Below are 117,143 nucleotides of genomic sequence, written 5' to 3' on the forward strand. Positions count from 1 at the left end.
TCTCTGTCTTCCTGCCTAACTCCATTGCAGAATAAAAAAGTACTTTTTATGAAAGTTATTATTCTCTTGATTAAAGTGAAAGGTCCAGTTGTAAATACACAAGTTGTGTATCTTTATATATACATATATTTAGTTGTAATTGGGCACAATACTTTATTTTTATTTATTTTATTTTTTATGTGGTGCTGGTATTATTTATTCAAATAATACCAAGGTTTTCTCTGATATTTTGTGGCAATTTTTTTTTTTTTTTTTGGCGATACTAGGGATTGAACCCAGGGGGCTGTCTACCACTGAGCTACATACCTAATCTTTTTATTTATTTATTTATTTTGAGACAGGGTCTCACCAAGTTATCCAAGTTGGCCTTAAACTTGTGATCCTCCTCCCTCAGCCTCCTGAGTCACTGGGGCCCCAGGCATGTGTGATTGCATCAGACTTTTGTGTTGTCATACTGGGGATTCTACTCAGGGCCTTGTACATGCTATCCAGTGCTCTACCACTGAGCTACATCTTTAGCTCTTTTGTGGCAATTATTTTGATTAGTTAATTGTGGTACTAGGGATTGAACCCAGGGGTTACCAATGAGCTACATCCTCATCCTTTTTATTTTCTTATTTTGAGACAGGGTTTCATTATGTCACCCAGACTGACCTCAAACTTGCTATCCTCCTGCTTCAGCCTCTTGAGTTATAGGCTTGGCTACAGTACCTGGCTTTTGCAGCAAGTTTAAAATGGTGAGAGTCTATCTATAGTCTTTTGGGTCTATGGCTTTAACCCCTGGTACTTCAAATGATGTCACGAAGTGCAGGTGACTTTGCCACACAATCTGTACAATGAATAAAATTACAGCAATGTTACACATTTTTATTTTCAGAAGCCCTTGGACAAGGATAACAAGAGGCTATTGCATTGGTTAGAGTTATTAAGTGCAAATTAAACAAACTAACTCTGGCCAACTGATACAAAAAAGGACTTTTAAACAAAGATATTGAAGCCAGGCATGGTGGCCCTTCCCTATAATCCCAGCTACTCAGGAGGCTGAGGCAGGACAACAAGTTAGTGGGCAGGCTAGGCAACTTACAGAGACCATCTCAAAAATAAAATTAAAAAGGGGAGGGATATAGCTCAATGGTGGAGTACCCCTCGGTTCAATCTCTAGTACTGATTTTATATAAAGGAAGACATTGAAAAAGGAAAAATAAAGGGTACTGAGTTGTGTGCAGAATTCCAAGGACAATCAGAGAGTCAGGCCTACTGTTAAAGCATGCAAGAACAGGCCTAAAGGCGCTGGGTTTGATGTGTTGGTTGCCAGGTATCCTCAGCACCACATAAAAATAAATAAATAAAATAAAGTTATTAAAAAAAAAAAAAAAAAGAATAGGCCTAAAATCACACTGACGATTTAGTCTGATGAAGAAACTGCTGTCCCCTCTCCTCGGCCCAGATCTTGAAGGTGATATGGCTAATACCACTGACGGTTGACATGTTGGTTGCCAGGTACACATCAACTTCAAAATCTATATGAAGTATCCACCACCCTCACCAGAATGAACTGAGTGATCTTTCCAGAACCCGGGCAGGGATGAGATGAACAGTAAGCAAAACATTGTTCCTTGGGTACAAGATTTAAGAGATGGGGGGTTGGAAAGCTCAGTGTAATCAAGATAAGTAATATTTCAATGCAATATTAAAAAAATAAAAATGAAAAACATTTTATGATGAACAAAATATCAAAATTAAAAATAAAGGCAAGGGCTGGGGTTATGGCTCAGGGTAAAGTACTGGGTTCAATCCTCAGCACCATATAAAAAATAATTAAAGGTTTTATGTCCATCTACAACTAAAAAAAGTATTAAATAAAAATAAAGGCAATATCTCACAATACTAGGATGAGAGAGAGGCAAGGGCAGGTTAGATCATCTTAGTTTCCAACTCATTGTCTGGGGTGGATGTAAGCAATTAGTAGCATCTAGGTTCCGTGTCCTCTCTCTATCTGCCAGGGAGTCTAGAAGACAGGATATATCGAATTTTCAGTTTTGATGATGTGAAGAGGGGTATTCTACCATTGGGCTACATCCCAACTCCTTGATAATAAGAAAGGAGTTCAGTTACTTGGGTGGCAAAAAGAACAAAAATGATTCCCACCAACTCGAGAGGCTGAGGCTGGAGGATTGCAAGTTCAGGTTTAGCCTCTGCAATTTAGCTGAGACTCTGTTTCAAAAAAGGGCTGGGGATGTAGTTCAGTAGCTTAGTAACCCTGGATTCAATTCCCAGTACCGAAAACAACAATGACACCACCTACTATAATTTTTGGAGCCTTGATAAAATTTCATCTCTTGGGTTCATGAAAGGAGATCAGCAAGAATAGTCTTGCTATTTTGGGGAAAACTTTAATGTTTATTAGAGTTGGGGTACAGACAAATTGATATAAGGTAACTGAGAACAGAGAATGAAATTCTCTGAAACTGGGAAGGTTTCAAGGAGAAGGCAAGGTTTGAGCTGGATTTCAGAAGAAGGAAAAACAGGGGAAGAAGAGCATTGGATCTGCAGTCAGGAAATAGGGTTCCCTGCTTGGCTACTATTTGTCTTAGTAGCTATGAGAATTCAAGCAGATCACTTAGCTTCTCTGATTTATGGTTTATCTGTAAAAACTCACCCTATGCAACCTGCTTAAGAATTGTGATGATAACAGACTGAATGAGTACAAGCTATTCCTAAACTGTAAAGTGTTAAGTAAATGTTTGACTATTATTCAGTGGCTAATTAAGGATGGATAAGATTTTGAAAGGTGGCTTTGAGGAAGAGATACCTCTGGGCAGAGAATGAAAGGTAGAGTGATTTTCTCTGAGGCTAGCCAAAAGGAAACTGGGCTTTGACAAAGACAGCAGTCAACTCAAGGCCTGTCTTTTTCACACTATTAAGAGGAACCCTGGGACCCGTACATCCACGAAGGAGAAAACCAAGTCCCAGGGTCTCATTACAGTTGTAGGAGAATGGGGAACCATAACACCACAAAATGTGGGAGAATGACTGAGAGCACATCCTTTGTCACTTCCTAGATTGCAGGGGCGAGGTCTAACTCATCTTTGTTTCCAGAAGTCTGACACTGTGCTCAATTCACAGGGACTGAATCAGTGTTTAAATGCTAGTGAACTTTGGACCTACCTTGGTCCAAGTAGTCGGGTAGCATTGAAAAGCAGTTTTTATTTATTTATTTATTTATTTATGTGTGTGTGTGTGTGTGTGTGCGCACAGTGGGACACTCTCCCAGCAGCCATAGCCTAAACCTATGAAGCTCACCTGATCCTAGGTAGAGCACGTTAACTTTTGCTTTAAGGAAGAGTAGGTGGGGTGAAGAGTTCCAGCCAACTTACTGCTTGCTACAATGATAGGAAATCAAGGAGGGTGGAGAAAACTATACGGTGATTATATTTCATAGAATTACACACACACACACACACACACACACACCCGCACAGAAATACATACCAAACTGGCTAAATCCGAGTAATGTTTGTCATACAGTTAATTGTATTTTGCCAATGTCAATTTCCTGGATTTGATAATGCTGTACCTTATGTAAGATGTTGAGAGAGGCTGGGTGGGTGTTGGGTATACGGAACTTCTCTGTATTAATTTTGTAACTTCTTGTGCGCCTACAATTATTTCAAAACAAAAAGTAAGAATCCAAAACAAAACAAGGGGAACTTCCCCAGTCCAGCCCAACGCAGCCCAGCCCAGCCCACCCGGAGACCGCCCCAAACCGCACACCAGAACCTCGCAAGCGAGAGAAACCTGGCGAGGACTGAGGCGTGAGGGTGGGTGGGGCGGAACCGCACACGCGCAGTTCGGCAACCCCGCCTCACGGCCAGCGACTCGCGCACGCGCAGTTTCGGTCCCGGGCCGCCGCGGCAGCCCCTCTCAGCGGCCGGGGACCGGTTGCCTTGGCCCCTCTGTGCCGCCGTCTTTTCCGGCAGTTGGGGCGCTTCCTGTTGTCCTTCTCCCGCAACCGCTGCACCGCGCCTACCTCAGAGCCGCTCGAGAGTCCCATCCCGTCTTCTGGCCGGCCGTCTGCTGCCACTGAGGCTTCTCCGGTTCGCGCGTCGAGACCGCTGGCCGGGCGGGCTCCTGCGGCTGTCCGCCGCCAGCCCTGCCTCCCCGGGGCTCTGGTGAGTGTCTGGCTGTCGCCGTCTCCGCGCCATCCCGGGCTTTCCCTTCATCTCGCCCTCTTCTCGACTCCTTCTGGGCTCCCCTCCCTCTGGCGCCCTCTTTCTAGCCCTGTCCTTTGAGCCCGTCGGCCCCCTCCTCAGCCTCCTGTCAGTCCCCCGATACTCCTTGTGCTCCTCTCCACATTTCCCAGTCTCAGGCTCCCCACCCTGGCCTTTCTCTTTCTCTGTGTGCAGTCGGGGCGGGGAGCCAGGCTCTCCTTTCCATGTTGCCAGCTTTGTCTGCTCGCTGCCAACTATCAGTTCCCCCTGGGATCTCGGTCATCACCATTTTCCACCTCCTTTTCCTTTTTCTGGGGTTTAAGAACCCGGGAACCGTTGTTCCAGGTAGAGAAGTCGAAAGCCCACTTTGGAGTGGTTTGGTTAGTTTTAGGATACTGGGTTTCTGATAGTTTTTAAATCACCGAAAATGTAGGGAAGGCATTTAAGGAAGAGGTGGAAAAGGAACGGAGCCGAAAGAAAGGAAAAAAGTCCATAAGAAGTTAGAGGAAATTCTGTGTTGGAAAATGTGCATAATGGCTAATAGACCAGATTTCCCTTTGCACTCTGAGATACCTAAAAGACCTGACAGGGAACTTATCTTTCTGTAAAACATACAAAGGAAGGTCGGAGTGAAGTAGACCTAATGCTGCCTCTTCCTTTCAGCTCACTTGGCTGTGAATTAGCTGACTGGTACATATGGTTCCCCAAACACAAAACCACCACCACCACAAGAACAGATTTCCCTCTGCACCCCAAACATAGGTAGCAGCTCCTTCCTATGAGGACAATTCCATCCTCCAACTCTGCATACAAAGTCAGCTCTATCCCAACCCTCCCCCATCATACATACATACTCTTATCTCCTAGGAATGGACATCAAAAATGAATATTTTTTCCTAGTTAATGTTTTTTAAAGGTGCTTATTAAGTGCACAGCACTATGTATGAGATAGGGCAAGAATATTAAAACAAGTATAGGCGGGCTGGGACTGTAACTCAGTGGCAAAGCACTTGCCTAGCGTGTGTGAGGCACTGGGTTTGATCCTTAACACCATATAAAAATAAAAAAAAAAATAAAATAAAGGCATGCTATCCATCTACAACAACAACAAAAACAAAATGTAAGAAAAAAAAAAAAAAAAAACGAGTATAGGACACAGTGTTTGCTTTCCAATGGCTTAAGGTTCAGGATAGATCAGACATAGATGTGACTCTTAAGGAAGTCTTAGCCCCAAGGTTGAATTATCCAAATGAGAGATAATGAATTGTTAGTCACAAAGAAGTAAAGTATTGGTGAAAGAAAGGTTACTTATGGAAGTAACAGTAGCATTATAAAATCAGCCAGCCAAACTACTGTCTAGTTTGAATAAAACTGTGGTTTTTATTTGACTACCTTTTGAGTGCTTCTGACTTTTATGAGGATCACATGCTTTCACAGATTTTTAAAAACTCTGAAGGATTTCTCACCTTCCTATTACTCCCTAATTCTTCAGGGTTGAAGGAAAATGGAATACATAGGACAAGGAGTCCAGTGGCTTGTGGGTTAGGGCAGGAAAATGCGACTTAGGGAAAGCACGAGGTAAAGCCCCTTCGTATAAAAAGTGCTTGGTTGGCCTAGTCAACCTATAAATCGCTATTGGGCAATATTAATTGAATTTTTGATTACAAGTTATTGGAATTAGGCTAAATCTTATATGTGTGGAAGAAGAGAAGGAAGAGGAAAATTTGAAGGCAGATCAAAAGAAACAATTTTCACCTTTACATTAGAGACTGTATGTGAAGATTGAAATGTGATTGTATGTGAGGCTGTATGCTAAAGAATTTGTTGGCCTGATGTATGAGTATCTTTGAGTACACTTAATATCCTGTTGACCCATTTTTTTTTTTTTTTTTAACGTGTGTGGTCCTAGGAAGTGAACCCAGAGATGCTTTACTACTGAGTTATATCCCCAGCTGTTTTTGTTTTTTGAGACAGGGCCTTCCTAAAATTGCTGAGGCTGGCCTCAAATTTGCAATCATCCTGCTTCAGCCTTCAGAGTTGCTGGGATTGCAAGCTTGTGTCACCAAGCCTGACTCCTGTTGATCTTTTTAAGTTTAGGATACTAACAGTGACTTAAATTAGTCGAAACTTTTTGGGGCTGGAGTAGTGGCTCAGGGGTAGAGCACTTGTATGGCATGTGTGAGGTCCTGGTTGGATCCTAAGCACCACATATACATAAATAAATAAATAAAGTAAAAAAATCTATTAAAACAAAAACTTTTTTTCCCCATTTTTTTATGTACTTATTAGTGTAAATATACTTTGTTCTTTTAGCTTTGTTGACAACGAAAAATCATTTACATGCTCATTTCACATTTATTAATTGCATTGTTTGTCTTAGACTTAAATACTCTCAGGTTGTCATATTTTCCTGTTGAAATAATTTCAGTTGTTAAAATGTAACTACATTTATGTAAAGCGTCTCCAGAAATTTTTGAACAAGGAATAGTCCTCAGCTCTCTCTTGCTTTTGACTTCGTTTTTAGATCTGGTTTTAACTTTCTTTCCAAACGCACTGTAGAGTGCATGTGGTTTTCATTGTGGGTGGAGGGTTCACAGACTGACAAATAAGGAACCACACCCAAGCTTCATAAACCAGAGGTTTTATAAAATTCCTCTACTGATACTCAAAAAGCATTTGAATTTGCTCTGGTATTAGTAGAAACTTTCCCATTTTAAAAATACAGTAAAGTAGCTCTGAACATAATATCTTTTAAAAATATTAGTGCATTTTAATTATTCAGAATAATGAGTTTCATTGTGGCATATTCTTACATGCAAATAACTTCCTTTGATCATATCCAGTCTCTATTCTCTTCTTTATTCTTCCTCTCCCTGCAATGCCTTGAATTTGTTATTACTGTTGTTTTTTTTTAAAGTATTGGGAATTGAACCCAGGGCACTCTACACTGTACTCCTAGTCCTTTTTATTTTTTATTTTGAGACAAGGTCTTGCTAAGTTGCTGAGGGTTTCAAAAAGTTGCTGAGACTATCTTCCTGATGCAGCTTCCCAAGTTGCTGGAATTACAGGGCCATGTCACCATGCCTGGCTTACTGATCATTTTTGCACCTCATGAATCAAAATGTTTGACACTGCCAGGTGTGGTGGTGCACACCCATAATCCCAATGACTCCTGAGGTTGTGGCAGGAGGATCACAAGTGCAAGGCCAGCCTCAGCAATTTAGCAAGACCCTATCTCAAGATAAAAATAAAACAGCTGGAGATATAGTTCAGTGGTAAAGCACCCCTGGGTTTAATCCCAGTAAAAAGGAGCTACATTCCCAGCCCACCCCCACTTTTATTTGTTTATTTATTTATTTAAAAAATATTTATTCTTAAGTTTTAAGTGGACACAGTATCTTTACATTTATATGGTGCTGAGGATCGAACCCAGGGCCTTGTGCATGCTAGGTGAGCACTCTACCATGAGCCACAACCCCCAGCCCCTTTTATTTATTTTTTACTTTTTTTGAGAGAGGGTCTTGTTAAGTTACTCAGGCTAACCTTGAACTTGTGATCATCTTGTATCAGTCTTCCAAGCTGCTTGGCAGGCATGTGTCACTGTGACTGGTGGGATTTTTTAAAACATGATTTTCACCTTAGTATCTTGTTTAAATACTGTTAATGTTAAGCCTTTTTTCTTAGTAATAGCAAGTGTTTGCACAATCCTTACATGGTTTAATTTAATCCATGAAACAATTTAAAAATCCGCTAAGTATTAAGAGGCAAAACCTTGAGTCCTCAGTGGCTCATGCTTCTAATCCCAGCTACAGGAGAGACTGAGGCAGGAGGATGGATATTCAAGGCCAACCTTCGAAACTTAGAGGAAACCCTGTCTCAAATAAGATTTAAGGGGAAAAAAAAAAGGCTGGGGATTTAACTTAGAATTTAATCCCTTGTACCACAAAATAGAATATATATACATATATTTATTTATTTATTTATTTATTTATTTATTTTAAACTCTTTTTTTTTTAATATTTATTTTTTAGGTGTAGATGGACACAACACAATGCCTTTATTTTTATGTGTTGCTGAGAATCGAACCTGGGTCCTGCTCATGCTAGGCAAGCACTCTACCGCTGAGCCACAATCTCAGCCCAAGAATATATTTTAATTGTCTTATTATTTCATTTAGGCTTTTCATACTTCCAGTTCTGTTATATATTCACATTATTTCTGGTTTTTCTTTGTCATTGTAATGCTGCATTGAACCCCATTACTTGTGAATCTTTATGGGTCTATTTTAATTTCTTCAAGATTTCCAATTTAAAACAAAATCTGTGCCTAAAATGATTATTTGTACATATATATATGTGCTCTGACATAGCCTTAAGGTATTTGATAAATATTTGTTAATTATTTGAATTTATAAGTTAAAGATCTATAAATGAAGCAATATTACAAAGGGTATTATAAATATATTTTACGTCTTTTTTTTTTTGTGGTCCTGGGGATTAAACTCAGGCCTGTTACCACTTAGCAACACCCCCCAGCCCTTTTTATTTTATTTTGGGACAGAGTCTCACTAGGTTTCCCAAGTTAGCCTTGACCTTTACACCCTCCTGCCTCAGCCTTCTGAGAGAATCACTGGCATTACAGGAGTGTACCACACACCTGGTTTACTGTATGTACTTAATTTTTTTTTTAAAATTAGGTCTTTCAATTTATTTATTTATTTTTTTTGAGAATTTTAATATTTATTTTTTTAGTTTTCGGCGGACACAACATCTTTGTTTGTATGTGGTGCTGAGGACCGAACCCGGGCCACACGCATGCCAGGCAAGTGCGCTACCGCTTGAGCCACATCCCCAGCCCCTGTATGTACTTAATTTATGTATGTCATATTGGTATCTTCTTTTTCTTTCTGAAAATGTAATACTTTGTTGTAAAGATATGTTCATGTGGCTTGTAAGTACAAGTAGAGTTGCTTCTGTGTTGCATGGTATTTCTTAGTATGCATTCACTGCATTTTATTTACTTATTTCCTTACTGAATTGCATCCAACCTCTCTTGAATGATTATGATGGCATAATGAACATCCTTTCTGTAAAGCACATCCTGTGTATGTCCCCTCAAGAGCCTGTGTGGTCGTTTCTCTAGTCCTTATACCCTAAAGATGGAGTTTTTCAGTCACAGAACCTTAATATATATTTATTTTCATCAAATATTCTGTTTGGGGCTGGGATTGTAGCTCAGTGGTAGAGCGGGGCTGGGATTGTAGCTCAGTGGTAGAGTGCGCTTACCTGGAATTTCGTGAGGCCCTGGGTTCGATTCTCCGCATCACATTAAAAAAATAAATAAATAAAAACAAAGATATTGTGTCCATCTACAACTGAAAAAATATTTTTAAAAATTCTGTTTGTTTGACTTGTTACATGTTATCTGCTTGTCCTCTGGAAAACTTATACCAATTTACATTTTTACCAGTGAGGTAGGAGAGTGGATTCTAACTCTAAAAGTAAAACCTCTTCTTTGTTTCTAGAAGCCATGGCAATGACAGGCTCAACACCTTGCTCTTCCATGAGTAATCATACAAAGGAAAGGGTGACAATGACCAAAGTGACATTGGAGAATTTTTATAGCAACCTTATCGCTCAACATGAAGAACGAGAAATGAGGTAAAGAATTCTGTTTGAAAAAATTGTATCATGGTTGTTGCATTCATGTCTAATATCTTAAAACACACTTGATATTGTTGAAAGGAGACCAGATTAGCACAGCCGTTTTATAGCCTCTCTCACTATAATGGAATGACAGTGTAAAGGATTTCCAAATTTGCCATTAACCCACTTATTTCTACATTTCAATTACATAATATTCTATTGCATTATAAAGAAAAAATAATTAGGCCAGATCATTGGAGTTCATTATTATGGTAGTGTGATGTGATGGATAGAACAGCCTCTTGGAGTCAAACCCCAGTTAAGAGTCCTGAATCTATATCATTTAGTAGCTATCTGCTGTTGAAACTAGTTCCTTAGTCTTTCTATACGTCAGTTTCCCCATCAAGAAATGGGAATAATACTGCCTGTCTTGTAGGATTGCTGTGGGGTTGTTTTGAATACCCATCATAGTAATCACCTAGTTAGTGGTAATAGTTTCAGTTATTGTTGACTAATCTGTGTACACTATCCATGTGGTAACTCATAATTAAAAATATTTTCTGGGGACTGGGGTTGTGGCTCAGCAGCAGAGTACTCGCCTAGCATGTGCAAGGCCCTGGGTTCAATCCTCAGCAACATAATAAAGGTATTGTGTCCAAATACAACTAAAAAATAAATATAAAATTTTTTGTTCTGCAGTGTTTTATTATAAAGTATTCAGAAGTACAGAAAGGTTGAAAGAATTGTAAGATGAATACATGTATTTGTATCAATCATCTAGAGTCCATGATTATCATTGATTATATTTGCTTTATCACATATCTGTCTTTCCATCCTTCTCTGTATTCATTATCCATACTTCAAAGTATGTTGCAAACATCAATATTTTTTTAGTTCTGAATATTTCTGCTTGTATGACATTAACTAGAGTTTAATATTTATATGTATATATTTGGGGGTGAATGCAGGGAAAGGCATAAGTCGAAGGGTACCATGTGATAAGTTTTTACAAATGCATGCATCTGTGAAACTTAAAATCCTTACCAAGATACAGAACATTACCATCCTCCTAGAAAGTTATTTCATGCCTTTTGCTCCTTGGGCAGCCACTGTTGTGATTATACAAATGGAATATGTAAATGAACTTATATTACAAAGTACTCATCTAAGTGAGACATTTTTCATTCAGCATAATTTTTGTGTGTGTGTGTGTATGTGTAACTGGGGATGGAACCCAAGGGCCCTCTACTACTGAGCTGCATCCCACCTTTTTTTTTTTTTTTTTTTTAATATTTAATTTATTTATTTATTTTATTTTATTTTATTTTTTAATATTTGTTTTTTTTAGTTCTCGGTGGACACAACATCTTTGTTTGTATGTGGTGGTGAAGATTGAACCCGGGCCGCACGCATGCCAGGCGAGCGCGCTACCGTGTGAGCCACATCCCCAGCCCATAAATATTTTTTTTAAGTTGTTGATGGACCTTTATTTTATTTATTTGTTTATATACAGTGCTGAGAATTGAATCCAGTGCCTCACACATACCAGGCAAGTGCTGTACCACTGAGCCACAACCCCAGCCTTATCTTCATCTCTTTTTTATTTTTCACTTTGAGACCAGATCTCACTAAGTTGCTGAGACTGGCCTTGAATTTGTGATCCTTCTGCCTCAACCTCCATAGTTGCTGGGATTTACAGGCTGAGCCACCACTCTGGCTTTCACTGTGATTTTAATTTGCATTTCTCTGATGATTAATGATGTTAAAACATTTTATGTTTTTTTTGATCATTTGGATATCTTCCTATGTGAAGTGAAGTGTTTGTTGATTTTTATTATTATTATTATTATTTTTTTTTAAGAGAGAGTGGGAGAGAGAGAGAGAGAGAATTTTTTAATATTTATTTTTTAGTTCTTGGTGGACACAACATCTTTGTTTGTATGTGGTGCTGAGGATCGAACTCTGGCCGCAGGGCGTGCGCGCTACCTCTTGAGCCTCATCCCCAGCCCTTTATTATTTTTTTTAACCACTTAAAAAAATTGCCAGGTGTGGCGGCACACACCTGTAATCCTGTCAAAACTCAGGTGGCTGAGGCAGAAGATTGAAGTTCAATGCCAGCCTTAGCAATTTAGTGAGGCTAACCTCCCGCTTCAGCCTTCTGAGTTGCTGGGATTATAGGCATGTACCATCATGCCTGACTGTCATTTAAAACATTTTTTAAAATTAATTAATTTATTTTTTAATTGTAGTTGGACACAATATCTTTAATTAATTAATTTATTTTTATGTGGTGCTGAGGATCGAACCCAGGGCCTCGAACGTGTTAGGCGAATGCTCTTCCGCTGAGCCACAACCCCAGCCCTGTCATTTAAAATTTTGATGAAATAAAATTTGGCATTTTTTTTGTTTTATGGTAATTGTTTCCTGTGATCCCTTAAGAAACCTTTGCCTATGCCCAAGTAATAAAAATGTTCTGTTTTCTTCTGAACATTTTTAGATTTAGCTTTTTCATTTAGTTCTATGATCCACCTTAAATAATTGTGTGTAGAATTGAGATTTAACTTTTTTTCCTAATGGGTATCCCGTTATTTTAGCATGTTTGTTGAAAAAATTTTTTCCTCTTAAACTGCTTTGGCACTTTTCTTGAAAATCAAATGACCATATATAAGGGTAAATCTCTTTCTTGGGCTCTCTATACCAGTATCACACCATTTTGATTACTGTAGCTTTGTAGTAAGTTTTGAAGTAAGGTAGTCCTCCTACTTTTTATGTTTTTCTTTTTTTCTGAGATTTCTTTGGACATTGTAGGCTCTTCACATTTCCGTGTTAATTTTAGAATCAGTTTGTCAGTTTCTATAGAAAAGCCTAATGAAATTGTGATTGGAGTAATATAGAATCTGTAGATCAATTTGGGGAGAATTGACATGTTAACAATATTGAACATGGACATGGTATATATTTCCATTTTTTTAGGTCCATAACAATGTTATATTGTAATTTATTCTAAGAATATACCTCTTTTTTACTTTGAGATATAGGGTCTTGCTAAATTGCTTGAGGCCTCAGTAAGTTGCTGAGGCTGCCTTTGAACTTGTGATCCTCCTGCCTCAGCCTCCCAAGTTGCTGGTGCACAGGTGTGCACCACCATGCCTGGCCTTTCTTTCTTTCTTTTTTTTTTTCCCCCTTAAACATTTTAAATAGGATATTTAAAAATTTTTATTTTTTTACCTTTATTTCATTTATTTGTTTTTATGTGGTACTTAGGGTCGAGCTCGGTACCTCACACATGTCAGGCAAGCATTTACCACTGTGCCACAACCTCAGCCTTTGTTCTTTTTAGTTATATATTATTGGGATTCTTTTGAACATAACTATAAAAGATTTAATTTTTTTTCTTTTACCACAGGGTCTCACTAAATTGTAAGGCTGGCCTCAAATGGCCTCTTGAGTTGCTGGGATTACAGGCATGCACCACTGTACCCAGAACCTTTATTCTATTAATATGGAGAATTACATAGACATTTATTGAAAGATAAATTGTCACAGTATATCTTCATTGTTGGAGATAGTTACTGTCAAATATAACACTCTTGAAACCAGAGTTTCAGGGATCATAATTATTACGCAAATGCTTATGAAATCTGATTTAGTTACTTTTTATTTTATTTTAATCAGCTGGTTTTTAATCCTATTGGCTCTACTTTAACTATGGTTTATCTTGATATACATCTCATTCCCCAGGAACAAGGTGATATTTTGGTTTTTTTACATTATTAATAAATGTTATATTGTAATTTATCCTAAGAATATACCCCCAAATGGGCAGTCGTCAGTGATTTTTTTTTCTTTTTGGGAGTCCTAAGATGAAAAGACTGGTCAAAAGCTTTGGTGGTTTTGCCTTTTTTTTTTTTTTAAAGACAAAATTAATCAAAAGGATGGTGCTGAACTTGGTGTACTCCCAGCTGTTTGGGAGGCTGCAGCATGAGGATTCCAAGTTTGAGGCCAGCTTGGGCAAATTAACAAGACCTTGTCTCAAAATTCAAAATAACAAAAGTTGGGGATGTAGCTCAGTGGTAGAGCACCCCTGAGTTTAATTCCTAGTACTAGGAAATTTAACTCCTAGTTAAAAAAAAAAAAAAAAAAAAAAAAAAAAGAGAGAGAAAGAGGGCGATGATAAGAAAAGAATGTTAGACATTTAAAAGAATTAGAAAATGTGATAATTTGTAATTATTAAATCACATTTTTTCATTTAGAAAAAATGAAAAACCTTTAGGTAAGGTTTTCAACTGAGATATATCCCCAGTCACCAATATTTTGAGTCTTTAAAAAATTTATGCTCCTTGTAGATCTTTTCATTTTGTACCCTCCTTTTTGAATATAAGTTGGATTTGTGTTAATTTATACAGTTTAATAAATTTTGGGTTTATTGATAGAATATTAAAAAATAGAAACAATAGCTATTAGCAAAAGTTATCTCAGTAGTAAGTAAACCAAAGTTATACTGTCAGAAATGAGTTTTCAAACTTTTTGATATTATAGGGAAATACAGAACCTTGTTAGACATAAGTTTAGTGATGTCAAACAGTTGTGATAAAAGAACATTTTATTAAGAATATGCGGCTAATATAATGAGGGTTTGAAATTAGTATTGGTTTAGGCACTTCTAAAAAATATTTAAATAGTTTTGGCAGAATTTTATTTCCAAAAAATGGGATTCAAATTATATGTTCATTTTTAAAAAATTGAATGCAAAATTAACTGGGTTACAGTATTCAATGATAAATTATAATAGAATAAGTTTTATATTATAAGAAGTTGACATACTACAAACAGAAGACACACTTCCTTTTCATTCCTAGTGAAAAGGAAGTCTTGAATATGGTAAGCATTCACTATTTGTTCAGCTGGACATAAAATTTACATGATTCTATGAATATTTAAATAAAGTGGAACTCATAACCTGTATTAAAAAAGGTTTGCAAATACGTTTATATGTACTCAAAGTGCCATCTTTATAATCTGAGAACACTAAGACAAACCCACTTACCCATCTCCTTTTTTAAGAATACATTGAATATTTTAATGTTTTCCATCAAAGAGTAGTATGCATGTCTAAGTCAGACTAGTTCATCTTTGTTTTTTTTTTTTTTTTTTTTGTGGTGCTGGGTATTGAACCCAGAGCCTTGTGCATATGAGGCAAGCACTCATATTAACTGTAGTTCACTTTTTTAATATACATGGCTGTAAGCAAAGACAAAACTTACTGAAGAAAGTCCCTTTAGCAACAATGGGTATTATCCATCATCCAAACTCTTGTTTCATTTTTGGTTGTGCTGGGGAACACAGGGCCTCAGAAGCACCTTAGCACTGAGCTACATCACCAGCCATTATCCACTGTTTTATAAAGAATTCTGCTTAGATTTTTAAATATGTGCACAAAATGTTACATGGGCAAATTAATAATTATACTTTTGATATTTTAAGTTCTCAGATTTAACTTAAAAATAATAATGTCCACAACTTTTTTAAAGAGACCTCTGATACTATTTTAAAACAATTATAATTAATGTCCTAAAAAGGCACTGTTTAAACATTTCATCATGTAGTAATCTGGACACATTTTTGAGAGTTAGAATTTCCTCTGTCAAATAAATTATCCCCCCAAAGAAAGTGTATTTTATTGAAATATTTCAACTTACCTGACCTTTACACATTTAACAATCCTGTTTTCAGAAATTCACACTTTTGAACATAACTTACCCAATTGGGGTGGTATATTTTAAGATGAGGCTGTAATACAAATTTTCTTGTGCCTTATCTGGGTACTTTTTAGAACTCTGTAATATTTGACATATATGTAACTTTTGCACTGTTCCGTATTAGGAGAGCACTAGGTTATATTTTAAATAAAGAACTTTTGCATGGGGGAGATGTACAAAGTCTAAAGATAGAAGAAAGAATAAAATTCATTTGGGAATCATTTACTGTATACAAGTAAAATATGAGAACTTAGAGCAGTTTTACAGAAACACTATGGCAAATTTAACTCCCTGAATGTAGTGTCCTTCATGCAGTGCTGAGGAAGGCTGCTTGATGGCCTGGTAGTGCCACTGGTACACTGTAAGTATTCAGTAGTGCAAGATCAGCTCTGCTTCCTCAGCTTGTGTTCTGCCTTTTACAGCAGGCTCTGTTGTCATCTTCTCGGGGAACAGCAACTCTTCTATTCTTGTTGGTATGTGATCTTGTGTGCCAAATAGATATTGATAATTGCCAAGTTTTTCATGAAAAATAATGACAGATATAATACATAGCAGTCTGTGATTGAAACTGAGGAAACAGGCATTTCTTCTGACAGAATATCCTGGATTGTTTCTTTTCTTCATGAAGACTATTTTGGTGGATTAATTTTAAAATCACAGAAACATAAATCTAACTTAACAGAGAATAATGGTATGCCTCCCCTACCCCTCAATCAAATAAAGACTTTTGTGCAGTTTACTCTCTGAGAACCTGCATAGTCTATAACTTCTCTTAGATATTCTTGCTCAGGGGTTAGGGATGTAGCTCAGTGATAGAGTGCCTGCCTAGCATACACTAGGCTCTGTGTTTAGTCTTTAGCTCTGAAAAAGTAAAGAAAAAAGATATTCTCATTCAAATTTTCTTAACTATGCCTGTGTTTGGGATGATCTGATACTGAATAGAAATGTGATTAATATTAGTGGCCCAATGTCAGTTTTATTAAGCCCCAAAGATGGATAAATCCAGATTATTATTATTATTATTATTATTTGTGATGCTGGGGATTGTAATAGGGCCTCATATATGTTAGGCAAGTACCCTTTCACTGAGCTGCATCCCCGATCTCAAATCCAGACCTTCTAGTGGTTTTCATTAATCAAATATCATTCAGACAAGATATCAGTAGTACCAGAGTATAGAGTTGAAGTTCTGTAATTTGTTGAGATTTTAAAAATCTATATAGATTGGGGACTGGGGTTGTGGCTTAGGTAGATTGCTTGCCTAGCATGGGAGAGGCACTGAGTTCAATCATCAGCACCACATTAAAAAAAGATATTGTGTCCACCTATAACTAAAAAATAAATATTAAAAAAAATGTATGATTGTGCTAGGCTTGTGGCTCAGTGTCAGAGCGCATGCCTAGCATGTGTGAGGCACTGGGTTCGATCCTTAGCACCACATAAAGTTAAACATAAAATAAAGGGAAGCTTTATTTTATCTACAACTAAAAAAATTAATAATCTGTATGATGATTAGTTTTGAGTGTTTATAAATAGAAATTAGAATAAATTAGGTTTAGAAAAGGGAGCTCATTATAAATAGTAGTCAGGAATGTGTCCACACATTTTGACACATTCCGATCTTTATTTAAAGACAAAACCTTGGTTGCAGTGGTGCATTTCTGTAATTCCAGCAACTTGAGAAGATGAGACGGCAGGAAGGATGGCAAATTTGAGGCCAGCCTGGGCAATTTAGTGAGACCCCATCTTAAAATAAAAACAGCTGGAACTGTCAGTGGTAGAGTCCTCCTGTGTTCAACTCCCAGAAAATCAATGACAAAATAAAAATTAGAAATATATGGTTTAAAAAGTAGATGTGTACAAAGTACTATTCATTTGGAAATCAGGGATTCAAATGTGGTCCTGCCCTTCAAATAACCTAACTATCTCATATGGGAAATGAGCACACATGCAAATAAATGGGGCACATAAAAGGCATTGCTAGGGTGAGGTTGGATGTCACTCTCCCTGTGAAAGTGACCTGGGGTCTCTTCCAAGATTCTGATTTGGAATGTTGGAGATGAGTAGCAGAGTGTTTTCCACCAAAGGCCAGAGTGGTAGCTAGCCAGTGCTGCCACTGTGAGCAATCCCGTAGGAGGACCTACGTTAGAGGGTCCTACTTTTATTTTTCTTTATGAACAATTTAAAACAAACACAGAATAATACAGTTAGCCTCTTCACAATATATTCATCCCTCAGGTTTAATAATTATTAATTCGTTGCTATATTTTTGTCCATTATCTCAGTTTTTCTTGCTAATTGTGCTTTTTCACTTGTTTATCTTTTGTTTTGATACCAGGGATTGAACCCAGGGGCACTTAACCACAGAGCCTCATCCCCAGCCCCCCACCCCACCCCCCTTTTTAATATTTATTTTTTAATTGTAGTTGGACACAATATCTTTAATTATTTATTTATTTTTATGTGGTGCTGTGGATCAAACCCAGGACCTTACCTGTGCCAGGCAGGCACTCTACCACTGAGCCACAACCCCAGCTCCTCATCCCCAGCCCTTTTTATTTTTTATTTTGAGATGGGGTCTTTCTAAGTTGCTTAAGGCCTTGTAAATTGCTGAGGCTAGCTTTGAATTTACGATTCTCCTGCCTCAGTCTCCCAAGTCACTGGGAGGCATGTGCCACTGCTTCTGGCTCTTTTTAATTGTTTTTGTTTGTTGGTTTTTTTTTTTTTTTTTTGGGTACTGGGGAGTGAATTCAGCGGCACCTAATCACTGAACCCCATCCCCAGCTCTATTTTATATATTATTTAGAGACAGGGTCTCACTGAATTGCTTATCACCTTGCTTTTGCTGAGGCTGGCTTTGAACTCGAGATCCTCCTGCTTCAGCCTCCAGAGCCACTGAGATTACAGGTGTGTGCCACCATGCCCAGCTTTCTAATTGTGTTTTAAAGTAAATTCTAAATAGCATTCAAATATCATTTCTTTCCAATGTATATCTTCAAAAAATATGGTCATTGTCTTGCATAATCATGAATCTAACCAAGTTAATAATAGTTCCTTAGTATCATCCCACAGAAAATGCTTTTTTTTTTTTTTTTGTGGTGCTAGGGATTACACTGAGGGCCTTATACATGCGAGGCAAGTACTCTACCAACTGAGCTGTATCCCAGCCAGAAGATGCCATTTTTAAGCCTTCTTTTAGATTATGCTTGCTATTTTTTATGTTGTCAGGGTCTTTGTGGCTCAGGAACCAATAAATCATTGCCATGATACTTTTTTTTTTTTTTCCTGGATACTTTCTCTAATGGAATAATCTCATTGTGTTCAGGGAGTGAATTCTGATATTTTATTCCCAGGCAGGCGTTCTATTGAAATCAACTTAATTACACTTGAGGGAGGTAAGATTGTGGAAAACCTCCAAGTTTGTATTTAGATTTTAAATATAGTCAGAAGGAATCTGTTCTGTGACATAGTGGATAATGCACTAGACCTATGGATCAGTCTGGTATGGTTGGTCTTTCAACAAAAATATAGTCATGAGGTATGATGGTGTTTGGTACTCCAGGCACAAAAAGAACTGACCATATTGAGTTACTATTTAAGCTTTGTGTCTTTTTTTTTTTTTAACTTTATTTTATTGTTTTTTATGTGGTGCTGAGGATCGAACTCAGTGCCTCGCATGTGCTAGGCGAGCACTCTACTACTGAGCCCCAAGCCCAGCCTCAAAGCTTTGTGTCTTACTTTTCCTTATTTTAACTATCTAACCACAGAAATGGAATTAATTTATACTCCTGAAATTATTAGAAGTATAGCCTTTTCCCTCAAATACACATGTACACAGAGATTCATATCCCAAAATACTCTGGGAACTATGTGAAGAGAGTGGTGAGACTGAGGGGGGAGCCATGTATTGGGATCTTTTTTTCCCATCAGAATCAGAGTAGATCTTTACACTTCTTGAGAGTTTGGTGAAAAATTCTTACTCATTGTTTGATCTTGTAGATTTGTAAAATGAATTTTAACAAAATATTTATTTTAACTAAATAGAATTATTATAATAAGTTGTCTTTGACCAAAATTAGAATCATTTTCTTTCTATATTCTTCTCTTTGTTTCCTATTTTGATCAGGGGCATCATTATCTCCCAGACAAGAAATTTTTAAGACTTTTTCTGTGATTCCTACTGCAGTTGATCTTTATAATAGATTCCTTCACTTTATTCTAGTTTTCCAGCCCTAGTACCAGAACTTCAGTGTGTATTTGAATTAGTTAGCCTTAGGTCTTTCTCAGTCACTTGCAGTTCCTGCCTGCTGGTCCATCAGATCTTCATTACTGCCAGTTAGTATTCTAAGATAGAAATCTTATCACATTTTACATATAACCTGTTAGCTCTTAGTTGTCTTCAGAGTAAGAGCCAACATTGACGTGGCATTGGAAGTGCTGTGTGCATCAGCCACACTTGGCTACATGCTTTGCTTTACCTACTCTACACTTTTATTTGTCCCCACCTCATATTGCCTTTTTATCTGGAATGCTGATAAGTGGTGAGGAGAGATTCCAGCCCTTGTACTTATTTAAAAAAATTATGTTGAATAAATGAAGATTGGATCTATAGAATTGGTTGTAAGGAAGTTTTGCATGTGTTTCTTACGTTTATCAAATCACTGTGAAACTATAGATCAAAAATATTCTTGAGGGCTCAGAATGTAACTTAGTGGTAAACTGCTTATGTATTGTGCACAAAGCCCTGGGTTCAATCCTTAGTACCACAAAGAAAAACAAAATTCTCCCATGAGGCTAGGGGTGTGAAGGAGGCCCTGAGTTCAATCTCTTGCACTACCTCCCCACCCCCATTATTTAGTACTCCAAAAATTTGGAATCTAAAGTTTTGATAGTGGTGTCAATCACCTTTTTGGATTGGCCCTCCCTCCTCATCTTTAAATTCTGCCTTTAACTTTGTTATTTATTTATTTATTTTTTTGTGGTGCTGAGGATTGAACCCAGGGCCTTATGCATGCGAGGCAAGCCCTCTATCAACTGAGCTGTATCCCCAGCCCTATTATTATTTTTTTAAATATTTTTTTTCTATTTGTTGATGGACCTTTATTTTATTTATTTATATGTAGGGCCAAGAATCAAACCCAGTGCCTCACACATGATAGGCAAGTGCTCTACCACTGAGCTACAACTCCAGCCCTACCTTTGTTATTTATTACTCTTCACTCATGGCAGGAAGGGGGAAGAAGGTGTGAAATAAAGGAAGTAGATTTCAGTCACACAGAGAGAAAGAAGCATTCTGATACAAGAAGTTATCAAATACCAGCTGTTTTGTGGTTTGGTAAGGAGGAAATAACTGAGAAAGAAAAAAAGAACATTAGGTTTCAAAACAAGATTCTCTATTGTATTAATACATTATACAGTTTTTTTTTTTTTTAATCAACCCAGGGGCATTTTACTATTGAACTATATTTCCTTTAATTATTTGTTTATTGGTACTAGGGATTGAACCCAGGAGTGCTTTACTCACAAGCTATATATTTATTCCTTTATTATTATTATTTCTTTGCATTACAATTTTTAATACATCTTTATACCACAATTTATTATGTCTCTGATTGTATATAAGGTATATTGACACCAAATTCACATGTTCATACATGTATTTTGTATAATGATGAGGATCTCCTTCCACCATCCATGCTATTCCCCTTCTCCCTCCCTTTTCCTCCCACCCCTATTCCCTATCTAGAGGTAATCTTCCTCCCTTGCTCTCCCTCCCAACCCCATTTTGATTCACCCCCCTTATATCAGAGAAGACATTCAGAATTTGTTTTTTTGGGATCGGCTAACTTCATTTAGCATAATCTTCTTTAATGCCATCCATTTCCCTGCAAATGCCATGATCTTATTTTTTATTGCTGAGTAATATTCCATTGTGTATAAATGTCACATTTTTTTATCCATTCATTCACTGAAGGACATCTAGGTTGGCTCCACAGTTTAGCTATTGTGAATTGTACTGCTATAAACATTGTTGTGCATACTTAGCCCTTTTTATTTTTATTTTTGAGATGGGGTGTTGTTAAGTTGTTGAGGCTGTCCTTGAATTTTGAATCTTTATGCCTTAGTCTCCCAAGTCACTGGAATTACAGGCATGCACTTCTGAGTGTTACCCTTTTTATTTCTTATTTTGTATAGAATTTCCAGAAAATCATTCAAATATTGTTTCATATGTCTTTTGTTGTTATTATTGTTTGTTTTAGACAAAAGAAGTTAGAAAAAGTGATGGAAGAGGAAGGCCTAAAAGATGAAGAGGTAATTAATACTGGAAAAATCTTCCTTGAAATCCAGCATGGAAAGTTGTTTCATGTCTCTCAAGTTAGTCTTGGTGCCCAGGGAGGAAGGGTTTGGGCTGAGTTACAAAGGAACTTGAGGATTGGCATGCTTCTGGATTTGGGTATTCATGAAGAGGGAGAAGTTAATTATTAGATACCCTGGAAAGGAAGACTTCTTTAGGCACCCTTGTGCCTAGATTAGAATTCCAAGAAAAAGGATGAAGTCAATGAGATCAAATTAAAATTTAGCAAGATACAGCATTCTTATGAGTTTAGTGAAAAGACTCTATGGAAATGAGGCAAATTACCTATCTCAAATTAGCCCTCTGCCCACTGCCTACAAATTCGGTAGGAGAAAATACAGTTATTAAAGGACTATGCAGAGTAACTCAATGGCAGTGGGAATGCCTTCAAAAATAGAAACAAATCACAGAACCCAAGATGGTTGTGAAAAATATGCAATATTTGTAAGAATAATAGAAAATTCAAGCACACAATAAACCATATGTAGCATTTATGCAAACCCAGAGGAGCTGGCACAGTGGCTCATGCTTATAATCTGAGCAACTCAGGAGGCTGAGGCAGGATTGAAAGTTGAAGGCCAGCCTCAGTGTGACTTAGTTGTGAGACCCTGTCTTAAAACTAAAAAGGGCAGGGGAGGTACTTGGGTAAAGTGCTCCCCGGGTTCCATCCTCAGAACTGCAAAACAACAACTATCACAAAACAAAATAAACAATAACAACAAAAATCCAGAGAAAAATAGAAAAACATAACTTTTATTATATATAAAAAAGGTTAAAAGAAAGCATTGTTTATTCTCCTCCATTAGAAATGTTAGAATAGTCATTGCTGAAGTAGATTAGTCAGAGCTTTCAGAGGAGGCAGCCATCTATTCATTGTGGCTTGCTTCTTGTGTCTGAAGGCCAGGGAAAGGACAAATGATCTCTTAAGGATCCTTTTATTGTTCTGTTATGTGAGATTGTCTAGTCTGGTGTGGCCCTGTTCTCAAGCGGAGCAAGACACACATATGACTTAGTTGTAGAGTTTCATAATTTGAACTCCTTATTTTTCCTCTTCTTTCTTAAACACTAGAAAAGACTCAGGAGATCAGCACATGCTCGGAAGGAGACTGAATTTCTTCGTTTGAAGAGAACAAGACTTGGATTGGAAGATTTTGAGTCCTTAAAAGTCATAGGCAGAGGAGCATTTGGTGAGGTAAAAACTATAGCTGCTTATAAAGTACCAAAAACCCCAAAGTAATTCCAAAGTTTCTAACATATCATTATTGAAATGAAATATGTGGGGTTGGTGGGTCAGGCATGCACGCCCATGTCCTACCTGCTCTGTCTAGCCTCTTTCTCTCATTCATCCCTTCTTCACTGACCCCGATCTCTATTCTTTTCTTTTTTGCCAGAGATAATGTTGCTTTTTTTAAAAAATATTTATTTATTTATTTTTAGTTCTCGGCAGACACAACAACTTTGTTTGTGTGTGGTGCTGAGGATCGAACCCGGGCTGCATGCATGCCAGGCGAGTGCGCTACCGCTTGAGCCACATCCCCAGCCCTAATGTTGCTATTTTAAATATTGATCAAGAGGGAGATTTGAAAGATAGAAGGAAAAAACACTCAGTGTTTTTCTCCTATAATTATGACAAAAACCCATTTTATAGATTAAAGTTAATACTCTGAGGAGGTATGTAAAGACTCAATGTCACAGCAGTTGAAAACCAGGACCAGAAATTGGGCCTAAGTCTGATCTTACGGCTTTTGTTTTTCCCAGTACCACACTACTTCTCCAGGAGCAGACTAGTAATATATCTCCACCCTTTTATTCATATATCTCTTAAAAGATATCCTTAAGATAGAGAATTTACAGAAAGGAGTTATATAGGTAGTGGTAGAGAACTAGAAGCATTTGCAACTTTGGACAACCTCCTTTTTTTTTTCTTTTTTTTTTTTTTTAATAATTTTACATAATAGTCCTGGGGATTGAACCCAGGGCTTCATGCTAGGCAGGTACTCAAGCATTGAATTATGTCCCCAGACCCTGGCCCAGATACTCTTTTATTCTTTCTTTCTTTTCTTTGCTTTCTTTTTTTTTTTTTTTTTTTTTTTTTGTGGTGGTGCTGGAGATTAGACTCAGGGCCTCACACATGTTAGGCAAGTGCTTTACTATTGAGCTACATTCCTAGCCCCTTTGCCCAGCTATGCTTATAAATGAATTCTGCTTGATCACCAGATCAAGCTGTAGGAGTTTGACTGAGCCCATGAAAGAACATTCTTATTAATGGGAAACACCCTAAGTGGGTGACTTGCTCATATAATAGTTAAATTAGCTTTGTATAGAAGGAGTAGCATATTATTAAAAACCAGTACTCAGGGGACATGTAATATTTCAAAGGCATGAGTGAAATATAGAATTGATCCCTTAGTATTCAGAATCACTTTTGAGACCCCTTGAGAGAGGGAAAAAAAAATCTTAGAATGGTTTTCTGCTCAGGGAGAAAGGGACATGGGACTCAGGAAAAACTTGAAGCAAGGGACAGAGAACTTTGTTTTGGGAGAGAAGGGGAGGATATGCAGTAACATGCCAAGAAGTTTTTCTTTTGTTTTGTAGACTATTAATTGTCTTTTCATCATAAAATTATCTGTTCTCTTTTAAAACCTTGGAAAATATAAAAGAGAAAAAAAAAAACTGCATGAAATTTTAACATTTTACTTCCAGACATTTTTCCTGTGTGAGTTTTTACTTTTATTTGTAAATGTTGTTATAATCATTTGCTTAGGTTTTCAGATGTGATGAGATAACATGCCAGGGATTTAACTCATCCTTAAGTTTGGAATTGAGAAGGTTTTAAATTAGATTGGTTTGCTCAACTGGGGAGCCAAAGCTGTTCAAATATAGAGATGTTTGAGAATGTTACCAACAGTGACATTACTACTAAGTTTTGAGATGCTGAAAGCATTTTCTTCTGCTTCTTTAACTACTACTTGCTTATTTCAAATTATGATACTGTTTCAATTTAACTTTTTGGGCCCTACTAAAACCCAAAACAAACAAACAAACAAAACATCCTTGTCTTTGTCATAACACATGAAAGCATGAACTTGGTAGCATGGACTTTTGACTTGGCATTTCTTTTGACTTTTTAAGGTGCGGCTTGTTCAGAAGAAAGATACAGGGCATGTATATGCAATGAAAATCCTCCGTAAAGCAGATATGCTTGAAAAAGAGCAGGTAAAGCATAGTTGGAACAGTGCTTTTGGTTATCCTCTGAATTTTTGTCTCTAAACTATTTTCTTAGTTGCAATGTATATTTTATTATAGTTTTCTTTAGCTCTGTTACGTACAACTATACATAGGATAACTACTTTTTTACCCTTACAAAGAAGTAGTTACATATTTAAAATTGCAAATCATGCCTATGGGTAGTCATTTTAATGTTGAAAACCTGTTACAGAAGCAGCTGTTGTATGAGTCTCCCACTTGATTGGGAGATAATCTTGTCATGAGAACCTTTTTGAGGTCATGCTTGGTGCGGTATGCTTATCAAATGCTGAGAAATAGGAAGTGTTTTTACACTTTGGAACTGAGGACTAGAAGAGCTTAGAATTGACATTGTATGGTGTATCTCAATGTGCTTCATTCTGTAAGTTCATTCATTCCCACTTAAACAAAAGTTAGGTCTTTTAGATAGCTCATCATTACCTGAGAGAGACTGGTCTTCCAAAATCTGAATAAATTTGTAAAAATATAATGCAAATGGAAGAGCAGTGCAATTTTTTTCTTTAATGATTAAGAACACTTCTTAAGGACTGGGGATGTAGCTCAGTGGTAGAGTGTTTACTTAAGATGACTGAGGCCCTAGCATGTCAGCCCCCCAAAAACTTCAGTGCTTTCTAAAACCTGAATCCACTTTGCAAATAGGTCTATGAGATACATAAATTCTGTATGCAACATAAGTGAGGTACAAATATTGAAAGGTATATTTTAAAAAAGTGAGACAGACTTTTTGTAAATCTAGTTTAGTTAGCTGCTTTCTTAAGAATGGATTGTTGTGAGTGATTCCTCAACTGTCCTGTAAAAGGTCCAGTGTTATAGGATCCAATGGCAGGGAGAGCTTCTCTATAGAGCCCATGGTTCAGGATGGAGGTGGGCCCTACATCCAGTCCTGTCTACCTCTTGAGAGGTAGTATAATGATGGAGTCTTCTCTGCCTTCATTCAAGTGCCACCTCCAAAATTTGGAAGTTTTATTTTCTCTTTAATTTTCATGTGTTACCCAGAAGCTTTAGACTCCTAGGAATTTTGGAGTTTCAGATTCTCAGGCAATAAATCTTCAGATGCTGTATTTTAAGCTAACATGAATCTTATGCAAAAGGCAGTGTAAGCCAGGCACAGTGGCACATGCCTGTAATCCCAGGTTAAGATGGGAGGATCACAAGTTTCAGACTGACCTTGCCAACTTGGCCAGACTCTATCTCAAAAAAATAAAAAGGGTTAGAGTAGAGCTTAATAGTAGAATAGAGAATGCTCCTGGGATCAACCCCCAATACTGAAAATAAATAAATAAATAAATAAATAAATAATGCAGTATAACCCTGTTTATGTATTATCTAGAAATTAGTGTATGAGTGCATAGGTATTGAAAGTATGCCAGTTAATCTTGAGAAGGAAAATATAACATTTCTATTATTGACTAGTCATTATTATTTGCATTTCATGAGTAAGGTTTATTTTTATAAGACATGCTTTCTATAGTTTTAATGAAGGCTTAAAACTTATCAAATAATTAACAGAAGAAAATTGTAAAGTATAGTAATAATTTTATGACTTTCAGAGTTATTAATTCCACATAGCATGTGCCATGTGCTCAACATGGTATCTAATGATCCAAACCTTTTGTGAAATGTCCTACCTTTTAAAAAATGAATTCCTTAGATTTTTCTCAGTGAAAATAAAAGACATATCTAATTAGAATTGGGATTTTAAACATTGCATTAATTTATGCATTAAATGGAACATTAACTTAATTGTTTAGCTCACCTTAAGTGATGGACCAGTTACCTTGATTTGATCTTGGTATAATCCAGTTAAAGTCTATGACCACAGACTCTATGTGGGTCTAACATCTTGAAGGAGCACAGGTGAAAGTTAGTTGCCCAGTGCAAATCCATTATCATTTTTGAGTAAAACTGACAAAGTTTAGATTCAAAACCTAACTTTTTATATTTGCAGGTGCCTATCCAGAGGAAAATTTATTTATTTTTTTTGGTGACTTTATTGAACTGAGATGAATTAAGAGAGTTCAGCTTGTTATTTTGCTCTATAAGATGGAAATTTATTCTACTTGGAAAAATTTTAAAGAATAAGACATTAGTATTTAGTTGGTGTCAGATGTTTCTAGAGCAAAGAAAAACCTTTGCTGTGATTCCAATGTACTGTTACGAGAGAACAAAGCCTAGTTTCATCTCTGCTTTCTTAGTGCCCCAGGTAGCAGTTTGCACCCCACCCTATTAAATATTTACAGAATGGAGGAAAGAGAACTTTTTGGCGCTTCCCTTCTTCTCCGCTATTCAACTGATTCTACTTCTAGATCTCGAGACTCCTGGCTATCATTTCAGCCTCAGGAGAGAATGGCAAGGTGTGCTTGCAATGACTAGCTCTCCCCTTAACAAACAGGAAATGCCGAAGTCACCATTTTGACTTCCGAGGTGAGTGTAGTAATGGTAGTGCCCCCCTTTTCTCTGCTCCCTGCAGTAGATAGGGGCCTTAAAGGAAACAGGCACATGAAGGCCACTTTGTATAGTTTTTAATGTCTGAATGGGGCCATAGCTGTGGTTGCAGGGCTGCAGGTCAGCAAGCAGCATTAGTTTCCCAAAAGCTTTATTTTTATAGTAAGGTTGAATAAGTGCAGATGCTTTATTTGATTATTCCTTATCACCCTTATTGTACATTTTTTTCACCCCATACCATAAATACAGAAGTAAAAATGTAAAAATTGAAACTGTTGTTCCCCAAAGACCAATTTTAGTAGAGACTGAAAACTCAAATATGTAAATAAAATGCCTCCAGGGCCCTGAGAATTATCTTGGAAAAATAAAGCAGGTTAAATGTAAATTTATGTAAGATAGAACGGAGACTGGGCTGTGTTCAAATGGAAGAGTACCTGGTCTTGTTGAAGACACCTCAGTAAAACAAGTGTGTAAAGCACTGTATTAATCAAAACAAAATCATTGGGCTGATTTGTCAACAAAAGTGTCAGTTTATGAATCTTGGTGCATCTTTTACTTTGGAACATAAAAACTCAGGACTAGTAACAAGCTAGGCGCAGCAGCTCAGGAAGCCGAGGTAGGAGGATGGCAAGTTCAGAACCAGCCTCAGCAACTTAGCAAGACCCTGTCTCAAAAAATAGAAAATAGAAAGGGCTGAGGATGTGGCTCAGTGGTTAAGCATCCCTGAGTTCAATTCCTGTTACCAAAAAAAAAAAAAAAGAGAGAGATAGACTTATAGCATAGATTAAGACACAAATCTCTATTAAAGATCTGGATTGTACACAAATAAAACTTTTAGACTTGATAAAACCCAACTTTGGGTCTTGTGACATTTTTAAGGAGAGGAGACTAAGGCAGAAGAATTTCACGCTTGAAGCCCGCAGCCTCCACAGCATAGCAAGATCTTGCACAACAACAACAACAATAAAAAAAAAAAAAAAAAAAAAGGGAAGGATGGGATTTCATAATAGGTAGCAATGTTTTGCTATTATATATTTAAAGTCAATATGACAAATTTCATATTATAAAACATTATTTTAGCAAAATAATTCTACCAATTCTCTCTAACTTTTTGCAACCTGCTCTCAGCTAGATATTTTAGTAAAAGAAAACTGGAAATGTCATTAATTTTAATTCATAACTTTTCTTAGTTGGTCCCTCTCTCTCTTTTTTCTTTCAGTACTGGAAATTAAATGCAGGGGCACCCTACCATTGAGCTTTTATTTTTTACCCAGCCCTTTTAATTTTTTTATTTTGAGACAGGGTCTCACTAAGTGGCCCAGGCTAACCTCAAACTTGCCTTCTTCCTGTCTTAGCCTCCAGAGAAGCTGGGATTACAGGTGTGTGCCACCATGCCCAGCAGATGTTCTTATGTTTTAATGTAGTTAAGAATTAACTGAGCACATATTCTTTGCACCACAGTAAACTAAATGCTGTGGTATCATAGTATTCTTGAATTGTCACTGTCATTTTAGATATTATTGCAGACCTGAGGGAGGACTTGTTTGGAGAGTCTCACTTTAGGGACTAATTTTTTTCATAAGGGATTTTTAGGACAAAAATATGGGGACTGGGGCTGTAGCTCAGTGGTAAAGCACTTGCCTTACATGTGAGAAGCACTGGGTTGGATCCTCAGCACCACATAAAATTAAATAAAGACATTGTGTGTCCATCTACAACTAAAAAAAAAAAATTAAAAAAGAAAACAAAAATATGTGCAAAAGAGTGGTAATTTTAACTAATCAGAGGTTTAATTTATAGCATGTTAAAGTCGCCATTTGTATTGTAGCCATTCATTTTGCCTTTTTTTAAAAAGACTTTCATCACTCAGGTTTTCATCACCAAATATTTTCAAATCAAATGTCAATTTTGAGTTAGTAGGTTTGCGTAAATAGATCTTTTACATCATCACAATTAAATACTCAAAACAGTATTTAAATTGTTTTAAGCAAATATGCAGTCTAATAAAGCAGAGCAAGGCTTGTCATTAATCAAATGCGTATACCTCCAGGTTGGCCACATTCGTGCGGAGCGTGACATTCTAGTGGAGGCAGACAGTTTGTGGGTTGTGAAAATGTTCTATAGTTTTCAGGATAAGCTAAACCTCTACCTAATCATGGAGTTCCTGCCTGGAGGTAATTACTTAACGATGAAAGGTCATTTTTCCTTTTTGTTCTGTGGTTTCTCTTTCTCACATCAACAATTAACCCTCCTTTCTACTTTTAATTGTGCTCACAAAGTTCTTTCTGTATCTTCTTTTAGGTCTATAAAGGAGGTCAATAGCCTGTCTTGTGCTGGGGTGCCTTTCTATAATCTTAGTAACCTTTTCATTCATTCTCATGATTTCAGATGGACAGTTCTTTCTTTTCCCTTTTCCTTTAAATATGTGTAGGAATAAATTAGGCAGCTCTGCTTTCTTTCCTCCTGTCAATGGGAATCATGTGTAAGGTATTCAAGTGACAAAATTGAAGCTATAATATTCTTTGCTTCAACTTTTTTGATTTCATTTTCTATTACTTATTAATAAGGAGTAACTTTCTCATTGCCTATATTAGTAGCCAGAATTAATTCCTCATTTTGGAGATTTCCAGTTTTACATATCTCTGCATGTGCCCCTCCTAAGACTGCTCAAAGTAAACTCAGAACAGAACATACCATCTGTTTTGGGGAACACAGTCTGTTTCTCAGTGAGCAGATGAATTCTGAGCTAACTCTGGTGGAGGAAAAACAAAAGATAACTGTTTCCTTTTTGGTTCTTGGCAAAGCAAACATAATTGTGGCATGATAATGATCTTGTGACAACCCTTAGTTTAGATACAGGGTTACCAATACTTTTTATTAACAATTGATCAAGATTAGAAAAGAGTTTTTCTGGCAGAATGAGGAGAAACTTTTTAATATTTACATGCTAGTATTTAAATAGAACTACAATACAGCTTGGTCACCAGCTCCTTGATGTGTGTCTCCTCAGACCTTATCTGCACCATCTTCTGTAGCTTCTCATACCTCCTGGTCCCTGCCCTTTGCACTTGGTGGAGCTGGCCTACAAAGCCTTAGATCATCTAGAGTGAGCTCTCTGGTCACCTGGGCAGGCTCACACAGGTGCTGTGTGAAGCTGTTGGCTGCTGTCTTGTGCCACAAGTGGAGGCCGCTTAATGTTGGTCTGCATGCACTTCCCTGGTCTTTGGTGTGCCTCCTGATTGAACGTTACCAGGAGTAATTAGGAATGCATTTTTCAAGTCTTGGACCAAAAAGAAGATGTAATTTTTGCCTGAGTGAAAAATGTCTACTTTTCTCCCAAGAATACAAAGAATAAAATTATGAATGAAATGAAATTTAAAAAGCAGCATGATGCTGTATTAAAACAAAGGCTTCTTTCTCTTTTCCTTGTTTTCTAACATTACATGGTTTTATATGAGGTTTAAACTGAATCTTTCTTATTCTTTTATCTTTAAACTACTTATGCATATTTTCTTTGCTTTTGTCTAACTGTTGAGTTTTAGGATCTGAATCTTTTTTCTGCTATTTTATGTTGCTTGTATTAAGCAGAAATAATTAAATATTGACTTTGCAGAAAACTAAAGAGGTTGCTAAAATTGATATTGTTTTAAAAGTGATGGAAAGGATATTGGTATACATTTGTTGTACCTGTATAACAAGACACTAGGGAAAAAAAAACACTGATCTTGAGAGGTGTTCAGTGTGCACTTCTGTGAGGCAGTTATTATGCATTCCAGTCTACAACATTTTCAGCTTTTGTTGACTGATGCTTGGCTGTAGAAGTCCTGCCTTTTTTATTGGTTTATCTTCCAGTGTTTTGTGACTAGAAGATGGAAAGCTTGTTTTTAGCCTTCCAGATATTTACATTTTTGTTTGACATTTCAGTTTCTCTAACAATAGCAGCGCAACCTATGTGAAGTGCCATTTGCTTTAGAGGCAGAGAAGTTTTCAGGTATTTGTGCAAAATAAAAGCAAAGTAGTTTTCCCGTTAGTCCAAATAATTATCCTAAGCAAATATGCTTTTTTAAAAAAATGTTAAGTTTAGGAGAAATTTTCTTTCTTCTCAAAAGCAAAATGCAAATCACAGCAAAGTGGTCAGTATCCCATAGCTTAATTATGAAAATGTTTTGCTTTCTATGGCTGTGATTTATTTATTTATTTCCCTTGAAATATTATCAGCTATTACTTGTCTTCCCTTCACAGCCATATTGGCAGTGTGGGTCATTCTCTGGTGCACAGCAGGGTTCTGTTTATGTGCCTTATGTTGGCAGATAGAGAATAGATATTTGAAAATCAATACTTACTTATGTGTTGCTTGTGTGTGTGTCTGTGTGTCTCTGTCTGTGTGTGGATGTGTGGTGGTGGCTTTGTATTTTTCCACCTCCAGGGGACATGATGACTTTGTTGATGAAAAAAGACACTCTGACTGAAGAAGAAACTCAGTTTTATATAGCAGAAACAGTATTAGCCATAGACTCTATTCACCAACTTGGATTCATCCATAGAGACATCAAACCAGACAACCTTCTCTTGGACAGCAAGGTATGTGTTGGGGTATCAGCAGGCGGTGTGAGCTGCTCTGAGTGGCCTTTGCCATAACACCTGCACACCTGTGACATAGGGGCCATGTGATTGACCTTGTATGTTTTTCTTCTCTCTTTTGTTTTTTTTGATAGCTGTTTGCTGTTACTTCTACTCTCTGAAAGGCTCATGATTCTGCAGTTTGATTGAACATTCCTCTTAAAAGACATCCTTGAAAATGCTCAAGAATAAAATTAATTTAGAGGGTTAATTTGCAATAAAGTCAAAGATAGTAATTTTCTCTTAGCATATAATTAACTATGCTGATAATACACTACCTATCCAAACCTCTGTGTTGGGCAACTTCATCAGTTAATGAGGAACCAGGCCAAGAACCAGGAAGTAAGGCAGCAACAAAAAACCTGGCAAAAGTGCAGGTTTTTAATTATATCCCCTGCTCAGCTTCTGTTGTACTGGCCTGTTTATATTTATTTTGAGATAAATATAAATATGCAAATAAGCATAGTTGCTTAGTTTCTAAACTCACAGTAAATTAGAAGAGACTCTATACTGCTAACTGAATTTTAGATAAGCTTAGCAAATCTCTCTTTTTTAAAATGTATTCTCTCTCTCTCTCTCTCTCTCTCTATATATATATATATATATATATATATATATATATATAATTTTTTTTTTAGTTGTAGGTGGACACAATACCTTTATTCTATTTTTATGTGGTGCTGAGGATCGAACCCAGTGCTTCACACATAGTAGGCAAGTTCTCTATCCCTGAGCTACAATCCCAGCCCAACCTTAGCAAATCTCTTATTATCTGACCTCACTGTTTTCATCTAGATAGTGAACATACTGATCTAGAGAAGCTCTAAAGTCTCTTTAGCTCTAAAATTTTAGAATGTTGTTTTATATTATGCAGAATTTTTATCTTAATTGAATTTTTCTTCTAAGTATAAAAGTAAATTTTATGCCTAGTGTATTTTTCTTCCTTGCTGTCTTTTTATATTTTTTTTTTGCCTTTGAAAGTCCTGAAGATTTCTATCTTTCTTTGAAACCCTTTGTTTTTCTGTTTTAAGAGATCAAGAGACTTGTCAAATAATTTCTTCTGGTTAGGAGTTTTTTTCTTCATTATGAAAATAATCATATAAATGAAAGGTTACCACTGTTTTAATAGCTTTGATATCTTTCTCTTTGTGTCAGTAACTTATATAAAGTTAGCATTCATGTAAATAGCTTAGAATTCTGCTTTTAAAATATTAATGCTATGGAGATATTTTCCTATGCCATTAAGCCATTAAGTTGAGATATCCACACACACACGCAGATGCGCACACACACACACACACACACACACACACACATATATATTTTTTTAGTTGTCAATGGACCTTTATTTTATTTATTTATATGTGGTGCTGAGAATCGAACCCACATGCTAGGCAAGTGTACTACCACTGAACTACAACCCCAACCCCAGATACATACATGCATAAATGTATATGTGAATAAATGAATAAAATAAAAGTCTGTTAACATCTACATATATGTTGATGGACCTTTATTTTATTCATTTATATTTATATGTGTGGTACTGGGAATTGAACCCAGTGCCTCACAGATGGTAGGCAAGCGCTCTACACTGAGCCATAGCCCAGCCCCCCAAGATATATATATATATATATATATATTTTTTTTTTTTTTTCTTCCTAAGATATATTTTTAATAAAGCACTGGCATACCTCGTGTGGTTTTGAGTTCACATGTCCTGGTCCTGTACTGCAGGCACATTAGTGCTTAGTCCACAGTCATGTCCAGCAAACATGTTGAAGGCCAAGAACTTGGGGACTTCATTTAGCTGAAGAGAAGTGGGGGATTCTGGAAGGTGTTGATTTGTCCCCTATTATGCTAGCTCAGACTTGTCATAAAATGTTCTCATAAGCAAGTTCATTTATGTGTTCAGCTACATTGATTATAGGAGTGAAAATGAAGAAGTCCTGAGTTTCTGCTGTGTGCCCACAATAGCTATAGCATTTTCTAAAAGTCTGAGCTTGAATAGCATTTGCTCCATGTACTGATCTTTTTGTTAGACATCTTTTTTCTTAGAGGTGTCCAGGCAAAACATGTAATTTAGAGAACTGCAAATTAAACTGTGTTCTTGGCTTGTAGAACAAGTTATTTGCAGATCTGTTAAAAGAAATACCAAGTTAGCAAGCTCAAAGCTGTCCTTGTTTGGCAGTTCATCTTGTTATACACACACACACACACACACACACACACACACACGTGCTCACATACACATACACACGGAGTTCCCTTTAAAATAAAACAATTAAACCTAATCAATCTGAGCAGGACTCCTGTGGCTTTGTCCTCTGAGAAATTTTTATGTTAAAGCCTGAGAATGTCCTCAAAGAAGGTGGTATCATGGAAATACCACAGACATTAAAGTCATTGGGGCTCAAACCTTGGCCATACCATTTCTGATTTTGTGACCTTGAGTAGGGACCTGAGCATTTTTTTTTTTTTACTGTGTTTGGTTTCACCTCCCCATTTATTTATTTAAAATTTTAAAAGGTTGCCTGATGGTGCATATCTGTAATCCCAGCTACAAAGGAGGCTAAGGCAAGAAGATTGCAAGTTCAAGGCCAGCCTGGGTAATTTAGTGAGACCCTGTTTGAAAATAAAAAATAAAAAGGACTGGGGATATAGATCAGTGGTAGAGTGCTTGAGTAGAGTGCTCTGAGTTCACTCCCCAGTAAAGGGAGAAGAGAAATTCACCACCTCAGGAATACCTGCTTTTTCCTTAGGGCTAATGGTGTGCCAGGTGTTGTGTTTTGAGCCTTATGTACATCACTTCTCATTTCTGCCAGAAAGATATCATTATCCCATTTTTCAGATGAGATAAGGGGTGTTGGGAGAGGTAGAGTAATCCTGGTCTGGCAGGAAAGAGCACCAGCTAATTTTTGGTTTTGGTTTTGCTGTTGTACAAGCAAGCTATGTAATGACTGAGTCAGTGAGAGTTATGAATGAGACAACACAATTAAAGCACTGATCATGGTGTTTGACTCATAGGAGTATGAGTTTCCTTGATAAGCATTATCAGAAGTCAGAGGCTTCTGATTAGAATATGGTATGGCTGGGTTGGGGTTGTGGCTCAGTGGTAGAGTGCTTGCCCAGCATGTGTGAGGCACTGGGTTCAAACCTCAGCACCACATAAAAATAAATAAATAAAATAAAGGTATTGTGTCCATCTACAATTAAAAAAATTATTTAAAAAAAAGAATATGGACTGGGGATGTGGCTCAAGCAGTAGCACGCTCGCCTGGCATGCGCGGGGTGCTGGGTTTGATCCTCAGCACCACATAAAAATAAAGATGTTGTGTCCACTGAAAACTAAAAAAAAAAAAAAAATTAAATAAATACTAAAAAATTCTCTCTCTCTCTTTAAAAAAATATGGTATGGCAACATTTATTAAGAACTGTTCAATAATATTTATTCCCTTTATCTTTTAAGTAATTTACTTCTTAGAATTTGTCCCAGTGAAATAATTCAAGAGGAGAAAAATCTGTATGAACAAATATTTGTTTATTTACTCATTTAACCAACTGTTTTGTTAAGGTTGTGCTCTGTGTTATGTATGGTTAGGGCTGGGGATACAGAACCCTCTATCATAGGGTACTTAAAATCCATATTACCTGAGAGCTAAGAATTGGGATGGTTAAGTATTAGGATGGCTAGGTAATAATTAGGCACTGTGCCAATTGACATTAGACATTAGTAATAGCCACTGTGTTCATTAAAGAAGTAGTAAAAATGTTTCCAGATGCTATGGAGGGTTCAACTGTTTAAAAACCTATATTTATTTGGACAAAACCAAAGATAAATGAAAAAATAAAGACTTTTTTTCTTTATATAGTAGAATTCAAGGTGCTCTTTTTAGTGTTATTACAGAATTTTCTTTGTAATAGAAAAGGGTGGAAAAAAGCAGCATACTTTAGCCATAGAGATGTAATAAATACTGGAAGGTGCAGAAAATAGTGTTCTGTTCTATAATTAAGAATTGTTCATCCCCATCACTTTTTTTCTTCTCTCCATAGGGCCATGTGAAACTTTCGGACTTTGGCCTTTGCACAGGACTGAAAAAAGCACATAGGACAGAATTTTATAGGAATCTGAACCATAGCCTCCCCAGTGATTTCAGTAAGTGTTAAAAATGATATTGGTTTCTTTGTTCCTTATGGAATTGCTGTTTTCCCTGGCAACCAGATTCATCAGGAAAGATAGGAGAGCATTGTCTGGTGAGGCAAGATGATGCTAACAGGTACGTTAAGACAGATGTTGAAAAGAGTTTTCTTTGAGCTCTACTGGGCAAGTTCTGGGGATGAATTTGGAACAGGCAAGCAAAGGTAGTAAAGGAAAAGGTCCTGGGAATAGCTCCAGACTGGATTTATTCTAGGGTCTTCTTTCTGTCATGGCAGGGGAAAAAAACGTTAACCTTAATGAGAATTACTTCTACTTGAACATTTGATTGCTATCAAGTCATTGAAAATTACATAGTTAAATTATAATTCATCCTAGAAAAGCTTATGTCAAATAATGTAACCTAAACATAGAAATTCTTGCACATATAACAATTGCTCCTCTTGGAAATTTGATGATAATTTTGAGAAACAGTGAATGTTTTAAGTCTACTTCAGGACCTTTGTTTCTGAGGCTAAGTTCCCTGTAATTCGGAGTAAGACCTAGTGTGTTCTCTCTGACTAGATGATCCACCTATAAGTGATGTTTACAGCTTTTGTTATGTGATTCTTTGAGTTAGTAATGCTTGAGAACCTCTGATTTGGGCTTACAGACCTACTGGGAAATGTGTCATCTGAAGTTGTTATATAAAGGTAGAAAAAAACAAAACTTAGGGTCTCATATGACTTGAACCAGAGTATCCCCTCCAATAGTAACCATTTTTATATAAACTTTGATTAGAACTATTTTTCTATTTGTAGCTTTCCAGAACATGAATTCCAAAAGGAAAGCAGAAACCTGGAAAAGAAACAGACGTCAGCTAGTAAGTAATAGCTATGGCTTTTGAAATACTATAGACCAAGTGTGAATAAGTTTAAAAAATATACACATGGATTTTCACATGATAAATATTTGTAGAATATCCCTTGCTTTTATGATTACCTTAATAGAGTGCTATGATTATGTTGGTAGCACCAAAAGGAATCTTGAAGGAGAACAGATAATATTGGGTTGCTTTTATTGTGACATTTTTTTTTTTTTTTAAAGAGAGAGTGAGAGAGGGAGAGAGAGAGAATTTTAATATTTATTTTTTAGTTATCGGCGGACACAACATCTTTGTTTTGTATGTGGTGTTGAGGATCGAACCCGGGCCGCACGCATGCCAGGCGAGCACGCTACCGCTTGAGCCACATCCCCAGCCCGATTGTAACATTTTCAATGGGTCACCTCATTCTGACTTTTTAGGTTGTTGACAATACTTTTCCTTCCTATCCCACTTTTCCCTGGGAAGGGGGTTATATTTAAGCTGGAGATTTCGCAATGAAAGTTAAGTGCATATATCTACCTTGAATTTTTAGGCATTGGTTCTCAACTTGTTAAAATTTTAATTCACTTAGGCAAATTAAGACTCCTCAATTTATAGGCCTCATATTTTCTTACTTTGTGTTGGAAAAAAAGTACTTGGTAATCAAAATTGGAGAGAACTAGAAGAGAAATTTTTATTATTTTATGTTTGAATATATACACATGTAAAATTATGCCCCACAAGCTTAAAAATAAGTAACCTTATTGCATTTACCTTGATAGTATAACCTTATTCCATTTACATTAATAGTTGGAAATTATTTACATAGTTTAATTTCACCAGTGAAATGTTATCTAGGCAAAATTTATTATTATTATTTTATTTCATTTATTTTTAGTTGTAGATGGACACAGTACCTTTATTTTGTTTATTTAGTTTTGTTTTTATGTGGTCCTGGGATTGAACCCAGTGCCTTACCCATGCTAGGCAAGTGCTCTACCACTGAGCCACAACCCCAGCCCAAAATTTATTATTAACAATAGCTAATTAATTGGTTCATGTTTGAAGTACAACATATGTGTTGTTCTTTGGGATAATGATCATATGTGTATTTTATGTAATAAATGGTAGAACTTCTGCTTGTCTGCATATATAATAGTAATTTAGCAGGTTTGCCAAATACTTTGTGTTTCAGCCAGACTTAGTAAAATGCTGACTTAGATTTCTCTGTAATACCTTTATTAACTCACTTAGTAGGTCACCTAATAAGTAGATGTCAGTCACTTGTGAAAATGGAAGCCTGGGGGATTAAGAAAGAATCAGAGGAAGGGCTTGCATTTATTTTGATTTTTTGAAGCTTATCAGTGGGCTTTAGACTGTGATGATTTTGTTACTCTTTTGAAGATGGAGTAACTTAAATTAATCCTTTCTTTCTTCTTCTTTTTTTTTTTTTTTTTGCTGGGAATCAAATCTTGAGGCACTTTACCACTAAGGTACATCCCTAGCCCTTTTTTATGATTTTGTTTGAGATAGGGTCTTGCTGAGGCTGGCCTGGAATTTGCAATCCTTCTGCTTTAGTCTCATTGAGTAGCTGAAATTATAGGCATTTGCCACCATCCCCTGCTAGCCCTTTAAATTTTAAATTTTGAGACAGGGTTTCTCACTAAGTTACAGAGGATCTTGAACAAAGATCCTCCTGCCTCAGCTTCCTGAGGAGCTGGAATTACAGGCATGTTTTACCACCCAACTTGAAATGAATCTTTGATGTCTTTATCTAATATTAACCTGGGGATACTTTAGTACAATTAGTTGCAACACTGTCTCCTTTCCTTAGAAACTGTGATACTCTAAACTTCTAAATTCTATCTGTGGTAGAAACCTGTTTCCATAGTTTGTTCAGGTTTAGGGAGTATCAGGAATAGATTGGTCAAATGCTTCCATTATGTCTGTATAAAGCAGTGACCATCTCCCACCCACACCACTGGTACTGGGAATTGAACCAAGGGCTCTTTACTACTGAGCTATATCCCCAGCATTTTTTTGTTGGGGGAAGCAGGGGGGTGCTGTGTTGGAGATTGAACCCAGGGCCTGTGTATGCGACACAAGCACTCTACCTACTGAACTATATCCCCAGCTCCCCCAGCTCTTTTTAATTTTTGAGACAGGGTCTCTGAGTTGCTGAGGGTCTTGCTAAGATACTGAGGCTGGCTGGCCTTGGACTTTTGATCCTTCTGTCTCAACCTCCTAAATTGCTAGGATTATATGTAGTGTGCGCCACTCAGACCTTCAAAACAGTGATTCTTAACATTGGCTATACTTAGGAGTCACTTGGGAAGCTTCAAAACCTATTGATGTCTTTGTTGTCCTACCCACAGAAATGCTGACTCATTTGGTCTGTGATATATAACCCTGGGTGATTCTGCTGTGTAGTTAATGTTGCGATCCTCCACTGAAAAGATGATCTGAAATGATAGCTTTGCCTTTTTGGGGGACTGATATTTATATTTTAGAAACTAACAAAAAATAAGGAATCCTTTGTGATTTTTTTTTTCTTTCTAGTTACTGCTGAATATCTAACGTGGGGCTTCAAGCCTGTTAGGCAACTGCTTTACCACTGAGCTTTACCCCCAGTCCTTTCAGGTTAGGATTTAACCTTTGTTTACTCTGCTTACATTTATATTGGGAGTGATTAAGTTGAAGTGCCTTAAACTGTACTTATATTCCAGACAAGCTTTATGCTCCTTGACAGATACCAAATGGTCATATCAGATTCACTAGTGACCACTTAAAATTCTATAAGAAAGAGATTTCATAGTTTCCATATTTGGAGTTAAATTTCACTTTTAAAAGAGTTTTGAGGGGCTGGGACTGCAGCTCAGTGGGAGAGCACTTGCCTAGCCTGTGTGAGGCACTGGATTCGAGTCTCAGCACCACATAAAAGTAAACAAATAAAATAAAGGCATTCTGTTCATCTACAACTACAAAAAAAAATTAAAAAAAAAAAGATTTTTGAAAGCCTGAATAAACTTTAAATTTATACTCTATTCACAATAGAAATGAGAAAGTATAAGTTAAGGTAATCCTTATATTACCTCATAATTTAAAATAAAGCCTTCTCCCAGTCTCCCAGATGTTAATTAATGATATTTCTAAATGATCCTATTCAGCTATTACCAAGCTGAAGGTTGATATTAACTAATGCTTAATATAAATTTGCCTGGTATGGTGGTGCACGCCTGTAATCCTTGCAGTTTGGGAGGGTAAGACAGGAGGATCACAAGTTCAAAGCCAGCCAGCCTCAGCTACTTAGCAAGATCTTATCTCAAAAAATAATGGATTAGGTAAACATTAGGTAACATTAAAAAGGCTGAAAGGCTGAGGATATAGCTCAATTGTTAAGGGCCCCAGGGTTCAATCCCTGCTCCCTAAATAAACAAACTGCCTCCAGGTTGAGCCTAATGTGTGTAAGTGTAATTGTTTCTCCAAGACTATTGCTTTTTAGTCCATTGGGAATCACAAAGTAGAGGCTTGTGCTGGGCATAGTGGGCACATGCTTGTAATCCCAGCAACTCGGGAGCCTGAGGCAGGAGGATCACAAATTGGAGGCCAGCCTTAGCAATTTAGAGAGGCCCTGAGCAAATTGGTGAGCTCCTGTCTCAAAATAAAAAGTTAAAAGGACTTGGGGATGTATCTTAGTGTTAAACCATTCCTGGATTCAACCCCCAATACCAAATAGATAGATAGATAGATAGATAGATAGATAGATAGATAGATAGATAGATAGTAAGTAGAGGTTTCAGCTTCCTTCCTTGGCTGCTTACTGTAATGTTTTAAATTGTGACATGGTCCTGAGTAACCTTAGGCCTCAGTAACTGATTAGGTAACAGGTATGAATCAGTTTGAAGTTATTAAACCACCAAGGTAAGAGATGATGCATATGTAAATATTTAATCCTGGTCAGTTTATTTTTAGTGTGAAATTTATAGAAGTGATTAAGTAGGAAATGAAGTTGTCTTGTTACTTCTAAAACTCTGAAATGAAAGTCATAAGGTTTAGGACACATGGTGTGATTGAAATGACTGTTAAGCAGCAATAGTGCTGTTCTAGATGACCACTCTCATTGACATTATAAATACTCAGACAACAAATGAAAAAGGGTACAGATTGAAGAAGTTGGAGTTGGAGGGTACCCCCACATGGAAAACAGACAAAGATTTGGGATGAGTGTAGTCTTCAGATTGGAAAGGCTCCATCTGATGCATACAGCACAGGAAGTAAGTGTAGGAAAATGAGAGTCCCCATGGCAGGGCTCTGCTCCCAGAGGGACAGAATCACTCTTCCTGTCACAGGTTTGAGCTATCAGTCGGCTATATTTTATAATTCCAAGAGTTGTTTTTCAACACCTTCGTATCTTAAAGGAATTCTTTTCTTGTGGCAATAGACCTCTGGTTTTATGATCTTTGATCAAATATGATTTACTTACATTTATCTTTGCTAGAATAAATCTAGTATTTAAAGAGTATCTATAGTTTCTTACTTTTATAATTAGAATGAAAATACTTTGATTTTGGGGGAGGACACAATCCATGTTGCAGACTTTAAAGCTAAAACCAGACAATCAAAACAACAAAAACCAAAAAAAATATTCTTATTTAGTGTTTGTATCTTTAAAACATAATGTATGATTATCTAAACAGATCCCTACTTGACAATATGCAAAAAACAACTCTATAAGGAAAATAAAACTTTAGCAGAAAATACAAGACAAAATCTTTGTTCCCAGAGCAAGGCAAGAGTTTTTAAATGATATAAGCAGTAAAAATCACATAGGAAAAATTTGATTTGTTTTATTATTTTTAAAGGAAAACAAATCTCTGTATATCAAAAGATACAAATGAAAAGATAAGCCAGATGTACAGAAGTCCTGCACTTCTACCACTGTCACATGCCCTGGAGATAATGCATGTGTACACCAGGAGACATACAGAAGAATGTTTATTGCCTTTTCTCTAACAGCAAAACACTAAAAATAATCCAGGGAAATGGTTACATCTGGAATAGAATATTTTATAGCAGTGAAAATAACTGAACTACTGTTACCTGTGATAGCATGGATCAATTTTAAAAACAACATTGAGTCAGGCAGGTGGTGCATACCTGTAATCTCAGCTGCTTAGGAGGCTGAGATAGGAGGATGGCAAGTTCAAGACCAGCTTGGGCAATTTTTCAAGACCCTGTCTCAAAATAAAATGTAAAAATGGCTGAGGTTGTAGCTCAGTGGTAGTGTGCCCCTGAGTTCAATCCCTAGCATCAAAACAGAGAGAGAAAGAAAGAAACAAACAACATCAGGAGGAGAAATCAAATAGCAGAAGCCTTCATATACAATGATACCATTTTTATAAAGCTCAAAACCAAAACTAAAGCAGATCTCATTTATAGACGTAACAAAATTCAGTTTCTTTTGAAAAGCAGAGGAAGGATAAACATTAATAGAGATAGGTAGGAGGTAATACAGGATGGTATGGGGTGGTGTGTAGGTTTGGCTTTAATGATACTGGCATTGGTTTATTAGTTGAACTCATGGGTGTTCATTACATTGTTATGCCTCATAATTCAATAATTACACATGTATGTACCATATGTATGGATGTGACATAATGTTTATTTTTTGTATGTAGCAAATATTGCTTCATTTATAAAACCATTATAAAAGCAATAAGCTTCGTAGTAGGAGATTATATTAAGGATTAGTGTCCTGAATTCATAAAAATTCCTGTGAATCAATAAGAAAAAGAACTACTAAAAAAACTAATGGGCAAATTATATGAAAAGAAATTCACAAAATGTCTATAAGATAGTTAATTATCATATAAATATAAATCTGTGCTCAGCCGTACTAGAAATAAGGGAAATACAAATTAAAACGTCTTATTTCATATTTATTAAATTGGTAACATTTTAACAATTTGACCAAGCCAAGTGTTGGTAAGGTGCATAGCACCAACTTATCCCTTTGCCTAAGTTTCAATAGGAATAACCACTTTGGAGGACAGTTGGCAGTTAGCTCTTTAAGTTGAAATGTTTGTAACCCAAGACCCAGCAAAACTACTATAATATACAACCTCTAGTATATATCGAGAGAAATTCTTGCACAGTGCTCAAGGAGATATTGAGAGAATGTTTACTCAGGTGTTGTCAAAGTGAAACATTAGAAACAATGTAAGTGTCCATGTATAGAAAAACAGATAAAAACAATTTTGATTTATTTCTGTAACAGAAAATAATACCCAGAGAAAAGAATGAACTAGAGCTACATGAATAGGTCTCAAAACCATAATGTTGAGTAAAAAAGGCAAGTTGTAATACTGAAGAATAACTCAGTATAGTATGAAACCACTTATTGAATGTTTATTTATTTATTTTTATTTTTTGTTTTTTGAATTTTTAATATATATTTTTTTTAGTTATTGGTAGACACAACATCTTTGTATGTGGTGCTGAGGATCGAACCCGGGCCGCACGCATGCCAGGCGAGCACGATACCGCTTGAGCCACATCCCCAGCCCCTTATTGAATGTTTATACAAGAAGTCATGTGTAATTTATGAGCACATTCACACAAGAACAGCACAGCAACTTCTGGGTAGTTTCTGCCTCATTGAGGAGAGAGGGATGGGTTTTTAAGGCAGAGCTTTAATTGTTTCTGTAGTTCCATTTATTTAAAAAAGACAAATGACTGCAACAAATAGAGTAGATTATTAACCTCTACTATGGGATGTGTGTTGCATTGTCTGATTTTTTTCTGTATGTTTGTAATATTTCATAATAAAATTTTTAAAAATATTTAGTTTTTGTAGTTGTAGTTGGACACAATAACTTTATTTTATTTATTTATAAGTGGTGCTGAGAATTGAACCCAGGGCCTTGCACGTGCTAGGTGAGCACTCTACTGCTGAGCCATAACCCCAGCCCCATCATAATAAATATTTTAAAAAGACAACACAGCTGTTATTTTTTTTATTTTAAAGCTTATATAGTATTTAAAGCACCTGGACTAGAGCCTTACTCACAGTAGACTCTCACATGTAAAGCACTTCAGAAGACTTTGACTGTACTTCCTCCTAGTATTTTGCATTCCTGGTATATTAGACCAGAATACTGGACTCTAGAAAATATTCCTCTAGCCAGGTGTGGTGGTGCATGCCTATGATCCCAGAGACTCAGGAGGCTGAGGCAGGAGAATCACAAATTTGAGGCCAGCCACAACAATTTAGTGAGACCATCAACAACTTGGTGAGACCCTGTCTTAAGATAAAAAGGGAATATAATTTGGTGGTAAAGTGCTCCTAGGTTTAATCCCAAGTACTCCCCCATCAAAAAAAAAAAAAAAAAAAAAAAAAAGTAAAGAAAATATTTCTCTAATAATTATTTCTAGAAATGATTAAGTTTGGTAAGGAGACATTTGTAAACTTTTGATCTGTAGTGTATAATGTTAGCTTTTAATAATAAAGCTTTCCTTTATGGTTTTCTCAAATCAAACAATATATATGATAGAAAGAGGGATAATTGGAATTGGAGCAAGATATGTAATTTCTGAACAGCACTCTACCATATAACTAATTTTAAGTTTGAGGCCTTAGGCAAATCTATCTTGAATTTCAATGTTCATATCTGCAACACTGCATTAATAAGGTCCTTCTTTGTAGAGGTTTTGTCAGGATTTAAATAGATGAATACACATATTAAAGTACAGAGCTTTGTATTTAATCATAGTAAATTATGGTACTAATTGTTATGAAAGAGGTATGTGTGACCTAGTGAATTACAGGCTTTGGATATATTTAGGAAGGGTCTTTTGCCTCATTAACAAAGCTTTATTATTCATCATGGGAAGCACCCTAGCAACTCAAGCTTGCTTTAAGCGCCTAGACTCTCCTGCTTATTTAGTTTCAGGGCAGCTCCTATTGGTGCTTTTGTAGCCTTTGGTCTCTAGAGCAGAACTCTGCATACCCCCTTCCCTGGCTTGGCCTCCCTGATGTGTGGTACGTATTTCAGGCCTTCTCCACAGTAGGCACTCCTGACTACATTGCTCCTGAAGTGTTCATGCAGACCGGGTACAACAAGCTGTGTGATTGGTGGTCGCTTGGGGTGATCATGTATGAGATGCTCATTGGTAAGTTGCATGCTTCCAGAGAACATTTTCTGTGCATCCAGAAAACACTTCTAGTTTGATATTAGATTCTGTTTTATTTGGGGGTGATCTAGGTGCCCCCCTACCCGTTTTTCTTTCAAAGTGAAGTTTCCTAGATAGAGAACTCTCAGTCAAATGTGTTCCACTATGTTCTTAGACTTCCTATCATCCTGTGGTTGCTTTGCTGATCATTTATTTTTTTCTTCTGTGCTTTCATCCTCTCCGTCTAGCATCTCTAGCACTGTGTTTATTAAACACTTAATGTGTGCAGAGTTCTAACTGGGCACTGCCTCACTCTTCACTTGGAATTTGCTATGTCCCCTTCCTCTCTCAAAGCCTTCGAAGCAGGGAGGCCTCTGACCTCTCTACTTCTTTGGATATTTTTCTGTATAGAGGGGACACATCTGTGGGGATGGCCATGTGCCATTGAACATAGGAGAGTGAGTGTATGGATAGCTGGGTGTGGAGTCATTGGGCTGCATTGTCTGTGGGGCATGGAGGGATCCCTGTGCAGGGGAAGGCACCCTGTACATCAAGGAGGGCCAGTGGGGCACAGGGTATGTGAGTGCTTATCTTCTTGCCCGCACTTCTCAAAAAAAGAGGCGTGGTGGTCACTTTTGAAGCCCATGTTTTTTTCTTATTCAGCTGTTTTGGCACTGTACCCATATAAGTGTATTCCTAGAATGGGTAATTTTTTAATGGTGATATTTCATCCTGTCAGCAGGGTGATTCCCACTTTTTTCTTTTCCCAGCAACTATTTACTGGCTTCCTAGTGGTACCAAAAGTATAACTTCACTTCAGACTTAGTGAAGCTTTTGTGGGGGGAGGGGAGGATGAAAAATTGGTCTAGATGTTCTCTGGGATAAGTGGAAACCCTGACTATTATAGAGGAATGGACGTACAGAGGTGTCAGGTTGTCCTCAATGATATGTGGAACTGTGTCAAGGAGGATAATTTCAGTCAGATTCAAAGTTCTGGGAAGTAAAAGCTCCAAAGTTCCTTTTTTATTACAGGCTACCCACCTTTCTGTTCTGAGACCCCTCAGGAGACATACAAGAAGGTGATGAACTGGAAAGAAACTCTGACTTTTCCTCCAGAAGTTCCCATCTCTGAGAAAGCCAAGGATCTAATTTTGAGGTATCAGAGAACATTCCCCCACCTCCTCCTGCTCAGGCCTTTTTTTCATTATCTTTGGGTCTGATCCCTGCTTTTCCCCATTCTTCTCTTGAAAACAAACAAAAAAAGAGTTTATTTTCTTCTTTGCCTGAAGAAACTCCTTGAGGTGTGCTGAAAGTCCTCTATCTTTTCCAGGTTCTGCTGTGAATGGGAACATAGAATTGGAGCACCCGGAGTTGAGGAAATCAAAAGTAATTCTTTTTTTGAAGGTGTTGACTGGGAACATATCAGGTATACTCATATTCAGGATTATTTTTGAAAGTTCATAATTTGCTTAGTATTGATTAGGAAGAATCATCTTTGGCAAGCTATGTAAAGGAAGAGAGCTGCTTAGAAACATAGTCCTTTCTGGATTTTTATTCATGGTGAAGATGGGGAGTTGGGCCTCATCAGCCATGTGCTATGGAATATATTGAATCCAGAATTATTTATAAAGGCCAGTGAACTTTGGGTCCCTTGGTGAAGGGAGCCATTTTGAAATATGTTGTCTTTGCTCTTATGTAACATCTCTGGTGTTAAGGGTCACCAGCAAGACTGTCCCTGCCCACAGGCTAGTGGCTAATCCTGGGAGATGGAGAAAGGAAATAGAGGCAAAAGCAGAGCGGGGGTGTGTGCCAGTGGGAAGGAGAGGGAGGCTGTGGAGGGCAGGGTGCTGCCAGTGGCCGTGAGAACACGGGCCTGCAGTAGCCACAGACCTTCTCACTCAGCACTTGCAGCTTGCTAAACAGAAGGTGAGGAACTTGTCATTTTATTTAATACATATGTTCTGGTTGCATTCTTGTGATTTTCATTTTGCCTTTCTTTTGCCATATCTTTTAACCACTCACTGGTTGGCACCATTATTAAAGTTACCTTGTTGCTGGCTGTAGTGGCACATGCTTGTCATCCCAGCCGCTCTGGAGATGAGGCTGGGATGACAGGCATGGGGATCATAAGTACAAAGCCAGTCTCTGCAATTTAGTGAGCCCCTAAGCAACTTAAGAGAAAACCTGTCTCTAAATAAGATATTTAAAAAGTGCTGCAGATGTGGCTCAGTGGTTAAGCGCCCCTGGGTTCAATCCCCAGAACCCAAAAAATAAAAATAATGATTTTGTTTGAATGCAGTCATTTGGTCAGCATTCATGAGCTTTTCAGAGAAAATAAATGCTTTCTGACAGTGATTAGTCTTCCCTGTCAGATCATGAGTCTTTGGGGGGAAAGATTTGATCAATATCCATATGAACGCTAACCATAGTAACTTTTGGCTTGTCTGTTCCTGGCAGGGAGAGACCGGCTGCGATATCTATTGAAATCAAAAGCATTGATGATACCTCAAACTTTGATGAGTTTCCAGAATCTGATATTCTTAAGCCAACAGGTAATTCCACCAGCATTACCTCTGCTGCCTTAAAATCACATTATCCTCCCCATCCCCAATTTTGGGACAATGTTTATAAATCAGGGTAGAAAACGTGGACAGGAACTTCAGTGCTTAAGATCCTTTGTAAGTATTGTTCCAATACTAATGCTGGGTAGTGGTGAGACCTTGTTAAAAGGAAATGAATACAAAATTCCCATGTCTAGACTGCTCAAGTCGGCGGGCAAGTCATAAAGCATTCTTTTGTTATTTATTAAAGATTAGGTAGATTAATATGACAGAAATGGGAAAATAAATCTTCAAAAATATTTCTGCAGAAACATGGGGTTCAAAGAACATATAAGCAAATGTAGAACATTTGCAGAGTGAAAAACAACATTTTCCAAGTAGAAATTGCAGTGTGTTCAGGATGACACACCTTCAGTACTGAATAGTCCATTGGGGTAAGACTGATGCAACTCTTACCTCTGTTTCTTTCCCAGTGGCCACGAGTAATCACCCTGAGACTGACTACAAGAACAAAGACTGGGTCTTCATCAATTACACCTACAAGCGCTTCGAAGGCCTGACTGCAAGGGGGGCGATACCTTCCTATATGAAAGCAGCAAAATAGGACCCTAGACATGGAATCCTGAGTGGAGCAGGGTTCTTTGTACAACATCAGAGTTTTCTTCTTACACTTTTTTGAAAGAGCTTCCAAAGAGTTTATGGAAGCCTACAATATGTCATAGTCAAATTTCCTGAAATGTGATAGTAAGTGGATTTTCTTCCATAATGCATCTGAAATCTGAAAGAACAGTGACAGCCATTTCTACTACATTGGCCATAAATAGTTGTCTTGCTTCTTGAGAAGCATCATGAGCCAATTTGATAGGTGTTTTAAAAAGAATTTTGTATTTTCCTGAATTCATCAGAATGAAGGGGAAAAACAGCCATCATCCAACATTATTGAGATTCTTATGGACACTCCCTAAATATCAGCCAATTGCTGTGATATGGTGACACACCATTTGCCAAGCCCACCAAGTATTTCTTTTTCTTTACAGTAAAAAGTTCTGTAGTACTAAGAAAATAAAGCAATAATGACAGTCTCAGCAGCCAACATTTTGGCTGAGGGAAATGACCCACCATCCCACTGGACAGCGATGGTAGTTTCTCCCCATACTTCAGCCTCGGACAAGTGGCTTTTCATAGCCTCCATTCATGGTGCACTTTATGGTACTAGGATAAAGACCCTCAGACCACTGATTTATCTCCCTTTTCCCACTCATCTAAAAGATTCATGCTGCTCTTCTGAGTGTTGATGGGAGAACAACAGCTTGATCCGTTGTTGCTCATAGAAGGCCCCAAAAGCCATTGGGCATTGCCAAGGAGTTCTGGATCAAGTGGAAACCCTCACATTGTCTTCAGGCTGTATCAGAAAATCCCTAAGACGGATGTTGCTATGAACCAGCAATACCTTTAAATGCTGCCAGAGGGACTCAGTGTATTCTGGGATCACAGCAAGGAGGGCGCTTAGCTCTTGGCTAAGGTTCTGCTCCTGTGAAGTCTGCAGAACCTCCTGGAAGTGCTGAAGATACCAGCTCAACACAAGTGCACAGCTGGCTGACAAGTCCTTGTAAGGTTCACTCCTCGATCCCTGGTGCAATCGTTTTGTCTTCTCTCTTGGTCTTTTCCTCTCCTAACTTTAAGTAGCCATTTTGCCTTGGAATCATGATTACAAAATTTTCCTTTGCAGATGCCTTTCTGGGGGATGCTCCCCCCACACCCTAAAGGGTCGCCTGCAGCTCAGGCTGACTGGGCCTCTGCTGTGGCATTCTCTCACAAGAGACCCTCTGAATTTTAGCACCAAGTGCCTTCTCTGTCACAGCGCTGCCACCTTCAGAGGACTTTTGCTGCGTCAGAAAAATGTGGAGGTTCCATATTAATGCATTACTCATTTCTGGTTTTAAGTTTTGATAACTATTAAAGCATCATTTGCACCTGTGTGGTAACTTTGCCTGTTGTGGAGCATCATGGCTAAGCTGCAGCTGGAAACTGCTTTCTTCAGTCTCCGAGGTTGAGAAGGTCAGCTTTGAAAGGGAAGTGCCCAGCTTAGATATTCAGAAGAGAAGAGTAGAGGATCAGAGTTACAGTTGTAAGTGAAACCGCCTGGGTTTTAAAATCTTAGATGAAGAAAAAAAGAATGCTAGAAGTCTTCACTCCGGATGGAGGTAGTGTGTTCACCCTTAATCTTTCATTCATAGCCTGTTTGTGAAAGGAAGAAAATGAGATTCTTTTGTGTAACATTGTAGTTCTTTGTATTACCAAATAGTTGGGGTCCTGACCCACAGTGTGTTTTGCAAGAGTGTTTGGGAAGCAGGGTAAGGAGAAGTAGCAGGAGTACCAGTAGCATATGTGTGCTGGGGAGTGGCAGGGGGTGATTTGTTTTAGGGGGAAATACCCACGTTTTAATATTTAAACTTCTGAATAAACTGTGTGAAAACAGTAGTGGAAATCTGTGATGTGTTTTAAAGCAAAAGTGTCTTATAATTCAGAACAGTACTGGTGGCTTCTTTTAAGCCATTAGTTGTTGAACATCACAACAGTACGCTGTGGTCCTCTATGCAAAGTGCGGTCCTGTCTCAGGGAAGCTAGGGCCAGATTTGGTTTCCAGGGAGCCAGCCTTCTGAATTGGTGTCCCTCTAAAGACTTCTGTCAGCCCCTGCACATATTCTTTCCACCTCATTCAAGGTTACGGGGAGTGGACCTTCCCCTTGCAACAAGGTCACATACACCTGCTGGCAAAAGTGCTGCACCTGTGCAAAAGTGGGGCCTTGGGGCTGGGGGTACAGCTCAGCTGGTCGAGTGCTCTCCTCCCATGCACAAGGGCCTGGGTTCAACCCCCAGCGCCACAAAAACAAAACAAGTGAGCCCTTTGCACAGCTGTTTACAACCCAACCCTTTGTTTTCCCCTCACAAGATTACAGGATGGGACTTAGCCTTCCATTTCCATTAGAGCAGGGTCAGCTTCTGAGAGGCTGTGTGCTGTAGCAGTGCTGTTCTGTTTCACTCCTTAGTCCCTTTCTGGGGAAAGGAACCTCAGAAATAGGTAAGAAGGGGCAAAGACTTAGTAGCCAGAATTAGTAGTTTTTCCAAGGCTCTTGGGTCCCAAGAAACACCTTAGGAAGTGCTGTTTCAGTTGATCTTGTTCACAGTTAATTCTCTTTCTTACTTTCATTGGGGAAGTTGGAAAATAAAATTGTTACACTAGTAAAGCTTTAGTGCATACTAAAATGAAACAATATTGATGATCCTGAGTCTGTCTTTGATTCAGGAATGCATCAGAAGTTTTAATACCTGTTTCTTTTTAGAATTACTTTCAAAAATAAAATTCAGATGAATTCACTTAGGATTAATCAGCACATTGCTGATTTCAAAACTCATAACAGGAGACCCCTGCCATTGATCGTTGATGCTTTTTCTTAAGACTCATTTGCTTGGAAGGCACATTTCCTGGATCACTTCATTCTTTTTCTCTCTGGGACCTAGGTGTGTAACCTAAATAGTATTTTATCTTTCTATCTATTTGTTGGTTGATTGTAGTTGGACACACCTTTATTTATTTTTTTGTGGTGCTGAGGCTTGAACACAGTGCCTGACATATGCTAGGTGAGCGCTCTACCGCTGAGCCACAACCCCAGCCCCTCAAATGGTACTTTTAATTGAACTCAAAGGATTCAGAGTGGTACTTTTCATATCCTACTTAGCATACATTTCCCTAGAATGATCTATCAAAACCAGTGACTTGAAAAACAGGCTTCTTAGTGGGCAAGGTGGGGCACACCTTTAATCCCAAGTGACTTAAGAAGCTGAAGTAGGAGGATTGTGTTTGACAACAACCTAACAAGACCCCTGACAACTTAGCAAGACTCTGTCTCCAAAAAAAAATAACAACAAAAAAACCACAACCCAGACTCCTTGATACTTTTTAAAATTTCTATTTCTGAGAGAAACATCTTGCTCAAACAATGTTTAAGGTCCATGATGTACCGGGCGCTCTGGGGACACAATAGGGAGCTCATCATGTTTTTGAACTGCAGATCTGTGAGAGGCGAGGATTCCCACACTAAGGGGCTTTGCCAGCTGTAGCATCAACAGTGAAGTTATTAAATTGGTGTTGAGGTGACAGTGCTGATAAGCCAATTCAGTTGAGTGGCATAGGGAAGCTTCCCAGAGAGTTTTATTCTAAGTAGTCGTGATTTGATGGGAAAGAAGTGCACAGTCCAGGATTCTGGGGCCTGGCAGTGTGGCCCCGTGTGGTTGAGGCACTTTTGTTCACTTCATTTCCCTCTCCCACTCAGCTCACTTCAGTCGGATTTCTTTTCTCCTGAGACAGGGTCTTGCTAAATTGCCTAGGATGGTCTCAAACTTGCTATCTACCTGCCTCAGTTTCCCAGGTTGCTGGGATTATAGGCATGTGTTACCATGCCAGCTCACAGTCTGGTTTCTGTCCCATGTGTGAAATGTTAGTCATCCCTAGCATTAAGGTTTAGAATTCCCCTGGTCCTTGGTGTTCACTTACAATGCGCCTCCACCCCCCCCCCCGCCCCCCGTGTTCTCCTGTCCTGCTGCACTTGCACTGTTGAATTTTTTTTTAAGTTTTCCTCCGCACCCTTCCTTCTCTAGTCCCTTTCCCCACCACTTAAATATTGTGTGCTCTCTCCTTGCTGTGGCTTTAGCTACCACTTTTTAATTGAGGTCTTATCTTCTAACCCAACTTATCTAGGTCCCTTCTCGGAACTCTGCCAGAAACAGCCCCTGCAAGGCGTCATGTAGGCTCAGACACAAGAGCTCTTCTTGCTCCCATATACACTTCTAGTTTCGTCTACCCAGATGTCCAAGCCAGAAAGTTTGGAGCCTCTAAATAAGTCTGTCTTCAGTAAGCGCCTGAGTTCAGGGCATGGCCATCCATTCAGCTAGTGCCTCTTCTTGTTCCTTACGTGGTTCATCACAGGCCTCCTTGTGTCTGGCCCTCCCCTCTCTAATGTGTTCTCCTTGCTGCCAAAGAAATTCTAGATTCCAAGTCTGGTTCATCATTCTGCCTAAAAACCCTTTAGAGCTCCTATTAATGGAGTCCAACTTCGAGCTAGAGTCTCTCCTTACTCTACCCACATCTCTGTACCATCCCATCCTTTTCCCTGATGACAAGTTATTATTTTACCTCCGAGCATGTATCTGAGCTAGCCTAGAATACTTCCTCCCCTCATGCAGTTCTCCACAATTTGGTTCACAAGTGACTTCTGTAAGTCTTTTTTGTATTCCTCTAAGTAAAAACTGACACCTCCATTCTTTTAGACTTCCTAAGTGACCTGAACTATTTGCAGGTCTGCTCCACATGACAATAAAAGCCCCTTGAAGGGAGAAACTGTCCAGTTGGTGTATGGCTGCGGTCAGGCACAAAACACACTCAATTGGCTGTCTTCAAGGTGCATTCTTTTGTTATGTGACTATGGGGGTTGAACCCAGGGACACTCTACCACTGAGCTACACCCCCAACGCTTTTTAAAAAATTTTTATTTTGGGATATGATCTCTAAATTGCTCAGGCTGACCTTGTCCTTGCAACCCTCCTGCCTCAGCCTCCTGAGGAGCTGGCATTACAAGTGTGAACCACTGAGCCCAGGAGGGCATGTTCTTAAACTCCTGGGCCATCTGGTAAAATAGTAGCCTGCTGCGGGGTGCACAGCTTGCTTTTCAACCTTTAGATTATTAGTGCCAATAAGCTCCAGGCCAAGTAGGGCTGAGTGAGCATTTTTGACTAGAGTGGGGCCAAATCACAGAAAGAAAAAGAGGGTCAGGATTTAAGTGCCCAGAGGTCTTGAGTGCAAATTAACCAGCAAAGAGAGGCAGATCGAGAGGACTCACGGAGGTCCAGGGGAGGCCCGGGTCGAAGGAAAGCAGGCTCTGCTCGCTCATCCCAGTGCCATCCTTTCCTATCTTGCTGGTGTCTTGCTTTGTGATTTTATTTTTCCCCCCAAAAAAACAGGCACACAAATGATAATATTTTATTATAGAAAAAGCATCCCAAATATAGGACTTCGTAAACACTGGTAGGTGAACAAGTGCAACTTGAGAAGTAAATACAAAGTAAAGAGGCAAAACCTACAAGCATTTTGCCATTAGGAGAAAATGTGATTCTCCCCAGAGGTGATCCCTTCCAGAACACAAATGTGGCTCCATCTCCCATGAAAGCATCAGATTTGCTTCGAGCTCACTCTGCCCATTTTAAGTTTCAAAGTGATGGCAAGAAGTGGCATTGAATGCGTTACTTACAAATACTTGATTTTCAAGGACTCCACATCACACTTTATGACAGTTTTGAGTTAAAGCCAGTGCTCTGAATATTTGTTTCGATGACAGACACTTTGTTACACTATTTGAAAATAGATCTCTCTCCCCCTGGGCCTACTCCACAGTATTTTCATAGACCTGAATTCATTAGATAGCATGCTATCCTCTTGAGATTTAACTTTAAATAATTCTAGCCACTGGATACTGCGCAATAAATCCAGCTACTTGTCTTCCTTACCCTTTTTGCTGTCACTCCTTCAACACTTTTCTTCTACTTTGGAGAAACCACAAACTCCTCTAACACATTTTAACATCAGCTCTTGGCTCCCTCTCCAGCTCCTCAGAAGCTCTGCTTTCTCACCAGCTACACAAGGTATGATGCAGACACGAACCCAGGAGTCTCTAAACTCAGACCCAGGTTCACCTTGGCTTGCTGAGATGCTCTGAAACTGTGGGTCAAACCATTTTGCTTATGAAAATCTTTCTGTATAAACAGCCTGGCTTACTTATTTAGGCACTTAGAAAAGACACCAAACCCAACTTCCACCTTTTCTATTAGGGAGAAACACCTCTTGCCTGACTGGCCAGTAACTGACTCAAGGGGATGATGGCAACCCAGCCTTTGTTCCCAAGAGGACTGAGAAGTCCTGCCATCGCGGAATGTCTCAACCCTGGGACAGGCACAGCTAAGGGGAGCCACCAAATGACAATGATGCTGAGGTCTAAGTTGGGGTTGGGAGGGATGCAGGAAAAAACCTCCCCCTTCACCAGCAGGGATCTGTGGTTCCAGTTTTTCCCTTAGTAACCACCACCTGGTGACACTAACAGATTAATCCTCACAGATTTCCACTTCCTCAAACCCCACTGGTTGGGGCCAAATGCATGTTAACATGCAATTCTGGGAGTGGAGCCATCTGCCTCTCAAAAGCTTGAGGGAATGAACAACACAGAACAAAGTACCAAGTACATGTTGTACTCTGATCACCTTTTTCAACCTAAGCATGAACTAATTACACTCAGAAAACAATACATGAGCTGTAACAGAAGTTACATCACAAATACACAAATGTCAGAAAATTCATATCTGCTTTGTATTGGCATATAAGTCTGCTGGGAAGCACCCTTCAACACTTCCCTGAGCTGCTCAGCTGCTAGTGGATGTGAATGTGGTGCCAGTAAGGTGACTTCAAATATGAGCCAATTAGTTTCACAGAAACACTAATTTCTGGCTACAAAGAACCCTAACCCTTCCCTTATCCCTGACCATTCGTCTTACAAAAATAGACACCAATGGTTATCAGAGCTCCAGGTGAGGGACAGTTCAGTTTAACCCCTCACTACTGCTTTTTCCAAGGGAGAAACAGCACTCATTCCCCCATGAAGCTGGTTGCCTCAGAACATTCTTGTTCTTCAATCCTGGAGACAGGGGAGCTCTACACCCGAATTGGTGTGTGGAGGACTGTGACTTGGGTAGTCAAATGGAGCCTGCTCTATAGAGCCGAATGGGAATGGAATTTAAGAAAATGAGTCATGTTCTTACCTTAAACAACTTGAAGGAACCTGCCTGTGCAAAATAAGTGATGGGTAAATGCCCAGGGCGGGAAATGGAAAGTCAACTTCTAACAGAAAATGGAAGATAATCCCCAAACACTTCCAGCTGGACTCTTGAATTCAGCTCTGCTGTTACTAACCACAGAGGTGCCAGAGGCAGGTGGGGGCTGGGGAGAGCAATCTGCATCGTCAACCACCATGCACTGTTAATAGAGCTGAGAAATCCAACAAAGCAGCCAGGCCTGACTTGCCTTTCACTGGGAACATCAGTATTGTTTTCTTACCCAGTGTGTGAGCAACTAATGGGCTATTTCAGAAACTGAACTTCACTGATACACCAAAATTTCATGGTACAAGAACAAATTTGGAAAATCCTGCACGTGAGTTTTCCCACCCTGCTTTATCACAAATGCCTTCTCTCTGGAGTTCTTATAAATCTTTCTATTATGATACTGAGCACTGCCGGGAGAAGAGACACACGCCTATAATCCCAGTGACCTGGGAGGCTGAGGCAGGAGGACTCCAAATTCATGGCCAGCTTCGGCAATTCAGCGAGACCTTGTCTCAAAGTAAAACTTAAGAAAAAAGGACTAGAGATACAACTTAGTGGTGGAAGGCCTCTGGGTTCAGTCCCCAGTATCACACACACACACACACACACACACACCCACACCCACACAAGATACTGAGCATTTAAGAGAAATTTCTGGCCTCATCTTGAAGGCCTTTAAGCCATAGCTCAGGTTCCCCTGGCACACCCACAGCAAAGGGCTGCCCTAGGGCACCAAGACCTGTGACTTCACATAGAATCCGCTCCAGGATAATCTGACTGGCCTGATTTGGAGAGGAGCTTCTACTTGATTTTTGAGTTTCATTCCAAATGAATTATCCATTTATCTAGGTTCATAAATGCTGAAGCTAAAAAGGTTTCTTATACCCTTGTCATTATTATTCTTTCTGTCAAAGAACCTGTCTTGTGTGGCTTTGGATTGTTCATTGCATTAGTAAGACACAAAAATTAACTTTAGCTCTTAAGAATTTCTTTTAGACATTCTGAGTGAGCCTAGCTTTCCTAGTTGCAATCTGGGTGTAGAAGGCCCCAGGAATGGCATTTCATTAACCTCTAGTGAGCATCTCACTAGTGCCCATGTTTACAAGATAAGAGATTGTCTCATTTTAGGTTTGGTCCCTTTGCTGCTAAGCAATTTACCTAATATAAAACAAAACAAAAACCACAGAGCACAAAGGACGAGGACTTCTTTGCTTAATATGAGGCAACAGGTCTTGTCTTCCTTTCCTGCTTTTGCAGTTGTGCAGAAACTCAGTGAACAGCACCAGACCAAAATTTTTCAAGTTACCAGGGCTGCTACAAAACTGGTAGCCTAATTACCAAAGTGTGCTTCTTCATTCCTTGCCAGAAGCACAGACTTACTGCAGAGGACACGTTAATTATGGGGGAAAGGAAATAATGGGGGAGAAGCATGTCTCCTATTCAGGATGAGACAGATGACGGGGAGGACAGGGAGGCCTAGCTGAGGGCATTCCAGACAGAGAAGAGCTCTGGTGAGGGGTGGGCTCACAGCAGACCCTAATCTTGAAAGTCATTAGAAGCCATCTGAGAAAGTGGGGCATTTAGCCGGTCAAGTTCATCCACTTGGGGTGGGTGGTGCATTAATATCTCCTGGTCCTCCAAGACATCCTCCCCAGCAGCTACCAGATTAGTGAGAGATTTGCTTCGAACACACTGGAAATCCACATGACGACTCTTTCCTTCTTCCTTTTCCCAGGACATCTGTATAAAGGGGCGCTGCACATAATTATAGATAACTTCAGACCGACCACCAGGTCTTCTCTTAATTTTTTCTTTACAGGTAGGGTACCCTGAAACAGAAAAAAGTCCTTCTCATTGATTCTGGCAAATTATGTGTAGCCTGTGTCCATATTTCCTCCTTCCTCCCAAATCCAGACAGCAAGAAAAACTACATGGGAAGTGACCAGTCCCTGCGCCTCATGCCCTTCTTGCTCTTTGGTTAGTAGGACTTGTCCCTAGAAGGGGACTAATTTAAGAGAAGTAACTAGAATTCTACCTCTTCTAATGAAAGGGGAAGAGAACCTCTTATTAATTTCAGGAGACTTTAATTGCTGACAACAATACCACAGAAGAAAAACCCTGCCAGGGCCTGGGTACTTATGTTCTCTTATTCTGTTGCTTAGAGTGCAGAATACATGAGGACCGGCAAAGGAGACGCAGACTGTTTAGCCTAATGGACAAACAGGAATGCTGCTTAAAATACCCAAAAGGCTTTCACATGGAAATGGAAAAAGTCCAAGCAACTTCAGAGGCCACAACTAGCAGGCAGGCAGGAAAGGGAGGCAGTCATCTCTTAAGATGCCTGGAAGAATGTTCTCATGCTTTGATGGGCTGCTCTGGGAAACAGGGTGTTCCTATCCTTTTCCTAGGGTCTCCCAAGAGACATGGAAAAGGCAATGGAAAAGAATTTAATAGATAAATCTCAAAATTTCTTCCAATTTTAAATTCCAAAATCAGATACAACGAAGGCTTGATGGGTTCTGAGGGCAAAATTGAGGCGGGAAAAGCAGCCAAGCATGTAAGTCAAAGATCCATGACAGGGAGACCAGGATGGCTTCAGCATACTACAAGAAGCAGTGTGTGAGACCTTTCCAAGAGGGACAAGGATGGAGCCACTGCTCCAGATCATTTAAAGTAGCTCTGTCAATATATCCAGACATTCCTCAGAGGTATGGAATAGTCATAAATTCTGAATGCCCAAACTGTATTTTTCAGAAGGACCCTTCCAGTTCCCACAAACATCTTCACCAAGACTACCAATGAGCAGGGCGCGGTGGCACACACCTCTAATTCCAGCAGCTCAAGAGGCTGAGGCAGGAGGATTGAGAGTTCAAAGCCAGCCTCAGCAAAAGCCAGGCACTAAGCAACTCAGTGAGACCCTGTCTCTAAATAAAATGCAAAATAGGGCTGGGGATGTGGCTCAGTGGTCAAGTGCCCCCTGAGTTCAATCCCTGGTACCCCACCCCCGCAAAAAAATACTGCTGAACAGTCCTCTCCGTGGGGAGCCCACAGTCCTGCTGTAGTCCCCACCAGTGTCCTTTGCCCTTACTGATCTTCAGACTTATTCCTGTAGCTGTTTTAAAGCATCTTCAATGGAGAAAAAGTGGAAAGGAAACATAAGGACAAACAAAACCCCAAACAGGAGACCTTCATACTGAAGTACAAATGCCGCTTTCACGTGTGCCTCCCCCAGATCCAATCTACTCCCTAAGTAACAACCCGAATGCTAACTGGGATTTTTCTTACCTTCAATCCCAATGCGAATGTTTTTCAGGCCCCGTTCCTTCAACACTGTCTTAGCAACATCTCGATTCTCAATATATTTGAAGAATCTGTAGAGCTTGGAGCTATAAAGAACTGAAACAAAACAACAAAACCCCTGGGGTTAGTCATGGAAATGAAGCTCTCTATAAGAGGAAGTAGATGAGGTAACAAACTATGAACAGTGTACTGACCACTGATACCAAAAGAAACCAGATAGGTCAAAGGTTAAACAACACATGAATCATAAGAGAAATTTTTATATTCTCAGGGTAGGGAAGGTCTTGCTGAGTGACTCCTAGAAGCCATAAAAGGAAACAATACAGCATTTCTACATAGCCAAAATCACCATTAACAAAGCTCAAATGATAACCAAATGGGGAAAATATTTGTAATTCATATCACAACCAACTTCCTTAATACACAGCTGCCATATATAAATAGAGTATTCACAAACCACTAAGTGAAAGAATAAATCCAATCATGTAACAAGTGAAGGACTGGAAGTTGTTAAACAGAAAAGGAAATTAGAATTGACTTAAAAATTAAAAAGCCTCACTCATGAAATAAGAAATGCAAAATAAAACTCATGCTGATTACGAGATGCCTTTTTAAAAAAACCTATTAAGAAAGTGGCAAAGATAAAAGTTTTAAAAGTAGTATTTTGGTGAGGATGTGGGAAACCAATCTATCATATTTTCTGTAATTGTAAATTGGCATCCCCCATTTTATGAGGGATAATTTGGCAATATTAGGATTATAAAAGCATAAGCTTTTGAATTTCCATTTCTGGAAATATTCTATGGTGAAATGAATATATGAAAAGACTACTTAGAAGGGTAATCACTGCACATAATTCATCATTTATAGCCTAGTCAATCACGGTACATTCATTTAATGGCATATTATGCAACCATAAAGAATGTGAAGCTTTTTATGTTAGACATGGTAGAAAACAGTGTGTAAGAAAGGGGGGTAAGAAATAAAGGAGGAAAACAAGTATGTAATTGTTTATGTGTACTAAATATACTTGGACAGATATAAAAGAAATAAGAAGAAAACTGGGTAGATGAGGCAGAATGGAATAAGATTTTTAAAGGTAGATCTTTTTATACCTAAGTTTTAAATTATTACCAATTCAAAAGGACTTAAAAATGTCATGATCAGCAATGGTGAGGAGCCAAGCAACTCAGTGAGACCCTGTCTCTAAATAAAATAGGGCTGGGGATATGGCTCAGTGGTCAAGTGCCCCTGAGTTCAATCCCTGGTACCCCTCACCCAAAAAGATAAAAAATAAGTGAAAGAACAATGACACCACTATGCAATCTGTGGCCTCAGATCTGACACAGTACCAGACAGCAAGAACAGGAGTGAGAGGAATGACATTCACTATATTCCCAACACGGAGCTCAGACCTGCAGCACTAGAGGTTCACTGTGCAGGTGAGCATGCGCACCACTGACTCGACCATGACAGCTACACTGGCTCTGGGATGGAGCTGCTCTGAACAGTATTTTTCTTGCTGAAATCATTTACACCCTGCAGGGGCTCCTACTTTGGGAATATTCTTCCCCCATGGGTGGGGGGTGGTCCTCATCCCAGTCCACAGAATCTTCATCAGTCAGCACAACAATGTGGCACTCCCGCTCCCCTTTCTTGGCACAGCCCACCATGATGGGCAGAATCAATTCTTCGAGGTAGTGATCAAACTGCTTGTGAGCACCATCGTTAGACAGTTCATGCAGCAAAGCACCTGGGGAGAGAAAACACAGCTGAACATGCTTTCTGTCTAAATGCACTTATACCTGGAATGAAAAAGACTACTCGGTTGCAGCTGTTATCACTGATCAGGTTCAGAGAAGTCTTATGTTTCAAAGCAAAGAGACCGTTTCCTGCTCCAAGATGATAATTAAGCTGACTTTGTTAGATGTGCTTCATAGTCTGCAATGCTTTGATTTGCTCATGTTTAATAATCCCTGAGCATCCTGAACAACTGAGATTTTGCTGGACTCTCAGTGTCACCAGGAACATTAATTTTACAAGAAATGGAACCCATCCTGTTGGGATGATTCTTTGTAGTACCCCTTCTGAAGATGCACTGGACCCTGATTTCATGGAGTTGGAGTACCAGAGTAGAGTGATAATCTGATGTTTGGTGACACTGAAAGACTTACTCTATGCGTGTATTAGACTCAGTAGAGAAACCACAAGTCTAAAGCCCTTCATGCAAACGGCAGGGAAATGTATTATGAAGTTCAAAGAATAATTCTTTAAATAATTCAGGAAGCCTAGGTAACAAGAGCAATATGAATTCTAATCATAAATTTAATGATTAGAACTTTGAATGAGCAGATTTTTCAGTTTCATCATTTGTTAAAATTTAGTTAGCACCCATCTTTTAGAGTTGATTTTTTTTTAAGTTTTTTGTACTTAAATGTCTTCATTTTATGTACTTATGTGGTGCTAAGGATCGAACCCAGTGCCTCACACATGCTAGGCAAGTGTTATACCACTGAGCTACAGCCCCAGCCCTGTTTTAAGATTTTGCAAGTCTATATCTACAAAGCATTAAGCAAACGGTAGGTTAAGAATGACTAAAATAATGTTAAGAAGAATGCAGCCAATTTTTGCTGTTTGACCTTATTAGTGAGCCTTTCCTCATAGACAGTCATTTTCTTTGTTATTGGAGATGATCATGCTATGTGAAATAAGCTAGTCCCCCAAAACCCAAAGGCCAAATGTTCTCTCTGATATGTGAATGCTAACTCACATGGGGGGCGGTGCGCACAGAAGTTCATTGGATTAGCAAAGGGGAATGAAGGGAGGCAGGGGATGGGGATAGGAAAGATAGTAGAATGACTTGGATGTTACTTTTCTGTGTGCCTGTATGATTACATGACCAATGAAATTGTACATTTTGGGGCTGGGATTGTGGCTCAGCGGTAGAGCGCTCACCTAGCACATGTGAGGTCCTGGGTTTGATCCTCAGCACCACATAAAAATAAAGATATTAAAAAATATATTAAAAAAAAAGAAATTGTACAGTATGTACAACTGGAAGAATAAGAAGTTTCATGTATAACTAATCAGAATAGATAAATAAGCAAACAAAGAAAAGAGTTGACACCAAGGTCCTTCCCAAGAGGGAAGCAATTAGCTTTGTGACTCCGCAGTAAAGCTAGACCTTAAACCCACTGTGTGAGTGATTTGATTTTCTTTGTTTACTTCCTCAAAATACTTCAAAGCAGAAGGGAACAAGTTAGTAGTACACTGTGTCTCTACAGATGATCTCAACCTACAATGGAAACTCCTCTGCCCTAGAGTTCAGCTGCTCAATACCACTGGCAGGTGTTCCTGTACTTACTCAGATCTTGACATCGAATAGTGTTGAAGTCAAAGTTAATACAGAGATAATCACATGTATCTCTAAGGTCTGGAATAGAGATGCCATCAGGACAATTGATGATACCAGTTTTATAATAATCCTGTAAATACATTAGAAAGAAGAAATGTGGCAAAGTACAACATGAAGATGACTTCTGCAACCCTATTCATTCATTCACTCATGCATTACTTTTGCTAAAGTAACGGGTTCTTGGAATTATCATCAAGTTGGTTGATTCATTAAATGATAGAGTGGCTCCTGGCTATCCTGACTATGTTTAACTGAGCTCAGATAATTAAGATGGACAAGAATAGAAAATAAGAAAAGGCAACACCTGGGAAACAAACCATAAAGTCAAGAATATGGTTGATGGAACTCTTTCTTTTCCTGTAGCAGTAAGGATTTTAACCCAGGGCCTTTTAGATGCTGGGCTAGCACTCTTATCACTGAGCTACATCATTGGCCCTTTTAACAACTTTTAAAATTTGAGACAGGGTCTCCCTAGGTTGCCCAGGCTGGCCTCACACTCGTGCCCTCTTGTTTCAGCCTCCTGAATAATTAAGGGAATTCTTAGGGGCACATGTATTTCCCGGGGAAGGGGATATTTATTAAAAAAAACAAAGTTACTACATACCAGCACTGTGCGAAATACAGTTGCACTGATTCCTTCAGCAATCTCATACTCTCCCTTCTCATTGGGCCGAGTGAAGTTGTACTCTCTTCCTGGTCCAAACATCCTGCAAGACACCCAGGCAATGTTACCTTCTCCAGCAGGACTCTTTCTCTTCAGATGAGACGTCTCTCTTATTTACCTCATTTTGTAAGACTACTGCTTCTCCCACAGTGTAAGTTAAAAACACAGTCCTGGGTCCCAAGGCCTAGAAGCACTCATGTCTTAGGAAACTCCCTTCAGACAGGAAGAGAGCAATTGCTTCACAAATGGGTGTGTAAGATAGAATGAAGCACCAAATCCTCAAGGTTCACCTATAGTGAGCTTCTTTAGCAACAAGTGCAATAAAATATCAACCACAAACATGGCCTTTAGAAAATCTCTGAAGTGTGTGATGGTTGCCTTTTATATCCTCCCCAGTGCCTAAGAACCTGTCTATATGTTTTGAAAGCTCAGAAAGATAGCTTCTCCACTCCCCACCTTCCCTCTTCCTTTGCCCTCCTCTATCAGCATTAACTTATCCAGCATGCACTCCTCAATATTTCTAGGTTTTGCTTTCAACATGGAGTCTGCTGTTAGCAGGCATGTTAGCAGGTGCAGCTATGTTAAATTAGTGCTTTCCCTTTCCTGGTACATCTTAAGAGTAGAGCTCTGGAAAAAGCGCCCTTACAACCCAAGGAGCTGCTCTCTGATGGAACTCCGAGGTGAAGTATAAAAGGAGGGCAGGTATGAGGCTCAGCAGCAGTTTGGCATATTTCAGAGGCAGGCCTGCTCCTGGCATCTCATTTTTTTACCCATCTTCCCTGCCTGCCTGCCTTCTCTCAGGTCCCTCCAGCCATGGACCCCTGGCTTCTCCTGCTGCACGCCTGTTTCTAAGGGGGAATGGAAGGCAGCACAAAGGGCTGGACAGGCAGGCTCCAGCTTCGGTCAGCCCTGATTTGATTTCCCAGTGGGGATTTGCTGCCATTTCCTTCCTTAGCCTGTGGGAAGAGCTGCCGGTGAACTAACTGTTCACAACTGTTCTAATCTGAATTGGCTGCTTTTCAAAGATCTGAAAATGATTCCATGTTACACCCTTTCCAAATCACAGCACCATGAATAAGAAATCTATCTTGATAAATGTCATTTCCAAAGAATGCTGATATTTGCCTGGCACATTCTGGCTGAAGTCTAGCTGAGAGAACTTTGAATCAAAATAGTGAACAACATGCTGCGACTATGATCCCTGCCTCTGTCCTCAGCGGGACTGAAGTGCAGTGTTGTGGATCTGCTTTAGTTCATTCTCATTCTCGCAGTTTATTCCCTGTGACAAGGGGCTTGCATCTGTAGGCTGGCTGGAGAGGTACAAGTATGTGCGCAGCCAAGGACAGAGAACCCTAAGACAGAACAAAACTGTAACTCACAGAATTCCTGACCTAGCTACTCAGCTGAATGGACCACCTAAGTACAGAGCCAAACTCTCCTGTCCATGGGGAAACCAAGCCATCCCCAGATTCAAAGAACCAAGAATCTGTTACCCAGAAAATGCTTGCCTTCTTTCTCTTGATAACTACTTTCAGAGGCAATATATCTAATAAAACAGCCTGCACTGAGGAATACTTTTGTGAGGGAGAAGACAATAGTGGTGATACTAAACTGAGAACAGGAAGTCAAATCTGATTACTAACATGTGGCCAAGTTGGAGAAGTTTCAATGTTTTAATTTCATCTTAATTCAAAATACAGAGATAGATTTGGTTCTTGTTTAAAATAGTAGTTCACTGTGAATTTTTATGTTCAAATATATACATTTGAATAACTGGATTCCATTTGGATAAGAATTCAGCATGAGTAAAATCCATTCTGATTCCTAGTTGAGCTCAAATTAGTTCCAAGTGAGGCTATATCTTTAAACAAAATAAAATCTACTTCTGAGTAGATAAAAATCACCCAAAGTCAAATCTACATATACTACCACAGTCTTTCATTCTTATGCAAATTTGTTCTTCCTTAATATGACTATGGTTAGCTAGAAAGATGATCTCCCACCTCCATGGCCAGGTTCCAAGAGTACTTCCTTCATTCCCTACAGCTCTGAAGAGCCAGGGCAGGAGATGGTGCAAGGAGGACTTGACAAAGTCTGAATGCAGCAGCACAGGGAGCGGAACATGGAGACTAAAGACAGCGATCACGGAAGAACAAAATGACTAGATATAAAGACTCCATTTCAAAAAACTGTGAATAGTAATGAAGGCCTAGAACATGACAGCACAGCATATGTAACAACAACGAAACTGTCCATAAATGGGAAGTCAATTTTTTTCAATAAAATAGCTTTGTTCTTTTGTCAATGTATTTTTTCTTAGGGGGGAAAAAACAGCTTAGGTTTCAATTTAACAAACATCTTTGACCTATGTAACTCAGAGAACTTAACTTTATGTTGAGTTTACATGGAATGAGTTTACAGGGAATGAGGTTCATCAGGTTATTTTCTGTGGTTCCTATTAGATTTTACTCCCTTTTGTGAAGCTTCCCTGCTGCTGGATGTGTGTGTGTGTGTGTGTGTGTGTGTGTGTGTGTGTGTTTGTGTGTGTTTTGGCAGTATTGGGAACGGAACCCAGGGGGCCTTGTTCATGCTCAGACTGAGCATGAGCTCCATCCTCAGTCTTCCTGAACTGGCTTTGTAAATGAACTACATCACCCCTTTCATATCACCAACACACAAACTTTGTACCAGCTTGCCCTCCTTTTTCACAAAAGTAAGAATGTACAAATTAAGAATGCAATGCTTTTTAGTCTCATATTGGATGCAAGATAAATAGCATGTATTTCTATTTGTAGAGAAGAGTGAATCTGGAAGGAAATGATCATCAGTTACCTTCCCAACATGGTATCCGGATGAGCAGTGAAAATTTGTGGATTCACAACAAAACGTGTGCCATCTACAAGAAGGGTCACTTTCTCTGGTGCCTGGGAATGAGGGTTACTGCCAAAGCCCATACTGCTGTTTCCAAATCTTTCTGGAGCAATAAAGGGTTCATGGTTCCGTTTATTCCCACTTTGGAAGCAAGAGCCTTTAATGTCTTCGGGAAGCGGCATTATGTGAGGAAAAGGAAGATTTGCTGGCTGAGAGGCATAATCAAGTGAAAGGTCTAAAAGATCATACAAACAAACCAAATAATTTGAGAACAAAAGCCTTGGGAGAAAAATAAAGCCTGTCTTCTTTAAAATAACAACAGTTAAATAAACAAAACCCCAAATTCTTAGGTGATCACAGGCAAAAGCTCGACTAGAGTGTTAAAAACAAAACTAGAGACCATATTGAATATCTCCTTGAACTTATTTTTCCACATATAGGTGGGGTGGGAATTGGCAGGGAATGAAAGCAGAAATACTCACATTGAAAAGTAGAATGATTTAAAAAATGTGAACTGTGTCTATGTTAAAAAAGCAAACAGTAGAGAAGAATTTATGAGGAGACCCAGCAGTCCCCTGCCAGCCCCTTCTCAGGGCAATCACTCTTCTGTTTTCACTTCTATTGCAAAATAATACTCTTACATTTCCCATGTTTTATTTAGGAAACCCTTACTGCTGTGTGTTAAAACAATTAATTTTCACACTCTTCATTTTTTTTTTTTTTAATTTTATTTTCCAGTTGGGAATGGTGGTAATCCCAACTACTCAGGAGGCTGAAGCAGGAGGATCACAAGCTCAAGGCCAGGGTTGGCAACTTGACAAGACCACGTCTCAAAATAAAATTTAAAAAGGGCAGGGGGTATTGCTCAGTGGTAGAGTGCTTTTTAGCACACAAGAAGCCCTGGGTTCAATCCCTAGTATGCCCCGCAACTCCGCCAAAAAAAATCATTTTCCAGAAAGGATGATTTTCTAATATATCACTTTTCCTAGAAATTCATAGAAAAATATATTTCACTATATAAAGGAGATTCCTAACATCATCTATACCATTTATTAAATAAGTAGGTCTTGCTCTCAATGCAAATAGGGCTCTCAGGGCAAATAGCACTAGAATTCATTCATGTAACTTTGTTTTTCATCTTAATATCATAAAAAAGCCATTTTAAAAGTTATTTAATTTTTCTAAACCTGGTTTATCTGTAAAATGAGGATAATAATATTCACTCTATTTGATTATGAACGGGAAGTATGAGAATACTTAAAAACGTACAATACCACATGATACACAACAGGCTTAAAAATAAATATATGAAAAATGGATTATATAGAAGAGAATCAGAAGCATATACAGCCACATTATCAAGACAATTTTTTTAAATAGGCACTCTCCTTGTGTATTTTTTTCTAACGTAAAAGAAATATTTTTAAAAGAAAAATTTCAAATACACAGAAGCACAGACTTAAAAAAACATATATCCAATCACCTACATTTGACAAGCTTAGTTTTTAATATTTTCCTACCTTTTTACAAACTTTTTTTTGAAAACAAGAAGTAAAATGTTTCAGATACAAGTGAATTGTCTCACTTCCACCCTCTCATATATTGTAAACATATGTACAATTATTCATGAACCTGATTACTGCCTATGACCTCTCTGATTTCTTGCACTTATAACCAAATATATTTTTAACTACTTGTTTGAAGACAAAGAGAAATCAATATATAGACCAAAAACTGATTTAAAGTTCCATCCTACAGCTTCAACAATCTTCAATATGGCCCCATGTTTGCACACCAAGAGCTAAGGAGCCACATGATGCACAGGCTACCTCATAGGAAGAACACTTGGGTCACCAAGACAGATTTTCACACTTGAAGTGCTGTTCTTAAAAATGAAATATGGAGTGGGACTGGGATTGTGGCTCAGCAGTACAGCGCTCGCCTAGCACAGGCGGGACCTGGGTTCGATCCTCAGCACCACATAAAAAAAAATAAAGGCATTGTGTTGTGTCCATCTACACCTAAAAAATAAATATTTAAAAAAAAAAATGAAATACAGAGGGGATGGGGTTGTGGCTCAGTGGTAGGATTTGTGTGTGTGTGTGTGTGTGTGTGTTGGCAATACTGGGAACGTGTGTGAAGCACTGGGTTCGATTCTCAGCACCGCATATACCTAAATAAAATAAAGGTCCATTAACAACTAAAAAAAATATTAAAAATTGGAAAAAAAAAAAAAAAGAAATAGATACCTGAATTGCTAATTCAGTTCTTTAGAATGCTTGATTTCACAACAATGAAGCAATTAAATTGTGTTGATTCCTGAACCCAAGGAAGAAGCCTCAACTTCTGCCCTACTTAAATGGGAGGGTAGGAAAAGACTTGTTGCACAAATTCCCCTAATGGCCTTCTGCAGGGTGCAGTCACACACTGTTCTGTCAGCTGATACATGTAGCAGAATCTGGTCAGAAAGAGAATCAACTCCCAAATCCCTGCCTCCTAGCAGTTTGAACCTGGGAAAGTTAGCTAAGCTTTCTAAGGCTGTTTTCTCATTTGCAAAACAAGGATAATTGTAAAGATTAATCTAGAAAAGGTGTGGGCAAACTTTCTATAAAGTACAGAAGTATTCTGGGCTGTGCAGAGCAAAGTCTCTGCCACTGAAGCAGGATATGATGTAAACAAATGGACTTGAGGCTGTGTATCAAAATTTTATTTACAAAAACAAGCAGCAGCCAGATTTAACCAGTTTGCCACCCCTGATCTAAAGAATGTACTGTATGTACAATTCCTAGTACAGTGTGTGCTCCATAAATAGCAGTTGCTATTATTGTTAATTTTATTGCAAGTTTAAAAAGTATGCTTAAGTGGCTGGGATTTTGGTTCAGTGGTAGAGCACTCGCCTATCATGTGTAAGGCACTGGGTTTGATCCTCAGCACCACATAAAGATATTGTGTCCATCTACAATAAAAAATGTATTTTTGAAAAAGTTTGCTTAAAAAGTACAGCTAATAAATGTGTGAATATCTTTTTATTATAATTGATAAAAAAGATGCATCTTGGGCATGGAATTGTTAAACCACCTTTGAATAGTATATATCAGAACTTGGATCATTAGGATGGCAACAGAGGGAAGGAAGAAAGCTTAAAGGAAGAGACACCTGCAGATGTGTTCCCACTACTATCTGATGATAGTCACTGACACACGAGCGTCCTTTTGTTGTACTACAGGAACACATTAAGTAGTTCAACGAAAACAAACCTTCTTGCTAATATTTTAACAGTAGAGAATTGATAATAAATTATCTTAGAAATATTATACCTAAGGTGCTCTGTTGCCTTGTCTCATTTTATACTGAGCATTAAGGGAATGCAGCATTTTAATCATAATTCTGATAATACTTTTACACAGAAACCTGTTGCCATTTTTGTCTTTTATAAAATTTTTGTCGCCAAGAAAGTCAAGATTAGATTTTTTTTCCTAAATCAAATTTGTGTAGCATATCCTTGGTTATCAAAATGCTCATATACTTTGAAATTTTGAATTGGTAAATATTTACAATGTGTGAAAAAGCACAATATACACCATGATCTCAATCATATAAAATGAGATGTTATACACACACACACACACAAAAGCAGGACCTAGGAGGACACATCTAACTGGATTCTTGTGATTGTGAATGATTTTGGATTCTTGTGCTATTCTACTTCCTATAATGCACATATTACTTTTTTAAAAATTAAGATTATTTAAAAAATGTGTTAAAAAAATAAAAGTAAAGAACCTAACAGGTTATCAAGAGCTTTCACATCATTAACATTAATCCACCAGACTTATGAGGAAGGAGGCATATTAATATCACTGTGTTCTAGATTAAGAAAGCAGGAATCATAGAGATTAATTCTTTCATCCATGGTCATAGCTAATGCACTGCTGAGCTAGAATTTCAATCTGTCTTCTGACTCCAAATTTGCGGCTGTTTGACTTACACCATTATCTTCAAGTTACATGTGCTAGACTAATTAAATAAGTGGACATTTTCAGTGACAGCATGATAGAATTATAATAGGCAAGCTAAGTCGATTAAGGTAGATAACATTTATATAAGGATATTCAGGCCTTCTTGGCAGAATAAGATGCTCAGGGTCAGAAAACTCCCCATCCCACAAATTAAGCCAAGAACTAATCACTGTACCTTCATTCCTGGGACCTAGGGGATAAGTAAGATTGTGAAGACCAGGTGAAGCCAGGCTATTTGTTTCTTTTTCCTGAGCTGCATCTGAGGTATCATCCACTAGGCAGCTGGCCTCTGGCCGCAACAACCTGTCGCCGTCACTACCACGATGAACATTCATTCTCAGACTCTGTATCCTCAACTGTCTGCTTAATCAGAGAGGAATCCTAGAAGACAAGAATATGCATGATTTAGAACTCACAAAACAGGCTTCCAAGGTATGAAAGCCAAACTAAAGGATAGACAGCTCCAATTCTTGTTCTTAGGAGACAGGGGCATCTAAACATGTTTGTGATTTTATGCTACAAGGAATCAAACTGATTTAAATGATTTGCAGTTTTTTACCAAACCACTAAAAGCAATGATAAACTTGTTACCAGGGGATAATTTTAAGCTTTATCCTTAAATGCACATCGAATCAACTAACTTTGGTATACACATGATCAATTCTGCATATTAAATGGTACAATAGTAATTTGGTATTGCTTATACCATAAACACAAAGGGTGGAGGGAAGGGTCTAATTGTTTAAAGAAAACCTGTTTTAAAAAAATGACATATATACTCTTGTAACAAGGAAAATTACAATTACAAACCATAATGAGGAAATTAACAATCACAACCATAATGAGGTAGAAAAGCTGGAATGAAAACTCACCGGAGCTAAATAAGCAAGCAAACAAACAAAAAGTGAATTTTGATTTGCAGTACTCAAATTCTCCTTTTCATTATGCTCAACCCCAAATGCCATCTCAAAATTACTGGCTATAAAGCTAACCATGCCACCTCTCCCCCTGCAGCCCACAATTCCAATGAACAACACATACTGAGTGACGGTCACATGCAAGACCCTCACTAATCAGGCGGAGAAAGGAGCGCAGGAGCCACACCTGGGCGTCAGACCTCTGCTGGTTAACTGCACCCGGGAACACTTCCATGCGCTGTGACTGCCCAACTACTGAACATATCCCTGCAGTTCACTCTACTCAGCACTTTCACACCTGATACGACACTAATTTCCACTTGACTTTTTGGTGGGAGAATCATTTAAAAATATCCAGCAATTCATATGCACATGGATCACATGCTTAATATTTCAGGAAGGAGGAAGCCCACCAAGGACAGTATAATGTTTTAATACTCTGAATTTCCAGACAGATCAAGCATGTAGAAGGTGCTAATAAACACCTGTAATTTAAATTAAATTTTGAATCCCTTCATAATCTGTATTAAAATAATTTGAGCATAAAGTTGATTAGTTAAGCTCCTGTTTTAACTTGGATGAAATATAAATGACCACCTTGAATAGATGAATCAATGTATGTGCCTGAAAAATAAGTCATTTTAAAGAAGAGTTATTTTCATTTGAGGCATTCTTCATTCTCAGACAATGGCTCTTATATAGCAAATTGAAGAAATAAAGTAAATGCACTGATAAAAAAACACATTAATATGTGCTACAGCTTTTTCAGAATTATTCTTTTAAAAAAAAAGCACACATTTACATTACAAAAATGGTGGTCACTTAAAATTGATTGCTAAAGTCAAATAGAATCATCAGTGCCTTCAAGTTTGACTCGGAAGATGTCAAAATCAGGTCTAGAGAACAATGTAAAAAAGCAGGGCTGGGGAGATAGATCAGTGGCGAAGCGCTTCTCTAGCATAAGTGAGGTCCTGGGTTCCATCCCCAGCACTGCAAAAGAAAAAGGGAGGAAGAGGAGGCCCGTGAACTTTTAAAGAACAGTGCCAACACAAAGTGGGTCTGCTGCTTGATACTTAAGCAGCTTAGAACAGTGATGTTCCACTCTACCTGTGGCTGCTGCCCCTCCAATCTTCATTAGCTCTTCAAGAACCAAGTTCAACTTTCTCTTTGTTGCTCTCCAAAAGATCTCTTGAACCACTCCAATAAGCTTTAGCTAAGCCTATTTATTGAGGACTTGCATGAACCAGACTATATAAATTACTTCATGAGGGGTTGGGCTGTGGCTCAGTGGTAGTGCACTTGCCTGACATGTGTAAGGCACTGGGTTCAATTCTCAGCACCACGTATAAATAAATAAAATAAAGGCCTTTCAACAACTAAATAAAATATTTAAAAAATGAACCAAACAATTTGAAAATAAGATCATCTCAAAGATTAAATTACTTCACGTAATCTTACAATGTAAGGAAAATAATAGGTTTTGTGTTGTGTTTTTTGGATTGAATCCAGGGGCACTTTACCACTAAGCTAATCCCTAGCCCTTTTTATTCTTTATTTTGAGATAGGGCCTCACTAAGTTGCTGAGGCTGGCCTCAAACTTGCAATCCTCCTGCCTCAGCCTCCCAAGTCACTGGAATTATAGGCATGTGCCACTGCACCTGGCTGTAGAAAAAATAATTTTGTCATAATGGAATATAGTGAAAACATTTCTTTACTAATTTATAGTATCAGGGCTCAGAACTCAGTTTAATCTGTATATAGCCAGTCAATAAACAGCTGTAATTTAGCAGAGAAAGTATATCCAATAAAGGAAAAGAAAGTAAACTTCTAGACATGTAAAAGCCATTTGCACTTAATTTTCATTATAAATAATACATAAATATATTTCCTTATAAGAAAATCCAGCCCTAATAAGATAAAATAACTCTTTGATCATCATTCCCAAATCCAGTTAATTCTCTAAGTAAATGTCACTACTTGCTTGGTAGGAATCCTTTCAGGCTTCATAAGAATGCATTTTACTATACAGATATAGTTATTAAAAAAAAAAAAAACAACCACAAACCATATAGTACTATTCTGCATCATTCTCATTCTGAGAAACACTCACATTAGAAAATGGAGATCTAGCTCCTACCTTTTTAACTGCTATGTAATATTCTATGATTCTACTTTACTATGAACATTTAAATTGTTTCTAACTACTACAAACAATGCTTCAATGAACAAGATCAGATCATACCATAAACTTCCAAGAGAAGGGCTAGTTTGCAAAGTTTTCCCAAATGGATATGGTCTCAGCACTCCTTTTTTCAAGAAACCCATCAGGATTAATGTTTAATTGCACGTCTTTTAAGAAATCACCTGCCTGGTGTGGTGGTGCACACCTGTAATTCCAGCGGCTGAAGAGGCTGAGGCAAGAGGATCACAAATTCAAAAATCAGCCTCACAATTTAGTGAGGCCTTAAGCAACTTAGTGAGACCCTGTCTCAAAATAAAAACAGAAAAGGCTGGGGATATAGTCTGGTTAAGTACCACTGCATTCAATCCCTGGTACAAAAAAAAAAAAAAAAAAAAATCACCTAATCCAGCATTTCCAAAAATTCCGTATAATCTCTAACTCCTCTATAATCCCAGAATGACCGAACAAAAAAATCCCTTGATGTATGAGACCTAAGAGGTAAATTGATTGACAAATGAATTCAATACACACCTGAGAGGCCAGTTTAAACATAACAGCAAGGGTGTGTACCCTCTGCAGGTGGATGTTTTAGTCAGACTTTTTTTTTTTTTTAAAGTGTAAAAATAGTTTCCAGATCCACATTGTGTACAAAAACTGCCTTAGCAATTTGTTTTAGCCAAGCAGAGTGGCACACACTTGTAATCCCACTACTTTGAAGGCTGAGGCAGGAAGATGGTAAAATCAAGGCCAGCTTGGATAACTTAGTGAGACCCTGTTTCAAAGTAAAAAAAATAAAAAGGGCTAGAAATGTAGCTCAGTGGTAGAACATCTGGGTTCAATCCCTAGTACTGCAAAAATAACAAAAACCCCCAAACCCCCTTTTTTTCTGGCAGTGCCAGTAATCGAACCCAGGATTTCATGCAAGCACTATGCCACTGAACTACATACCAGCATCTGCCCCCAAAATAAGTTCTTAAAATTATTTAATTTTAAGAGGGCGGGGGCTGTAGTTCAATGGCAGAGCGCTTGCCTAGCATGTGTGGGGCACTAGGTTTGATTCTCAGAACCGCATATAAATAAATAGATAAGTAAATAAATATAAAGATCCTCAACAACAAAAAAGAAAAAAAATCTTATTAGAAAATCACTTATAGCTAGTGTAGTTGATAAAGGAAGTCTTCATAAAAGAGGTAAAAATCTGACCTGGGGTTCTGAAATATGGGTAATATTTTCTCCCCAACTTTTAATCTTGAAACTTTTCAAATCTATTGGAAAATTATACCCTTATTCATATTCACCAGTGATCACCCTGACTCATTAATACCCTGCTCACACTATTTATATATGTACTTTCCAAATAACTTGAAAATTACAAACACAAATGCACTTCATCCTCCATAGTTCAGCATGCTTAAGAATTAGAAAACTCTACAAAACTCAGAAGTACTATTTTTACACTTAAGAAAATGAACAATTCCATGTTATCAATATATAATCCATAATCAGGTCTATCCAACTGGCTTCATACTTCATTTAAAGGCTTTTGGGGGAGGTATTTGAGCACTAGGTATCCTACTACTGGGGTGGCATTACCTCTAGGCCATGTCAGTAATAAAGTAGGGATTTTCTTACTAAAAACACACAACTTACACTAATATGTGTAACTTAAACCCATTATTATAGCTCTTCTTTATACTAGTGCACCTTTTCTTTCACAATTAAAAATCTTGGTCCAGGGGCTGGGCTGGGGCTCAGCGGTAGAGCATTCACCTAGCACATGTGAGGCCCTGGGTTCGATCCTCAGCACCATATAAAAATAAATAAATAAAACAAAGGTATTGTGTCCAGCTAAAAAAAAAAATATTAAAAAAAACTTGGTCTATAAACTAGTTTCAGAATAATAATGTCAACATTAACCCTATCAACAAACTAAGTAGGTTTAACGGTTTTGTAGGATACTATCTTTTTGTCCTTAAAGTATATCCCACTAAGGATGTACAGGCAATGTGCTGTGTACCAAAGTTATTTTATTTTTTTCTATGTATGTTCTATAAGTTAGGTTCATTGTTTCTCTTTATATTCAATTATAGCACATTTTTATTAGTTTTCAAATTTATTTTTTAATATATAAAACATTTACATGCTTTTGAAAACTAATGAAATAGAACAAGCTGGGCATAGTGGTACATGCCTGTAATCCCCAGCAGCTTGGGAGGCTGAGGCAGGAGGATCACAAATTCAAAGCCAGCCTCAGCAACTTAGCAAGGCCCTAAGCAACTCACCAAGACTCTGTCTCTTAAATAAAATATTAAAAAGGGCTGGGGATGTGGCTGGGTGATTGAGAACCCCTGGGTTCTACCCCGCCTCCTCCAAAAAAGAACAACCAAAATTTAGTCACATTAAAAAAGGAATGCTCAGGAGCCTCTCTCCTTCCCATTTCCCTCCAATCTGTTCCCACTTATTCCCTAAGATAACCAGCTATCTTAGTATACTTGTATTGCTATAACAAATACCTAATGCTGGGCAATCTATAGAGAACAGAAATTTATTTTCTCAGTTTTGGAGTCTGAGAAGTTCAAGATCAAGGCATGATTGGGTATCTGTGAGGGCCTGTCCCTCAAAGATGGTGCCATCTATGTGTTCTCATATGATGGAAAAAACAGAAACCTAGTTCCTTTTGATTTTATTCTATAAGGTCCAAGAGTACAGCCACTATTGCTTAATTGCCTCCCAAAGGCCCACCTCCTAACACCACCACCCTAAGGTTGAAATTCCAATGCATGAATTTTGGAGAGACACACAATCAAATCACAGCATTGGATTATTCCTTTCTCCTTATCCTTCATGGTTCTCTTTGCTGTAATAAGCAAATATGTGTATATGTTTTGTTTTATTTGGTAGTACTGGTGACTGAACATGGGTGCTCTACCACTGAGCTACATCCCCAGTACTTTATTATTTTTCTTAAAATGTACCTATTAGTGCATATAGCCACACCCAGCAGTGAGGTTCATTTTGACATAATCACACATACATGGAATATAATTTGTTCCATTCCAGTTTCCAGAACCTCCTCCTTCCTTCCCCTCCCGCATCTCCCCTACTCCACCTCACTGGCCTCCCCCCATCTGTTCTTTTTCTAAACTGGTACCATATTAAAGGTACACATACAGGTGGCCCCCAGTTCTTTTTATTTTTTATGTTTGAGATAGAGTCTCACTAAGTTACTGAGTGTCTTGTTAAGTTACCAGGCTGGCCTAAAACTTGTAATCCTTCTGCCTCAGCCTCTTGAGATGGTGAGATTATACATGTGTATCAACGTACCACCACATCCAGAAACAATACAATAACTCTTGAAAAAAATCAAACTACATTAATAATTTTAATGTTCTCTTTTCTTGTTTTAGTATTTCAATTGTCTATCAATTTTTTTTTTTTTTTTTTTTTGTGGGGCAGGGGTTGCTGGGGATTGAACCTAAAGCCTTGTGGACGCTAGGCAAGAGTTCTACTATTAAGATACGCTACCAGCTGAGAAATTTATTTAGATCACAATTCTGAAGGTTCAAGAAAGATGATGCTGGTATCCGCTCAGCTGTGGTGAAGACTTATGGCAGACGGAAGGAACAAGCACAAAAGGGAGAGATCACACTGGAAGTCAATGTGGCTATGGCCCACAGTCCCTTCTGAGGGCATGCCCCCAATAACCTAAGGACCTCCCACAGTCCCCACCTCTTAAAGATGCCACTTTCATCTCCACATCGAGAACCAAGTTTCCAAGATGCAAACCTCTGGGGGCCACATTTCAACCATATTTGAACCACAGCACGTCTATATGCAACTGCCATAAAAGTACAAAAAAAAAAAAAAACAACAAAAAAAAAACAACAGTATAGATGAGCTCTAGGGAGCCGAACTCCTGGAGGTTTTTAGAGGGTAGCACACCCAGGGAAGCAAGGCCCCTCCTCAACTCTGCCCCAAAACTCACTCTATGCATCTCATCATTTGTATCCTTTGAAATATCCTTGCCTGAGTTCTGTGAACCACTCTAGGAAATTAATCAAACCCAAAGAGGGGGTTGCTGGAACCCTGACAGGTAGTTAGTTGGTCAGAAGCACAGGGAGAACCACAGATGGGCTGTAATTAGCCTCTTCCATGGGAAAGTGCTAGAGACTGAGCCCTCCATCTAAAGGCCAGATACTATGTCCAGAGAGACCACATTAGAACTGAACTGAACGAGAGGGTACCTAGTGGGGTCCTCCACTGAAGAACTGCTTGTTGGTGTGTGGGGACAGCGCACACACATTTTGGTCACAGAAGTGTAGACTGTGTCTTGTGGTGTGTAGAGAACAGGAAGAACACTTAGGGATTTTTCTGTCTATAGTTCTACATGGGGAAATGGAAAAAAACTAAATTATGTAAAGCTCAATTGTTGAATTTCTATGCAACTATTAAAAATGTTTTAGAACATTCTTATAAAACACTGGGACTTGTGTTTCTTGTTATGACTTACAAGTTTCTATCAGACTATCTGCTAAGAACAATCACAAAATCTAGGTAAACGGGCTGGGGTTGTGGCTCAGCAGTAGTATTCGCCTAGTGTTAGACCAACGACGCAAAGAAAAGACCACCGACTCCAACTGAAATCAAATTAAAGCAAGCTTATAATTCCGACTGGCCAGGTTGCCTCTCCCTTAGGGAACAGCACAGCTTTATAGCCCAGAAAGTTACACAAAGGGGGGTTTGAGAACTTACAGGTAACAAAACTCTGACAAGCACAACACAAAGGCAGGTTCATATTTTTGCTGGTCCCGACATCAGAATTTATGAAGGTCATTAGAGCCTCAGAGAGGGTCGTTATCTGGCCAGGGAAGGCCAAGATTTATGAGGCGCCACTAAAGTTTCAGAGAGGGCTGCTATCTGGTCAGGGAAAGCCGGGCATGGATGAGTTCAAGGCATGGGCAGGCATTCCAACCAAGTCTAGAAATTGCAGTAATTTATAGTAAAGCTGAAATTAGCTTGTCATGCCTTTGTGGCGATATGGCCCCCAATCTTAAGAGGGAATTAGGCTGGGTTTATCACTAGTAAATGCAAGGCGCTGGGTTCAATCCTCAGCACCACATAAAAATAAATAAAACAAAATATTGTGTCCAACTTAAAAAAAAATTTAGGCAAAATGGAAAAAAAAAACATGTTTGAAGGCATCAGAAATTAGTAAGGTGGTCAGTTCCTAGAGAGGAAGTGTGTTGGGCAGTTTTACATGTCACCTTGGCTAGGCTACAGTTCCTAGTTACTCAAACTAGGTACTAGATTAGTACCTAGGTGTTACGGTACTTGGTAGATGTGATTGAGTCTGTAATCACTTTAAGTAAGGATTATTCTAGATAATTAAGTGGGCCTGAAGCAATCAATGGAAAGGTTTGAAGGACAGAGATGAAACTTCTCTGCTGAATGAGAAATTCCAGCTGTGGACTGTGGCTTCTGCTCCTGCCCAAGAGTTCTAGCCTGCCCCTTGTGATGGTAACCTGCCCGATAGATTTCAGACTAGCCAGTAGATTTCAGACTAGCCAGTTTCTGAGACTGAGTAAGCCAACTGCCCGCAATGAACATCTCAATGTGCATGGATGGATGTGACACACACACACATCCACAGTTCTGCTTCTCCAGACAGAAACCTGACTGGTAGAGAAGGGAAGTAAACTAAGGTAAGCCTGAAACTTTCCCCCTTCCACAGATTTGTCAATTTGGAAGCAGCTGCCAAGAGGCTGTAAAGCCGAGCAGCTTAAACAGCAGTTAAAGTTGAGGTAAGCAGAGCTTCTGTTGAGGAGGCAAAAACCAGAAAAAGCTTACGACCAAGCAGGAGGAGCCAACAAAATATCTTTGGTTGCGAGCCTGGCAGTAAAAATTTAGAACAAGACGGGTGAACTTTTCTGGCAAAAAGTTGACAGTAAATATTTCAGGTATTGTGGGTAACACTATTATAGTGTAAAAGCAGCCAGTGTTAGTCATAACTGAGTAAGTGTGGCTGGGTTCTAATAAAACTTTATAAAAACAGGCAGTCAGTAGTATTTGGAAACTCCTGATATACAGTTGAATAACACCATTCATAAATTTGACCTAATTGGCACCCAACAATTGTAGGATAGCATTCTTTTCTTAGCATAGCTGGAAAATGAGACAGAAATGACCATATTCTGGCAATGAAGTTTCAATACCTTTAAAAAGACTGAAATTATGCAGTTCTGTTCTCTGAATACAATGGAATAAACTTAGAAATCAATAACAAATTAAGAATATTCCTGAGAGGTGGAAAATTGAGGAACATACTTTTGAAAAGAAGAAATCACACCGGGGGTGGTGGAGCATACCTGTAATCCCAGCAACTCGGGGGCTGAGTCAGAAATATTTCAAGTTGGGGGGGGGTGGGGCTGGGGTTGTGGCTCAGTGGTAGCATGCTCACCTAACATGCATGAGGCATTGGGTTCTATCCTCAGCACCATATAAATGTAAAATAAAGATATTGTGTCCACCTATAACTAAAAAATAAATATTTTTTAAAAAATAAATATTCCAAATTCAAGGCCATCCTTCGAAACTTAGTGAGACCCTGTCTCAAAACAAAACATAGAAAGGGCTGGGGATGTGGCTATATGGTAAAGCACCACTGTACTGAAGGGACTTGGGGGAAAGACAATGGGATATGGAAAGTTGTTTTTTTTTTTTTTTTTGTACAGGGATTGAACTCAGGGCACTCGACCACTGAGCCACATCCCCAATCCCGTTTTGTATTTTATTTACAGACAGGGTCTCACTGAGTTATTTAGTGCCTTACTTTTGCTGAGGCTGGCTTTGAGCTTGTGATCTTCCTGCCTCAGCCTCTCCAGCCACTGAGATTACAGGAGTGTGTCAGTGTGTCTGGTTTATAGAAAGTAATTTTAACTGAATAACAAAATACAATATATCAGAACTTGCTGAGTCAAGCAAAGGGAAATCTATAGCTTTAAAGACTATATTAGAAAAGAATGAAAAACAATGACCTTCTCAGCAATATACTGCGGCATTATGGACCAAGCCTTCAACACATGAGCATTTGGGGACATTCCTGATCCAATCCATAGCAAGGACATTCCAAGGCAGGCCACTCTCATAAATATAAACACAAAAATCCTAAAGGGCGGGCTGGGGATATAGCCCAGCGATAAGAGTTCACTCTATCATTGAGTTTGATTCCTAGTACCACCTTAAAAAATAAATAAATGATTAGAAAATCAAATCTGATACATAAAAAAGGATAATACATAATGACAAAGGTTGGTTTAACATTCAAAAATCAATATAAGTCACCAATTAAAAAAATAAAAAGGGGCTGGGGTTGTGGCTCAGTGGTAGAGCGCTTGCTTTGCACACGTGAGGCACTGGGTTCGATTCTCAGCACCACATAAAAATAAATAAATAAAGATACTGTGTCATCTACAACTAAAAAGTATTAAAAAATAAAAAAAATACAACGTATGTTTTAGAATAATAACCAAAACATGCAAATGGTATTGATATGTTAGGGTTTTCAAGCAGGATGAAATTATATTTACAGAAAAAAGAATGAAAATATTAATTATTCTCCCTTTATTTAGGGCCATGTAATTTTTTTATATTTAATTTTTAGTTGTCGCTAGACACAATACCTTTATTTTATTTATTTATTTTTATGTGGTGCTGAAGATCAAACCCAGGGCCTCCCATGTGCTAAGTGAGCCACAAACCCAGCCCCATATAATTAAAAAAAAATTTTTTTGAATTGTTGATGGAACTTTATTTAAAATGAATGTTAGTGGGCTGGGGATGTGGCTCAAGTGGTAGCGTGCTCGCCTGCGCTCACCTGGCATGTGGCCCGGGTTCGATCCTCAGCACCACATACAAACAAAAATGCTGTGTCCGCCGAAAGCAAAAATAAATAAATAAATAAATATTTTTTAAAAAATGAATGTTATTATTTTTAAATAAGGAAACTGTATCTCTAAAAACGGGAACTCCCCAAGAAAATGGTGGAATCACCATAATGAATTTTTTTTAAGAGACAATTTTATGAGCTGAAATAGAAAACAATACATTATCACATAAGGAAGTCTTGACGTTTTTTCAATCTAAAGAAGAAATATGCTTAAGAGATGAATTAGGAATTTAGGTTATATATATGAAATTGATTCTAAAGCAGATTATTCAGTAGGATAAAAGGATAATTTTGATATCTTTACATATAACACAGTGATTTATGTAGAGGTATGATGTGCTTCTTAGGATACTCAATAGCAAGGAGCTTCTAAATAACAGGTACAGAGAGGATAGTTGGCAGGCACATGAAAAAGGATGCTGGCCCAGTGCAGAGGGTGCTCCCTCATAAGGGATTGGAGCATTCAGATTACCTAGCATGTAGACAGTTAAGGAGGGCTGTGAGACTGAGCCCTCAACCTGTGGGGCCAGATACTATGTCCAGGTAGTTAGTATCAGAATTGAAGGTTATGTCCCCTGCAGAATTTATTTGTTGAAGTCCTCACTCCCAATACCTCAGAATGTCACTATATTTGGAGAGGTAATTAAAGTAAAATGAAGTATTAAGGCAAGCCCTAATTCACTATGATTAGTGTCCTTTTAAGAAGAGATAAGGAGGCTGGTTCATGGTGCACGCCTGTAATCCCAGGGGTTTGGGAGGTAGAGGCAGAGGGATGAGAGTTCAAAGCCAGCCTCAGCAATTTAGGGAGGCACTAAGCAACTCAGTGAGACCCTGTCTCTAATAAAATAAAAAATAGGGCTAGAGATGTGGCTCAATGGTCGAGTGCCCCTGAGTTCAATCCCTGGTTACCACCCCGTGCCCCCCCCCCAAAAAAAAGAAGAGATAAGGATAAAGATACAGAGAAGCAACCATGTGAAAACACAGGGAGGAGATGATCTTCTACAATCCAAGAATAGGCCTCAGAAGAAAAAGACCCAGGTGACACCTTGATCTTGGACTTCTATTCCCCAGGACTTCGAGGAAATAAACTTCCAATGTTTGAGTCACAATCTGTGGTCCTTTATTTTGGCAGCCCAAGCAAACTAATACAAAGATATAACTGCAAAAATTAAATTTTTCTTCCACCAAAAAAAAAAAAAAAAAAAAAAAACCCTATTTGAGATAAACATATTTGTATGATCTTCATATATATGTATAAATCACTAGCAGTTTTTATTCTAAGAAAGTTGAACTTTCACCTAACAATTATTCATTGTAACATCCCTCCATGATTTTTTTTTTTTTCCCCCATACTGGGGATTAAACTCAGGGGTGCTTTACCACTGAGCCACATCCCCAGTCCACATCCCCCATCCTCTCACTAAGTTGCTTAGGCTTCACTAAGTTACTGAGGCTGGCTTTGAACTTGCAATCTTCCTTCCTCAGTCTCCCAAATCAGTGGGATTACAGGCATGCACCACACCATGCCCTGCCCTCACAATTTTAATAACTGAATTTTACATTTGTATAGTACATCAAATTCAAATTTCATTCATATTTGCTAGTTCATCTGATACCCTCATATTTTCTATGAAAGGCAGAGACAACAAGAAGCAAATCCCATGGCCTGAGTCATGGAGCTTTCCATTAAATCCCAATGCTTTCCAAAATTTTAGTAAGGTGCCCCATTTCAGTAAAAACAGAATTAAAATTTACTTTGTATCTATACTTACAAAAAATCTAGTATTTCAAATAAAGGAAAAGACATGCTTATTCTAAATAAAATAGTACCTTGAAATAAATTATTTTTTAAAAAATAAACAGCCATTATTTTCTGAGAACTTACAATTTGTCAGGCACAGTTTTAAGGCAAGTTACATGAATTAATTCAATCCCTCAAACCTTGAGGTAGGTACTAACTGTATTTCTAAGACACAGAAACTGATGAGTACTTTATCCAAGCTAGTAAATGGAGAAGTCAGGATTTGAACCCAGGAAAGACTGACTCCAGAGCTCATGATCTTAACCACACCACAAAGTGAACCAGGACACTAACGAGCGTAAGTTTTCATAGTTTTGAAGTTAGATGGGCTTAAATTTAACACGGCTCAGCCACTTCCTAAGTGTTATCTAGACAAACCTAATCTCTCTCAGATTTCTCATTTAAAAATAGAGATAATTAAATGGAACAATCACGTAAAACCATTAATTAGTACAGTGTCTGGTACTTAAGGTATACTAATTGTTAAGCTCTCATCGTTACTATTGCTATTACTTTGAAAGATATACAAAAACAATACATTGTTTAATTTGGGAATTCCAAGCAAAAAATGTCAAAATGTCCTCTTCTTTCATTGAATTTCTTTACTTCTTATTATTCTAGAAGTGCACATATGATTCCAATAATCTCATTTCCCATAAGGAGTTAGGAAACAATAAATCAGATTCAAAGTTCTATAAGTCTTAATTAATTAACAGAAATGCCTAATAACTTTGGAATGGACATAGCATAATTAAGACTTCAAGAGATTCTGGACAAGGGCTGGGGTTGTGGCTCAGCAGTAGAGTGCTCACTTAGTACATGTGAGGCCCTGGGTTCGATCCTCAGCACCACATAAAAATAAATAAAATAAAGATATTGTGTCCAACTACAGCCAAAAAATAAATATTTAGGGGGAAAAAAGATTCTGGACATAGCTTAAGCATCTAACATCTAAAAAAATCACCAAAATATTTAACTTTTGGGCTGGGGATGTGGCTCATATGATAGCGCGTTCGCCTGGCATGCGTGCAGCCCAGGTTTGATCCTCAGCACCACATACAACCAAAGATGTTGTGTTTGCCGAGAACTAAAAAATAAATAATAAAATTCTCTCTCTTAAAAAAAAAATTTAACTTTTATTGAATCTTTAAAAAAAACTAAGTTCATAACTTCTCTGGGATTTTACAAGATGGTCATCTTCTTGCTTATTTATCATTTTACCCCTTATTTCAATCTTTAAAGATTTTTTTTTATTATTCTCACTCTTCCTGATTTCTGATTTGATCATATTTTCCTTCAATCTCATTTTCCAGATAATACTTCTTTTGTAATCATAAGGAAGTCAGTTCTATTTTCAAATACTTCTAATTTCTCTGGATCTTTCTCATTAATTTTTTGGTACTGGAGATTGAATATGGGGCACTCGACCACTGAGCCACATCCCTAGCCCTATTTTGTATTTTGTTTAGATACAGGGTCTCACTGAGTTGCTTAGAACCAGCTCTTTTTCACTTTTGAAGGTTTGTTTTTTTTGAGATGAGCCAAGAGTCCTCACTAACATCTCATCTCTTAGATCCTTCATCTGAAAGATGAGAAGACTGCACTAGATAAGTTTGTAATAGGGTCCCTTTTATCCATAAGCCTCCTATTTCCCTGGTCTTCCAAATAACTAGAAATCACTCAGTAATCTTACCATGCATGGTGGTACATGCATACAATCCCAGCAACTCAGGAGTTTTAGGCAGGAAGATCCCAAATTCAAGACCCTGTCTCAAAAATTTTTAAAAATGTATAAAGGGCTGGGACATTTACTAGTTCAGTGGTAAAGTGTCTCTGGGTCCAATTCCAGTACTAAGGAAAGAAAAGAATAGAATGAATCATTCAATAACCCAATAATTCCCCTAAACTTTTATTGTCAGTTAGCCAAAGGAGTCATAATGTTTAAGGCTAACAAAGGAAAAGCATGACATTTTGTGAATCACCAGAAAAAAGATGGATTAATAAGAGAAATCAAACACCCCAAAAGATGCCAAAGACAGGGAAAAAGTCAGAAGCACATAGCGTAACTTTAACCTCTTCTCCTTACAAAGATTCAAAAGGGCAGTAAGAAACAGAAAAAGCTTTTAGCAGAGTACAGGTCATCCAGGCCTCAATTCTGACTTAACAGAGGGATGCAACTCTGTGCCACATATGCAACATTGTTGATGAAATGACCTACTACAGTGCGGGTGCACAAAATTGGCATTACCTGGATATTCTGTGACTGGATTAATGTCCAGCTGTACTGAAAGACTTTATGAATGCTACTGGTACTCCTATATACCAGAGAAGGTGAGCACTCAAGACTATGGAAAGTACATGGCATTGGCTGCCCTGGTTCTGTGGGGAGGAAGACTGAGCAACCTGGGAGCAGGGAGATTTGGCCTTCAAGTATAGCTTAAACTCTGAGGATAACATATGCAGTCCCCAGAAGGAAAAAGACATATTAACTAGGCACAGGGAATCTTTACACCACCAAAACAATGAGAATGTAAAAGTCATTTCCTGCCCTAACAACAGGACTCAAAAAAAGCCCTATCTTTTCTCATACTGCCTTCCAGAGAGTCAGGAGAGGAGTAAGTCAATAAAAGGATAAAGTTTGCTAGACCTGGTGGCACATGCCTGGAATCCATGCGGCTTGGGAGGCTGAGGCAGGAGGATCACTTTTGTGTTCAAAGTCAGCCTCAGCAAAAGCAAGACACTGAGCAACTTAGTGAGACCCTGTCTCTAAAATAAAATACAAAATAGGGCTGAGGATGTGGCTCAGTGGTCAAGTGCCCCCAAGTTCAATCCTAAGTACAATAATAATAATAATATAATAATAATAATAATAATAATAATAATGTTTTTAATATGCCCAGCCCAATTCAATGGTGGTTTTTCAAGGTGTGGTCCCTAGATCACCAATAACAGACCAAGAGAAAGTGTCTGCTTAAAATGCAGACTCAGAGACCTATAACAGAACTCTAAAATCAAACTTCTGAGAGTGGTGCTAGGGTACTGTAACCTTAACAGGGAGCAACCTTGTTTTCAGAACGACTGCCTGGATTTTAAGAGTGGGGTAATGGGGGGTGGGGGTGGGTACTGAAGCTGAAGTTCTGCTTCAGAATTCATCATATCTGATTGATATTCCAACACTGTTTGAGGGACCGTTAAAAACTCCATTTCCCAGGTACCAGATGCAGCTAATGGTTTAACACGAACAAGGACAAAATTAAAGGACTTGGAAATGTATTTCCCTAAGTTTTACATTTTCTTCAAAGGATGATCTTGTTAGTTTGTTTACTGGATCCTTCTTTTAAAATCGATCTAATCCAAGAATTTTCACAAAGAATCACAAATTCCAAAACAGAAGAGGTTTTCTGATAACGCCTAACTGGGGTCGTAAACCCGAAAACAGTGTGTGCTATAAAAAGTGGGGTTTCGTTTAAAAGAAAATTACAGGTTAAAGCGCTCTCCAGTTCTTCAACCCGAAGAGCCTCGGAAGACGGCTAGTCATCTGTGTGGCAGGAAAAGAGACTTCGGAGCAGGGGTGAAAGGACCGACCAAAATGCATTCCACTCCAGGCAGAGTTCAGGGGGAAGTCCGACCAACTACATTATTTTTAATGGCTCAATTAATTGCCAAGGCAAATCTATCGCGCCTGCAAACGCGCTGTCCGTGAACACTCCGGGGTCCCCGTCTTTCCTCGGGCGGGATAACCCACCGAGGCCTGCGGCAGGCTAGGTGTACTTCGGCCGTCCCCGGACGGTGTGGATCTCCCGGCCCCAATGCGAACCCCCGACGACGCCCGACCCTCAGACTTTACCCCGCGGACCGCGACAGCACCCGTCACCCATCTGCCGACGCTTCTCGGCGCCGGCCGAGTCCGCGGCCTTGCCGTCCAGGGTCAGGGCCGCCGCTGGAGTCGGCCCGCGCGGCGTCCAGAGGAGAGGGCCCCCGACACAAAGGCAACCCTGGGCCACGCCCGACCCGTCCAGCCCGCCAGCCACTCACTCCTCGCTCCCCGCCGCGCTCCCGCGCTCGGGGCCGGAATCCTCCCGGGAGGCGCGCGCAGGCCGCGCCTCCACCAGCCGCCGCCGGGACCCGCAGTGCCGCAGCGGCGCGCGCCCCCCGCCCTGGCCGGCGCGGCCACGCGGCTGAGTCACCGGGCGCTTCAAGTTAAGAGTCCCCTCTGCGCGGGGCACGCTGGGAAGGCCGCGCCGGAGGCTCCCCGCCCCCGCCGCCCCGCGGAGGTTCCCTGGTGTTCGACTCCGGTCTACCCCGAGCCGGAGACGGACGCGCCCACCCTACTCCGCAGGGTTGGATTCGGTGTCTGCACTGCGGAGACCCTCCTTCAATATGGCAGGTCTAAGATGGGAAAGTTAGTCGTTTTCTGAACTGTAACACCGGCTCCCGCAGCCCTCGGACTGCTGACGCTGACCGGAAGATGCGGAGCTGCCACCTCCCTGTGCTTTCGCGGGGCGGGGGTGGAGAGGTAGTAAAATTGAGCTCCTTAAACACATTTTGCTTGGAAGCACCTTCTGGATATGCATTCTGGTCAAAAGAAAAACAATATATATTCTTTTCTCAAAATAAGAGTTTCATGAAACTACCAGCGATAGCCAAGTTGACATTCAAATCAACTGGAAGCGTTTACCTTGAAATATTGTTGAGGGCAGGACATCCCTTCCTCTCCCACTCATATACCAAGACAATCTCAAAACTGACTTTTTAAAGTACACAGAATGCTCAGTTTGAGGTTCCAGAATCAGATTAAATTCTGTAAGTAGAAGACCCGTAAGACGCTGGAATGGGGTAACCAGGAAATGTAGAAGTGTGTTCCCCTGGGCTCCTGCGGAGGCTGAGCGTAAGCTGATAACATGTTTATCTCACTATCCCCTTACTGGTTTGCAAACAGACTCTGACGGTCCTATCCCACACGCCAGCCCTGATGGCTCACGTTGCCACTTGTTTGTGAACACACAGGTCTCATTCTTGAACCCAATTCTGAGAATGCTGGGAAGGTTTTTGTAACTTTATATGAGTTTTAAATTAACGTCATTTGAAAGGAAAATAAATACACAAGCTCCAAAGCACATTTGTCATATTAGGACTTGAACCAGTGAACTTTAGGCTTTCAAAGACTTGGGATGCCCACAGGCCACCACAAAAAAACACAAAACTAGCTAACCAACCTTCCTAGCTTCCTTTTTTCTTTTCTTCCCTCCCTCCCTCCCCCTCTCTCTTTTCCCTCTTTCCTTCCTGTTTTCTTTTTTTGAGTGCTGGGAATGGAACCTAGGGCCCCATCCTAGGCAAGTTCTCTACACTGAGCTTCATATCCCCATACCCATTAAGTTCTTTTACCTTGATCCATAACTGAAAACATGCAAAATCTGTTTACAAAGCCTGTGTCCTGAAAAACAAAAGATAACTAGGTAGGTTCAAAAAGCTTCCTTTGCTTCTTAACCAGGAGCCTAAGTAAAACTTTCTCCTAGTTTATGCAGAATTGTGATGCCCACTGGAAATAAATTAGTGTTTCTGAATGTACAGATGAAACAAACAAAAAAGCATGAAGTGATATTCATATTCATAAAGATTTTTTTTGTACTGGGAATTGAACCCGGGCACTAGACCCCTGAGCCACATCCCCAGCCCTATTTTGTATTTTATTTAGAGATAAGGTCTCACTGAGTTGCTTAGCGCCTGGCTTTTGCTGAGACTGGCTTTGAATTTGCAAACCTTTTGTTTCAGCCTACCTAGCCACTGGGATTACAGGAGTGCGCTACCACGCCCCCCTCATAAGGAATTATTGATAGAGTAAATAAAATATTGGCAAAAAGAACCAGATGACCTCGAACTGAGGCCATTCCATCTCAGATTAAACAGATCACATGGAAGCTTAGGTTTCCTAATCTGTAAGATGGTAACTAACCTACATTTGCCATCAGGTTGTTAAGAAGAAGAAAAAGTGATCAAAATGTATGCAGAGTATTTTATACCCTGAAAACATTAGAGAAACTTAAGATACTATTAGTGTCAATACTATACACACATCCCATTCAAACTAACATTATCTCTGAAAGGAACACCCAAGAACTCTTTTGTTGGGTAAAATCATCTTCCCTTATGCCAACCTTAAATTTTTTTTATGTCAAAATATACTGGTTTCCGGGTTGGGGATATAGCTCAGTTGGTAGAGTGCTTGCCTCACATGCACAAGGCCTTGGGTACAATCCCCAGCACCACCAAAAAAATACACACACACACACACACACACACACACACACACACACACTGGTTTCATGAAACCTGGCTCAGTGGTGCACACCTATATTCCCAGCGACTCAGGAGGCCGAAGCAGGAGGATCATGAATTCAAAGCCAGCCCTAGCAATTTACCAAGGTCCTAAGCAACAATCCTGTCTCAAAATAGAAATAAAGAGGGCTGGGGATGTGGCTTAGTGGTTGAGCACCCCTGGATTCAGTTCCTGGTACCAAAATAATAATAATAATATTTAAAAACATATATGTATTTATACTGCCTTCCTTAACAAATGTCATGATGCAGATTGGTAGAGTGCTTGCCTCACATGCACAAGGCCTTGGGTTCAATCCCAAGATTGAATGAAAATAAAAATATGTTACAATTGTAAACGAAAGCTCGGTCCTTGTCCCCAATACCAATCCAATAATGAGGACTTGGTTTTAAGAAAAAAGGAAAAAGAAGGTCTATTGTTTTGTTGGCAAAGGAGAAATAGGGGACTCCTGTCCCAAAGGATGTGATTTTCCTCATCAGGAGGGACAGGGGGTTTTTAGAGGAACTCTTGAAAGGTTACATTCCAGAGGTGCTCTGATAAGGGGTCCCAGTTCATGTTAATTTGGGAGATAATTCATTTTCCAGATCCTCGGCAGGCATCTCCTTTCTGTAGTAGGTATGTTCAAAGGCAATTAACTAGGGGAGGAAAAAGTAAACACTGTCTCCTTAATCTTGTTAGGGAGGAGGAGAGTGGAAAAGAGAGAACAACAACAACAAAAAAAATGTTCTTTTGAAAAATAAGCCTTAGAGCAATGAGGGCTACCATCAGAAGATGAAGAGACCACTGTTACATTTCCCTACTGTTAATTTCTATCCTCCAGTTCTATGGAAAAGTGGATGAGGACATCTTCAAGGTACTTCCTGCTGAGAATGGGCAACCAGAGGGGTCTTTATAATGGAAGGTTTTTACTTGTTGTTGTCACTCTTTCTTCTGTCTTTGGTTGCATAGTTGCAAAGGGAGGAGCCACAACAAAAAAATAAACAGAAAGCTAGTACACAGAGGCACTGAGGTGGGGGAGGCCTAGTAAAATAGACTTAATCCCTCTTGGTATCCAGGAAAAGAGGCCAGAGAACCAATCAGATATGCCTAATTTCATCCCAGCCAAAAGGGATGTGTGGTGGTCAAGGGTTTTTTTGCAGCCAGGTTGCTTGTTGCCTGATCTTTTCAATATTAGTCTTTTGTGAAGTGGTGTTAATATAAACAAAGCAGGATCTGTTAGCCTTAGCACAAACTCCCCTTTGCTCTGCTAACAGATGGTCTAAAGCCATCCTGTTATCCAAAACTACTTTGGCCAAAGGGTTCAGAGAGGCTTGTGAATTTGAAAGGGACAAGGCTGTTCATTGGCCAGAATGATCAAAAGTTTTGGACAGATTTCAGAGGACCCAATCATGGGCCCCATCTCCCCACCAGGGTAATAAAGTGTAGCCAAAAGAAAATACTCATTGCCATCAGGGATTCCCCCCATGGGAGGTCCCTAGCCGGTCAAATAAGGAGCTTTAACAAGCTTGTTCAATGAGCAGATTCACTTAAAGAGTGAATTGAGAATGGTGTCACTAAATTTCCTAGAAAACATTGGGTGGGAGTTGTGAAGTTTCTGAGGCATTCAGTAGCCCACAGATAATTATTCATCTTTCAGCCAAACACATGTCCTGCAGGGGCACAGAAGAGCATTGTTTCTTTAAAGGAATCCAGTTGGGCTCCAATGAGGAAGGAATCCCTGACTTAAATCCTATGCATTTGATCCAGGAATAATGTGGGAAGGAAAAATCAGTTACTGCTATAATTTTCTCTGTATAAAATAGGGTAACCTTGTGTACACACAGAGGTAGTTGCTCTTGCTCAGGAGGGGGTCTCATTTCAAGATACTCTGGATTTTGTATTCCCCTATGGACCAGGTAAGTGATATTAGAGGCAACAAGAGGAAGAGGGAGATGGGAATTTTAGAAACAGCTTCAGCTGGTAATGCATTACTTGAACCCAATACATAGTGGTGTGGGTTCTGAGGTCCCATGTTGGTGTCCAGTCTCCATCTGGGATATGAGTGAAGTTTGTAACTGGATGTGCAAAGGGGTCACCATGGTCCACAGAGGATCTGGCCCTGGGAAGACAGAGCCAGCAATCAGCTGTATGAGTCGAGGTAGCCAAGGTCTCTGCTATTCTGACCAAACTGTTGTCCTCCCAGCCTAGATAGGGGAAAACAACTGAGTTAATGAAAACATAAAATCTCTCATTGTGTTTTCCTGAACAGGTATTTTAAGTCTCCTAAGGGTCATGATGTCCATGTGGGAGAAGGAGCTTCTGCCAAGTCTTTTGGGCTGTTCTTCTCTCTAGTATGGTGTGGACCCGGGGTTTCATTGCAGAGAGCTTCAGAGATGTGTGAGTTGTCTGAAGCATGTCATAGGCCCTGGCAATTTTGCTCCCAGTTGGTGCTCTGGCCCCTGTTCTTTCCAATCTTGAGTAGCACCTGGTCCCCAGACTGCAAGGGATGCAGAGGTGATTCCGAATTTGGAGGGGACCTGGTTGAAGTACACTCATGCACAGTGGTTCATATTTCACTGATCTGTTGCACATGCTGCTTTAGTCTAGTTTCTCCTGTTATCACCATATCCTCCCCTTTCCCTTGGGCCAGGAAGGGTCTCCCATACACTATTTCATCTAGGCTTAATTTGAGCCCACTTCTGGGGACCATTTGTTTGCAGAGGAGAGCAATTGGCAACATCTTACTCCCATGCAGTTTCCATTGGATATCAAATGCTTTGCTCACCTGTTAGATCACCTTTACAATAAAAGATGGTCCATAGTCACTTTGAATAGAGGAGAGGAGCCTATATCTTGAGATCAGCTCCTTCAAGAGAATTCTAGTTATTTATGAGGCTTTTTCTGTTTTGGTAGGGTAGGCCTCTACCCATTCAGACAGGGTATCCACCAATACAAGCAAATATCTTAAGTTTCCCATGGCATGTGGCATTTGAGTAAGATCTATTTGCCAGTCATCAAAAGGCAGTATTCTGGGCTGGGGATATAGCTCAGTTGGTAGAGTGCTTGCCTCACAGGCATAAGGCCCTTGGTTCAATTCCCAGAACCACCCCCCCCAACACACACACACACACACACACACACACACACACAGGCTGTATTCCTACATGTTGTGTTCTTCTTTGCACTGGGGATCAAGCCCAGAGGTGTTTTACCACTGAGCCATATCCTCAGTCCTTTTTATTTTATTTTGAGACAGGGTCTTATTGAGTTACTGAAGCTGGCTTTAAACTCAGAATCCTCCTGCCTCAGCCTCCCAAGTCACTGGGATTACAGGTGTGTGCCACTGCACCCAGTGCACCTCTTCTTTTTGAGAGAATATCTTTCCTTTTCTGAATCCCCCAGTAGTAGTACTTGCATCATGTGAGGTAGCTTCACTGTGAAGAATAAATGACAGTGGGGCATTGGTGGCCATGTCTATAATCCCAGTGGTTCTGAAGGATGAGACAAGAGGATCATGAGTTCAAAGTCAGCCTCAGCAAAAGCAAGGCACTGAGCAACTCAGTGAGCCCCTGTCTCTAAATAAAATGCTGCAGATGTGGCTCAGTGGTCAAATGCCCGAATTCAATCTCAAGTACCAAAAAAAAAGAAAAAGAAAATAATAAATGACAGTACTTATATTTCCAAAAGGAGAAAAAAAAAAAATCTACCCAATTCTACAGAATCCTTTTAGCATGTTGGAAGAAAAAAAAAATAAAGTTGTAGTCCATAATTACAAGCTCTTTGTTCACTTATTAGATGTTTATTTCACCAGGTTTTGTACTGTTTAGATTGTGTTCTGTAAATTTGTGGTGCCAACTGATAGACCCAACCTGATCTTTTCTTAAAATTGGGAGCCATCTTGCCACAAAGCCATGAAAAGATAATTTTGGCTTTACTATAAATTACTGCAAATTCTGAACCTGCTTGGAATGCCTGCCCGTGCCTTGAACTCACCCATGCCTGGCTCTCTGACCAGATAGCAGCCCTCTCTGAAACTTTAGTGACGCCTCACAAATCTTGGCCTTCCCTGGCCAGATAACGACTTCTCTGAGGCTCTAATGGTCCTCATAAATTCTGATGTTGGGGCCAGCAAAAAATGTAAACTACCATTAGTGTGATGCTCGTCAGAGTTCTGTTACTGTAACCCCCCTTTGTGTAACTTTCTGGGCTATAAAGCTGGGTTGCAGGAAAGCTGGGGTTGCTGTCTTGTTTTGGGAGGGAGAGGCAGCCAGGCCAGTCGAAATAATAAGCTTGCTTTAATTTGATTTTAATTGGAGTCAGTGGTCTTTTCTTGCGTCATGGTCTAACACCAACTAACAGGGAAGCTACACAGAGAAACCAGGCTGGGGTGGGGGAAATCTTTGCTGTAATTTACCTTAGAATTGAAAGTGCTAATTCTATTTCTGTGCACACTGAGGAGAATTTGGGCTTTCTGGCCTTTTTATAGCTATAAACTTAACACTAAGAAAAAGGTGACTTATTTTTAAATTAAATTAAATTTTTTTATGATTTATTATTGTAATACAGCATGGCATGGCCTAGATACCTGCAAGTGCAGACTGATTTTGTGCAATTGTTTTATGGTTTTTGGTTTTTTGTTTGGTGAGGGGACTAAGACCAGGATCACTTTACCACTAAGCTACATCCCAGTCCTTTTTATTTTTTGGTTTGAGCCGGGACTCACTCAGTTGCCAAGGCTGTCCTTGAATTTTCGATCCTCCTGCCTCAACAGCTGGAGTCTGTGGGGTTACAAGGTGCACCACCTCAAGTGTTCCTCTGTCAGTTAGTCCTGCTGTTAGTCTGTGCTTATGATGATTGACTTAATAAATGCTAAAGAGATCAGATGGCCGGCAGCAACAGTCAATTGGAAAATTATTTTGTTTGGTTGACAGTTATTGGTTCATCCTGAGCTGTTTAATTTAGATATCCTTTGTTTCCAAAACCCTTGTCAGAACATTTCCTTGCTAGAATTTAGTCTTTTTTTCTCCTGCCTCCCCTTCCTTATATAAAGTGAGAAATTGATGTGATTCCATTTTTGAGAAACCAGCTTCTACCTCAAGGCCTTTCCAGAGGGAGAGGGCGTGACCCTTGTCCTTAGAAAAAACCCAGAGTGTTCCTAGGCACATAGCCACCCTGCTGAGTTGTTTGTCTGTAAATAACTGGAGGGATCTGCAGCACCAGGTGTCCCTGACTCAGGTGAGGACCCATAGCAACCCTCTAGCAAATACCAATCAGCATGAGACAGGGAAAATACCAGGGATGCCAGATGAACCCCCCCCCCCCAGTAGTCTCGGTGATTGATAAAGTGTTAGGAAATCATGTAGTTTAGCACGTACACCCCTCACAGATTAAACCAATCAGTTCAAACGAATCCCCCTCTTGTACTAACCAATCACCCCTACCCAACTTGTTCCCACCAGTAAATGTGCTAATCAATGTTAAGAGTTGCTGAAAAAAATACAATTAAAAAAAGAGTTGCTGTTTGATTTTCCCACAGTATGAAATGATTTGCTGTGTGATACTGTGACACATAGAGTTGAGAAATGAATGTGACCCTGTAAGGGTAAAATTTTTAAGCTGTTTCTAAGCCGCAGAGCCCGAGTTAAAGTGTAAAAGACTGGACATTGTGAAGTTTTTAGGCTACAAGGCTTGGGTTAAAGAGTAAAAGACTAAGTATTGTTACAATTCCTCTGCTACCCCTGGAACCTGTAATCTCTGTAGCTGTTAGGACAATACCCGAACTGCCCAGTAAATATTCTCACTGACTCCTCTGGTTGTCTAATAACTTGGGACTCTGTGTAGAATGGCACGTAGACATTGCAAGTCCTAAAACCAATCAGTTTGAATGTGCACCCCGCTTAGAAGTGACCAATCACCCCTGTCCAATCTGTTCCCGCCAATGAATGTGCTAATCAGATCTAAGAGTTGTTGTTCAATTTTCCCGCGCCTCATGATGATTTGTTCTGATGTATGCAAAGCCCCCCCCGCCCTCTCCAAAAAGTGTACTTAAGCTCTGTCTGACCTCTGCTCGGGGCTCTGGGCTGCTCTATCTTCCTGAGTGAGCCTGGAGCCTCAGCATGCTGAATCAATAAAACCCCTTCTGCCAATTGCATGGAGCCGGTCTCTTGTGGTCTCTCCCTCCGACGCTTCGCCGGACCCTTACAACCCCATTTTTGAGAAACCAGCCTCTACCTCAGAGCAAAGCCTGTCCAAGGAAGGGGGCATGATCCTTGTCCTTGGAAAAACCCACAGAGCACGCCTAAGCACATACCCACCCTACTGAGTTGTTTGACTGCAAATAACAGGAGAGATTTGTGGCGCCAGGTGTCCCTGACTCAGTTAGTCTAGGTAAGGACCCATAACAACCTCCCTAGCAACCACCAATCAGCATGAGATAGGGAAAATACCTGGGATGCCAGATGACCCCCCAGTAGTTTATGGTGGTTGATAACATGTTGGGAAACCATGTAGTTCAGCACGTACACCCCTCATGGCCTAAACCAATCAGTTCTTGTACTAACCAATCACCCCTACCCAACTTGTTCCTGCCACTGAATGTGCTAATCAATGTTAAGAGTTATTGTTTGATTTTCCCTCGGTATGGAATGATTTGCTGTGTGATGTTGTGACGCACAGAGTATCCCCAAAACCTATAAAATCTCACTGAACAAAGGACTAGGACTTACTCCCTGGGACCGCTGCATCAGGAACGGTTGTGAATCCAGGTTCCAGCTTGCAATAAAGACTCTTGTGTGATTGCATTGGATTCGTCTCCTGGAGGTCTATTGAGGTCCTACAAATCTGGCATTACAAAAGCTGTCCTTTTGCTTTTTTTTGTCTCTTTCTCCTGATCATTGCTACCTTGCTTGCTCCGCCCCCCCCCACACTTTTTTTTTAAGTTGTTGATAGACCTTTATTTATTTATTTATTTATATATGGTGCTGAGAATCGAACTCAGTGCCTCATACATGCCAGGCAAGTGTGCTACCACTGAGCCCCAGCCCCCTTGTTCCCTTTTAATATAGAAATTTTATGAGTTTATTTTATAAACATATCAAAGATAGGAGGCACTGTTCCCTTCAACCCAACTGGGCGCAGGTGGCACAGGGAATAGCTCAGGAAATGCAGCAGACTCACAGGGAAGCCCCTAAATAATATGGCCAAAAGGAACCTTACTGTCTCACTGAGAAGACATAAGGGGTGACTGCCCTGTGTACTGAGCCCCAACAGTTCTGTCTTGCAAATGAGCAGATAAACATGAGATGCAGGGAGACAGCTGGCCTTGGGGCAAAAGCCTTGGATGCAAGACCATAAACAGTAACTAACCTGGTCTAAACCACAAGTGCCAACAGTTAGCTCAGAAGCCCCAGGCAGTTTCAGGAGAAGGGGTTCTTCCACCTAAATGAGAAATTCAAGGAAGGAGGAAGCACTGGGAGAAAAGCCCCTTCTGGTACTCCAGCTGGTTTGATGTGTGATAATTATGGTTCCTCAATTTGCCGGTACTTAAAAAGTGGGGAATATCCCCTCCCCTACCTCTCCTTCCCTGTTACCATGAGCTGAGCAGCCTTCTTCCACCAAGCCCTTTTGCCATGATGTTTCTACCTTGGAGCAGCCAACCCTGGGCTGAGGCCTCTGAAACCATGAGCCACAATTAACTTTTCCTCCTTTAGGTTGTTTATGTCAAGAGTTTTAATTACCAGAATGAAAAGCTCACTAATACACAGGAGAAAATGATGTATTTTCTGAATGGGAAAAGCAAGCTACACAATAAAACAATATAGAAAAGACAGCTTTTTACTTAAAAAAAGAGAGAGAGAGATACACATGTACATATTCACAGAAAAAAACTTTGTTTTTAGAAAATGAGATTATAGGTTGCTGGGAGCCATTAGCCAAGTAGGTATGACAATTTCATTGCCAGCGTACCCCCATGTTGCTTAGTGGAAGGTGACCTTGCTCAAGGACCAGGGCGGATCCCTGTTTAGGGTGTTCCCGGTTTAGGATAATCCGAATTTAGGGCCTTCCCGGTTTAAGAAGATTATTCCTGCCGGGAATAGGGCATATCCTGCTGCCTGAGTTCCTCTTGAGTTCTTAGGGATTCAGACAGTATTTTTGGGAGACAGAAGCCCAGTGGAGGTGTGGGTTTGGGCAGAGAATGTGGATTTCCCCAGAACGTGTTTGTAGCGTGCCGGTGACAGTTCGGGAATAAAGAATTGCTGTTTGAATCTACAAAGCTGTGAGTGGCTTGTGATTTGTGCCCAGCCAGACTGCAGCATTTGGTGGCTTGTACGTGGAATGCCTGAAGCTTGGGGGTAAGTGAAATTGCTTGCCCCTGAGGGAAGGTGAGAGAATGGGTGACCATTTCAAAAAACAATGTGTTCCTGTTTTGATTTATTTTGTTTTTATTTCAAGTTGCCTGTTCCTAGAACTTTCTCAGGCAAATTCGGGAAAATGGTTGACTCAAGGTTTGAAGTTGTTCGCCCCGGAGGAAGAGAAATTGTTAGAGGAAGGAGGCACCCCAGTAAGACCAAGAACAGTTAGGACATATGTTGATACAATACAAAAATGTAGCCCATGGCTTTCTAAAAACGAGTTATTAAGTATATCAATGGGACCATCATGGTATCCTGTAGAAGGATTTTTCTTCAACAAGAAAGAGATGGCTAGTTCTATTTACTACATTTGTCTAAGATCTTGGTTTCTACAAAGTTCTAATTAATTTACAAAGCTAAAGTGTTAAACTATCAACCACTAAATATAAAATCAAGTACTATTGTAAAGGTGAAAATTTTAAGCTGATTCTAAGCTGCAGAGCCTGAGTTAAAGTGTAAAAGACCAGACATTGTAAAGTTTCTAAACTGCAGGGCTTGGGTTAAAAAGTAAAAGATCAAGTATTGTTACAAGTCCTCTGCTACCCCCGGAACCTGTAATCTCGGTAGCTGTTAGGACAATACCCGAACTGCCCAGTAAATATTCTCACTGACTCCTCTGGTTGTCTAATAACTTGGGGTTCTGTGAAGCTGGCACGTAGGCATCGCAGGACCTAAAACCAATCAGTTTGAATATGCACCCCGCTTAGAAGTGACCAATCACCCCTGTCCAATCTGTTCCCGCCAATGAATGTACTAATCAGGTCTCAGAGTTGTTGTTCAATTTGTTCTGATGTATGCAAAGCCCCCTGCCCTCTCCAAAAAGTGTACTTAAGCTCTGCCTGACCTCTGCTCTGGGCTCTGGGCTGCTCTATCTTCCTGAGTGAGCCTGGAGCCTCAGCATGCTGAATCAATAAAACCCCTTCTGCCAATTGCATGAAGCTGGTCTCTTGTGATCTCTCCCTCCGACGCTTCACCGGACCCTTACACTATTTACTTATTAAGTTCCATAAGGTAATATATTTAAACATTATGTGTGTCTTCATAAATTGGTGAATGGAAAAAAGTTTAATATTGCTTTGGTCTGTGTCTTTGCTAAAACAAGGTTACTAAGTGTTAAGATTCTATCAGGTGGGGGCTGGGGATGTGGCTCAAGTGGTAGCACGCTCGCCTGGCATGCGTGCGGCCCCGGGTTCAATCCTCAGCACCACATGCAAACAAAGATGTTGTGTCCGCTGAAAACTAAGAAATAAATATTAAAAAAAATTCTCTCTCTCTCTCTATCTCTCTCTCTCTCTTTAAAAAAAAAAAGATTCTATCAGGTGTAATTTATATACAAAGAGTATAAGAAGTTTCAGTTGGGTTTCAATTACAGTATTATAGTACCATAAAAAACATGAAAATATTTCATCTTATTAAAGTGGAGTAATTTGTCTAAATTCAGAAATTTTATAAGGGTTGTTTCAGAATGTGAATTTATAAAAAGGGTTAATGACTAGAAAAGAGATATAAATAGATTCAAGATGTGGAAATATATTTTAATATGAAAGGTTAAAGGAAAAAATGTTTCTAGATGAGATAATCTCTATGTGGTAAAGTAAAAAGTTGTAAAATGCCATTTAAAAAGATTTTGAGGAAACTAGCTTTAAAAGCTTGAGAAAGGAAGAAAGAAGAAAAAGGTATTTGTACATGGCAGATTGAGACAAAGCTTCTTAATGGAGTAAAAAAGGCCTTTGGTTGAAGGGCAGCCATGTAAACTAACATTAAGTGATTTAAACAGAATCTAAGCCTCATTTAAAAGAGTGAAGCTATAGGTGGTGAAAAAGTACATTTAAAAGTACAGTATAGATGATGATTGGAAGGTTTTAAAAGGTTAATTTGAAGGTGGTTAAGATGCCTTCATGACAGAGGAAAGATTGCATCATTCGAAGCCTAGTGAATCTTAAAAACATTACTTAAAAAAAAAAAAACTATGAAAATGGAAAGATAATAGGATAAAAGATATTTAGATAAAGAAGATTAAAAATTTGAAGTGAAAAACTTTAAAGACAGAAGTATAGAAAGTTAAAAAGAAAAAAGTAAAGAAGATGTAAAAAGATAGAGAAGATGTAGGAAGATAGAGAAGATGTAGGAGGATAGAGAAGATGTAGGAAGACAAAAATTTTAAACCCACAAAATATGAAACAAAAGAAAACTAGGAGGAAAAAAAGCAACTAAGGGTGTATGTACAAACCTTAAATGAAAACTAGAAGATAGAAATAAGATAGAAAATGGTTGAAAATGTCAAGTAAAGGTATTTCAGATAGAAAATGCAAAAAGCCAAGACAACTATTAGATACAGACGTACTTATTAAAGCAAAAAGAGGGAATTGGAAAGGGGTATATATCCCCCAAAGATAAACTTAAAATAATGCTTTTTACTCTAAACTTTTTAAATTTGGATTCATCAGGACTTGGTGCTGCGGAAAGGCATATGTATCCAAAAAATGTACATAAGCCTAAAGTACTTTGGAAAGATATTCTAACAGGACAATGGAAAGGTCCTGACCCAGTGATTGTCTGGAGTCAGGGCTCTGTTTGTGTGTTTCCACTGGGAGAACAGCAACCGATTTGGATTCCAGAAAGACTAACTAAAGCAATTTCTACAGATCAAAAAGAAGATGATTTGACTCAAATCCATAACAGCTGATATCCAGAACTCCAGCTTGGCCATTCTTACATCTGTGACAGTGATTAACCAGGATGCTTTTTTCAATATCTATTTTATTATTGCATTTTTCCTACATCATAAAGTTCTATTTTATTTTTTGAGCTCATACACACCTAGGTTAATGTTTTTATGATCAGTTTTATTTTTTGACTGTGGAGTTTTTAAACATTGCAATGGAGATTTCACCTAGGTAAAGCTACAAGGCCTTTATTATTGTCTTATGTGTTGTACTCTTGTGTTTTGTGTTGTATGTCTGTGTGTGCGTATGTCCATATTTCATATATGAGGGCCAGTAAAGCCAGTATGGGCCACCAAATGCCGCAGTCTGGCTGAGCCACTCACAGCTTTGTAGATTCAAACAGCAATTCTTTATTCCCGAACTGTCACTGGCACTCTACAAACACGTTCTGGGGAAATCCACATTCTCTGCCCAAATCCACACCTCCACTGGGCTTCTATCTCCCAAAAATACTGTCTGAATCCCTAAGAACTCAAGAGGAACTCAGGCAGCAGGATACCCCCTATTCCCGGCAGGAATAATCTTCTTAAACCGGGAAGGCCCTAAACTCGGATTATCCTAAACCGGGAACACCCTAAACACCAACCGCCCTGGTCCTTGAGCAAGGTCACCTTCCACTAAGCAACATGGGGGTACGCTGGCAATGAAATTGTCATACCTACTTGGCTAATGGCTCCCAGCATCAGGTCACTTAGATTGGGGAGCAATACTCTAATAAAATAAATTTACTCTTTTGTGTATACTGGGGATTGAATTCTGTGGTGCTCTACCATTGAACCACATCCCAAGACCTTTTTATTTTGAGACAGAGTTTCACTAAATTGCTGAGGCTGACCTTGAACTTGTGATCCTCCTTCCTCAGCCTCCTGAATGGCTAGGATTGTAGGCTTGGCCACTGCACTGGGTTGTAATGTATTTATATTTTATATTGATTAACTTCATAACAGATTGCAATGTATCCATTATAATTAATATGAATAAATAAAATTCATAGGAAATTTTTAAAAATAACAAGAAAATATTGCCTGATCCTACCAACTGGCTCTTGACTGTTGCTATGTTCTTTAAGGTTCTGTCAGTTCCGCACCCTCACACGATAGCTACCAGAACCCTGTTTCCAAGACAACCAGGCAGCCTTAAAAATGTTGCTTTACGGTCGGGAGTCCTCGCCGGAAGGGTGAATCGTAGTCCCCGGCCGGAATGAGTCCGGACGAGTGGTAGTCCCGGGCCCGGAAAGTGTTCCCGGAACTGGAAGGGAACGGACAGCCGGAAACTGGATCCGCCAAGCCCGGGCTTCCTGGTGCCGTGTTCTCACAGAGAGCTGGGTCGGCGACCTGGCGGGGCTGAGCCTCCTGTCTGACCAGGGTTACCGGGTGGACGGTCGTCGCACCCGCGGAGCTGCGCAAGATCCAGGAGCGCAGGGGCGTGTTCGCGCAGACCGACGGCTCTGCCTACGTAGAGCAATCTTCACACCCAGGCGCTGGCAGTGGTCTACGGGCTGCACCAGGCGAGCGGGCCGCGCCGGATTGGCGGGGTCGCTGGCGCACCTCCCGTTTAAGCAGCGAACGCTCGATGCCGCCTATCGGATGAGTAAATGCCCAAGTTATTAAGGTGCATCCCTGGGTATGCCCTGTCTCTCTCCTGCGCCCTGCACTCCGCAGTCGGGCTCCTCATCGTGTCAAGCTGTCGCCCACTCGGCCACTTCCCCGCAGTTCTACTCACGTCACGTTTGGGAACGTCATTTCTACTTAATCTTACTCGTTAGTCTTTCACGGAAACAAAAACTCTCCGAGAGTCTCGACATTAAATAAAATTGTCTGATTTTATTGCTACGTTCTACACTGTAAAAGTGCCTCCCCAATGCAGAAATAATTTTTAATTGCTTAGCACATAATGTGGGAGCCCAACTTCCTAGATGAAAGAAGCCAGGATGAAGGCAATGGATAGAAACAAACATGACATTTCTGCAAAGCCGAAAGAATGCTGGTGGATGGAGAGAGAGAATTCCAAATAACCGTTTCCAGGGAGATCGGGGTTCCAGGTCTTCAGCACAGGTGAGCGCAAGCGGAGGCCACATGGAGGCTGTAAGACCTGTGAAATGGGCCTACAGCTGTGCCAGACTTTTTCTTACTGAGCTGCACCCGCGATCCCAGATTGACATCTGTGTGCAGGTGCTGCAGGCTGATGGTGGAACCTACGCAGCTTGTGTGATGGCAGTGTTGAATGCTGGGATGCCCATGCCGGACTTTGTGCATGTTCAGCTGGTTTTGTGGAAGACACAGCCCTGGAAGACCTCAGCCATGTGGAGGAAGCAGCTGGTGGTCCCCAACTAGCCCTGGCCCTGCTGCCAGCCTCAGGCAGGATTGCCCTGTTTGAAATGGATGCCCGGCTGCATGAGGACCACTTGTAGTGGGTGCTTGAGGCCGCTGCCCAAGCTGCTAGAGATGTGCACACCTTGTTGGACCATGTGGTATGGCAACATATGCATGAGGCATCTATCTTGCTGGGGGACTGAGCACCCAGCCACCTATGTCCAGAATAAAGTCCTGCTCCTCTGCTCAACAACAACCAAAAATGTTGCTTTAAGCAACTAGTTTCAAGCGGCCCATACTTCTAGTCCCAGTCACTCAGGAGACTAAGGCAGGAGGTGTCGGAAGCCATTCTCACAGGTGACTGGGTGACTCCCGGTTAGGGTCTGAGGCGCTCTGGCTGTGTCGGAGCTTTCCCGGCCCTCTCCTGATGAGAGAACCTGTCCGTGTGGGGGTGTAACTGACCACTGACCCTGACCTTGGAGTGCAGCCCCCCCTTCAACCTTCATTGGATGGAATTATCCCCTGAATTTCTTGCTCCCCAATAAAAGGCTACTCCCTGGCGTGCTCTCTCTCTCTCTCTCCTGCTAGCCCTGAGTAATCCTTGCTGCCCTGCCGGGCGGTTAGAGGAGGGAACCAGAGAAGGGAGCCGTCTCGGACCTGGTCATAGAAAAAAGGTAACTGAGTCTGTGTGTTTATTTCGATCTCGCTAGCTAACTTTTATGCCAAGAACCTCATTAATGAAACCATTGCGCTGGCCGCGTGGTAGAAGGAGGACCCCTTGAGCCCAGGAGTTGGAGGCCAGCGTGGGCAACATAGTGAGACAAAAGAAGAAAGGAGAGGAAAGGAAGACAAACAAGTTTGTGTTTTTAATTTTTAAATATTTTTTTTGGTACCGGGGGCGCTCAACCATTGAACTACATTTTGTATTATTTATTTATTTATTTTAAAGAGAGAGAGAGAATTTTAATATTTATTTTTCAGTTTTCGGCGGACACATCTTTGTTTGTATGTGGTGCTGAGGGTCGAACCCGGGCTGTACGCATGCCAGGCGAGCGTACTACCACTTGAGCCACATCCCCAGCCCCTTGTGTTTTATTTACAGACAGGTTCTCACTGCATTGGTTAGTGTTTCACTTTTGCTGAGGCTGGCTTCAAACTCGTGATCCTCCTGTCTCAGCCTTCAGAGCCTCTGGGATTACAGGTGTGTGCCACTACTCCCTGCCCAGGTTTGTGTTTGTAAATGAGGAGATATAAACTGGGCACAGTCGCTAACGCCTGTTATCCCAGCAGCTTGGGAGGTTGAGGCAGAAGGATCAAAAGTTCGAGGCCAGCCTCAGCAACTTAACGAGACCCTGTCTCAAAATAAACAATAAAAAGGGTTGGAGATTTGCTCAGTGGTACAGTGCCCCTGGTTCAACCTCCAGCACCAAAAGAAAAGAAAAGAGCATATGCAGCCTGGCACACAGGCCTGGGGAAGGCGTGGCAGGCCTGGTCCTTCATAATTAGGGCTTCATTTCAGCATCACCTTCATATCTTCCTCAGCTGGAATCCTGTTCTCCAGCACCTGGGAAGTTAACACCCTTGACTCTGGGCTGGGGCTCACACACAGTGTTTTCCAGACTTGGTTACTGCCTGCAGCCCTAGTGGCCACACCCAGCATTCTTGAAGGGAAAGGCCGAGGTACAGTCCTTGGGCTAGTGATTGACAGATGGGGCAGGGGCCCTAGACTTACCTGCCTGAGCAGGTCAGTCAGCCACAACCCAGGTCCTACAGGACAGTCTTGGAGACTAAAGTACAATCTGTAATGATCTGAGCATAGAACCTGCTTTTTACAAATAAGCGCAATGAATTTGCGCATAGTTTTAACACAAAAATCTCTAAATAATTTTTTTTTCCCTTAGGGATCATTTTCAGGGTGCTTCTATGCACAGGTTCACCTGTGACCTCTGTATTGTTGAGGCAGGAGTCATGCGCAAGCATTCAGGTTAGTTCACTGTTTTCCCTGCGTTTCTCCTTTACTTTAGAGTTCGGGCATTTCCAAATTCACCATGTAGACATGTTATGTGAGCTTACAATTTCCCTCAGATAGTAGACAGGATACTAAATGTGACCTGTTTGAGTACACTTTAGACAAGGGGCTGAGACCTCTGGCACTGAGACCTTAAGGCATATAAAGCAGGGGCCACCCCTGCAGTCCTTGCACCTGAAATAGTGGAAGGTGCCCAAATATTTGTTGACTGAATGACTTCACTAGGACAATCTTTTGGAGAAGTTAATACCAGCACTTTGCTGGTATTAATATGTCCTTTGCATATAGTAAGTGACCAATATATATTTCTTGAATGGATGCATGAAAATGGTTGAGCTTTTAGCAGGAGAGGAAGGCTGTAGGAATTATATTTAAGGTAATTTTGTCACTTACCCAGCCCTTTGGGAATTGGGGGAACATTTGAGGGGCCCATGCAGTGAATTTAATTGAAGAAATAGTCTCTGAAGGGAAATAAAGGTAAGAAAGAAAGGCTTCCATACTTTCATTTTGTTTGTTCATTGAACCAATGTCTATCTATTACCCACTGTGTGTCAGGTCCTAGGAGGCGAACTATCCATGGTAGCAATAGGCTTTGGGAAAGAGATGATTAAAAAAATACAGCAATGTACAAAATAGAAATATTTTAAAAATTAGCTTTAATCTTCCTTCCCAGATGATCTCAGTGACATTTAAAAAATAATGTATGTATAGTCATTTCCCCTTACACTTGGGGGACACATTCCAAGACCCCCATTGGATATCTGAAAACTTAGATGATACTGAACTATAAATACAAATGCCTCATACCGGTGATGATGTTTAATTTATAAATTAGAAAGTACAAACAATCTTGAGATCACCAGATTTATTTCATTCCTATGTTCCTTTCCGTTGCTATCCCTCACCAGGAGTGTGTGTGTGTGTGTGTGTGTGTGTGTGTGTGTGTGTGTCTGGGGATTGAACCCAGGGCCTCATGCATGTGAGGCAAGCACTCTACCAACTGAGATATATTCCCAGCCCCGACCGGGTTTTCTTTAAAAGGAGTGACAGGAACCCCAAGACACACTTCTCGCTGTGGAGATGGTCCACATTCCCTTGAATGTGAATCTGCTTTCCTAAATCAACCTCTGTCTAGGTCTCTGGATAACGCATGCTTACACTAGTTTTCCACATGTGGGCCTAGCACCCTGCTAGTCCTGAATCAGGTTCCCACTTCTCTCTGGGAGCTCCTCAATCATTTCCCTGAAAATACCTCTCCTCCCATGACAACACTCTGAAATACTATCTGAAAAATCCTGCCATCTGGGCAGCCCTGCCGCTGAAAACACAGTCTGCCTCTGTTTGCTTTGACTGAGTAAACATTTTGTTATTGTTTTCATGAGATGCAATTATACACCAGGTCACAAGTCTATTTGTGATCATTTGCATGGTTTCCTAAATTTACAAGATGTTTAATGTAGTTTTTTAATTTTGGTCGGTCAGTGATGTTAAACTGTACAGACCTGTTAAAGGCAGAGTCACATAATGATAGTTACCCTACACACCAGGGATTCTACATTTTACTTCAAAAGTAAAAGCTAGGTTAATATGCAAAGGACTTTTATGTAACTGCAATGCTAATTATTATCAGCTCTTTGAAACTTCAATGTATTTATGTTCACCAAGTGTACAAACCTTCTAAGTTGCAAAGTTTAGGAGAACACTGTTGAGAGCCACAGCCGAAGGGGCTCCAGCAAACTTCCAGCTGCCAGCAAACTTCCAGCTGCCAGTTGATGATTGGCTCACAGCGGCCCCAGCAAACTTCTAGCTGCCAACTGATTGGCTCCTCTTCGGTGATGCTTATTGGGCTGTTTCCCCGCCCTTTCAGACCACGGAGCTGCTCATTGGGGGACTTTTTTTGGCTCTGCCCATGCGACCCAGCCAATCAGCCTCAAGAGCAGGAGGAGTGGGGGAGGTTGAGAGGCTTGTGGGAAGCCGGTGGTGGCAGTTGGGCTCTGAAGGTTTTTCCTGAGGAGCTGTTTTGTTTGGCTTGTGTGGTTCTAAAAATAAAGTTCGTTTCTTTTGACAAGTGGCTCCTGAATTGTGCCCAGCCAGACTGCGGCAGAACACTATGTGTATGTTACTGGGGATTGAACCCAGGGCACTCTACCACTGAGCCACATCCCCAGCCTTTTTTATTTTGTATTTGGAGGTAGGGTCTTGCTAAGTTGCTTAGGACCTCACTAAATGCTGAGGGCAACCTGTAACTTACAATCCTCCTACCTCAGTCCCCTCAGTTTCTACTCAGTTGCTAGGATTTCAGGCATGTGCTACCAGCTTGGCTTTAGAAGAACACTTTACCAAGTTGGGGTTTTCCAAGTTAAAATTGTTAGCAGTGGGGCTGGGGCTGGGGCTCAGCGGTATAGCATAGCCCCCACCTAGCACGTGCGAGGCACTGGGTTTGATCCTCAGCACCACATAAAAATAAATAAATAAAATAAAGGTATTGTGTCCAACTACAACTAAAAAAATATTTTTAAAAAATTGTTAGCAATGATGACCTTTTTCGGGCTTATGTTTGTGTGTTCCTAATTGTTGGGTTGAACACTAGGCAGCTTATGGGAAAGCTTGCAATGAGATTAGGTCTCTAAGAAAAAGAGGTAATGAGGGAAATGAGGATGGGGGCTGGCCACTGCCCTTATCTATCTCCAGGCCTCAGGAGAAGATCTAAACAGAAGTCCTGGTTGTCAGTAAAGGAAAGGACTCATGAAATGCCTGAAGGCCTTCCTGTGCCGTGAGCAGGCATCTATTCTATATATTCCCACAGCTTAAGCCCAGCGCTGCTGGGATAAATGAGGTAAGCAACAAAGAAGTAAATTAGGAATAAAATGGCCAAAACCTTACAGGCATGGTGGTGCGCTCCTGTAATTCCAGCAGAGAATTCAAAGCCAGCCTCGGCAAAAGCAAGGCATTAAGTAACTCAGTGAGACCCTGTCTCTAAATAAAATACAAAATAGGGCTGGGGATGGGGCTCAGTGGTTGAGTGCCCCTGAGTTCAATCCCCCCTTGTACACCCGCCCCCCCCAAAAAGGCCAAAACCTCTTGAAAAACAGCACCCTGGGGCCTTTGCAGCCCTGGGGTTGAATAATAGGTGCAGTCAGCTGGATCCTAGAGAGACACTTGTAGGCTTTGGGTGGAGTGTGGGGATGAGGGGGAGGGACTGGGCTTGCCAGGAGCCTCATGTGGTTAGAGGTAGTTCCCCCATTGGAGGGGTTTGGAGGGGTGGGGACCACCACATGAATACAGGGATGCCCCCCCCCAAAAAAAAACACAAAGAAGGGTGCTGCAGGGCTGGCAAGGCCCCTGCTGTGTGCATTAAACTTAGCCACAGACCTGAGCTAGCCACTCGTCCTCCCCAACCCCCAGGAACAGTTGAAACCAGAGAGAGATGCCCCATTTAGCACAGGTTGACAGCGAAGATATGTTGTCATGGCCCTTAGAACCTACAGATGAGTGAATGCAGGTCACAGAATGACAACAGGCTAACCTGATAAGACGTGGCCTGCCCAGAGCCTGTTGGCAACAAGTGGAAACTGGGGCCCTTGGACATGGGCCCTGCTCAGGGTGTCCACTAGTTCCAGCGACTCAGAAGTTGAGGTGGCAGATGAAGACACAGAGGAAGATGGACCAGCAGTGGTCCAAAAGAAAGAGAGAGAGAGAGCCCCATCAGGAAAAGCCTGATGGACTTCCTGATATGTTCCCTGCCAGGAGGGATGTCCACAGCCCCCCAGGAGGCCACATGCTCCAGAACTGGTGGGACTGGGGGCCAAGTTCAGGCAGGGAGTGAAAGACCCTTGGAACCCTCTATGTTGGATTCTGGCCCCAGGGGAGTGGGAGAGCGTAAGTTTCCCTAGTGTTAATCCCCCAAGTTGGTGGTCGTCTGCTTCAGCACACATAGGAAACTGATATGATGGTTCATAGCAATGTGGAGCTGGAAAGTTCAAGTTCATAGTCAGGTTGTTCCACTGGCATGGATTGGATTTCATGTAAGTTCTTTGGCCTCTATGACTCAGCTTCCTCATTTCTTTCTTTCTTTCCCTTGGGTACTGGGGATGGAACTCAGGGGTACTTGACCACTGAGCCACATCCCCAGCCCTATTTTGTATTTTATTTAGAGACAGGGTCTCATTGAGTTGCTCAGTGCCTTGCTGTTGCTGAGGCTGGCTTTGAACTCTCGATCCTCCTGCCTTAGACTCCTGAGCAGCTGGGATTACAGGCCTGCACGGTGGTGCCAGGCCCAGCTTCCTTGTTTCTAAGTAGGGTTGATCATTTTTCCCCCAGAGGCAAATTTTACCCAGATGTAAAGACACTGGTGCCCTAGCTGCCAAGTGGAGCAGCAAGCCTACGGGTCCCTGCCTAGAAGCAGCAGAGGAGCAGTGGAGCAGTGGCCTGGGTGGGTTGGAGCTCAGGTGGCAAGGATGGCCCCTGGCAGTGTGGAGCCTGCCAGGCAGTCTGGCGGGTCTGACATTCTGAGAGCCAAGATGGGAGGACCTGTCACCCTTGCGCACCAGGCCTGGGTATGGTACAGATAAATGCTTGCGGCAGAAACCGGCTGCATGCAGAGCTGCAGCAACCTGCTAGCATCAACCATGACCATTGGAAGACCTCAACTCTCAATCCCCAACCCCACTTCCTGACCTGTGATGAGAAAATGGAAATGGGGCAGACCTGAATGAAGGTCCAGATTGTAGAGCTGATCTATAGTGTTAGTAGGTTTACAAACCCTAATTAGCATAAATTTGGATCATTGTCATTAGTAGTTTTCAACCCTAGTTGGCAAAAGTTGGACCAATAGCAGTGACCCAAGTGCTAGACAAATCCCCAGTCTAGCACACTCCTGCAAGGAAACATGCTATGGAGTCCCCTCTTGGATGGCAAGGTTTCTTTTCCTGTTCTTCAATAAATTCTACTGTTATACTCACACATCCTGCCTGGTCTGTGGGTTTCATTCTTTGAATTCCTGAGACAAGAACCCAGAAAGAAAAAGATTGATGGTGAGCTGTGGGGAGGGCAGGGCTGGCCATTAAGGACTGCCACACTTGGGGCCGCAGAGGCTGCCGCTTGTGCAAATCCCACCCACCAGTAGAAGTGGAGAAACCCCGAGTAACTGTAACTTCATCAGTACCCAGTTCATGTTATCTGCTCTCACTAATTTTGTCAATATGAACTATATTTCTTTGTTCCACTTGATGGCTGTGGTTTTCAATTCTGTATTATCACACATCAGTAATCTTGGCATTTTACTTTTGTGGTATTTATTGGTATTGTCTGAAGTTTATCCATTTTCATATTTTAGGCATTCCTCTTTTAAACAACATATACCAGGATATTATTACTGATGCTTTCTTAGCAGAGGACCTAATTTTATTGAAATTTACTGTTAACAATTGATGGGACTGGCTTGAATCAGGCCACCTCAATTTAATTGTTCCACTATTTTTTAAAAAAATAATTAAACCGTTTGATTACATATTTCTACTAATATGGTCTAGCTTTTAGTTCTTTGTTCCCCCAAATTTGGGTGGTTTGAAAACTGTCAGTTTCTATGTCACCATTTAAAAAATTGAAAGGTTAACATCTCTTTAGTTCTCTACCTACATAGGAGAGAACAATATACATCCCTCACTCTGGTCCCCTCCCCATTCCACATTTATGAAGCTTTACTAATTCATTTACTTTTCAGGTCCCAATCTCAATGTTTTTATTTAATGGGAAATATTTCACATTAATCTTAAGGTTTTTTTTGTTTTGTGCTTTTTGGCAGTGCTGGAGACAGAACCCAGGGCCTCATTGTACATGGTAAGCAAGCACTTCACCACTGAGCCACACTCCAACCCTTGTATTTCAAGTTTTTGCTAATTTCACCTTTATATTATGCCACTTCTATGTCCAATATATCACTTGGATAGTTAGTGGAAGATACTGATGGTTGGGGTCAATTTGGAGTCGTCAGGGTGTAAGAACAGGGAGTGTCAGCCTTTCCCAGGCAGGTGGCAGAGCAAGGGAGCTAATTTGTAAGGCAGCCTCACAATACCTAGGATTCTCTCCCCACCCTATGATAAGCGACTGGGGTTGTGTTAAAAAAAAAAAAAAAAAAAAGCCCACCCTTTTGTTGGACATTACTTATTCATTCCTGTATCAGTTTTCCTTCTGTTATCAAACCTGCTTTCCAAGGCCCTGCAGCCCACCTACTCCAGGCACTCATGTTCTACCCTACCTCATGGTGGGATGCAAACACAAGTCAGGTTCACATGGGCCAGGGGCAGCCCAGCTGACCTAACACCTCAGGCTGAGTCACCAGGGTCAGCCCCACTAGTGGCTTTGAGGTTGACTGTGTACCTGGGTCTACACAGCCACCTCTCAGAAGACATGGCTATAGCTCCTGGCCTTGACCCAGAACTGCTGTATCTCTAGACATTTCCAGTTATTTGTCACATTTCCTTTATCCTTTCTATTTATGTTGACTGATTTATTTTGTTGTTTTTATGTATCTTTTCTGACATTGGGGGTTTTACCCAAGGTTTTTTTTTTTTAGTCTTTTTTTTCTCTGTGAGATTAAAGTCTGGAATTATAACTCACAAACTAAGCAGCAAGGGGCTGGGGATGTGGCTCAAGCGGTAGCGCGCTCGCCTGAAGTGCGTGCGGCCCGGGTTTGATCCTCAGCACCACATACAAACAAAGATGTTGTGTACGCCAAAAACTGAAAACTAAATATTGAAATTCTCTCTTTAAAAAAAAAACAAAAAACTAAGCAGCAAGGTGACAGAGTTCAGGAATTCTGAGTGAGGACTGAGTATCAGAATGTCATGAGGTTTAGCTTGCTCCTGTGTTGCATAAGGATCTTTGAAACATGTAAGCAGGTATAGTTAGGTCTTCTTTTCACAGCACAGAAGCATGATACAAAATAAGAGAAAGAATTATCAAATAGTCTAGAATACTGATCCTCCATTTTAGCATCAGAACTTCCAGGGTCATAGGTGAGAATGCAGATTCCTGAGCCCCAACCCAGAAATGCCGATTCTGTAGATCTGTGGAGAGCCCAGCCAAGGTTTCATTATAAGAATGTTAAGAGGTAGGGGGACATTTAAGGGTGTTTAGTGGTGGGTCTTAGGGAGAAGTCTCTAGATTATTGGGGTGTGCCTTTGGAAAGGGTAGTTCTCATGGGACCCCAGCTGTGCTTCAGTTTCCTGAATTAAGATGTGATCTCTCCTGTCACATGTCCTCCCATCATTGTGATGCACCATGAGTCCTTCACCAGAGCCAAGCAGATGCTGGTGCCATGACCTTAAACCTCTAGAATTGTGAGCTACATAAGTCTCTTTTCTTTCTACCTTATCAGCCTAGGGAATCTTGCTATAGTAACAGAAAACTGGTGAAGACAAGGGGGATTTGGAGTGACTTCGCAGGCAGGTGAGTGTAAAAGGTTCTCTACTGGCCTTTGCTGATGTTTGGCTGGAGTAAAACCATCCTTGTCCAAAAACTGTTAGACTTCCCTCCTTCCAGTCCTTTGGCTAGAGAGAGACATTTGGGGGTGGCTTTGTTGGTTTTCTTCCATTACTATTTCTAGATTGTTGACTTCTTCAGTTTCCAGTCTTGGACATATGATGTGAAAAGAAAGTCCAGGGAAGTCATCAACACATCTTTCTTTGTTCCTGAGGATTCCAGTCTGCTTTTTTCTCTCCACCATTCACAGTCTTATGTATTTACCCAGTAAGAAGAAGAGGAAAAAAAGTCTACTCCATTGCAGCATATCCCTACTATGGTTTACATCAAATAAAATGATTAAAAGGAAAAAACTCAATATTTTAGTATCTTTAAATTTTTTATTCAATACATAAAATTATGCATATTTATAGATTACTGTGTGATGTTTAAATACATTAACAATTGTGTAATATTCAAACTAGGTAACCTGGTTTGAATCACATCTCTTTTTCCTGCGTTTTTGATCTGAGGCCCCCTATTTTGCACTGCGCCCTCTAGCGCCCTCTAGCTTTGTGAAGTCCTGCTGTCGGCAGGTTGACTGACATCTAGGAAGGCCACGCCCATTTCATGAGCTATGTGGGGACCATGGCAGAGCAAGGGAAAAGACCAGATCAAGGCCCGCCCAAACAGAGGGGCAATATCAGTTCAGTCCACTTTGTGTGCTCAATACACATAGTTCACACACACACACACACACAGCCCATGGCTGGCTTGCCACATCTCCATATTCTCATCACTCAAGGCCAAGGGGCGCTCAATTCCTATGTGGCAGCTCCCAACATCCATGGAACTGCAGATCAGGACTCTACACTCACTCTGGGCTTAGCCCACCTCATCCAATCAACATTGACTTGCATCCAACAGTCTCCAATTCTTTGCCCAACACCTTAGAGTTGCACCTTTGTCTTGCACTGTTGAGACTACTTGAGCCACTCTGATGTTTGAGGAAGGTCTACCTCTTGAATCAAGGCTCCTAACTGTCTGATGGGTGAGTTCCCTGAGCTGGTTCCTGTGGCCCCACCAGGTTCCCTTGTGCTCTCAGGGGTCCTTGTGCTGTCATGTTAGGAGGGCTAGTTCCCCATAGATCACTGGCACCAGGTGAGGTCACATCCTGAGGCCTTCACCCTAGTGACAAAGGATCTGCTAGACTCAACCCCCTGAAATCTGACCCCTTGCCTCATTTGAATGGCTTCTCCCCAATAAAAGGGTTCAGCATGTGCTCGCTGTCTCTTTCCACAGACTCCTAAGGTCAAAGGAGCTGCCTCGGACCCAAAGTAAAAGATATTTCTCTGTGATTATTTCGTGCAGCCCAGTTCACCTGGAGTGACTCTTGAGTGTTTAGTCATGGAACATGACCCACGATGATCTTCATACAGCTTGTGCCAACACCAGGATCTCCATAATGTCGACGCTCCTGGTCCAGGTCAGGGGTTTATACCAACCTGCCAATGTTAAGAGGCACCTGACGAGACAGGATGGCCAGAGACTGATGGAGTGATCATTCACTCCTTTCCCTCTTTCCCTTCTTGTGCGTATGACTGTCATCTTTTAGAAGGAGGAAATGGGTGGCAAACAGAGTAAGTGTATACCCCTAGGGTGTACGATAAATAATTTCAAAAAGGGATATTCTGGAGACTATGGGGTTAAGTTAACCACTGGAAAGCTCCAGACTTTCTGTGAAATAGATGGGCCCTCATTCCGAGTAGGCTGGCTCACCTAGGGGTCCCTAGACACAGAGCTAGTTAGCAAGGTGTTTAGAGTTGTTAAAGTTGACCCTGGGCACTCTGACCAGTTTCCTTATATTGATTGCTGGCAAGACATCATCCTCTCTCAGCCATGTTGGCTAAAGGCTTGCCTGGAAGAGAACTATAAAATTATGATGGCCTGGAACTGTAAAATTATGATGCCTCAAAATGCTATGGAACTTGAGAAACCCATTCTATCTGGGGAGTCAGAGGATATTCCACTTTATTCCTCCTGAGTGCCAGGAGGACCTGCTGGCAGCCCCCCTTAAATAGATGCCAAGGTGCCCTGCAAATGCCACTAAGACAAACCCAGGGGCCCATTTACTATGATCAAGATAGGTGCAAGGAGGACGGACTTTCATATTATCAGCCTTTTGCCACCACTGATTTAATGCAATCCATCATTCAGACCCACAAGCCCACTTGCACTGAGCGCCACCAGCTACTTCTGACTCAATTTAACACTGAAGAACACTGCTGAGTTACCCAGGCCATGTTAAAGTAGTTGGAAGAACACTTGAAGTGGTGGCAGAACTGTGAATGCCCAAGCTGATGCCCTGAGCCAATTCCTGAAGAAAGATTGACCAATGGGACCCTAATGATGACCAGGGATTTCAGATGCTTGAGCATTATTAAGAAGCACTATTAGGCAGCATGAAAGAGGGAGGAAAGAAGGCCATGAACATGAGCAAGACCTCAGAGGTGGTCTAGGGACCAGACGTGAGCCCAAGTCAATTCTATGAGAGGCAACATGAAGCGGTCTGTCTTTGTCCACCTTTCAACCCAGAAGCAGCTGAAAATCAGCAGCTGGTTAATGCAACTTTTGTTGATCATAGCCAGGGAGACATCTGATACAAACTGCTGAAATTAGACGGCTTCGCTGGAATGAATGCAAACTAACTATTGGAGGTGATGATGAAAGCATTCGTCAATTGAAACCAATAGGCCCGTGTGAGGCAGACCAGAGAATGAAGAAGGTAAATCTACTTGTCACTGCCCTCGTGGGACCTTCGGGACATGCCCCAAGAGGTATCCTGGAGGGCTAGAGTGAAGGCTAGAGAAGCAGCCATCAAGAAGAACCACCTTGCCCAGAGACTGATCAAGACAGAGCCAATGTGCTTGTTGCCATCAAGGTCATTGAAGAACAAGTGTCATTGAGAGAGGATTACCATCCAGTCCCTGGACCAAGGGGGAGGGGCTGAGTGATTCAAGGATGGTACCAACCACCATGGCAACCATATGAAGTCCTTGAGGATAATTTTGTTGGATTGATCACTATGGGAAACTATAATGAAGCCCAGGAGACTGGGCTCCATTTTGTTAGGCTCCCAGGAGCCTATGGTCCAAGTGACTGTGGGGGCTGGCCCATGATCTTCATGGTCGATGCTGGTGTAGAACATTCTATGGTGACCCAACCTGTGGGCCCTCTCTCACAGAAACAAGCTACTACTGTGGGAGCTCCCTCAGTGATGCAATTTAGATGGCCATGAAATCATTCATGAATTTCTATACCTCCCTGACTGGCCTATGGCTTTAATGAGTCAGAACTTATAGGAAAACTGCAGGCCCAGATAACTTTCAACTCTTGTGGCCAGGCTTTCTTGACCCTAGGAAAACCAAAAGCAAAAATCCTCACTCTCCCGGTTCCCCAAGGAGAAGAGTGGTGCTTCTGTAGTCTTGTACAAAGGCCACAACAGGGATCTGAGCTTCTTTTCAAGCTTCCTGAGGTATGGGCTGAGGACAAGTATACTGAACTGGCCCCAAATATACCCCCAAGAGTAGTAGAACTAAAACCAGAAACTGGGCCCACCCTCTAAAAACAATATTTCATTCCTTGAAAGGCACAGATTGGAATCCTCTGATCTTGCCAGTCATCCTGGAACACTCCTCTCCTGGCAGTCCAGAAGCCAGGGACAGATGCCAGCTGGCTGGTTCAGGACTCCAGAACAGTAAACCAGGCCACTGATACCCTGCACCCAGTTGTCCTTCACCCCTATACTCTCCTGGGCCTTATCCCCGCTGAAGCTGCCTTCTTCACATGTCAGGATCTCAAGGATGCCTTCTTCTGTATCCACCTGCCCCCCCCCCCACCAGTAAACCAATCTTTGCCTTCCGATGGGAAAATCCTGCGAATAGGGACAAAGTCCAGCTAACATGGACTAGACTGACTCAAGGATGTAAAAATTCTCTGACTTTTTTTGCACAATGTTAGCCTCTGATTTAAAAGACTTCCCAGTGGATAAACATAGCCATATGCTTCTCCGGTATGTGGACAACCTACCGCTTGCCAGACAGACCCAGGAGGATGGCTTGGAAGGGACACAACAACACTTCACCCTCCTATGGGAAGCTGGCTATAAGGTTTCAAGGAAAAGGGCCCAAATCTGTCAAAAAAAAAAAAAAAAAAAAAAGAAAAAAAGAAAAGAAAAGAAAAAGTCAAATGCCTCATCTACCCGAGGGACAATGTCAACTTGGCCTGGAGAGAAAGCAGGCCATCTGCTCAATCTCGGTTCCCTCAACCTGACTCGAGGTTCAGGAACTCCTCAGGGCAGCAGCTTTCTGTGGAATCTGGATACCTGACTTCTCTATCTTAGCAAAGCCCCTTTATGAGGCCACAAAATGGGGAGAGGAAGAGCCTTTGTTATGGGAATGAGCCCCCCAAAAGGCAAACTATGTCAGGAAACCTACCTCCATTGGGACCAGGTATTGCCCATCACTCACCTTGTTGAGCATTAGGTCTAGCCCCACTAGACAGACAGGGTTCTCCCCTTATGAGATTCTTTACAAATGCCCTTCTCCCATTATAAGGGGTATATGAGGAGATCTAAAGAAACTGGGCAGCATTACTGAGGCAGCAGATGCAGGCTCTAGGCTCAGTCCTGGTCACTAGGTACCAATGGGTGAGGGAACAGCTGTCGGAACTGCCCTCTGACAGAGATTAGGGGAGAGCACTAGACCAGCTAGTGTCTCTGGGGCTGAACGAGATGATGAGTGTTGCGACCTGG

The 117,143-nt window shown here is 40.1% G+C and overlaps 2 protein-coding genes and 1 pseudogene across 11 annotated transcripts; 2 read left to right on the forward strand and 1 right to left on the reverse strand.

Moving 5' to 3' along the window:
- Positions 1–3,906: 3,906 nt before the first annotated feature.
- Positions 3,907–50,499, forward strand: Stk38 (serine/threonine kinase 38). 4 transcript variants are annotated; one of them, XM_076858815.1, is made up of 15 exons: positions 3,907–4,172; positions 8,963–9,032; positions 9,736–9,871; positions 21,876–21,927; positions 23,040–23,162; positions 25,103–25,186; positions 29,733–29,856; positions 32,109–32,263; positions 36,356–36,458; positions 37,259–37,320; positions 45,357–45,474; positions 46,507–46,630; positions 46,805–46,900; positions 47,932–48,026; positions 48,509–50,499. In XM_076858815.1, the coding sequence occupies exons 2-15, from the start codon at positions 9,026–9,028 to the stop codon at positions 48,637–48,639; spliced, it is 1,410 nt and encodes a 469-aa protein (XP_076714930.1). In that variant the 5' UTR covers positions 3,907–4,172; positions 8,963–9,025; the 3' UTR covers positions 48,640–50,499. The 4 variants fall into 4 exon arrangements, with proteins under 4 accessions (XP_076714930.1, XP_076714931.1, XP_076714932.1 ...); XM_076858816.1 differs by having other exon boundaries at positions 9,739–9,871; XM_076858817.1 differs by lacking the exon at positions 8,963–9,032.
- Positions 50,500–54,058: 3,559 nt separating this feature from the next.
- Kctd20 (potassium channel tetramerization domain containing 20) lies at positions 54,059–87,795 on the reverse strand. 6 transcript variants are annotated; one of them, XM_076858822.1, is made up of 8 exons: positions 87,754–87,795; positions 70,406–70,611; positions 66,173–66,446; positions 63,281–63,383; positions 62,626–62,746; positions 60,817–61,014; positions 59,247–59,357; positions 54,059–57,790 (listed from the first exon to the last, which is right to left on the reverse strand). In XM_076858822.1, the coding sequence occupies exons 2-8, from the start codon at positions 70,563–70,565 to the stop codon at positions 57,498–57,500; spliced, it is 1,260 nt and encodes a 419-aa protein (XP_076714937.1). In that variant the 5' UTR covers positions 70,566–70,611; positions 87,754–87,795; the 3' UTR covers positions 54,059–57,497. The 6 variants fall into 6 exon arrangements, with proteins under 6 accessions (XP_076714937.1, XP_076714942.1, XP_076714935.1 ...); XM_076858827.1 differs by lacking the exon at positions 87,754–87,795 and adding an exon at positions 87,111–87,205 and having other exon boundaries at positions 66,173–66,377; XM_076858820.1 differs by lacking the exon at positions 87,754–87,795 and adding an exon at positions 87,111–87,205.
- Positions 87,796–102,458: 14,663 nt separating this feature from the next.
- Positions 102,459–107,234, forward strand: LOC143401983 (exosome complex component RRP41 pseudogene; annotated as a pseudogene). The gene is made up of 3 exons (XR_013091703.1): positions 102,459–102,464; positions 102,570–103,175; positions 103,613–107,234. The product of XR_013091703.1 is annotated as an exosome complex component RRP41 pseudogene (transcript).
- Positions 107,235–117,143: the final 9,909 nt, after the last annotated feature.

The sequence above is a fragment of the Callospermophilus lateralis genome, chromosome 6 (assembly GCF_048772815.1).
Source record: "Callospermophilus lateralis isolate mCalLat2 chromosome 6, mCalLat2.hap1, whole genome shotgun sequence".
Lineage (NCBI taxonomy): Eukaryota > Metazoa > Chordata > Mammalia > Rodentia > Sciuridae > Callospermophilus > Callospermophilus lateralis.

What these genes read in the sequence shown, in the direction of transcription:
- Stk38 (XM_076858815.1), top strand. An exon ending in AAAGAAACAGACGTCAGCTA is followed by an intron (nt 37,321 to 45,356) that starts GTAAGTAATAGC and finishes TACGTATTTCAG; the next exon opens with GCCTTCTCCACAGTAGGCAC. An exon ending in TGATATTCTTAAGCCAACAG is followed by an intron (nt 48,027 to 48,508) that starts GTAATTCCACCA and finishes TTTCTTTCCCAG; the next exon opens with TGGCCACGAGTAATCACCCT.
- Kctd20 (XM_076858822.1), bottom strand. Translation starts at nt 70,565, where the DNA reads ATGAATGTTCATCGTGGTAGTGACGGCGACAGGTTGTTGCGGCCAGAG. An exon ending in TATTCGATGTCAAGATCTGA is followed by an intron (nt 61,015 to 62,625) that starts GTAAGTACAGGA and finishes TTCTCTCCCCAG; the next exon opens with GTGCTTTGCTGCATGAACTG. An exon ending in GGGGGAAGAATATTCCCAAA is followed by an intron (nt 59,358 to 60,816) that starts GTAGGAGCCCCT and finishes GTTTTGTTTCAG; the next exon opens with TTCTTTATAGCTCCAAGCTC.